The sequence below is a fragment of the Pholis gunnellus genome (assembly GCF_910591455.1).
Source record: "Pholis gunnellus genome assembly, chromosome: 14".
NCBI lineage: Eukaryota > Metazoa > Chordata > Actinopteri > Perciformes > Pholidae > Pholis > Pholis gunnellus.
Genome location: NC_136541.1, coordinates 2,957,846 through 3,102,024, shown reverse-complemented (window position 1 = coordinate 3,102,024; position 144,179 = coordinate 2,957,846). Strand labels below are relative to the sequence as shown.

General features: G+C 42.3%; 9 protein-coding genes and 2 pseudogenes across 15 annotated transcripts in view; 8 read left to right on the top strand and 3 right to left on the bottom strand.

The window, feature by feature from the left end:
* LOC306706782 (partitioning defective 3 homolog) overlaps positions 1-12,591 on the bottom strand; it is a 209,064-nt gene extending 196,473 nt beyond the window's left edge. For all 3 annotated transcript variants that reach the window (XM_079173990.1, XM_079173992.1, XM_079173991.1), the window contains exon 1: positions 12,206-12,591. In XM_079173990.1, the coding sequence (XP_079030116.1) occupies positions 12,206-12,325 (120 nt within the window). In that variant the 5' untranslated portion in view covers positions 12,326-12,591. The remainder of the gene's footprint in view (positions 1-12,205) is intronic.
* A 4,826-nt stretch (positions 12,592-17,417) lies between these two features.
* Positions 17,418-25,485, top strand: LOC306706011 (annotated as a pseudogene). Its single transcript has 3 exons — positions 17,418-19,223; positions 20,158-20,342; positions 22,775-25,485. The product of its transcript is annotated as an uncharacterized misc_RNA (transcript).
* A 4,754-nt stretch (positions 25,486-30,239) lies between these two features.
* On the top strand, positions 30,240-37,947 carry LOC306706010 (annotated as a pseudogene). Its single transcript has 2 exons — positions 30,240-32,005; positions 35,217-37,947. The product of its transcript is annotated as an uncharacterized misc_RNA (transcript).
* A 2,826-nt stretch (positions 37,948-40,773) lies between these two features.
* LOC306706009 (uncharacterized protein) lies at positions 40,774-48,864 on the top strand. Its single transcript, XM_079172923.1, has 3 exons — positions 40,774-42,593; positions 43,528-43,717; positions 46,257-48,864. Exons 1-3 carry the CDS (start codon positions 40,909-40,911, stop codon positions 48,054-48,056), a joined length of 3,675 nt encoding a protein of 1,224 aa, XP_079029049.1. The 5' UTR covers positions 40,774-40,908; the 3' UTR covers positions 48,057-48,864.
* A 4,762-nt stretch (positions 48,865-53,626) lies between these two features.
* LOC306706738 (tripartite motif-containing protein 16-like) lies at positions 53,627-56,188 on the top strand. The gene has a single exon (XM_079173912.1). It carries the CDS (start codon positions 53,713-53,715, stop codon positions 55,390-55,392), a length of 1,680 nt encoding a protein of 559 aa, XP_079030038.1. The 5' UTR covers positions 53,627-53,712; the 3' UTR covers positions 55,393-56,188.
* Positions 56,189-57,536: 1,348 nt separating this feature from the next.
* LOC306706008 (uncharacterized protein) lies at positions 57,537-67,415 on the top strand. The gene is made up of 3 exons (XM_079172922.1): positions 57,537-59,268; positions 64,731-64,749; positions 64,902-67,415. The coding sequence occupies exons 1-3, from the start codon at positions 57,602-57,604 to the stop codon at positions 66,606-66,608; spliced, it is 3,393 nt and encodes a 1,130-aa protein (XP_079029048.1). The 5' UTR covers positions 57,537-57,601; the 3' UTR covers positions 66,609-67,415.
* Positions 67,416-70,054: 2,639 nt separating this feature from the next.
* LOC306706747 (cAMP-responsive element modulator-like) lies at positions 70,055-84,734 on the top strand. The gene is made up of 8 exons (XM_079173928.1): positions 70,055-70,182; positions 71,816-71,933; positions 72,093-72,197; positions 73,947-74,035; positions 74,583-74,773; positions 75,391-75,567; positions 82,330-82,486; positions 83,086-84,734. Exons 2-8 carry the CDS (start codon positions 71,826-71,828, stop codon positions 83,228-83,230), a joined length of 972 nt encoding a protein of 323 aa, XP_079030054.1. The 5' UTR covers positions 70,055-70,182; positions 71,816-71,825; the 3' UTR covers positions 83,231-84,734.
* On the bottom strand, positions 76,173-78,466 carry LOC306706742 (tripartite motif-containing protein 16-like). Its single transcript, XM_079173921.1, has one exon. The coding sequence runs from the start codon at positions 78,439-78,441 to the stop codon at positions 77,146-77,148; it is 1,296 nt and encodes a 431-aa protein (XP_079030047.1). The 5' UTR covers positions 78,442-78,466; the 3' UTR covers positions 76,173-77,145.
* Positions 84,735-88,603: 3,869 nt separating the features above from the next.
* Positions 88,604-106,502, top strand: LOC306706750 (cyclin-Y-like; the record flags this gene model as incomplete). Of its 3 annotated transcripts, XM_079173932.1 has the most annotated exons (11): positions 88,604-88,757; positions 101,263-101,337; positions 102,837-102,854; positions 103,143-103,177; positions 103,479-103,573; positions 103,670-103,705; positions 103,853-103,910; positions 104,133-104,252; positions 104,769-104,935; positions 105,493-105,655; positions 106,386-106,502. In XM_079173932.1, 11 exons carry the CDS (start codon positions 88,604-88,606, stop codon positions 106,500-106,502), a joined length of 1,038 nt encoding a protein of 345 aa, XP_079030058.1. The 3 variants fall into 3 exon arrangements, with proteins under 3 accessions (XP_079030058.1, XP_079030057.1, XP_079030059.1); XM_079173931.1 differs by lacking the exon at positions 102,837-102,854; XM_079173933.1 differs by lacking the exons at positions 101,263-101,337; positions 102,837-102,854.
* A 2,235-nt stretch (positions 106,503-108,737) lies between these two features.
* LOC306706007 (gap junction delta-4 protein-like) lies at positions 108,738-111,514 on the top strand (the record flags this gene model as incomplete). The annotated part of the gene is made up of 3 exons (XM_079172921.1): positions 108,738-108,801; positions 109,451-110,410; positions 111,417-111,514. 3 exons carry the CDS (start codon positions 108,738-108,740, stop codon positions 111,512-111,514), a joined length of 1,122 nt encoding a protein of 373 aa, XP_079029047.1.
* Positions 111,515-118,418: 6,904 nt separating this feature from the next.
* On the bottom strand, positions 118,419-120,251 carry LOC306706737 (frizzled-8-like). Its single transcript, XM_079173911.1, has one exon. It carries the CDS (start codon positions 120,183-120,185, stop codon positions 118,440-118,442), a length of 1,746 nt encoding a protein of 581 aa, XP_079030037.1. The 5' UTR covers positions 120,186-120,251; the 3' UTR covers positions 118,419-118,439.
* Between the last annotated feature and the right edge of the window lie 23,928 nt (positions 120,252-144,179).

The window sequence follows — 144,179 nt, the reverse complement described above, 5'->3', positions numbered from 1 at the left end:
ATGCTCGCTTGAGGTCCACAAATGTCCCGGCGTTGGACTCTTGAGAATGCCTCCGAGGCCTTCCTGTTGTGACTGCTGCCACCGCCGCCATGATGTAGACTAAGAAGTAGGTCATGTGACTTTGAAGCTGCAGTCACTTTAAATGGAAATCAAGGGATACGGGGCTCGTAACGTTTGTGCTTAGAATCACTTTGGACAGCGGAGATCAGCGGCTAAACACAGCGAATCCCCAGCTGCACAATCCCACCACCGAACACATCTCATTCACGAGGACGTGATGGGGGATGAAGGAAAGGAGATGAAGGAAAGGAATCAGGTATGTATGCAGTACCGCACCCCGACAATATCTGATAAATTAGATTTTATCGTAAAAATGTTTTATCACTGCTCCTAACCCTTCAAAGTACATTTAACCTGGACACCAGTGTTCGGGGCAGTTTCATGAACAGCCAGTTGTTACCGTCCTAGAAAGAGAAATCTCAGACTAGCCTCTTTAGCTTACACGTAGCGGATTTTATTTATGCGACATGAGTGCAAAAGAAGAACACGTCCAGGCTTCAGAGGGCTGGGGTGAGATTCTGGGCACAGTTCAATACGTGGATCAGGAGGGTCTAAATGGGGCGCTTGTTTCCAACAAACGGCCTCTTCTTTGAAATGCCAGGCGTGTTGGGTTTGGTGTCCTAATTCATGTGTGCGAGACGGCAAACACAAACACACACACACACACACACACACACAATCTTGTCTGATCATGTCAAAAGAGGCAGTAGTCGGAGGCCAAACCTGACACAGTTCATTCACACACAGTAAGCTTTTTATCCAGCCTCGACTGTCACCACCGTGATGAGCTGCATTAAGAATCCACCACTGTTTATTACAAAAGGCGCTTTTATTCCAGTTTCACTCATTCACACTGAACAAAACGGAGGAGGACGTCTGTGAGAATCTCTAATGTTAATAGAGGACATGCTAAAATGTCCGTTCGTATGCGAAGTCTTCTTGTATCGCGTCGTTCAGTCTACTGGGAAGTAAGAACTAGATTCTTGGTTCAGAAGGAAACATTACATTTCCAAAAAAATCCCCAAATATCTCATTAAGTCTTCCCACAGTTGGTCTGAAATATCTCTGTTCATTGTTTGTATTTTTGTGTTTTTCCCCTGGACCACGTTCTAATTAAACTTCTAAACCTTCACACACTACTTCCTCAGCACCGCTGCTGCTCTTCTCCGTGTTTTTGGTCGACACTATTTCTGGTTTCGCCGAGTTCTTTCATCTCCGTACCCCCCCCCCCCCCGCTGGTGCCGGGTGTCTGAACCAACCAGAGATGAGTAGACAGGTGACAAGTACCCGGGTCTCTCTGATGCCTCAGAACAATGCCTCAATGTTTCTGTGCTTTACAGTTCATTAAAATCAGACGTTTCTGAAACCGTGAGGTATCAAAGTAACGTTGCTCTCAGAAGACCACGTCAGTGATCACCTCCGTTCCCTGTGGGGTTCATGTGCTCTGTTCTGTTAGCTGGCAATAAAGCCAGCTCTCTTCTGCCACAAAGCTCGAATCAGATTGGACGTTGAAAGTTCAGTTTATCAGCCAGGACCAGCTACCTCCTCACCCCTGACTCCCAGCATGCACTACTGACCGGGATGAGGTGTCCTCCTTCAGCAACAACCAAATTCACTTAAATTCAACAACAAAAAACGCAGTTTTAAAACAAACCCTGAATTTAATATCCTAACTCAGAATGAGAAGTGCTGAACGACGAGAATTAAGCCAGAAGAGCAGAGTCTCTGGTTTCAGTTTTGCCGGCCTGGTTAAACGGGAACCAGTTCATGATGCTTTTGACACTCCACTCTCAGAGGCTCTACCTGGTCTCCCACTCTTTTTAAATATAGTTTATTATGACAAATGCAAATAGACAAAGTAGTAACACAAACACGTGTTATGCAAAATAGCCCAACATTTTATTTTATTTTATATTTTACACTAACATCATTTGTTTCTAGGGTCTAGCAGGGGAGAAAAAAACTGCACAGAGCACAGAAGAAGTCACGAAGTGCGCTTAAATAAATTTGTTCCATTTTACACAGTTCCTCCAACACACAAATACAGTTTTGTTGCAGATCCAGCTGCACTGAAGCTGCCAGCTGCAGAAAGGCCGACGCGGTGAGTGACGGACATGTTCGCGTCGGATGCAGTTTAGACTGACGGTTAGAAATGTGGCAACACAGAAACACATGGACGCACCATGCAGCCGTCACTCAACACGGTGTCTGACTGTGTGGTGGCGCTCAGGACAAAGGGGGGAAGTTTACAGACGGAGGATCAGAAGGTAAACACAAACTTTTGTACACAAGTAACCAGCGTTGACAGGAACGAGAAAGCGCGTTGGAGACGGAGAGCGTTGCATCAGCAGCTGGTCAGTCAGAAAGCAGGTTTTCCTCTTGTGTCACATACAGCTGACAGAAACATCTTCGTGGTGCTTCAGTCTACCGCCTGCTTTGTTTCCTGTATTCCGTCTCTATGACGTCAACCATTCTCTCCTGTTTCATAATGCATTTGACACGTTTTTCTACCTCGTCTCTGGTGTACAACGTGTCTGTTATACTCGGTGTTGTACCACAGGGATCACAGCTGTGTGCAGCACTATTGACCGAGCAGAATTCTCCCCTTGGGAACAATAACGTACATCTTGTGTCATCTTTAAAAAGCCCTACGATCAGGGACTCTTGTTCGCCATTTTCACCTTCAAATTAAAATCAGGTGCAGGGAGCAAAACTCACCTCACAGCCTCTCTGACTGAGCGGTGAATCTTACATCGCCGTGCAGGCTGAAACTCTGACAAGTGCAGACCGGCCACGTTAAAAACACACCCAGGAGGGAACGTCGGCCTGGAAGGAAGGGCGGCGATGAATCAAAGCCTCGTTCTTTCATCCATTAGAAACTGAGAGAAATCATCAGTCACATAAAAGCCGACGGGCAGATATCAACGTGTTAAACTAGCGACGCCATTATAGTATTAAAACTAGAGTTAAAACTCAGACCAGCGTCACTCTTCAGATTGAATAGCAGAAGAATTGAAAAGTAGCAATCTGTTACATTTGATAGATGTAATGTTATTGTTATTGATTATTGGACCAATCACTTATTAAGGACTACACTGCAGGACACTTTAAAAGGATAGTTACTCAGTTTTAAGTTCCTCACTACTCAGTCAAAAGGGGATTAAAGTAGATATACTCTGATTACGGTATCGGTACTCTACACCTTTAATGTATCGACCTGAATAACCCAGTAACAAGTCATATTGAAACTTCTCCGATCAAACAATACCTGCAAACGACTGATTGCATACTTTTTACTGAATTTCGGCTGACAGCGCTAATAACGGCAGCCTGTCAATCGTCACAAAGTGTCTGTACTCAGGTGAGCAGCATCAGGTGACAAAACCTCAAAACCTCCTGAAGTGAACTAGACCAGGAGCCACCAAGACACCGCATGAAGAACGAAGTCCATGCCTGGAGGCCAATAATCATGTATCTGTGAGAGGCAGAGCTCTCGCTCAGCCGGTCCTATATTTAGCAGACAAAGCCTCATCAGCCTAAGTACTGAATTCAATTTCAGGGGACACCATTAATCTACGCTCATAAATCATTTGGGCTATGCTAATGTGGGCTCTTCATCCTCTGAGCAGCATGTGCTAAACCTCGCACTTCGTCTCCGAGCATCGACATCTTTCAGAAATGTTGACTATGCCGACTCGGGGGCCTCCATCTCTTTGAAATGCATTCAGGTTTCCGTGGAGAACATGCTCGCTGGCCTGAGCTTTGCACTTTTTTTCTTTTTCATCAATAAACCACCAGGTTTCTCATTTAGCTGCTGGCAATTAACAGCTGGGTGAGAACAACAGGCTCTGCTATGAGGAAGGGGAGGGGGGGTAAAAATGAAATGTTTAGCCTCTGGCAGGAAGAATCCTGCAGGAATTTCAGAGGCGGGACTGGGCGGGAGAAAGTAACAAAGCAGCATCTAAACAATGAGGCAACAAAACAAGAACTTGGCCCCTGCTGCAGAAGAAGAGGAGGAGAGTAACAGCTGTGTGAGAATATGAAGTCCTCAGACTGGACCACAGCTCCAGGCTGCACTGAGGGATACAGTATGTTTGTTCAGCGTCCTGACATTCCTCAGAGACAATCCCCCCCCCCCCCCCTGTGCTCCGTGCTCCACACAGCGAGGCCTTGACATTTCGGTCGTTGTCCGTCCTCCGGGTGGACGAGGGGACACTCGCTGCTGAAAACAAGCGCACATTCACGTTACGATCGCTGGTGCTCTGGACTGAAGGAATTCGCGCTGAATAAACTCAGAGGTTTTGTTTACAACCTGTGTGATCATCTCACTGCTCGCGTTTCATTAATCTGTTGCTGTGTTACGAGATCTCACAATGATCACAACATCAGATGAAAACTGTAATAAACCAAAATCCTTTGAGCACATTATTTCCAGTTTAAGCTACTTTTACTCTGTTATATTTCAAAATGGAAATATTGCACCTTCAGTAAATGGATCATTGTGGTGTCACTATTATTAAGTAAGTACAGCTGAAATCACCAGGAGATTAATAGTTTGCATTGGACCGATATAGATATCAGTATCGGTGCGTCTTTATTTAAAATCTTTGGGTTTTTTCACACACCAAAGCACTAATCAATCAGTAATTTTGCAGCATGGTTTCAGCTGTATAGTTAAATGAAGGATTTGAGTATTCTCAGATGCTCTGTGATCTATGAAGCAGTCAGTGCGTTTCTGCATGGAACAGTGTTTAGACAGATTTTCTCCTAAAACCCAGTAGAACGCTACACTACAAAAGGAACCTTAAAGCTAAAAAGGTTTTCCGTACTTGTGCTGCGGACGTAGAAACGAGCAGAGGAGCCCAAAGAGAGCATTGTTCCTCTGAGCGGGGGCGCTCGGAGACAACGTCTGGGCTTTGTAGCCTCCACGTCTATTATGGGAGAAAGCTGATGACTAGTCTAGTTATGCTTGGCCAGGCTTACTATAACTATCAGTTGAGACTATTTAAATGTTGCTGTGGTTCAAAACCACAAGACTCCTGAGTAAACTCAACCTGAGCGGACCTGAACACAGTTCTGTGGTGGTGGGGGGGGGGGGGGGGGGGGGCACATAGATGAATACAACACAGTGTTCACAACACAAGTAATGACACTGTTCTTGAGAGCAATCGCTCAAATTGCTAACAACTTCAATAACACGGTCGTGCCAGATGTTTTATGGCGCACCGTGTTTTTTTTTACTTCAACAAGACCCACGTTTGTAGAACGAGTCGTACGATCTTCTTGAAGTCAACCCGTCGTAAACTCACACTTGTGGTCGGCTTCCACAATGACTGTATTCTGCACTCGTCCGACCCCCCTTTCTGGGAAAACACGCCGAGAATCTCCTGCATAAATAAACTATTGCTTCCAGCTGAACAGCCTGGTCGACATAGGGGGACAAAAAAAGTACAGATATCGTAGAACTTTTTCCTGTAAGCGTCTTGATTCTTTCTCGCTGCACCAGGAGCTTCTTCTGTCTACAGCTGAACCAGAGGGTGTGTGTGTGTGTGTGTGCGCGTGCATGTGTGCGTGTGCGTGTGCGTGTGTGTGTGTGTGGGGGGGGGGTTGACCTCAAAAACACCACCCTGTGATGCAAGCGTTCATTAAAAGAACATCAACTGCCGGTGATAATTTCAAGGCATCCATCTGATAATTCAATAACTCCAGCGACAACTGTACATGTTTAAGACTTTACTTAAAACTTATGCACGACATCAACAACGATGGCTACGCGTACTTCGTTCCTCTAGAATCAAAAGAGTTCCACACATGCGCACTAGCTACCTCCGTACTTAACACATCAACCCAAAAATAGTCAGTCAGTCAGTTTCTGGCCTACTTTGTTTGTAGTGGGGGCATGCTGGGGGAGGGAGGGGGGCAGCGCCATATGTAGCCGGCTTTGGTGCACACGGTCGGGGTGGCACAGCTCAGCTGACTGGATCCACGCCAGGGTTCAAGTGATCTGTTTTCATAGCACTCTGTAAACCACTTAAGCCCTCTCTGTGTCATTAGGTCTGATGATCTGGACCCTCATTAACTGGTTTTGTTCCCCGATCGTGGTCCAGGGTTCAGTTTGCAACGCGACGCATTACAGACGACCTACAGACGAGGGATCATTTAAAAAAAAAAAAAAGAGGAAAACATCTGTGTGGATAGTTGGGGATCAGCCGGATTGTCCACACAGCAGATGTGTCAGTTATTAGTCTGTTTAGTGTCATTGAACACAACTGATCATCTTTTTGGAAGTCCAAGCTAGGGATGATATTTAACAAGCAAACCAACAATTTTAAACACTTAATGCCAACAGTAAAAACTTTGTCACTAAAATGAGGAGAGTTAGTCCACCTTAAAAAGGTCGGCCCACCTTAAGTGAGCCTGGGCTGAAGTTGTCGCTAACTTTAGTGACAAAGGACCTTAGGTTGGGCCGCTGTAGCATTTATTCACAGACAAATAAACATGTTCGCACACTGCACTGCTGCGTTCACAGTCATCGCGTTAAACTTAGCTTCATACTCATCGTCACACGGCGGGCCGTCAGGCTCAGGCTCGCAGAACACCGATGGAAACCCTGGCGGAGTCCACCAGGTAGACGCACGGCGACAACCTCGCGTCCGGACTAGTTGATGTGGTGGAAACTTACTGGCAAAGTGGCTACGTGTGTTCACGACAACGCGCGCGACATCGTGGCGGCTAAATCTCTCAGACGGGGGACTCGGTTTCCTGTTTTGCTCGTACACAGGAAATTATGGATTGGTTCATCGGTTATCGCTGCATCTTGACAGCCTTTTAGACTGCAGCACACCTGCATGTAAGGCACTGATCCTGTCGGTTTACGGTTAATGACCGGTTAAAAATTCTAAATTAGCTTTCCCACTCCAAACAAGTCTCAAATCAATCAATTATTAAAGCAAGACTTAAGTAAACTTAAATCAGAAGAGGCAAGTCAAGCCCCTTTTTTGATTTACAAGTCAAGTCAACTTCCAGGTTGCTGAATGCTGACAGTTTGTGTGAAGATACAGAAAGTCTCACATGGAAATGAGTCGTCGACGATGCTAAAAAGCCTCTTTATGTGAAGATGACTGACTCCGTCTTAAGTCCTCCTTTTCATGACTTAAGTCTAACTCCAAGTCTAGTCTCAAGTCTACAGCTCTGCTACTTAAAACGTATGAAATCTGTGTTGTTCAACATTCAGTTCAAGGATACTGCAGCTATAGAATTCTCCATGAAACCCTTTGAACATGTATTCAATCTGACAATATTAGGTTGCAGATATATTCTTTAATGTCCTGCAGATGCTTTGGTCTTTGCACTTAACACAGGTTTCTTCCATCAGTGACAATTTAAAAGAATGTCATTATTCCTCTTACAGTCAACAGTCCTGAATAACAGCATGAGCTCAACTTCTACAATGGAAGTTGGCAAATAGCAAAAGTGGCGTTTTTCCTGTTATCACGTCAACATCATGACGTCCAACGCTTGTGAGGACGACGGTGAAGCGGCGCTGATGAGTTGGAACAACAACGAAAATTATCACTCGTCAAAAATGCACAGCGCAGCAAAGAACTGTGGGAAACGCGGTTATGCCAACATCATCATAATGGTAAGAAGAAGAAGAAAACAACACGCGTGTCATGTCCTAAAGAGAAAAGATGGTAAAGCTGCTGCTGACTCATCTTTCCTGGTGCTCACTTTTCAAGATAAAGAGGTTTCAGAGGTGTTTTTAAAGCCTTTATGAAGCCGTTGTGCCCTCACATTTTCCCACAATTCCACACAGGAAGCCTTGCGTGGCCGACTGTCTTCGGTTCGTTCCGGTCCGCCTCTCTTTTAACCGACTCTTTTAGGAAATGAAAAGCTGTGCCAGGTCATGTTTTAGGACATTTTTCACAGTGGTTTGGTCAAGGGCAAAGTCAGCGGCCCGGGGATCATCAGTGGAGCTTTTAATCCCACACTGTGCCCGATTTGGAAGCAGGAACCCCCCCCGGCTGGTACAGCATGGTGACATCAAACAGATGAACTGTAACGTGATTGGAGCTCACGACCCGACACGAGGTAGATCTACTGCACCTCCACCAACAGGGTCACATCCGAACTTCTTTGGTCCGATCACGATGGAAACAACTGAACCTTACATCTTCATTTCACACGGATCATTTGTCCTCACCTAAACTTGGATAGATACTTCTCTGAATTAAAAATGAATTAAATTCCTGAGTTGGAATAAAATAAGCCTGGTATGCATGTGCTCCTGTTGTTTAGATGACATAATAGAACAACTCTGTGAAACCAGGTAAACGCGTCGGAATCCTTCACTGTAGAAACTGGAAGCTTTTTTTTTATTTATTTCTTTTGCGCCAGGTAAAAATTGTTGCATTCAAGTGCAGTATTGCTCAAGGGTTCGAACACCTGTGAATAGTTCTGTCCGTCAAAACAGGTGCCAATTTCGTGTCTTGGCAACTGTGGTAGTCAATCACTGTTTTCTGACTGGAGTCTGGTGGCTTTGAAGAGAGCATACGCATGTTTTTATACGTTATTAAATTACACATTTTCATACATCCGTCAGCGTTAACGCTCGCCACCCTTCGGCCCTGACCCTACATACACTCTTGGTCACGTGACGCTATGATCCTTCCTCATTATCAAGATTGAGCTTAATGTCCCTTTCATGCTGCAATTATGTCGCTCTTTTGAACAAAATGGGGCCAAAATGAAAAGTGGGAGCTTTTCCTTTTGAAGATGTGGCACATTTCTGGTGGTGAACATGTTAATCTGTATGACTGTAACGGCAGCAGTCACACACCCCCCCCCCCCCTCCTTCAAAGGCTGCAGCACACTAATTAATAACAGTCATTTGTGCGATGGATTGAATAATATCCTGAGCACGCTGCAGCACACTGAAATGACATCAGGACTAGATTAAAAACAGGCTGACAGATTGGAGCCAGTCAACGACTGCACTGATTGATGAACTCAAATCATACTAAAGTTGTTTGGTTTTTTTTTGTTTGACACATGAGCACATTTTCTTTTCACGTCTAACGCTGAATGTGACCACATTTCATTATGTAAACATGCGTAACTGGTTTTTTGTTAAATACTTTGTTGATGATTCCAACTGAACCAATCACTTTCCTCTGGTTTCCAGTGTAAAAACACTGATTAACCAAAGTGAAACTATTCAAACGTTCTTGTTGTAGAGAGCATTTGAAGATTAATCTGTTGATTATTTCCCCAATTATTGATTAGTTGATGATCTATAAAAAGTCATAAAACTTTGAAAAATGACAGCGAGCTCAGGATGAGGTCCTCAAATGTTTGTGTCCACACCTCAAATATATTCCGTTTACTGTCAGAGAGGAGGAAGGAAACCAGAAATATTCACATTTAAGAAGCTGGAATCAGAGACTCCAACAAATTAAGCCATGATCTGAATAGTTTATTAGTTTACAAGTCGACAACTACTTGTTGAATCGTTGCAGCTCTATTAGCAGTGATGCCAGACATGATTCATCAAATCTTAAGCACAATGTCGCCTCTGTTTTCACCCCGAAGGGTACGCGTTTCCAAAGAAAACCACTTCCTGAACGAGACCAGCAGCAGACACCTAATCCTATCATGTGCGACGGGTCAAAGTCTCGTTAAATCCGTCCGCCTCGACGGTCAAACGCGTACACTATAGCCCAGACTGCTCCGGAGGAAAACTCCAGCGCTGCGGAGCTGAGAATGGAAACCTGCGGTGATGTGCTGGTGTGGACGCAGCGATCCAGACACCTGATATCCTTCCTGGAGGGTTTCTGAGCGTTAGCAACAGTCAGGAACACAGACAAAACTCTCACGGTTCTTCTGGCCTGCCAACGCTTATGTCACTTGTGGGTTTACAGCGTTAAGCCGCCAGACGGTTTTCCAGTCAAAGGGTGTCATTTTAAAAGGCTTGCCATGCTTAGTGAAATGGGCGAGAATCTACCCTGTGATCTGAGGGAGGAACAGAAAGAGCAGTGGAGTTTTACTTCTCAAGACGTTCAGAGACTTTAAAGTCTTCAGGAGGATTTCTCTTGAACAATCTGAACACTCATCCCAGTGTCATCATCTGCCCGATTCCACAGCTATGAGACGGATCGAGCCCTTTAGAAGTGGACCGTTTCTCTTTCTGCAGGAAGCATTCCTCCCTAATGACAGGGGAAGCTACACGTACAAACACTAAAGCAGGGAAACAAACTCACATTCAGCCTCTTATTGAGGCGGGATGAACGAAAAAAAAAAAAAAAGCTTGTTGGGTGGGACTCGGGGCAATAATCACAGATATGAGGTCACTAAATGACATGGGTGTCGTTTGTTTTTGAGGCAGCGTGTTTTGTTGTGGGTGAGAAGTTCATGAGGAGCTCTGGGTTTTATGTATTTCTGTTTTTAGTATTTTAGATCAAAGCCTGAAGAAGACTGAATGTGTGGCCTCGTTTCCAGCACAGAGGCACGATCCACCCTCAGATACCACCGGAGCATCTAGCATCATGACACACCGACTTCAACCAGTGTGAAGAACTGGGTCCAAAAATAAATATGACTTGACTTTTCTCAGAAAGCGACACTTGTTTTCTAAATCTCTTGAGGACAAACGAACGTTTGCATGAGGTCAAAGAGTCGGCATCTCCTCCAGCAGCTCTTCACCTGCCTCTGCACTACACTGAGATATTCTCCTGCGCTCCTCTGTCGGCTCACGCTGAATTATTGACAAGGAGACGAGGAGACGACTTCTAGGTCACTATCACTACAACAGAAAGAGACTGCTGCAAAGTTAGAGCATGAACAGGAAAAGAGTTCAATTATTTATCCATCTTGACTTCCTGCCTTCACATGTTTGTTCCTTAAACGAAGGCTGAACAACAAACCAAACTCCCAAAAGATGAATTATGTAAAACTTTAAGATTACAGTGGAGTCACATTATTACAAATACTTTATTTTTGAATGAATTGGAGCGAATATTTGCCAGTTACGTTGAATTATGGTGGAATAAACATAATTGTAGAGGTAATTAAGAGATATTAGATTGTTCCTCGTGCTGCTGTGCTGCCAGTCTCATCCAGAGGACCGTACACGTGCAGCACAGAGCTGGGTTCAAGGGTTATCTGCTGCTACAAGACGTCGAGCTACGAGTTGTCTTAGGTCTGACTTTTATCTCCTCAGATTTATGCTCAGGTCTGTGCCTCCTCCGACAGTCAGCTGGAGCTCGGCACTGCCGTTTCCCTCCCTGTCCTGCAGGGCCTGGTGCCTGCTGGGACAGCCATGGCAGCCTGCAGGCAGCTTCTTCTCTGAAACACTCAAAACTATAATGCAACAGAACTTTTTGTTTTCCTGTGCTGTTGCTCTTCCTCCTCTTCTTACATTTGAAGCATCATTGCTGAACCTGAACTCTCATCATGCTGTGTCTGCACACTCCAGCTAACCCTCTCTGCCATCACAGTGAGCTCCATACAAGTCGAACAAAGAGGGCACTTTTTGGTGTTTTTGTCGTTCAGAGACACTATAAAACAAGAGTGTATAGACTGAGCTGATAGGACTTTCCCTGCTCTGCACCGGAGCCTGAACGCCTCAGACCCACTTTTGCAGCCTGCTGGCTAACTTGCTAGTAGGCTAATCTCTGCTGACAACTTCCAGAGGCATGAACTGAGGTCTTCCAACCGGGTTGCCAAGTCTTTAACCGTTCGTTTGTGCACATGTATGCTTCTACGGTGCAACAAACCCGCGGACTACTCCGCTCGGTGCCACGGTTCGAATCCCAGAGGAAGTTTTGCCACAATGGCGGTGCGCCTTTCTTTGAAAAAGAACCCCCCCCCCCCAAAAAAAAGCAGCGACACACGGCGAATAGCTCGCGCACGCACAATGCGTGTGCTCGCGAGCAGAACTAACTGTGCAACGTGAGCCTAGAGACATCAGAAAAACGGGCACCCACTCCGTTCCCCCTGCTTTGCGTTTAATTCCAAGTTAGCGCCATATTGAGTGCGCACTCGCAGGAACCCCCACCGGAGGGGGACGTTGCAACATTGTGTCCAGGAACACAAAAGCCGCAACAAAAAAACAACAAAACAACAAAAAAAAGTAGCCGCCACTCACCTTGGCGATAGCCTTCTTGTATCTCATGGCAGCCTGCTGGATGAGTGTGAGCACTTTAATGTTTCCATCCCCGCACGGCACCACCACCCGGGTCCTGCCGAAACACACCGTGACTTTCATGCTTTCGGTGTCCGAGATCCTGCCCAGATTCGGAGTACAAACCGAGACGAGGAGGAGGAGGAGAAATCCGTGCGAAAATAAAAAAGGAGCATGGGTTTTCCCGTTTGTTCGGCTTCCCGCGGCTGTCCCGGTATTCCTTAATAAAAAGCGAGGACTAAAGGTCTTTCCGCTTCTCCCCGCCGGACGACATTGTTTTCTGTGTGTTTTCAGACCACCTGTTTAGCTTCTCTCCCTCTCTCTCTCTCTCTCTCCCTTCTTCCCTCTCTCTCGATCCCGATCCCGTCTCTCTCCCTCTGTGCTGAGCTCATGCTCGGTCATATGTTGCGTTCAGGTGTATATAGGAACGTTGGTTTTCAACCTCCAACATGAGTGACAAAGAGCAAGAAGAGTCCTAAATTCAAATATGAGCAAACTGTCAGTATGACGAGGAGAAAGCAACAATATATATATATATATATATATATATATATATATATATATATATAATGCATTATATTTGTATAGTAAAACATTATAAACAAAGCAAATAAATGCCATTATAACAGTAAAGAAGGGCATGTTCTGCAGTCATGTAACACAACACTTGCTGCAGCTGTTCTCTCTTTTATTCTAGGGGACGTTTCCTTTAGAATATAGGAAACATCCTTTTCATATATATATATCATATCTATGAATGATGGTACACCAAAATATGCTTTACATTGTGTTATTTCTTTGAAGAAATAACATTTATTTTTACAATCAACTCTTGAAATGATGATGAAGGCACTTGCAAATGACAAGGTAACATAGTATTGTTGTTAATGCCAATAAAATAAACATAAAATATATTCAGTCCCCAAGTCGGGATCAAATTAAAAAGTAGCTTCATGGTCATCAACCACTGTTCTATTTGGTTACCTGAACTTTTGTCATGCAGACTTGGGTCAAAATGAATCACACTTTTCCATTTTCTCCTATAATTGTTGAGTTGAAACTCTCTGAGAAAACGTTATAACCTACAGACGACAGAGTGTGCCTTATTAATGTCTGGGATATAAAAATGCTAAATAGGAATGTTTGCTTGTGCTTTATCAGCAGAGATGTGGCATTTAGGGACCAGCCAGTGTTATGAGCCAACATTTTATTACTGGTAATCTGTAAATGATTAAAGCTTGTATCGAATAACTTTTTGTCTCAGTCTGTGTAGCCTGTATTTAAAGGAGACATCTGCTAGAATAAAAGAGAGAACAGCTGCAGCAAGAGTTGAAGCACATGACTGCATTACTTTTTACTGCTATAATGGCATTTATTGGCTTTGTTTATAATGTTTTACTGTTTCTGTTTTCACCATGTTAAGTGCCTTGTTAAATGTATTGTTATTATTATTCTTACTATTATAAAGCCTGGATATAAATTAGTGAACACATCCATTCGGCTGCGTGACAGCTGTTGCTGCAGCATTAAGTAGCCTCCAGCCTCCAGCTCTGTCCTGTGCCTATTTTTCTTCTTACATGGTTGTGAGCAAGTTCCTATAAATACTTCAAAATCCTGCATTTGGGACTTCTAACATTTGAAGATGGAGTTTACGAGCGGTACGTGAAGGCAGCAGAGGAGCAGGGAGGGCCACAGTTGCAGTGTGGCCCCCCGCTGTGGTCACGACGGGTAATGTTTTGGCGCGCAGGGAGGCAACGGTCAGCAGTGGTTAAAATAAAAAGATATTAAAATACAGTGACTGAAAACAATGCAGATTATAAATACTGCAGATTATAGATGTGTCCTCACTAGAATATAAAGTAAAGTCCTCTAGAGCAGGGGTGGCCAACCAGTCAGAGACCAAGAGCCACATTTTTTACTGTGTTACCGCAAAGAGCCACATCATACACATGGGCACACATGAACATCACCCTATCCCTTCCTCACACACACACATACCTTTGCTCAGCCAGATTTATTGTAAATGTCACACACCAATATGATAATGACAGAAATTGACTCCTAAGACCACAGGCCAGTCATTTTCAACAATGAACATTGTGTACACCAGGGGTGTCAAACTCATTGTCGCTCTGGGGCCACATCAGCATCATGGTTGCCCCCAAAGGGCCGGTTGTCGGCGGCGGGGGGGGGGGGGTGGGGGGGTGCTGCTGCTCTTTCTTCGTCGGCGGGGAGGGTGGCTGCTGCTGCTGCTGTCACATACGCTGGTGGAGGTGTGCGCGGCGCGTGCGGATCGGGGAGGAGCTCCGCCTTGCGCGATACAACGGATATTTGTAAATTGTCCGACTTTTACATTTTTACTTAAAGCGGGGCTTTCAAACAGTCCGTCTCGGCGTTAAATGGGTCGACGAGGAACGTAATCTGTGGCCGCACATGCGCGTTTGACGAAAATACCGTATTTAACTCAAGCGAAGCGAACACGAACATTAAAAAAACACAAATACAAACTTCGATATGAACGTAAGAGCCTCATGAAACCGGGCAAAGAGCCGCATGCGGCTCGCGAGCCGCGGGTTGGCCACCCCTGCTCTAGAGTGTTATTTTTCATATTTTCTTCCACTTTGTTTGGGTTTGAGTTTAGGTTAGAGTTAGGATTAGGATTGTTAATGGGACAAACTTTAAAAGTATATATAGTAAGCCTATATATATATATTGTATTACTGCACTTAATGATACATCATCATTGGTTAAAAAGCCACAGGTCTTCTTGTGCACCTGCCGCTTTCCTATATTTCAGTCCATCGTTCCACCCAGCACCGAACCCCGTCTGGACCTGGACCTGGACCTGGACCTGGACCCGGACCACATGGATGGACTTGTACCCCCGAACACGTCGAAGACTAATCCTCCTGAGCCAGCAGATCATATATATTTGTTCAAACTTTCATTTAAAAAAAAGGGCTTTGACAGAAGTTTGGAGAACACAAAAAGAGAGGATAACCACTGAATTTAGAGTATGTGGAAAGCGTGTGTGCTGGTTAAAAGGGGGCCGCTCCTCCATCTAATGCCAGCGTGCGGCTGTGTGGGACTATTTTAACTCTTGCACACAGCTGGAGCGCTCACAGACCACCGACCACGGCCTCAGCAGCTGTCACAACGCATTAAACAGACTCAGTTTAGGAGGATATGAGCACTCGTTCAAAGTGGAATTGGCTATTTTAAGTGACGGAGGACTGTTGTAGCATCACAATAGACTCTATATTTGAGATATTCAGTGGATGTTCTGGCACATCAGCAGAATGTGCTTCAGTTTTCTTCTTTTACGCTGTAAACAGTGGTCAATGAGGTCAAAGGTCAAGGGAGTGTCCAGGGAGACTTTTATATAACCCAAGGTCCTTAGAGACACAATCTATTACATGTTTTACTCCAAAGAACAATAGAGAAGAAATCTACTTCATCAAATACAAAATAGTTCATTAATGCTATATTTTTTTAAAGTTGCTTGGTCATCAATTTAAAACTAAATTTCAAGAAAAATGATGAAAATTAAAAAATGTCTTTTTTCCAGAGCTTTCAACTGCATCTCAGCTGCATACGTTAAGATAAACGTTGGCTCCATCAACTTTGGAAGATTAGAAAAATGAATAACAAGTTGTGGCTGCTTTAAGAACTTAAATACAACCGTCAGAAGGAGCAGCTGGCACGTTGCAGCTTTGCCAGCTGACTGCAAGTAAATAAAACATATGTATGCAAATGAAAAACACATGCTTACTCTCAGTGAAACTCTTATATATATATATTGTAAAGGCTGGTATCTTCCTGTCAGATTATGTGAGTTTGTGTCTGACATATTTGATTCAGTAGTGACCTCTTGTGGTGCTCAGCAGACAGTTACTGCTTTCACCAGGATTTAAACCTCTTAGTTATTTTCAAACCTCATTTGGTGAAACCTTCTCTTTTAAAGAAAAAACGTATTTAAATTATAACCACTTATGAGTCAATTTAATTATACTTTAGATATTCAGTGTGTATTTGATCTTGTAATATTTATTATCATTATTTTTGTCATCATCATTATTATTAATGTTATTATTATTATTTTCCTCAAATACAACTAATCTATCTAAAACGCTGATAGCTAAACACTATCAGACAGCAACATTTGGCCGGTTGGATGAGAACACATCATGGAGAATTCAAACTAATTATATTTAATTATATTAAAAACTGATCACCAGGGACATTTGAAATGTCCTACAGCCTCTTACGTGGTCTGAGACACTAAAAATATACTGCCGCCATTTTGGTGTCATACTGCAAGACATACAGGAGTCATATAATTATATCCTCACAGCTATGATGTGATTGTTTGAAGCTGACCCGCCTGTAATAACTTGTGCTTTATGGCTTTATGTAAGTGTGTGGGGGGGGGGGGGGGGGGGGGGGGGGGGACAAAAGGTCAAGCAGCTTGACTTCTGGGAGATTTTATTGTGAATTGGAACAAATGAGGTGAGTTAAGCTCACGAACAGACGACCGAATAGCTCCTTGATGGTAATTAACAGCATGTCATTGTGTTACGCGTTCATCCCGGGCTAATTTTGTGCTAAAGAGCTGTCTGGCCCAGGTCACATGGCTCCCTGCTGTCAGGCCTTCGTGCCCCCTCTCTGCCCCCCCGAGGGTCCCCCTTCTGCTGATGGTACTGGACCATCTGGAGCCTCCATCCTCCATCCTCTGACCCGCAGGACAGGCCGGGGCTGGTGTAGGAGGAGGACGAGGAGGAAGGACCAGAGGGTGAGCAGTGGGGCCACAATAACTGATGTAATATATATATTTTGTCAGTCAGCTGTTTTTAAGCAGTGAAAGAAAACTGAACAGAATTAGTCTTTTGATGGCTTCATGTTTGTCTATAACTCTTCCTCTGAGGAGACAAGAAATATTTAACAACTAAAGAAATGAAATGTTTTCAAACGTGGAGCAGGTTTTAACCGAGGCTCTGTTTGTAAATGAGGAGACAAAGTTCACATTCACAGCGCTGCTCCTCTTCCTGGAATGAACCACAGCTTGATAACCCCTCCTTCTTCCTGCTGCTCTCAAACACAGCCGGCTCCACTCTGTCCACATATCTCCTTGTTCCCTCCCCTTCAGATCTACAGTTTTACAGATGGGTGTAACCAACATGGTGGTGAAGCGATAGAGCTGACAGGCTCCATTCACTGAACAAACACATGTTGTTCAGATCAGAAGTCAAAGCAGAGTCGCTTCTAGTGAAGTGAAACTCAGACAGTCGTTGTTACTGAGAGGTGAAATGGCGCAGAAAGGAGTTCAGCTGGATCGGGAAACCTTCTCTTGTTCCATCTGTCTGGATCTACTGAAGGATCCGGTGACTACTCCCTGTGGACACAGCTACTGCATGAACTGTATTAAAAGCTTCTGGGATGAAGAGGATGTGAAGAAACTCCACAGCTGCCCTCAGTGTAGGCAGACCTTCACACCGAGGCCTGTCCTGCTGAAAAACACCATGTTAGCAGTTTTAGTGGAGGAGCTGAAGAAGACTGGACTCCAAGCTGCTCCTGCTGATCACTGCTATGCTGGACCTGAAGATGTGTCCTGTGATGTCTGCACTGGGAGGAAACGGAAAGCCATCAAGTCCTGTCTCGTCTGTCTGGCCTCTTATTGTGAGAAACACCTCCAGCCTCATTTTGACGCGACTCCATTAAAGAAACACAAGCTGGTGGACCCCTCCAAGAAGCTCCAGGAGAACATCTGCTCTCGTCACGATGAGGTGATGAAGATGTTCTGCCGTACTGATCAGCAGTGTATCTGTTATCTCTGCTCTGTGGATGAACACAAAGGCCACGACACAGTCTCAGCTGCAGCAGAAATCACTGAGAGGCAGAGAGAGCTGGAGGTGAGTCGACTAAACATCCAGCAGAGAATCCAGGACAGAGAGAAAGACGTGAAGCTGCTTCAACAGCAGGTGGAGGCCGTCAATCGCTCTGCCGACGAAGCGGTGAAGGACAGCGAGAAGATCTTCACCGAGCTGATCCGTCTCATGGAGAAAAGAAGCTCCGATGTGAAGCAGCAGGTCAGATCCCAGCAGAAAAGTGAAGTGAGTCGAGTCAAAGAGCTTCAGGAGAAGCTGGAGCAGGAGATCTCTGAGCTGAAGAGGAAAGACGCTGAGCTGAAGCTGCTCTCACACACAGAGGATCACAACCAGTTTCTACACAACTACCCCTCACTGTCACCAGTCAGAGAACCTACAGACTCGTCCGGCATCGATATCCGTCCTCTGAGCTACTTTGAGGACGTGACGGCGGCTGTGTCAGAAGTCAGAGATAAACTACAGGACGTTCTGAGAGAGAAGTGGACAAACGTCTCACTGGCAGTGACTGAAGTGGACGTTTTACTGTCACCTTCACAAGCAGAGCCCAAGACCAGAGCTGAGTTCTTAAGATATTCAAGTGAAATCACACTGGATCCAAACACAGCAAACACACGTCTGTTATTATCTGAGGGGAACAGAAAAGCAACATTAGTGAGTCAACAACAGTCTTATTCTAGTCACCCAGACAGATTCAATAGATATTGTTTTCAGGTCCTGAGTAGAGAGAGTCTGACTGGACGTTGTTACTGGGAGGTGGAGAGGAGAGGAAGAGTTAATGTAGCAGTCGCATACAAGAATATCAGCAGAACAGGGAGCTGGAATGAAATTGGATTTGGTTTGAATGACAAATCTTGGGCGTTAGATTGTAACAACAGTTTTGCATTTTGGTACAACAAGATCCAAACTCCCGTCTCTGGTCCTCAGTCCTCCAGAGTAGGAGTGTACCTGGATCACAGAGCAGGTATTCTGTCTTTCTACAGCGTCTCTGAAACCATGACTCTCCTCCACAGAGTCCAGACCACATTCACTCAGCCTCTCTATGCTGGACTTGGGTTTCATAATTATGGAGACACTGCTGAGTTCTGTAAACTAAAATAGTCAGAAGTGATTTAAGGAACAGAAAATTAATTTCTGTGTTTTAATCCTGAAACTCATTTTGTCTCCATCATTGTCGCTTAATTGCTGATTGTTCTTCAGCTGTCAATCAAACATTGTGGGCGGTACTTTGACATCTTCTCATTCTTGTTGTGTAAATGTTTGAGTTTCTTTAGGTGGAGCTCCTTTCTGTGTCTGTTTAGCCATGGAGGCTATCACTGCTCATGATGATCTTTGTTGACCTGAACTGATATTTCTCTTCATGAAAATGTAAACTGCTCTGAGGTTTAAATGTTTGATAAATATTAGTATTGATGTATTTGTTAGTTGTTGTTTCTCTTCCACTGCATGGCTATTAAAGAGAGAAATCACCAGAGCTTCTTTTATCAAAGATATTTAGTTCTCAGCACTCTTTGTAAAGATTTCTTTAAGTGAAATTATGTTTATTTTCTAGAACAGATTAAATGTTGTTCTTGTTGTTTTCTTAATCGTTATACAAAAGAGGTACTATGATGTATTATATCACTAATTATTATAATCATAATCAATAAGTAAATCATTCATTATTCTCTTTCACATCACTGAGATTCTGGTCAAACTAATAGATTATGAGGATGAAGTGAATGTGTTCATGAAATCATTGAACAAGAGTCATTTAACAGACTTTACTGATGGGATGTGAACAAACTGAAGGTTTACATGATGAATAAAGTATTTCTGGATTCAAGAATGAACAAAGTATTTTCTTCTTGTCTTATTTACAGGGTTTCATACAAAGCTGATGGAGAAAATGTGAAACTAATATGAGAGAATAACTGAGTCAGTTTTCCTCCTGAAACACCACAAAGTACAGACTTCATGTTTATCACTTTTTATGACTTATTTCCACATAATCAATTATTCAAGCATGTTATGTGTGAAAACAAAACAAAACAGTCTCACCAGCAAAGGAAGAGAGCGACTCCATGTGAAGGTGAGCTTTGATACAGGAACCACACGGGGCCTTCTGCTCATGAAGCTTGGGACCCGCATCCTGCAAGACAAAGAGCCAGCGAGACAGAAGACACATGGACGTCTAAGGAAAGGAGGAGAGATTCAGCAGCTGCTCATGATGAGCTCAGGTTATGTCTGATTGTCAACATGAGTTCCTTTATAATCAGGACATTATTAAAACATCTACTTTGCTGAAAGTCTTTAGTGAATCAGTGAATCACCCACAGGTCTCATCCACAGGTTTCCTTTGAGTCCTGACTGATGAAACTCTAAGCTTGAAGAGTCATATTCTGTTTGTTTTCAATAAAACATCTAAATCAACATCGTTGGCGAGTTTCAAAGTTTGCTTCACCAAAAGTGTTCAACAACTTTCTCTAAAGCTTCATTTGTCCTGACCTCATCTCCTGCTCTATATTTTGGGGAGCCACTTATCCCGCTCAACTTTATAAGCTTCATGTTGTTACAAAGAAGCACTTTGTATCAAAGTGAAGTGTGAAAAATAAATCAGTTTGACTCATTTAAGAAAACTCATGTCTGACTTTAAGAGAAATACTATTTATTTAAAGAAACAGACGATTACATGACTAAATGAGGAAACCTAGAATACTAACAACTTAACATGTGCAACAGTTCAAATGGTCTTTGCAACTGAAACCAGTGAGCAGCAACATGAACACATCACTCTACTCTGTTGTCAGCAGCTTTAATGTGACGTTCTTCAGAAACACAAATACATACTGTATATATAAAATGAGTTTCCTCTGGTTCTTCACTGTAAAGTACTTTCACAACCAAATACACATATATAGTACATACATATATAGAAATAATTGTGCGTGTCTATATATTGTAATGTCAAGAGGTTAATATGGCAGGCTAGGGGGGGGGGCAAGATAATTCATCAAAACAGGCAAAAAGAAAAACAAGGTTCACAGAAAAAGGTCAAGTTTTATTCTTCAGTTACTGATTACTCAGGTAATTCTCGTCATCAAACTAAAAAAGTCCAAAACAAACCAAAAGCATCCAAGAGGAGATAAAGCTTCGTTTAACTGAAGTATTAAAAAACTCAACTTAGTGTGTCCTCGGTTTCACCGGCTACCGGGTCGTCTTCCGTTCCGTCCTCCTCAGGCCGGCTCGGTCCTCGTGTTGACGCCGTTCTCCAGTCCCGGTTAAGATAAGATAAGATAAGATAAGATGAGATAAGATAAGATAAGATAATCCTTTATTAGTCCTGCAGTGGGGAAATTTACAGGATCACAGCAGCAAAGTGGACAGTGCACACAAGATACATGGTAAAAAACAAGAGCAGCAGTAATATAAATATTAAACAGTAAAGAATATCAACTAAGTAAAACAATAATTCACAATAAACTCAAAAAATAAAATAAAAATAAAGGATATTATATATACAGACAGAGTATTTTGTATTGCACAGTGTAATTATTGCACAGATGATTCGTGTTTTTTGGTGTTGTGTTGTTAGTGTTGTGTGGTCAGCACAGCTGGTTGTGCAGCCTGACAGCAGCAGGAAGGAAGGACCTGCGGTACCTCTCCTTCACACACCGGGAGGGAATCAGCCGGTGGCTGAAGGAGCTGCACAGAGCTGCCAGGGCGTCCCGCATGGGGTGGGAGGTGTTGCTCATCAGGGATGATAGCTTAGCCATCATCCTCCTGTCTCCCACCACCTCCACCGTATCCAGTGGACACCCCAGCACACTGCTGGCCTTCTTAATACGTTTGTTGAGTCTGTTCCTGTCAGCCGTCGAGATGCTGCCGCCCCAGCAGACCACTCCATAAGAAATGGCTGACGCTACCACGGAGTCAAAGAAGGTCCTCAGGAGTGCTCCCTGCACTCCAAGAGACCCGAGTCTCCTCAGCAGATAGAGTCTGCTTTGACCCTTTTTATAAAGTGCATGTGATCAGTCCAGTCCAGCTTATTGTTCAATGAACACCCAGGTACTTGGAGTTCTTGGCTCTCCTTCCAGCCATGTGCTCTCTTCCCTCTCCTCTCCTCCTGCAGCTCTTAAATCCTGTCTCAATCAGGTGGCTTAACCACCCACACCTGGGTGAGTGGTGAGGCCTTCTGGGAGCTGTAGTTGGTGCCTCGGCGGCCATCTTGTGGTGTGGCTGCTGCTCATTAAAGGGGAAGTAGCATCTACCACCTGACCCGTGTTGATGCCACCATATATATATATATATATATATATATATATATACAAACACACACACACACACACACATATATATAGACACACACATAGTTATATGAATATAAATATATATATATATATAATGTCGACTAGCTGTTTTTAAGCAGTGAAAGAAAACTGAACAGAATTAGTCTTTTGATGGCTTCATGTTTGTCTATAACTCTTCCTCTGAGGAGACAAGAAATGTTTAACAACTACAGAAATGAAATGTGTTCAAACGTGGAGCAGGTTTTAACCGAGGCTCTGTTTGTAAATGAGGAAACAAAGTTCACATTCACAGCGCTGCTCCTCTTCCTGGAATGAACCACAGCTTGATAACCCCTCCTTCTTCCTGCTGCTCTCAAACACAGCCGGCTCCACTCTGTCCACATATCTCCTTGTTCCCTCCCCTTCACATCTACAGTTTTAAAGATGGGTGTAACCAACATGGTGGTGAAGCGATAGAGCTGACAGGCTCCATTCACTGAACAAACACATGTTGTTCAGATCAGAAGTCAAAGCAGAGTCGCTTCTAGTGAAGTGAAACTCAGACAGTCGTTGTTACTGAGAGGTGAAATGGCGCAGAAAGGAGTTCAGCTGGATCGGGAAATCATCTCTTGTTCCATCTGTCTGGATCTACTGAAGGATCCGGTGACTACTCCCTGTGGACACAGCTACTGCATGAACTGTATTAAAAGCTTCTGGGATGAAGAGGATGTGAAGAAACTCCACAGCTGCCCTCAGTGTAGGCAGACCTTCACACCGAGGCCTGTCCTGCTGAAAAACACCATGTTAGCAGTTTTAGTGGAGGAGCTGAAGAAGACTGGACTCCAAGCTGCTCCTGCTGATCACTGCTATGCTGGACCTGAAGATGTGTCCTGTGATGTCTGCACTGGGAGGAAACGGAAAGCCATCAAGTCCTGTCTCGTCTGTCTGGTCTCTTATTGTGAGAAACACCTCCAGCGTCATTATGATGTAGCTCAATTAAAGAAACACAAGCTGGTGGACCCCTCCAAGAAGCTCCAGGAGAACATCTGCTCTCGTCATGATGAGGTGATGAAGATGTTCTGCCGTACTGATCAGCAGTGTATCTGTTATCTCTGCTCTGTGGATGAACACAAAGGCCACGACACAGTCTCAGCTGCAGCAGAAAGGACTGAGAGGCAGAGAGAGCTGGAGGTGAGTCGACTAAACATCCAGCAGAGAATCCAGGACAGAGAGAAAGACGTGAAGCTGCTTCAACAGGAGGTGGAGGCCGTCAATCGCTCTGCCGACGAAGCGGTGAAGGACAGCGAGAAGATCTTCACTGAGCTGATCCGTCTCATGGAGAAAAGAAGCTCCGATGTGAAGCAGCAGGTCAGATCCCAGCAGAAAAGTGAAGTGAGTCGAGTCAAAGAGCTTCAGGAGAAGCTGGAGCAGGAGATCTCTGAGCTGAAGAGGAAAGACGCTGAGCTGAAGCTGCTCTCACACACAGAGGATCACAACCAGTTTCTACACAACTACCCCTCACTGTCACCACTCAGAGAACCTACAGACTCGTCCGGCATCGATATCCGTCCTCTGAGCTACTTTGAGGACGTGACGGCGGCTGTGTCAGCAGTCAGAGATAAACTACAGGACGTTCTGAGAGAGAAGTGGACAAACGTCTCACTGGCAGTGACTGAAGTGGACGTTTTACTGTCACCTTCACAAGCAGAGCCCAAGACCAGAGCTGAGTTCTTAAGATATTCAAGTGAAATCACACTGGATCCAAACACAGCACACACATGGCTGTTATTATCTGAGGGGAACACAAAAGTAACAATGATGAGTCAACAACAGTCTTATTCTAGTCACCCAGACAGATTCAATAGATATTGTTTTCAGGTCCTGAGTAGAGAGAGTCTGACTGGACGTTGTTACTGGGAGGTGGAGTGGAGAGAAAGAGTTAATGTAGCAGTCGCATACAAGAATATCAGCAGAACAGGGGGCACTAAAGAATGTGGATTTGGATACAATGACAAATCGTGGGCGTTAGATTGTAACAAAAATAGGTTCTCATTTTGGTACAACTATATCAAAACTCCCGTCTCTGGTCCTCAGTCCTCCAGAGTAGGAGTGTACCTGGATCACAGAGCAGGTATTCTGTCTTTCTACAGCGTCTCTGAAACCATGACTCTCCTCCACAGAGTCCAGACCACATTCACTCAGCCTCTCTATGCTGGACTTGGGTTTTATTGTCAATTTGGGATCTATGGTTATGGAGCCACTGCTGAGTTCTGTAAACTAAAATAGTCAGAAGTGATTTAAGGAACAGAAAATTAATTTCTGTGTTTTAATCCTGAAACTCATCTTGTCTCCATCATTGTCGCTTCATTGCTGATTGTTCTTCAGCTGTCAATCAAACATTGTGGGCGGTACTTTGACATCTTCTCATTCTTGTTGTGTAAATGTTTGAGTTTCTTTAGGTGGAGCTCCTTTCTGTGTCTGTTTAGCCATGGAGGCTATCACTGCTCATGATGATCTTTGTTGACCTGAACTGATATTTCTCTTCATGAAAATGTAAACTGCTCTGAGGTTTAAATGTTTGATAAATATTAGTATTGATGTATTTGTTAGTTGTTGTTTCTCTTCCACTGCATGGCTCTTAAAGAGAGAAATCACCAGAGCTTCTTTTATCAAAGATATTTAGTTCTCAGCACTCTTTGTAAAGATTTCTTTCAGTGAAATTATGTTTATTTTCTAGAACAGATTAAATGTTGTTCTTGTTGTTTTCTTAATCGTTATACAAAAGAGGTTCTATGATGTATTATATCACTAATTATTATAATCATAATCAATAAGTAAATCATTCATTATTCTCTTTCACATAACTGAGATTCTGGTCAAACTAATAGATTATGAGGATGAAGTGAATGTGTTCATGAAATCATTGAACAAGAGTCATTTAACAGACTTTACTGATGGGATGTGAACAAACTGAAGGTTTACATGATGAATAAAGTATTTCTGGATTCAAGAATGAACAAAGTATTTTCTTCTTGTCTTATTTACAGGGTTTCATACAAAGCTGATGGAGAAAATGTGAAACTAATATGAGAGAATAACTGAGTCAGTTTTCCTCCTGAAACACCACAAAGTACAGACTTCATGTTTAGAGCAGAAGAACATTAGTCAGTCAGTCTCTGTCCTTTAAACTGTCCTCACTAAAACATCTTTGTCACAGAGAAATGAGCAGAGTTTTATATCACGTGTTGCTTCTTACAACCAACATTCTGTTTGTGACTTAGTCATGAAACACCACTCGGTCCACATGTCTCCTTGTTCCCTCCCCTTCACATCGACAGTTTTAAAGATGGGTGTAACCAACATGGTGGTGAAGCGATCGAGCTGACAGGCTCCATTCACTGAACAACAGGAAGTACATGCTGATGATTCATTGTAAGCTGAGGCTGATTTGACTCTGTGTCGTATTTGAACATGAGGTCAAAACACACCGTTGAAAAGTCTGACAAACCAAAATTCTGACGTCGAGTGAACGTTTGTTTCATTTCCTCATTCATTGATTCTGTATCAGTGTGTCTGACTCTGTGAGAGAGAGGAGACGGAGAGAAAGTCAGGGTTTGTTCAAGAAAACCTGCCAACGAGCAGCTTAACTGACTCAGAGTTTTCACTAAAGCTGCTTTCTGAAACAGGGCCCTGGATGGTTCGCTGTAAGTCTCTGTGTTCACTTTGTAAATAGAATAATATGAACCATTACCTCTACTCCTGTTAGCAGACATCCCCCCACTGCTTCTTCTGATCAATTCATATAGAGCTACGTATGATTTCAGCAGACTTGGGCCTCAGAGGCTGACGTAGAGCCAGTGTTGTCTTCATGGGAAGAGAGACTTGTTGAGGTAAACACAGGAATGGAGGCTGGAAAGAGGCTGCACATGCACCAACCAAAGCAGATGAAGCAGAAGGGCTGGAGGAAGCATCACATGTCTGTCCTTTTATAACAGCTAGTTGTTCATGTGTTTGTTTTGTTCTCCCCAGTTCTTCACCAGGAAGTCGGAAAACAAGAATACAACACTGAACAATGAAGCATAGTTTTTACTCCATTAGGGTTTCTGAACAGTGTGAATAACATTGAAAGTCTAATTGTTATGAGATGAGCACATGGACTGTGTATAAGAAGGCTGAGTGTCTATACTAGGGAGGAGGGAATACTAATATGTGGAGGTGACTTTAATATTGTCATGAATAGTAGTCTAGACACAACAAACTATAAGAAAAACCCCAATCATGTCACAAAAATGATCAATACTTTATTCAAAGAATTTGGTCTAGTTGATATTTGGAGAGAGCTGCATCCCACTAAAAGAGACTATACACACTACTCGGCACCTAATAAAAGTTATGCTAGAATTGACTATTTCTTTATGAATAAAAAGGACGTGTATAGAGTTAAGGAGTGTGAAATTGGAGCAGCAGACGTGTCGGACCACTGTGCAGTTTATCTTAACGTCAAGCTAAAACCACAGGACAAAAAAACCTTATGGAGGTTAAATGTTGGAATACTAAACTATAAGTCCGTTGTTGAGGAGATCAAAACAGAGATTAAAACGTACCAAAAAGAAAATGACAATGGAGAGGTTAATCCCACTATCTGGTGGGACGCTCTCAAATCAGTTATGAGAGGGAAACTTATTGCTAAGACAGCAGCTATCAAGAGAGCTAAAGAAGAAACATACAAGAAGGAAAAGGAAAAACTGCTTGAAATCGAACAACAGCACAAAGATACCCGCGACTCGACACTGTTACCAAAAATTAAAGAAATTAGAGGCAACATAGATAAGCTACTAACTACAGAGATAGAAAAGAAAACAAGATATCTTAAACAATCTTACTATGAGGTGGGACCCAAAGCAAATAAACTACTGGCAAAAAGACTGCAAAAACAGCAGGCAGATAGGACAATCCATACGATAAGGGATATGGTTACAAATCAAATAGCCTATGAACCCAAGGAGATTGAAACCATTTTTAGGAACTATTACCAACATTTGTATCGCCAACCTCCATCCGCTGACAAGGACCAAATTAGAACTTTTCTAGAGACACTGGACCTTCCAGTAATTGGGAAAGACCAGAATGACCTTTTGACTTCACCCATTACAATAATAGAAATAGAGAAAGCTATGGGTAGACTGAAAACAAATAAATCCAACAAATAAAGTGGAACAAAATGTTTCGTGAACTACTTTTACCAATACTTGAACCGTCATTTAATTATACGCTTGCCCATGGTGAACTCCCACCATCTTGGAAGGAGGCTGTAATAACAGTGATTCCTAAGGGAAAGAACAGTGATACCTGCTCTGGCTACAGACCGATATCAATACTTAATATAGTCTATAAATTATATACCTCGATTATTGCAAAAAGGTGTGAGCACTTTATGAGTGATATTATAGATGAAGACCAGACGGGCTTCATTTAGGGGCAACAAACCCAAGATAACATAAGGAGAACCCTACATATAATTGATCATATTAACCATAAAAATATCAATGCAGCCCTAATAAGTCTTGACGCAGAAAAGGCATTTGACAGTGTAAACTGGACATTTCTGTATCAAGTACTTGAGAAATTTGGACGAAATGAAAAAGCTATTCAATGTGTTAAAACACTTTACCAAAATCCAACAGCAAGGATAAAAATAAATGGCAGTCTGACTGATAGTATAGCATTAGAACGGTCTACCAGGCAGGGATGCTGTCTCTCACCGACTTTATTTGCAATTTTTATAGAACCTCTGGCACAAGCAATGAGGCAGAATAAAGACCTTAAAGGGATAAAGGTCGGAAACGAAGAACACGTCATTGGACTTTTTGCAGATGACGTGATCTGTTATTTAGAGGACCCTGACACATGCCTCCCTATATTATTCAACCAACTTGAGACGTTTGGCTCTTACTCTGGATATAAAATGAACTTGTCAAAAACAGAGATTTTAACAATAAACTACAAACCAACCGAAACTATACAACAAACACTTAACTTAAACTGGAGTTCTAAAAGAATGACATATCTCGGGGTGACTATAACAAAAAGTATTGATGATCTATATAAAGCCAACTATATTAAAGTAGATCAGGATATTAGGGATGATATGGAGAGGTGGGCTGTTCTTCCACTGGATCTCAGTTCACGGATAGACACTATAAAAATGAGCATACTTCCAAGACTTCTTTATTTCTTTCAGGCACTACCAATCGAGATCCCTGAGAAACAATTCAGAACCTGGGATAAAGTTATCTCAAGGTTTATATGGAATGGTCAAAGGCCAAGAGTCAAATACGAAACATTACAGATTGGAAAGCATAAAGGGGGCACGTCATTACCAAATCTTAGGGCATATTTCCATGCAGCTCAAATTAGATCAGTAATTAATTGGTGTAACAATGATTACGAAGCTAAATGGAAAAACCTAGAACGATATGTAGAAGGAAGGGAAATTCAAAGCCTTATCGGAGACAGAAATATAGCCAAAGATTTACTTGAACAGGTGGATGTTGTCACCCGATCTACATTAGATATGTGGTTTAAATTGGTACGAAAATACAGATTAGAAGAAGAGCTCAGGCTTCTACGATGGATAGCCTATGACAGACATTTTATCCCGGGTACTCTCCATCTAAGGTTCAAATGATGGATTTCACATGGAACAACAGCAATATGCACAGTCATTAAAGACGGGAGTGTTGTGAGTTTCCAGGAGCTGAAAGACAAATATTCACTAACTAACCAGGATCACTTCAGATATCTGCAATTAAGGGACTTTTTCGATCGAGAAATAAAGCACAAAATTAATCTGGATAAGAATGGAATAATTAGAACCATAATGGGAGTTTATAACTCAAAGAAGTATAGAATCATATCGACTATATATCAACATCTGATGGAACAATTAGGAAATACAACATTTTATGTAAAACTGAAATGGGAACAAGAACTTGGTGTGAATATTACAGAGGATGAATGGTTGAATATTTGGAGGACACAACAGTCTTCGACATCCTCGCGTATTTGGAGATAACATTGTTGGAAGAATGTAATCAGATTTTTTATTATTCCCCAAATGACAAACAAATGTCTGTCTATTGTTCAACCATGTTGGAGGAAATGTGGGGCAGTAAATGTAAACCACTCCCATGTATTTTGGCTATGTCCGGAAATAGTATAGTTTCGGGGAAATGTCCATATGGTTATAGTCCAAATTCTGGGCTATGACATACCTAAGTCATGTATGTTTCTCTACTTTGGTAACATGACAGCAGACACTGAGTTAAGAGAAGATGGTATCTGCTGAACATTTTGCTAACAGCTTGTAAGAAAGCTATCAGGAAGAGATGGCACAAGGCAGAACCACCATCACAAGATGAATGGCTGAACATTGTGAATGAAATATATGATATGGAACTGTTAACTCACAGAATAAGAACCGAAGTGGAGCGATGTCGTGAGAAGTGGGAGAAATGGACGATGTTTACATGTCAACGATAACACAACCTGAATACCTCACAGGAGTTATCATGTTTTTGAAGAGACAGAGCAATCCAGATCCTCTTTCATTTATTTTTTTGTGTATGTGTTGTCTGTCTGTGGTGAAAATAAAGTGTGAAAAAAAAGAAGGCTGAGTGTCATAACTGTGTGGAATGCAGTAGAGCCTGAAAACTCCTCCCTGTGTCTCCTGCTCTCAAACACAGTGAGCTCCACCTTATCTAGGTATTTGCTTGTTCCCTCCCCTTCACAGGTCTGAAGGTCTAAAGTAGAGTTATAAACACGATGTTGTGAAATGAGGGAGGTGATTCATCATTCACAGTAGCAAGAGAACACACAGATTGTTTCTGTTCAGAGAAAGTTAAACTATTTGACAGTCGTTGTTACCGAGAGGTGAAATGGCGCAGAAAGGAGTTCAGCTGGATCGGGAAATCATCTCTTGTTCCATCTGTCTGGATCTACTGAAGGATCCGGTGACTACTCCCTGTGGACACAGCTACTGCATGAACTGTATTAAAAGCTTCTGGGATGAAGAGGATGTGAAGAAACTCCACAGCTGCCCTCAGTGTAGGCAGACCTTCACACCGAGGCCTGTCCTGCTGAAAAACACCATGTTAGCAGTTTTAGTGGAGGAGCTGAAGAAGACTGGACTCCAAGCTGCTCCTGCTAATCACTGCTATGCTGGACCTGAAGATGTGTCCTGTGATGTCTGCACTGGGAGGAAACGGAAAGCCTTCAAGTCCTGTCTCGTCTGTCTGGCCTCTTATTGTGAGAAACACCTCCAGCCTCATTATGAATCTCCTGTCTTTGAGAAACACAAGCTGGTGGACCCCTCCAAGAAGCTCCAGGAGAACATCTGCTCTCGTCACGATGAGGTGATGAAGATTTTCTGCCGTACTGATCAGCAGTGTATCTGTTATCTCTGCTTAATGGATGAGCACAAAGGCCACGACACAGTCTCAGCTGCAGCAGAAAGGACTGAGAGGCAGAGAGAGCTGGAGGTGAGTCGACTAAACATCCAGCAGAGAATCCAGGACAGAGAGAAAGACGTGAAGCTGCTTCAACAGGAGGTGGAGGCCGTCAATCGCTCTGCCGACGAAGCGGTGAAGGACAGCGAGAAGATCTTCACTGAGCTGATCCGTCTCATGGAGAAAAGAAGCTCCGATGTGAAGCAGCAGGTCAGATCCCAGCAGAAAAGTGAAGTGAGTCGAGTCAAAGAGCTTCAGGAGAAGCTGGAGCAGGAGATCTCTGAGCTGAAGAGGAACGACGCTGAGCTGAAGCTGCTCTCACACACAGAGGATCACAACCAGTTTCTACACAACTACCCCTCACTGTCACCACTCAGAGAACCTACAGACTCGTCCGGCATCGATATCCGTCCTCTGAGCTACTTTGAGGACGTGACGGCGGCTGTGTCAGAAGTCAGAGATAAACTACAGGACGTTCTGAGAGAGAAGTGGACAAACGTCTCACTGGCAGTGACTGAAGTGGACGTTTTACTGTCACCTTCACAAGCAGAGCCCAAGACCAGAGCTGAGTTCTTAAGATATTCAAGTGAAATCACACTGGATCCAAACACAGCATTCACAAAACTGTTATTATCTGAGGGGAACAGAAAAGCCACATTAATGACAAAACAACAGTCTTATTCTAGTCACCCAGACAGATTCACTTCATGTTATCAGGTCCTGAGTAGAGAGAGTATGACTGGACGTTGTTACTGGGAGGTGGAGTGGAGAGGAGAAGGACTTGATGTAGCAGTCTCATACAAGAATATCAGCAGAACAGATATTTTTGGATTCAATGACAAATCTTGGGGGTTATGTTGTGAAGAAAACAGTTTTACATTTCGGTACAACAAGATCCAAACTCCCGTCTCTGGTCCTCAGTCCTCCAGAGTAGGAGTGTACCTGGATCACAGAGCAGGTATTCTGTCTTTCTACAGCGTCTCTGAAACCATGACTCTCCTCCACAGAGTCCAGACCACATTCACTCAGCCTCTCTATGCTGGACTTGGGTTTTATGGATTTTATTTTTTTTCTGTTGGAGCCACTGCTGAGTTCTGTAAACTAAAATAGTCAGAAGTGATTTAAGGAACAGCAAATTAATTTCTGTGTTTTAATCCTGAAACTCATTTTGTCTCCATCATTGTCTCTTAATTGCTGATTGTTCTTCAGCTGTCAATCAAACATTGTGGGCGGTACTTTGACATCTTCTCATTCTTGTTGTGTAAATGTTTGAGTTTCTTTAGGTGGAGCTCCTTTCTGTGTCTGTTTAGCCATGGAGGCTATCACTGCTCATGATGATCTTTGTTGACCTGAACTGATATTTCTCTTCATGAAAATGTAAACTGCTCTGAGGTTTAAATGTTTGATAAATATTAGTATTGATGTATTTGTTAGTTGTTGTTTCTCTTCCACTGCATGGCTCTTAAAGAGAGAAATCACCAGAGCTTCTTTTATCAAAGATATTTAGTTCTCAGCACTCTTTGTAAAGATTTCTTTAAGTGAAATTATGTTTATTTTCTATAACAGATTAAATGTTGTTCTTGTTGTTTTCTTAATCGTTATACAAAAGAGGTACTATGATGTATTATATCACTAATTATTATAATCATAATCAATAAGTAAATCATTCATTATTCTCTTTCACATAACTGAGATTCTGGTCAAACTAATAGATGATGAGGATGAAGTGAATGTGTTCATGAAATCATTGAACAAGAGTCATTTAACAGACTTTACTGATGGGATGTGAACAAACTGAAGGTTTACATGATGAATAAAGTATTTCTGGATTCAAGAATGAACAAAGTATTTTCTTCTTGTCTTATTTACAGGGTTTCATACAAAGCTGATGGAGAACATGTGAAACTAATATGAGAGAATAACTGAGTCAGTTTTCCTCCTGAAACACCACAAAGTACAGACTTCATGTTTATCACTTTTTATGACTTATTTCCACATAATCAATTATTCAAGAATGTTATGTGTGAAAACAAAACAGTCTCACCAGCAAAGGAAGAGAGCGACTCCATGTGAAGGTGAGCTTTGATACAGGAACCACACGGGGTTCAAAAGTTCAAAGTTTGCTTCACCAAAAGTGTTCAACAACTTTCTCTAAAGCTTCATTTGTCCTGACCTCATCTCCTGCTCTATATTTTGGGGAGCCACTTATCCCGCTCAACTTTATAAGCTTCATGTTGTTACAAAGAAGCACTTTGTATCAAAGTGAAGTGTGAAAAATAAATCAGTTTGACTCATTTAAGAAAACTCATGTCTGACTTTAAGAGAAATACTATTTATTTAAAGAAACAGACGACTACATGACTAAATGAGGAAACCTAGAATACTAACAACTTAACATGTGCAACAGTTCAAATGGTCTTTGCAACTGAAACCAGTGAGCAGCAACATGAACACATCACTCTACTCTGTTGTCAGCAGCTTTAATGTGACGTTCTTTAAAAACACAAATACATACTGTATATATATGAAATGAGTTTACTCTGGTTCTTCACTGTAAAGTACTTTCACAACCAAATACACATATATAGTACATACATATATAGAAATAATTGTGCGTGTCTATATATTGTAATGTCATGAGGTTAATATGGCAGGCTAGGGGGGGGGGGGGGCAAGATAATTCATAAAAACAGGCAAAAAAAACAAGGTTCACAGAAAAAGGTCACGTTTTATTCTTCAGTTACTGGTTACTCAGGTAATTCTCATCAAACTCAAAAAGTCCAAAACAAACAAAAAGCATCCAAGAGGAGATAAAGCTTCGTTTAACTGAAGTATTAAAAACTCAACTTAGTGTGTCCTCGGTTTCACCGGCTACCGGGTCGTCTTCCGTTCCGTCCTCCTCAGGCCGGCTCGGTCCTCGTGTTGACGCCGTTCTCCAGTCCCGGTTGAGATAAGATGAGATAAGATAAGATAAGATAAGATAAGATAAGATAAGATAATCCTTTATTAGTCCTGCAGTGGGGAAATTTACAGGATCACAGCAGCAAAGTGGACAGTGCACACAAGGTACATGGTAAAAAACAAGAGCAGCAGTAATATAAATATTAAACAGTAAAGAACGTAAACTAAGTAAAACAATAATTCACAATAAACTCAAAAAATAAAATAAAAATAAAGAATATTATATATACAGACAGTATTTTGTATTGCACAGTGTAATTATTGCACAGATGATTCGTGTTTTTTGGTGTTGTGTTGTTAGTGTTGTGTGGTCAGCACAGCTGGTTGTGCAGCCTGACAGCAGCAGGAAGGAAGGACCTGCGGTACCTCTCCTTCACACACCGGGAGGGAATCAGCCGGTGGCTGAAGGAGCTGCACAGAGCTGCCAGGGCGTCCCGCATGGGGTGGGAGGTGTTGCTCATCAGGGATGATAGCTTAGCCATCATCCTCCTGTCTCCCACCACCTCCACTGTATCCAGTGGACACCCCAGCACACTGCTGGCCTTCTTAATACGTTTGTTGAGTCTGTTCCTGTCAGCCGTCGAGATGCTGCCGCCCCAGCAGACCACTCCATAGAAAATGGCTGACGCCACCACGGAGTCAAAGAAGGTCCTCAGGAGTGCTCCCTGCACTCCAAAAGACCCGAGTCTCCTCAGCAGATAGAGTCTGCTCTGACCCTTTTTATAAAGTGCATGTGATCAGTCCAGTCCAGTTTATTGTTCAAGTGAACACCCAGGTACTTGGAGTTCTTGGCTCTCCTTCCAGCCATGTGCTCTCTTCCCTCTCCTCTCCTCCTGCAGCTCTTAAATCCTGTCAAAAATCAGGTGGTTTAACCACCCACACCTGGGTGAGTGGTGAGGCCTTCTGGGAGCTGTAGTTGGTGCCTCGGCGGCCATCTTGTGGTGTGGCTGCTCCTCATTAAAGGGGAAGTAGCATCTACCACCTGACCCGTGGTGATGCCACCATATATATATATATATATATATATATATATATATATATATATATATACACACATACACAACCACACATATATATATATAGACACACACACAGTTATATGAATATCAATATATATATATATATATATATATTGTCGACTAGCTGTTTTTAAGCAGTAAAAGAAAACTGAACAGAATTAGTCTTTTGATGGCTTCATGTTTGTCTATAACTCTTCCTCTGAGGAGACAAGAAATATTTAACTAAAGAAATGAAATGTTTTTAAACGTGGAGCAGGTTTTAACCGAGGCTCTGTTTGTAAATGAGGAGACAAAGTTCACATTCACAGCGCTGCTCCTCTTCCTGGAATGAACCACAGCTTGATAACCCCTCCTTCTTCCTGCTGCTCTCAAACACAGCCGGCTCCACTCTGTCCACACATCTCCTTGTTCCCTCCCCTTCAGATCTACAGTTTTACAGATGGGTGTAACCAACATGGTGGTGAAGCGATAGAGCTGACAGGCTCCATTCACTGAACAAACACATGTTGTTCAGATCAGAAGTCAAAGCAGAGTCGCTTCTAGTGAAGTGAAACTCAGACAGTCGTTGTTACTGAGAGGTGAAATGGCGCAGAAAGGAGTTCAGCTGGATCGGGAAACCTTCTCTTGTTCCATCTGTCTGGATCTACTGAAGGATCCGGTGACTACTCCCTGTGGACACAGCTACTGCATGAACTGTATTAAAAGCTTCTGGGATGAAGAGGATGTGAAGAAACTCCACAGCTGCCCTCAGTGTAGGCAGACCTTCACACCGAGGCCTCTCCTGCTGAAAAACACCATGTTAGCAGTTTTAGTGGAGGAGCTGAAGAAGACTGGACTCCAAGCTGCTCCTGCTGATCACTGCTATGCTGGACCTGAAGATGTGTCCTGTGATGTCTGCACTGGGAGGAAACGGAAAGCCATCAAGTCCTGTCTCTTCTGTCTGGTCTCTTATTGTGAGAAACACCTCCAGCCTCATTATGAATCCCCTGTCTTTGAGAAACACAAGCTGGTGGACCCCTCCAAGAAGCTCCAGGAGAACATCTGCTCTCGTCACGATGAGGTGATGAAGATTTTCTGCCGTACTGATCAGCAGTGTATCTGTTATCTCTGCTTAATGGATGAGCACAAAGGCCACGACACAGTCACAGCTGCAGCAGAAATCACTGAGAGGCAGAGAGAGCTGGAGGTGAGTCGACTAAACATCCAGCAGAGAATCCAGGACAGAGAGAAAGACGTGAAGCTGCTTCAACAGGAGGTGGAGGCCGTCAATCGCTCTGCCGACGAAGCGGTGAAGGACAGCGAGAAGATCTTCACCGAGCTGATCCGTCTCATGGAGAAAAGAAGCTCCGATGTGAAGCAGCAGGTCAGATCCCAGCAGAAAAGTGAAGTGAGTCGAGTCAAAGAGCTTCAGGAGAAGCTGGAGCAGGAGATCTCTGAGCTGAAGAGGAAAGACGCTGAGCTGAAGCTGCTCTCACACACAGAGGATCACAACCAGTTTCTACACAACTACCCCTCACTGTCACCACTCAGAGAACCTACAGACTCGTCCGGCATCGATATCCGTCCTCTGAGCTACTTTGAGGACGTGACGGCGGCTGTGTCGGAAGTCAGAGATAAACTACAGGACGTTCTGAGAGAGAAGTGGACAAACGTCTCACTGGCAGTGACTGAAGTGGACGTTTTACTGTCACCTTCACAAGCAGAGCCCAAGACCAGAGCTGAGTTCTTAAGATATTCAAGTGAAATCACACTGGATCCAAACACAGCACACACATGGCTGTTATTATCTGAGGGGAACAGAAAAGTAACAATGATGAGTCAACAACAGTCTTATTCTAGTCACCCAGACAGATTCACTTCAACTCGTCAGGTCCTGAGTAGAGAGAGTCTGACTGGACGTTGTTACTGGGAGGTGGAGAGGAGAGGAGGAGTTTATGTAGCAGTTGCATACAAGAATATCAGCAGAACAGAGAGCTCTATTGAATGTGTGTTTGGATACAATGACAAATCTTGGGCGTTAGATTGTGACAAAAACAAATTTACATTTCGGTACAACAAGATCCAAACTCCCGTCTCTGGTCCTCAGTCCTCCAGAGTAGGAGTGTACCTGGATCACAGAGCAGGTATTCTGTCTTTCTACAGCGTCTCTGAAACCATGACTCTCCTCCACAGAGTCCAGACCACATTCACTCAGCCTCTCTACGCTGGACTTACGATTTATGTTGGTGATTATGGAAACACTGCTGAGTTCTGTAAACTAAAATAGTCAGAAGTGATTTAAGGAACAGCAAATTAATGTTTGTGTTTTAATCCTGAAACTCATTTTGTCTCCATCATTGTCTCTTAATTGCTGATTGTTCTTCAGCTGTCAATCAAACATTGTGGGCGGTACTTTGACATCTTCTCATTCTTGTTGTGTAAATGTTTGAGTTTCTTTAGGTGGAGCTCCTTTCTGTGTCTGTTTAGCCATGGAGGCTATCACTGCTCATGATGATCTTTGTTGACCTGAACTGATATTTCTCTTCATGAAAATGTAAACTGCTCTGAGGTTTAAATGTTTGATAAATATTAGTATTGATGTATTTGTTAGTTGTTGTTTCTCTTCCACTGCATGGCTCTTAAAGAGAGAAATCACCAGAGCTTCTTTTATCAAAGATATTTAGTTCTCAGCACTCTTTGTAAAGATTTCTTTAAGTGAAATTATGTTTATTTTCTAGAACAGATTAAATGTTGTTCTTGTTGTTTTCTTAATCGTTATACAAAAGAGGTACTATGATGTATTATATCACTAATTATTATAATCATAATCAATAAGTAAATCATTCATTATTCTCTTTCACATAACTGAGATTCTGGTCAAACTAATAGATTATGAGGATGAAGTGAATGTGTTCATGAAATCATTGAACAAGAGTCATTTAACAGACTTTACTGATGGGATGTGAACAAACTGAAGGTTTACATGATGAATAAAGTATTTCTGGATTCAAGAATGAACAAAGTATTTTCTTCTTGTCTTATTTACAGGGTTTCATACAAAGCTGATGGAGAAAATGTGAAACTAATATGAGAGAATAACTGAGTCAGTTTTCCTCCTGAAACACCACAAAGTACAGACTTCATGTTTATCACTTTTTATGACTTATTTCAACATAATCAATTATTCAAGCATGTTATGTGTGAAGACAAAACAAAACAGTCTCACCAGCAAAGGCAGAGAGCGACTCCATGTGAAGGTGAGCTTTGATACAGGAACCACACGGGGCCTTCTGCTCATGAAGCTTGGGACCCGCATCCTGCAAGACAAAGAGCCAGCGAGACAGAAGACACATGGACGTCTAAGGAAAGGAGGAGAGATTCAGCAGCTGCTCATGATGAGCTCAGGTTATGTCTGATTGTCAACATGAGTTCCTTTATAATCAGGACATTATTAAAACATCTACTTTGCTGAAAGTCTTTAGTGAATCAGTGAATCACCCACAGGTCTCATCCACAGGTTTCCTTTGAGTCCTGACTGATGAAACTCTAAGCTTGAAGAGTCATATTCTGTTTGTTTTCAATAAAACATCTAAATCAACATCGTTGGCGAGTTTCAAAGTTTGCTTCACCAAAAGTGTTCAACAACTTTCTCTAAAGCTTCATTTGTCCTGACCTCATCTCCTGCTCTATATTTTGGGGAGCCACTTATCCCGCTCAACTTTATAAGCTTCATGTTGTTACAAAGAAGCACTTTGTATCAAAGTGAAGTGTGAAAAATAAATCAGTTTGACTCATTTAAGAAAACTCATGTCTGACTTTAAGAGAAATACTATTTATTTAAAGAAACAGACGATTACATGACTAAATGAGGAAACCTAGAATACTAACAACTTAACATGTGCAACAGTTCAAATGGTCTTTGCAACTGAAACCAGTGAGCAGCAACATGAACACATCACTCTACTCTGTTGTCAGCAGCTTTAATGTGACGTTCTTCAGAAACACAAATACATACTGTATATATAAAATGAGTTTCCTCTGGTTCTTCACTGTAAAGTACTTTCACAACCAAATACACATATATAGTACATACATATATAGAAATAATTGTGCGTGTCTATATATTGTAATGTCAAGAGGTTAATATGGCAGGCTAGGGGGGGGGGGGGGGAAGATAATTCATCAAAACAGGCAAAAAGAAAAACAAGGTTCACAGAAAAAGGTCAAGTTTTATTCTTCAGTTACTGGTTACTCAGGTAATTCTCGTCATCAAACTAAAAAAGTCCAAAACAAACCAAAAGCATCCAAGAGGAGATAAAGCTTCGTTTAACTGAAGTATTAAAAAACTCAACTTAGTGTGTCCTCGGTTTCACCGGCTACCGGGTCGTCTTCCGTTCCGTCCTCCTCAGGCCGGCTCGGTCCTCGTGTTGACGCCGTTCTCCAGTCCCGGTTAAGATAAGATAAGATAAGATAAGATAAGATGAGATAAGATAAGATAATCCTTTATTAGTCCTGCAGTGGGGAAACTTACAGGATCACAGCAGCAAAGTGGACAGTGCACACAAGATACATGGTAAAAAACAAGAGCAGCAGTAATATAAATATTAAACAGTAAAGAATATCAACTAAGTAAAACAATAATTCACAATAAACTCAAAAAATAAAATAAAAATAAAGGATATTATATATACAGACAGAGTATTTTGTATTGCACAGTGTAATTATTGCACAGATGATTCGTGTTTTTTGGTGTTGTGTTGTTAGTGTTGTGTGGTCAGCACAGCTGGTTGTGCAGCCTGACAGCAGCAGGAAGGAAGGACCTGCGGTACCTCTCCTTCACACACCGGGAGGGAATCAGCCGGTGGCTGAAGGAGCTGCACAGAGCTGCCAGGGCGTCCCGCATGGGGTGGGAGGTGTTGCTCATCAGGGATGATAGCTTAGCCATCATCCTCCTGTCTCCCACCACCTCCACTGTATCCAGTGGACACCCCAGCACACTGCTGGCCTTCTTAATACGTTTGTTGAGTCTGTTCCTGTCAGCCGTCGAGATGCTGCCGCCCCAGCAGACCACTCCATAAAAAATGGCTGATGCCACCACGGAGTCAAAGAAGGTCCTCAGGAGTGCTCCCTGCACTCCAAAAGACCCGAGTCTCCTCAGCAGATAGAGTCTGCTCTGACCCTTTTTATAAAGTGCATGTGATCAGTCCAGTCCAGCTTATTGTTCAAGTGAACACCCAGGTACTTGGAGTTCTTGGCTCTCCTTCCAGCCATGAGCCCTCTTCCCTCTCCTCTCCTCCTGCAGCTCTTAAATCCTGTCTCAATCAGGTGGCTTAACCACCCACACCTGGGTGAGTGGTGAGGCCTTCTGGGAGCTGTAGTTGGTGCCTCGGCGGCCATCTTGTGGTGTGGCTGCTCCTCATTAAAGGGGAAGTAGCATCTACAACCTGGCCCGTGTTGATGCCACCACACACACACACACACACACACAAACACACACACACACAAACACACACACACACACACACACACACACACACACACACAGTTATATGAATATAAATATATATATATATATATATTGTCGACTAGCTGTTTTTAAGCAGTGAAAGAAAACTGAACAGAATTAGTCTTTTGATGGCTTCATGTTTGTCTATAACTCTTCCTCTGAGGAGACAAAAAATATTTAACAACTAAAGAAATGAAATGTGTTCAAACGTGGAGCAGGTTTTAACCGAGGCTCTGTTTGTAAATGAGGAGACAAAGTTCACATTCACAGCGCTGCTCCTCTTCCTGGAATGAACCACAGCTTGATAACCCCTCCTTCTTCCTGCTGCTCTCAAACACAGCCGGCTCCACTCTGTCCACACATCTCCTTGTTCCCTCCCCTTCAGATCTACAGTTTTAAAGATGGGTGTAACCAACATGGTGGTGAAGCGATAGAGCTGACAGGCTCCATTCACTGAACAAACACATGTTGTTCAGATCAGAAGTCAAAGCAGAGTCGCTTCTAGTGAAGTGAAACTCAGACAGTCGTTGTTACTGAGAGGTGAAATGGCGCAGAAAGGAGTTCAGCTGGATCGGGAAATCATCTCTTGTTCCATCTGTCTGGATCTACTGAAGGATCCGGTGACTACTTCCTGTGGACACAGCTACTGCATGAACTGTATTAAAAGCTTCTGGGATGAAGAGGATGTGAAGAAACTCCACAGCTGCCCTCAGTGTAGGCAGACCTTCACACCGAGGCCTGTCCTGCTGAAAAACACCATGTTAGCAGTTTTAGTGGAGGAGCTGAAGAAGACTGGACTCCAAGCTGCTCCTGCTGATCACTGCTATGCTGGACCTGAAGATGTGTCCTGTGATGTCTGCACTGGGAGGAAACGGAAAGCCATCAAGTCCTGTCTCGTCTGTCTGGTCTCTTATTGTGAGAAACACCTCCAGCGTCATTATGATGTAGCTCAATTAAAGAAACACAAGCTGGTGGACCCCTCCAAGAAGCTCCAGGAGAACATCTGCTCTCGTCATGATGAGGTGATGAAGATGTTCTGCCGTACTGATCAGCAGTGTATCTGTTATCTCTGCTCTGTGGATGAACACAAAGGCCACGACACAGTCTCAGCTGCAGCAGAAAGGACTGAGAGGCAGAGAGAGCTGGAGGTGAGTCGACTAAACATCCAGCAGAGAATCCAGGACAGAGAGAAAGACGTGAAGCTGCTTCAACAGGAGGTGGAGGCCGTCAATCGCTCTGCCGACGAAGCGGTGAAGGACAGCGAGAAGATCTTCACTGAGCTGATCCGTCTCATGGAGAAAAGAAGCTCCGATGTGAAGCAGCAGGTCAGATCCCAGCAGAAAAGTGAAGTGAGTCGAGTCAAAGAGCTTCAGGAGAAGCTGGAGCAGGAGATCTCTGAGCTGAAGAGGAAAGACGCTGAGCTGAAGCTGCTCTCACACACAGAGGATCACAACCAGTTTCTACACAACTACCCCTCACTGTCACCACTCAGAGAACCTACAGACTCGTCCGGCATCGATATCCGTCCTCTGAGCTACTTTGAGGACGTGACGGCGGCTGTGTCAGCAGTCAGAGATAAACTACAGGACGTTCTGAGAGAGAAGTGGACAAACGTCTCACTGGCAGTGACTGAAGTGGACGTTTTACTGCCACCTTCACAAGCAGAGCCCAAGACCAGAGCTGAGTTCTTAAGATATTCAAGTGAAATCACACTGGATCCAAACACAGCACACACATGGCTGTTATTATCTGAGGGGAACACAAAAGTAACAATGATGAGTCAACAACAGTCTTATTCTAGTCACCCAGACAGATTCAATAGATATTGTTTTCAGGTCCTGAGTAGAGAGAGTCTGACTGGACGTTGTTACTGGGAGGTGGAGTGGAGAGAAAGAGTTAATGTAGCAGTCGCATACAAGAATATCAGCAGAACAGGGGGCACTAAAGAATGTGGATTTGGATACAATGACAAATCGTGGGCGTTAGATTGTAACAAAAATAGGTTCTCATTTTGGTACAACTATATCAAAACTCCCGTCTCTGGTCCTCAGTCCTCCAGAGTAGGAGTGTACCTGGATCACAGAGCAGGTATTCTGTCTTTCTACAGCGTCTCTGAAACCATGACTCTCCTCCACAGAGTCCAGACCACATTCACTCAGCCTCTCTACGCTGGACTTACGATTTATGTTGGTGATTATGGAAACACTGCTGAGTTCTGTAAACTAAAATAGTCAGAAGTGATTTAAGGAACAGCAAATTAATGTTTGTGTTTTAATCCTGAAACTCATTTTGTCTCCATCATTGTCTCTTAATTGCTGATTGTTCTTCAGCTGTCAATCAAACATTGTGGGCGGTACTTTGACATCTTCTCATTCTTGTTGTGTAAATGTTTGAGTTTCTTTAGGTGGAGCTCCTTTCTGTGTCTGTTTAGCCATGGAGGCTATCACTGCTCATGATGATCTTTGTTGACCTGAACTGATATTTCTCTTCATGAAAATGTAAACTGCTCTGAGGTTTAAATGTTTGATAAATATTAGTATTGATGTATTTGTTAGTTGTTGTTTCTCTTCCACTGCATGGCTCTTAAAGAGAGAAATCACCAGAGCTTCTTTTATCAAAGATATTTAGTTCTCAGCACTCTTTGTAAAGATTTCTTTAAGTGAAATTATGTTTATTTTCTAGAACAGATTAAATGTTGTTCTTGTTGTTTTCTTAATCGTTATACAAAAGAGGTACTATGATGTATTATATCACTAATTATTATAATCATAATCAATAAGTAAATCATTCATTATTCTCTTTCACATAACTGAGATTCTGGTCAAACTAATAGATTATGAGGATGAAGTGAATGTGTTCATGAAATCATTGAACAAGAGTCATTTAACAGACTTTACTGATGGGATGTGAACAAACTGAAGGTTTACATGATGAATAAAGTATTTCTGGATTCAAGAATGAACAAAGTATTTTCTTCTTGTCTTATTTACAGGGTTTCATACAAAGCTGATGGAGAAAATGTGAAACTAATATGAGAGAATAACTGAGTCAGTTTTCCTCCTGAAACACCACAAAGTACAGACTTCATGTTTATCACTTTTTATGACTTATTTCAACATAATCAATTATTCAAGCATGTTATGTGTGAAGACAAAACAAAACAGTCTCACCAGCAAAGGCAGAGAGCGACTCCATGTGAAGGTGAGCTTTGATACAGGAACCACACGGGGCCTTCTGCTCATGAAGCTTGGGACCCGCATCCTGCAAGACAAAGAGCCAGCGAGACAGAAGACACATGGACGTCTAAGGAAAGGAGGAGAGATTCAGCAGCTGCTCATGATGAGCTCAGGTTATGTCTGATTGTCAACATGAGTTCCTTTATAATCAGGACATTATTAAAACATCTACTTTGCTGAAAGTCTTTAGTGAATCAGTGAATCACCCACAGGTCTCATCCACAGGTTTCCTTTGAGTCCTGACTGATGAAACTCTAAGCTTGAAGAGTCATATTCTGTTTGTTTTCAATAAAACATCTAAATCAACATCGTTGGCGAGTTTCAAAGTTTGCTTCACCAAAAGTGTTCAACAACTTTCTCTAAAGCTTCATTTGTCCTGACCTCATCTCCTGCTCTATATTTTGGGGAGCCACTTATCCCGCTCAACTTTATAAGCTTCATGTTGTTACAAAGAAGCACTTTGTATCAAAGTGAAGTGTGAAAAATAAATCAGTTTGACTCATTTAAGAAAACTCATGTCTGACTTTAAGAGAAATACTATTTATTTAAAGAAACAGACGATTACATGACTAAATGAGGAAACCTAGAATACTAACAACTTAACATGTGCAACAGTTCAAATGGTCTTTGCAACTGAAACCAGTGAGCAGCAACATGAACACATCACTCTACTCTGTTGTCAGCAGCTTTAATGTGACGTTCTTCAGAAACACAAATACATACTGTATATATAAAATGAGTTTCCTCTGGTTCTTCACTGTAAAGTACTTTCACAACCAAATACACATATATAGTACATACATATATAGAAATAATTGTGCGTGTCTATATATTGTAATGTCAAGAGGTTAATATGGCAGGCTAGGGGGGGGGGGGGGGAAGATAATTCATCAAAACAGGCAAAAAGAAAAACAAGGTTCACAGAAAAAGGTCAAGTTTTATTCTTCAGTTACTGGTTACTCAGGTAATTCTCGTCATCAAACTAAAAAAGTCCAAAACAAACCAAAAGCATCCAAGAGGAGATAAAGCTTCGTTTAACTGAAGTATTAAAAAACTCAACTTAGTGTGTCCTCGGTTTCACCGGCTACCGGGTCGTCTTCCGTTCCGTCCTCCTCAGGCCGGCTCGGTCCTCGTGTTGACGCCGTTCTCCAGTCCCGGTTAAGATAAGATAAGATAAGATAAGATAAGATGAGATAAGATAAGATAATCCTTTATTAGTCCTGCAGTGGGGAAACTTACAGGATCACAGCAGCAAAGTGGACAGTGCACACAAGATACATGGTAAAAAACAAGAGCAGCAGTAATATAAATATTAAACAGTAAAGAATATCAACTAAGTAAAACAATAATTCACAATAAACTCAAAAAATAAAATAAAAATAAAGGATATTATATATACAGACAGAGTATTTTGTATTGCACAGTGTAATTATTGCACAGATGATTCGTGTTTTTTGGTGTTGTGTTGTTAGTGTTGTGTGGTCAGCACAGCTGGTTGTGCAGCCTGACAGCAGCAGGAAGGAAGGACCTGCGGTACCTCTCCTTCACACACCGGGAGGGAATCAGCCGGTGGCTGAAGGAGCTGCACAGAGCTGCCAGGGCGTCCCGCATGGGGTGGGAGGTGTTGCTCATCAGGGATGATAGCTTAGCCATCATCCTCCTGTCTCCCACCACCTCCACTGTATCCAGTGGACACCCCAGCACACTGCTGGCCTTCTTAATACGTTTGTTGAGTCTGTTCCTGTCAGCCGTCGAGATGCTGCCGCCCCAGCAGACCACTCCATAAAAAATGGCTGATGCCACCACGGAGTCAAAGAAGGTCCTCAGGAGTGCTCCCTGCACTCCAAAAGACCCGAGTCTCCTCAGCAGATAGAGTCTGCTCTGACCCTTTTTATAAAGTGCATGTGATCAGTCCAGTCCAGCTTATTGTTCAAGTGAACACCCAGGTACTTGGAGTTCTTGGCTCTCCTTCCAGCCATGAGCCCTCTTCCCTCTCCTCTCCTCCTGCAGCTCTTAAATCCTGTCTCAATCAGGTGGCTTAACCACCCACACCTGGGTGAGTGGTGAGGCCTTCTGGGAGCTGTAGTTGGTGCCTCGGCGGCCATCTTGTGGTGTGGCTGCTCCTCATTAAAGGGGAAGTAGCATCTACAACCTGGCCCGTGTTGATGCCACCACACACACACACACACACACACAAACACACACACACACAAACACACACACACACACACACACACACACACACACACACAGTTATATGAATATAAATATATATATATATATATATTGTCGACTAGCTGTTTTTAAGCAGTGAAAGAAAACTGAACAGAATTAGTCTTTTGATGGCTTCATGTTTGTCTATAACTCTTCCTCTGAGGAGACAAAAAATATTTAACAACTAAAGAAATGAAATGTGTTCAAACGTGGAGCAGGTTTTAACCGAGGCTCTGTTTGTAAATGAGGAGACAAAGTTCACATTCACAGCGCTGCTCCTCTTCCTGGAATGAACCACAGCTTGATAACCCCTCCTTCTTCCTGCTGCTCTCAAACACAGCCGGCTCCACTCTGTCCACACATCTCCTTGTTCCCTCCCCTTCAGATCTACAGTTTTAAAGATGGGTGTAACCAACATGGTGGTGAAGCGATAGAGCTGACAGGCTCCATTCACTGAACAAACACATGTTGTTCAGATCAGAAGTCAAAGCAGAGTCGCTTCTAGTGAAGTGAAACTCAGACAGTCGTTGTTACTGAGAGGTGAAATGGCGCAGAAAGGAGTTCAGCTGGATCGGGAAATCATCTCTTGTTCCATCTGTCTGGATCTACTGAAGGATCCGGTGACTACTTCCTGTGGACACAGCTACTGCATGAACTGTATTAAAAGCTTCTGGGATGAAGAGGATGTGAAGAAACTCCACAGCTGCCCTCAGTGTAGGCAGACCTTCACACCGAGGCCTGTCCTGCTGAAAAACACCATGTTAGCAGTTTTAGTGGAGGAGCTGAAGAAGACTGGACTCCAAGCTGCTCCTGCTGATCACTGCTATGCTGGACCTGAAGATGTGTCCTGTGATGTCTGCACTGGGAGGAAACGGAAAGCCATCAAGTCCTGTCTCGTCTGTCTGGTCTCTTATTGTGAGAAACACCTCCAGCGTCATTATGATGTAGCTCAATTAAAGAAACACAAGCTGGTGGACCCCTCCAAGAAGCTCCAGGAGAACATCTGCTCTCGTCATGATGAGGTGATGAAGATGTTCTGCCGTACTGATCAGCAGTGTATCTGTTATCTCTGCTCTGTGGATGAACACAAAGGCCACGACACAGTCTCAGCTGCAGCAGAAAGGACTGAGAGGCAGAGAGAGCTGGAGGTGAGTCGACTAAACATCCAGCAGAGAATCCAGGACAGAGAGAAAGACGTGAAGCTGCTTCAACAGGAGGTGGAGGCCGTCAATCGCTCTGCCGACGAAGCGGTGAAGGACAGCGAGAAGATCTTCACTGAGCTGATCCGTCTCATGGAGAAAAGAAGCTCCGATGTGAAGCAGCAGGTCAGATCCCAGCAGAAAAGTGAAGTGAGTCGAGTCAAAGAGCTTCAGGAGAAGCTGGAGCAGGAGATCTCTGAGCTGAAGAGGAAAGACGCTGAGCTGAAGCTGCTCTCACACACAGAGGATCACAACCAGTTTCTACACAACTACCCCTCACTGTCACCACTCAGAGAACCTACAGACTCGTCCGGCATCGATATCCGTCCTCTGAGCTACTTTGAGGACGTGACGGCGGCTGTGTCAGCAGTCAGAGATAAACTACAGGACGTTCTGAGAGAGAAGTGGACAAACGTCTCACTGGCAGTGACTGAAGTGGACGTTTTACTGCCACCTTCACAAGCAGAGCCCAAGACCAGAGCTGAGTTCTTAAGATATTCAAGTGAAATCACACTGGATCCAAACACAGCACACACATGGCTGTTATTATCTGAGGGGAACACAAAAGTAACAATGATGAGTCAACAACAGTCTTATTCTAGTCACCCAGACAGATTCAATAGATATTGTTTTCAGGTCCTGAGTAGAGAGAGTCTGACTGGACGTTGTTACTGGGAGGTGGAGTGGAGAGAAAGAGTTAATGTAGCAGTCGCATACAAGAATATCAGCAGAACAGGGGGCACTAAAGAATGTGGATTTGGATACAATGACAAATCGTGGGCGTTAGATTGTAACAAAAATAGGTTCTCATTTTGGTACAACTATATCAAAACTCCCGTCTCTGGTCCTCAGTCCTCCAGAGTAGGAGTGTACCTGGATCACAGAGCAGGTATTCTGTCTTTCTACAGCGTCTCTGAAACCATGACTCTCCTCCACAGAGTCCAGACCACATTCACTCAGCCTCTCTATGCTGGACTTGGGTTTTATTGTCAATTTGGGATCTATGGTTATGGAGCCACTGCTGAGTTCTGTAAACTAAAATAGTCAGAAGTGATTTAAGGAACAGCAAATTAATGTTTGTGTTTTAATCCTGAAACTCATTTTGTCTCCATCATTGTCGCTTAATTGCTGATTGTTCTTCAGCTGTCAATCAAACATTGTGGGCGGTACTTTGACATCTTCTCATTCTTGTTGTGTAAATGTTTGAGTTTCTTTAGGTGGAGCTCCTTTCTGTGTCTGTTTAGCCATGGAGGCTATCACTGCTCATGATGATCTTTGTTGACCTGAACTGATATTTCTCTTCATGAAAATGTGAACTGCTCTGAGGTTTAAATGTTTGATAAATATTAGTATTGATGTATTTGTTAGTTGTTGTTTCTCTTCCACTGCATGGCTCTTAAAGAGAGAAATCACCAGAGCTTCTTTTATCAAAGATATTTAGTTCTCAGCACTCTTTGTAAAGATTTCTTTAAGTGAAATGATGTTTATTTTCTATAACAGATTAAATGTTGTTCTTGTTGTTTTCTTAATCGTTATACAAAAGAGGTTCTATGATGTATTATATCACTAATTATTATAATCATAATCAATAAGTAAATCATTCATTATTCTCTTTCACATAACTGAGATTCTGGTCAAACTAATAGATTATGAGGATGAAGTGAATGTGTTCATGAAATCATTGAACAAGAGTCATTTAACAGACTTTACTGATGGGATGTGAACAAACTGAAGGTTTACATGATGAATAAAGTATTTCTGGATTCAAGAATGAACAAAGTATTTTCTTCTTGTCTTATTTACAGGGTTTCATACAAAGCTGATGGAGAAAATGTGAAACTAATATGAGAGAATAACTGAGTCAGTTTTCCTCCTGAAACACCACAAAGTACAGACTTCATGTTTAGAGCAGAAGAACATTAGTCAGTCAGTCTCTGTCCTTTAAACTGTCCTCACTAAAACATCTTTGTCACAGAGAAATGAGCAAAGTTTTATATCACGTGTCGCTTCTTACAACCAACATTCTGTCTGTGCACTTAGTCATGAAACATTCCACTCTGTCCACATATCTCCTTGTTCCCTCCCCTTCACATCTACAGTTTTAAAGATGGGTGTAACCAACATGGTGGTGAAGCGATCGAGCTGACTGGCTCCATTCACTGAACAACAGGAAGTACATGCTGATGATTCATTGTAAGCTGAGGCTGATTTGACTCTGTGTCGTATTTGAACATGAGGTCAAAACACACCGTTGAAAAGACTGACAAACCGAAATTCTGACGTCTAGTGAACGTTTGTTTCATTTCCTCATTCATTGATTCTGTATCAGTGTGTCTGACTCTGTGAGAGAGAGGAGACGGAGAGAAAGTCAGGGTTTGTTCAAGAAAACCTGCCAACGAGCAGCTTAACTGACTCAGAGTTTTCACTAAAGCTGCTTTCTGAAACAGGGCCCTGGATGGTTCGCTGTAAGTCTCTGTGTTCACTTTGTAAATAGAATAATATGAACCATTACCTCTACTCCTGTTAGCAGACATCCCCCCACTGCTTCTTCTGATCAATTCATATAGAGCTACGTATGATTTCAGCAGACTTGGGCCTCAGAGGCTGACGTAGAGCCAGTGTTGTCTTCATGGGAAGAGAGACTTGTTGAGGTAAACACAGGAATGGAGGCTGGAAAGAGGCTGCACATGCACCAACCAAAGCAGATGAAGCAGAAGGGCTGGAGGAAGCATCACATGTCTGTCCTTTTATAACAGCTAGTTGTTCATGTGTTTGTTTTGTTCTCCCCAGTTCTTCACCAGGAAGTCGGAAAACAAGAATACAACACTGAACAATGAAGCAGAGTTTTTACTCCATTAAATTTTCTGAACAGTGTGAATAACATTGAAAGTCTAATTGTTATGAGATGAGCACATGGACTGTGTATAAGAAGGCTGAGTGTCTATACTAGGGAGGAGGGAATACTAATATGTGGAGGTGACTTTAATATTGTCATGAATAGTAGTCTAGACACAACAAACAATAAGAAAAACCCCAATCATGTCACAAAAATGATCAATACTTTATTCAAAGAATTTGGTCTAGTTGATATTTGGAGAGAGCTGCATCCCACTAAAAGAGACTATACACACTACTCGGCACCTAATAAAAGTTATGCTAGAATTGACTATTTCTTTATGAATAAAAAGGACGTGTATAGAGTTAAGGAGTGTGAAATTGGAGCAGCAGACGTGTCGGACCACTGTGCAGTTTATCTTAATGTCAAGCTAAAACCACAGGACAAAAAAACGTTCTGGAGGTTAAATGTTGGAATACTAAACTATAAGTCCGTTGTTGAGGAGATCAAAACAGAGATTAAAACGTACCAAAAAGAAAATGACAATGGAGAGGTTAATCCCACTATCTTGTGGGACGCTCTCAAAGCAGTTATGAGAGGGAAACTTATTGCTAAGACAGCAGCTATCAAGAGAGCTAAAGAAGAAACATACAAGAAGGAAAAGGAAAAACTGCTTGAAATCGAACAACAACACAAAGATACCCGCGACTCGACACTGTTACCAAAAATGAAAGAAATTAGAGGCAACATAGATAAGCTACTAACTACAGAGATAGAAAAGAAAACAAGATTTCTTAAACAATCTTACTATGAGGTGGGACCCAAAGCAAATAAACTACTGGCAAAAAGACTGCAAAACCAACAGGCAGATAGGACAATCCATACGATAAGGGATATGGTTACAAATCAAATAGCCTATGAACCCAAGGAGATTGAAACCATTTTTAGGAACTATTACCAACATTTGTATAGCCAACCTCCATCCGCTGACAAGGACCAAATTAGAACTTTTCTAGAGACACTGGACCTTCCAGTAATTGGGAAAGACCAGAATGACCTTTTGACTTCACCCATTACAATAATAGAAATAGAGAAAGCTATGGGTAGACTGAAAACAAATAAATCCAACAAATAAAGTGGAACAAAATGTTTAGTGAACTACTTTTACCAATACTTGAACCGTCATTTAATTATACGCTTGCCCATGGTGAACTCCCACCATCTTGGAAGGAGGCTGTAATAACAGTGATTCCTAAGGGAAAGAACAGTGATACCTGCTCTGGCTACAGACCGATATCAATACTTAATATAGTCTATAAATTATATACCTCGATTATTGCAAAAAGGTATGAGCACTTTATGAGTGATATTATAGATGAAGACCAGACGGGCTTCATTTAGGGGCAACAAACCCAAGATAACATAAGGAGAACCCTACATATAATTGATCATATTAACCATAAAAATATCAATGCAGCCCTAATAAGTCTTGACGCAGAAAAGGCATTTGACAGTGTAAACTGGACATTTCTGTATCAAGTACTTGAGAAATTTGGACGAAATGAAAAAGCCATTCAATGTGTTAAAACACTTTACCAAAATCCAACAGCAAGGATAAAAATAAATGGCAGTCTGACTGATAGTACAGCATTAGAACGGTCTACCAGGCAGGGATGCTGTCTCTCACCGACTTTATTTGCAATTTTTATAGAACCTCTGGCACAAGCAATTAGGCAGAATAAAGACCTTAAAGGGATAAAGGTCGGAAACGAAGAACACGTCATTGGACTTTTTGCAGATGACGTGATCTGTTATTTAGAGGACCCTGACACATGCCTCCCTATATTATTCAACCAACTTGAGACGTTTGGCTCTTACTCTGGATATAAAATGAACTTGTCAAAAACAGAGATTTTAACAATGAACTACAAACCAACCGAAACTATACAACAAACACTTAACTTAAACTGGAGTTCTAAAAGAATGACATATCTCGGGGTGACTATAACAAAAAGTATTGATGATCTATATAAAGCCAACTATATTAAAGTAGATCAGGATATTAGGGATGATATGGAGAGGTGGGCTGTTCTTCCACTGGATCTCAGTTCACGGATAGACACTATAAAAATGAGCATACTTCCAAGACTTCTTTATTTCTTTCAGGCACAACCACTCGAGATCCCTGAGAAACAGTTCAGAACCTGGGATAAAGTTATCTCAAGGTTTATATGGAATGGTCAAAGGCCAAGAGTCAAATACCAAACATTACAGATTGGAAAGCATAAAGGGGGCACGTCATTACCAAATCTTAGGGGATATTTCCATGCAGCTCAAATTAGATCAGTAATTAATTGGTGTAACAATGATTACGAAGCTAAATGGAAAAACCTAGAACGATATGTAGAAGGAAGGGAAATTCAAAGCCTTATCGGAGACAGAAATATAGCCAAAGATTTACTTGAACAGGTGGATGTTGTCACCCGATTTACATTAGATATGTGGTTTAAATTGGTACGAAAATACAGATTAGAAGAAGAGCTCAGGCTTCTACGATGGATAGCCTATGACAGACATTTTATCCCGGGTACTCTCCATCTGAGGTTCAAACGATGGATTTCACATGGAACAACAGCAATATGCACAGTCATTAAAGACGGGAGTGTTGTGAGTTTCCAGGAGCTGAAAGACAAATATTCACTAACTAACCAGGATCACTTCAGATATCTGCAATTAAGGGACTTTTTCGATAGAGAAATAAAGCACAAAATTAATCTGGATAAGAATGGAATAATTAGAACCATAATGGGAGTTTATAACTCAAAGAAGTATAGAATCATATCGACTATATATATCAACATCTGATGGAACAATTAGGAAATACAACATTTTATGTAAAACTGAAATGGGAACAAGAACTTGGTGTGAATATTACAGAGGATGAATGGTTGAATATTTGGAGGACACAACAGTCTTCAACATCCTCGCGTATTTGGAGATAACATTGTTGGAAGAATGTAATCAGATTTTTTATTACTCCCCAAATGACAAATAAATGTCTGTCTATTGTTCAACCATGTTGGAGGAAATGTGGGGCAGTAAATGTAAACCACTCCCATGTATTTTGGCTATGTCCGGAAATAGTACAGTTTCGGGGAAATGTCCATATGGTTATAGTCCAAATTCTGGGCTATGACATACCTAAGTCATGTATGTTTCTCTACTTTGGTAACATGACAGCAGACACTGAGTTAAGAGAAGATGGTATCTGCTGAACATTTTGCTAACAGCTTGTAAGAAAGCTATCAGGAAGAGATGGCACAAGGCAGAACCACCATCACAAGATGAATGGCTGAATATTGTGAATGAAATATATGATATGGAACTGTTAACTCACAGAATAAGAACCGACGTGGAGCGATGTCGTGAGAAGTGGGAGAAATGGACGATGTTTACGTGTCAACGATAACACAACCTGAATACCTCACAGGAGTTATCATGTTTTTGAAGAGACAGAGCAATCCAGATCCTCTTTCATTTATTTTTTTGTGTATGTGTTGTCTGTCTGTGGTGAAGATAAAGTGTGAAAAAAAAGAAGGCTGAGTGTCATAACTGTGTGGAATGCAGTAGAGCCTGAAAACTCCTCCCTGTGTCTCCTGCTCTCAAACACAGTGAGCTCCACCTTATCAAGGTATTTGCTTGTTCCCTCCCCTTCACAGGTCTGAAGGTCTAAAGTAGAGTTATAAACACAATGTTGTGAAATGAGGGAGGTGATTCATCATTCACAGTAGCAAGAGAACACACAGATTGTTTCTGTTCAGAGAAAGTTAAACTATTTGACAGTCGTTGTTACCGAGAGGTGAAATGGCGCAGAAAGGAGTTCAGCTGGATCGGGAAATCATCTCTTGTTCCATCTGTCTGGATCTACTGAAGGATCCGGTGACTACTCCCTGTGGACACAGCTACTGCATGAACTGTATTAAAAGCTTCTGGGATGAAGAGGATGTGAAGAAACTCCACAGCTGCCCTCAGTGTAGGCAGACCTTCACACCGAGGCCTGTCCTGCTGAAAAACACCATGTTAGCAGTTTTAGTGGAGGAGCTGAAGAAGACTGGACTCCAAGCTGCTCCTGCTGATCACTGCTATGCTGGACCTGAAGATGTGTCCTGTGATGTCTGCACTGGGAGGAAACGGAAAGCCATCAAGTCCTGTCTCGTCTGTCTGGCCTCTTATTGTGAGAAACACCTCCAGCCTCATTATGAATCTCCTGTCTTTGAGAAACACAAGCTGGTGGACCCCTCCAAGAAGCTCCAGGAGAACATCTGCTCTCGTCACGATGAGGTGATGAAGATTTTCTGCCGTACTGATCAGCAGTGTATCTGTTATCTCTGCTTAATGGATGAGCACAAAGGCCACGACACAGTCTCAGCTGCAGCAGAAAGGACTGAGAGGCAGAGAGAGCTGGAGGTGAGTCGACTAAACATCCAGCAGAGAATCCAGGACAGAGAGAAAGACGTGAAGCTGCTTCAACAGGAGGTGGAGGCCGTCAATCGCTCTGCCGACGAAGCGGTGAAGGACAGCGAGAAGATCTTCACTGAGCTGATCCGTCTCATGGAGAAAAGAAGCTCCGATGTGAAGCAGCAGGTCAGATCCCAGCAGAAAAGTGAAGTGAGTCGAGTCAAAGAGCTTCAGGAGAAGCTGGAGCAGGAGATCTCTGAGCTGAAGAGGAAAGACGCTGAGCTGAAGCTGCTCTCACACACAGAGGATCACAACCAGTTTCTACACAACTACCCCTCACTGTCACCACTCAGAGAACCTACAGACTCGTCCGGCATCGATATCCGTCCTCTGAGCTACTTTGAGGACGTGACGGCGGCTGTGTCAGAAGTCAGAGATAAACTACAGGACGTTCTGAGAGAGAAGTGGACAAACGTCTCACTGGCAGTGACTGAAGTGGACGTTTTACTGTCACCTTCACAAGCAGAGCCCAAGACCAGAGCTGAGTTCTTAAGATATTCAAGTGAAATCACACTGGATCCAAACACAGCATTCACATGGCTGTTATTATCTGAGGGGAACAGAAAAGCAACATTAGTGAGTCAACAACAGACTTATTCTAGTCACCCAGACAGATTCACTAAATGTTTTCAGGTCCTGAGTAGAGAGAGTCTGACTGGACGTTGTTACTGGGAGGTGGAGTGGAGAGGAAGAGTTTATGTAGCAGTCGCATACAAGAATATCAGCAGAATAGGGAGCTCTATTCAATGTCTGTTTGGATTCAATGACAAATCTTGGGCGTTAGATTGTAACAACAACAGTTTTACATTTTGGTACAACAATATCAAAACTCCCGTCTCTGGTCCTCAGTCCTCCAGAGTAGGAGTGTACCTGGATCACAGAGCAGGTATTCTGTCTTTCTACAGCGTCTCTGAAACCATGACTCTCCTCCACAGAGTCCAGACCACATTCACTCAGCCTCTCTATGCTGGACTTAGGTTTAATTATGGTCATGGAAACACTGCTGAGTTCTGTAAACTAAAATAGTCAGAAGTGATTTAAGGAACAGCAAATTAATGTTTGTGTTTTAATCCTGAAACTCATTTTGTCTCCATCATTGTCGCTTAATTGCTGATTGTTCTTCAGCTGTCAATCAAACATTGTGGGCGGTACTTTGACATCTTCTCATTCTTGTTGTGTAAATGTTTGAGTTTCTTTAGGTGGAGCTCCTTTCTGTGTCTGTTTAGCCATGGAGGCTATCACTGCTCATGATGATCTTTGTTGACCTGAACTGATATTTCTCTTCATGAAAATGTAAACTGCTCTGAGGTTTAAATGTGTGATAAATATTAGTATTGATGTATTTGTTAGTTGTTGTTTCTCTTCCACTGCATGGCTCTTAAAGAGAGAAATCACCAGAGCTTCTTTTATCAAAGATATTTAGTTCTCAGCACTCTTTGTGAAGATTTCTTTAAGTGAAATTATGTTTATTTTCTATAACAGATTAAATGTTGTTCTTGTTGTTTTCTTAATCGTTATACAAAAGAGGTACTATGATGTATTATATCACTAATTATTATAATCATAATCAATAAGTAAATCATTCATTATTCTCTTTCACATAACTGAGATTCTGGTCAAACTAATAGATTATGAGGATGAAGTGAATGTGTTCATGAAATCATTGAACAAGAGTCATTTAACAGACTTTACTGATGGGATGTGAACAAACTGAAGGTTTACATGATGAATAAAGTATTTCTGGATTCAAGAATGAACAAAGTATTTTCTTCTTGTCTTATTTACAGGGTTTCATACAAAGCTGATGGAGAAAATGTGAAACTAATATGAGAGAATAACTGAGTCAGTTTTCCTCCTGAAACACCACAAAGTACAGACTTCATGTTTAGAGCAGAAGAACATTAGTCAGTCAGTCTCTGTCCTTTAAACTGTCCTCACTAAAACATCTTTGTCACAGAGAAATGAGCAAAGTTTTATATCACGTGTCGCTTCTTACAACCAACATTCTGTCTGTGCACTTAGTCATGAAACATTCCACTCTGTCCACATATCTCCTTGTTCCCTCCCCTTCACATCTACAGTTTTAAAGATGGGTGTAACCAACATGGTGGTGAAGCGATCGAGCTGACTGGCTCCATTCACTGAACAACAGGAAGTACATGCTGATGATTCATTGTAAGCTGAGGCTGATTTGACTCTGTGTCGTATTTGAACATGAGGTCAAAACACACCGTTGAAAAGTCTGACAAACCACAATTCTGACGTCTAGTGAACGTTTGTTTCATTTCCTCATTCATTGATTCTGTATCAGTGTGTCTGACTCTGTGAGAGAGAGGAGACGGAGAGAAAGTCAGGGTTTGTTCAAGAAAACCTGCCAACGAGCAGCTTAACTGACTCAGAGTTTTCACTAAACCTGCTTTCTGAAACAGGGCCCTGGATGGTTCGCTGTAAGTCTCTGTGTTGACTTTGTAAATAGAATAATATGAACCATTACCTCTACTCCTGTTAGCAGACATCCCCCCACTGCTTCTTCTGATCAATTCATATAGAGCTACGTATGATTTCAGCAGACTTGGGCCTCAGAGGCTGACGTAGAGCCAGTGTTGTCTTCATGGGAAGAGAGACTTGTTGAGGTAAACACAGCAATGGAGGCTGGAAAGAGGCTGCACATGCACCAACCAAAGCAGATGAAGCAGAAGGGCTGGAGGAAGCATCACATGTCTGTCCTTTTATAACAGCTAGTTGTTCATGTGTTTGTTTTGTTCTCCCCAGTTCTTCACCAGGAAGTCAGAAAACAAGATTACAACACTGAACAATGAAGCAGAGTTTTTACTTTAACGTTTCTGAACAGTGTGAATAACATTGAAAGTCTAATTGTTATGAGCTGAGCACATGGACTGTGTATAAGAAGGCTGAGTGTCATAACTGTTCTTACTGCACGTTGTATTGACAGATGACACACCCGGCCTCTCACATGAAGCTACACGTGTTGAATACAGTAGAGCCTGAAAACTCCTCCCTGTGTCTCCTGCTCTCAAACACAGTGAGCTCCACCTTATCAAGGTGTTTGCTTGTTCCCTCCCCTCACAGGTCTGAAGGTCTAAAGTAGAGTTATAAACAAGATGTTGTGATATGAGGGAGGTGATTCATCATTCACAGTAGCAAGAGAACACACAGATTGTTTGTGTTCAGAGAAAGTTAAACTATTTGACAGTCGTTGTTACCGAGAGGTGAAATGGCGCAGAAAGGAGTTCAGCTGGATCGGGAAACCTTCTCTTGTTCCATCTGTCTGGATCTACTGAAGGATCCGGTGACTATTCCCTGTGGACACAGCTACTGCATGAACTGTATTAAAAACCACTGGGATGTAGAGGATGTGAAGAAACTCCACAGCTGCCCTCAGTGTAGGCAGACCTTCACACCGAGGCCTGTCCTGCTGAAAAACACCATGTTAGCAGTTTTAGTGGAGGAGCTGAAGAAGACTGGACTCCAAGCTGCTCCTGCTGATCACTGCTATGCTGGACCTGAAGATGTGTCCTGTGATGTCTGCACTGGGAGGAAACGGAAAGCCTTCAAGTCCTGTCTGCAATGTTTGGCCTCTTATTGTGAGAAACACCTCCAGCCTCATTATGAATCCCCTGTCTTTGAGAAACACAAGCTGGTGGACCCCTCCAAGAAGCTCCAGGAGAACATCTGCTCTCGTCACGATGAGGTGATGAAGATGTTCTGCCGTACTGATCAGCAGTGTATCTGTTACCTCTGCTCTGTGGATGAACACAAAGGCCACGACACAGTCTCAGCTGCAGCAGAAAGGACTGAGAGGCAGAGAGAGCTGGAGGTGAGTCGACTAAACATCCAGCAGAGAATCCAGGACAGAGAGAAAGACGTGAAGCTGCTTCAACAGGAGGTGGAGGCCGTCAATCGCTCTGCCGACGAAGCGGTGAAGGACAGCGAGAAGATCTTCACCGAGCTGATCCGTCTCATGGAGAAAAGAAGCTCCGATGTGAAGCAGCAGGTCAGATCCCAGCAGAAAAGTGAAGTGAGTCGAGTCAAAGAGCTTCAGGAGAAGCTGGAGCAGGAGATCTCTGAGCTGAAGAGGAACGACGCTGAGCTGAAGCTGCTCTCACACACAGAGGATCACAACCAGTTTCTACACAACTACCCCTCACTGTCACCACTCAGAGAACCTACAGACTCGTCCGGCATCGATATCCGTCCTCTGAGCTACTTTGAGGACGTGACGGCGGCTGTGTCAGAAGTCAGAGATAAACTACAGGACGTTCTGAGAGAGAAGTGGACAAACGTCTCACTGGCAGTGACTGAAGTGGACGTTTTACTGTCACCTTCACAAGCAGAGCCCAAGACCAGAGCTGAGTTCTTAAGATATTCAAGTGAAATCACACTGGATCCAAACACAGCATTCACAAAACTGTTATTATCTGAGGGGAACAGAAAAGCCACATTAATGACAAAACAACAGTCTTATTCTAGTCACCCAGACAGATTCACTTCATGTTATCAGGTCCTGAGTAGAGAGAGTATGACTGGACGTTGTTACTGGGAGGTGGAGTGGAGAGGAGAAGGACTTGATGTAGCAGTCTCATACAAGAATATCAGCAGAACAGATATTTTTGGATTCAATGACAAATCTTGGGGGTTATGTTGTGAAGAAAACAGTTTTACATTTCGGTACAACAAGATCCAAACTCCCGTCTCTGGTCCTCAGTCCTCCAGAGTAGGAGTGTACCTGGATCACAGAGCAGGTATTCTGTCTTTCTACAGCGTCTCTGAAACCATGACTCTCCTCCACAGAGTCCAGACCACATTCACTCAGCCTCTCTATGCTGGACTTAGGTTTAATTATGGTCATGGAAACACTGCTGAGTTCTGTAAACTAAAATAGTCAGAAGTGATTTAAGGAACAGCAAATTAATGTTTGTGTTTTAATCCTGAAACTCATTTTGTCTCCATCATTGTCGCTTAATTGCTGATTGTTCTTCAGCTGTCAATCAAACATTGTGGGCGGTACTTTGACATCTTCTCATTCTTGTTGTGTAAATGTTTGAGTTTCTTTAGGTGGAGCTCCTTTCTGTGTCTGTTTAGCCATGGAGGCTATCACTGCTCATGATGATCTTTGTTGACCTGAACTGATATTTCTCTTCATGAAAATGTAAACTGCTCTGAGGTTTAAATGTTTGATAAATATTAGTATTGATGTATTTGTTAGTTGTTGTTTCTCTTCCACTGCATGGCTCTTAAAGAGAGAAATCACCAGAGCTTCTTTTATCAAAGATATTTAGTTCTCAGCACTCTTTGTAAAGATTTCTTTAAGTGAAATTATGTTTATTTTCTATAACAGATTAAATGTTGTTCTTGTTGTTTTCTTAATCGTTATACAAAAGAGGTACTATGATGTATTATATCACTAATTATTATAATCATAATCAATAAGTAAATCATTCATTATTCTCTTTCACATAACTGAGATTCTGGTCAAACTAATAGATTATGAGGATGAAGTGAATGTGTTCATGAAATCATTGAACAAGAGTCATTTAACAGACTTTACTGATGGGATGTGAACAAACTGAAGGTTTACATGATGAATAAAGTATTTCTGGATTCAAGAATGAACAAAGTATTTTCTTCTTGTCTTATTTACAGGGTTTCATACAAAGCTGATGGAGAAAATGTGAAACTAATATGAGAGAATAACTGAGTCAGTTTTCCTCCTGAAACACCACAAAGTACAGACTTCATGTTTAGAGCAGAAGAACATTAGTCAGTCAGTCTCTGTCCTTTAAACTGTCCTCACTAAAACATCTTTGTCACAGAGAAATGAGCAAAGTTTTATATCACGTGTCGCTTCTTACAACCAACATTCTGTCTGTGCACTTAGTCATGAAACATTCCACTCTGTCCACATATCTCCTTGTTCCCTCCCCTTCACATCTACAGTTTTAAAGATGGGTGTAACCAACATGGTGGTGAAGCGATCGAGCTGACTGGCTCCATTCACTGAACAACAGGAAGTACATGCTGATGATTCATTGTAAGCTGAGGCTGATTTGACTCTGTGTCGTATTTGAACATGAGGTCAAAACACACCGTTGAAAAGACTGACAAACCGAAATTCTGACGTCTAGTGAACGTTTGTTTCATTTCCTCATTCATTGATTCTGTATCAGTGTGTCTGACTCTGTGAGAGAGAGGAGACGGAGACAAAGTCAGGGTTTGTTCAAGAAAACCTGCCAACGAGCAGCTTAACTGACTCAGAGTTTTCACTAAAGCTGCTTTCTGAAACAGGGCCCTGGATGGTTCGCTGTAAGTCTCTGTGTTCACTTTGTAAATAGAATAATATGAACCATTACCTCTACTCCTGTTAGCAGACATCCCCCCACTGCTTCTTCTGATCAATTCATATAGAGCTACGTATGATTTCAGCAGACTTGGGCCTCAGAGGCTGACGTAGAGCCAGTGTTGTCTTCATGGGAAGAGAGACTTGTTGAGGTAAACACAGGAATGGAGGCTGGAAAGAGGCTGCACATGCACCAACCAAAGCAGATGAAGCAGAAGGGCTGGAGGAAGCATCACATGTCTGTCCTTTTATAACAGCTAGTTGTTCATGTGTTTGTTTTGTTCTCCCCAGTTCTTCACCAGGAAGTCGGAAAACAAGAATACAACACTGAACAATGAAGCAGAGTTTTTACTCCATTAAATTTTCTGAACAGTGTGAATAACATTGAAAGTCTAATTGTTATGAGATGAGCACATGGACTGTGTATAAGAAGGCTGAGTGTCTATACTAGGGAGGAGGGAATACTAATATGTGGAGGTGACTTTAATATTGTCATGATTAGTAATCTAGACACAACAAACAATAAGAAAAACCCCAATCATGTCACAAAAATGATCAATACTTTATTCAAAGAATTTGGTCTAGTTGATATTTGGAGAGAGCTGCATCCCACTAAAAGAGACTATACACACTACTCGGCACCTAATAAAAGTTATGCTAGAATTGACTATTTCTTTATGAATAAAAAGGACGTGTATAGAGTTAAGGAGTGTGAAATTGGAGCAGCAGACGTGTCGGACCACTGTGCAGTTTATCTTAATGTCAAGCTAAAACCACAGGACAAAAAAACCTATGGAGGTTAAATGTTGGAATACTAAACTATAAGTCCGTTGTTGAGGAGATCAAAACAGAGATTAAAACGTACCAAAAAGAAAATGACAATGGAGAGGTTAATCCCACTATCTTGTGGGACGCTCTCAAAGCAGTTATGAGAGGGAAACTTATTGCTAAGACAGCAGCTATCAAGAGAGCTAAAGAAGAAACATACAAGAAGGAAAAGGAAAAACTGCTTGAAATCAAACAACAGCACAAAGATACCCGCGACTCGACACTGTTACCAAAAATGAAAGAAATTAGAGGCAACATAGATAAGCTACTAACTACAGAGATAGAAAAGAAAACAAGATTTCTTAAACAATCTTACTATGAGGTGGGACCCAAAGCAAATAAACTACTGGCAAAAAGACTGCAAAACCAACAGGCAGATAGGACAATCCATAAGATAAGGGATATGGTTACAAATCAAATAGCCTATGAACCCAAGGAGATTGAAACCATTTTTAGGAACTATTACCAACATTTGTATAGCCAACCTCCATCCGCTGACAAGGACCAAATTAGAACTTTTCTAGAGACACTGGACCTTCCAGTAATTGGGAAAGACCAGAATGACCTTTTGACTTCACCCATTACAATAATAGAAATAGAGAAAGCTATGGGTAGACTGAAAACAAATAAATCCAACAAATAAAGTGGAACAAAATGTTTCGTGAACTACTTTTACCAATACTTGAACCGTCATTTAATTATACGCTTGCCCATGGTGAACTCCCACCATCTTGGAAGGAGGCTGTAATAACAGTGATTCCTAAGGGAAAGAACAGTGATACCTGCTCTGGCTACAGACCGATATCAATACTTAATATAGTCTATAAATTATATACCTCGATTATTGCAAAAAGGTATGAGCACTTTATGAGTGATATTATAGATGAAGACCAGACGGGCTTCATTTAGGGGCAACAAACCCAAGATAACATAAGGAGAACCCTACATATAATTGATCATATTAACCATAAAAATATCAATGCAGCCCTAATAAGTCTTGACGCAGAAAAGGCATTTGACAGTGTAAACTGGACATTTCTGTATCAAGTACTTGAGAAATTTGGACGAAATGAAAAAGCCATTCAATGTGTTAAAACACTTTACCAAAATCCAACAGCAAGGATAAAAATAAATGGCAGTCTGACTGATAGTACAGCATTAGAACGGTCTACCAGGCAGGGATGCTGTCTCTCACCGACTTTATTTGCAATTTTTATAGAACCTCTGGCACAAGCAATGAGGCAGAATAAAGACCTTAAAGGGATAAAGGTCGGAAACGAAGAACACGTCATTGGACTTTTTGCAGATGACGTGATCTGTTATTTAGAGGACCCTGACACATGCCTCCCTATATTATTCAACCAACTTGAGACGTTTGGCTCTTACTCTGGATATAAAATGAACTTGTCAAAAACAGAGATTTTAACAATGAACTACAAACCAACCGAAACTATACAACAAACACTTAACTTAAACTGGAGTTCTAAAAGAATGACATATCTCGGGGTGACTATAACAAAAAGTATTGATGATCTATATAAAGCCAACTATATTAAAGTAGATCAGGATATTAGGGATGATATGGAGAGGTGGGCTGTTCTTCCACTGGATCTCAGTTCACGGATAGACACTATAAAAATGAGCATACTTCCAAGACTTCTTTATTTCTTTCAGGCACTACCAATCGAGATCCCTGAGAAACAATTCAGAACCTGGGATAAAGTTATCTCAAGGTTTATATGGAATGGTCAAAGGCCAAGAGTCAAATACCAAACATTACAGATTGGAAAGCATAAAGGGGGCACGTCATTACCAAATCTTAGGGGATATTTCCATGCAGCTCAAATTAGATCAGTAATTAATTGGTGTAACAATGATTACGAAGCTAAATGGAAAAACCTAGAACGATATGTAGAAGGAAGGGAAATTCAAAGCCTTATCGGAGACAGAAATATAGCCAAAGATTTACTTGAACAGGTGGATGTTGTCACCCGATTTACATTAGATATGTGGTTTAAATTGGTACGAAAATACAGATTAGAAGAAGAGCTCAGGCTTCTACGATGGATAGCCTATGACAGACATTTTATCCCGGGTACTCTCCATCTGAGGTTCAAACGATGGATTTCACATGGAACAACAGCAATATGCACAGTCATTAAAGACGGGAGTGTTGTGAGTTTCCAGGAGCTGAAAGACAAATATTCACTAACTAACCAGGATCACTTCAGATATCTGCAATTAAGGGACTTTTTCGATAGAGAAATAAAGCACAAAATTAATCTGGATAAGAATGGAATAATTAGAACCATAATGGGAGTTTATAACTCAAAGAAGTATAGAATCATATCGACTATATATCAACATCTGATGGAACAATTAGGAAATACAACATTTTATGTAAAACTGAAATGGGAACAAGAACTTGGTGTGAATATTACAGAGGATGAATGGTTGAATATTTGGAGGACACAACAGTCTTCAACATCCTCGCGTATTTGGAGAGAACATTGTTGGAAGAATGTAATCAGATTTTTTATTACTCCCCAAATGACAAACAAATGTCTGTCTGTTGTTCAACCATGTTGGAGGAAATGTGGGGCAGTAAATGTAAACCACTCCCATGTATTTTGGCTATGTCCGGAAATAGTACAGTTTCGGGGAAATGTCCATATGGCTATAGTCCAAATTCTGGGCTATGACATACCTAAGTCATGTATGTTTCTCTACTTTGGTAACATGACAGCAGACACTGAGTTAAGAGAAGATGGTATCTGCTGAACATTTTGCTAACAGCTTGTAAGAAAACTATCACGAAGAGATGGCACAAGGCAGAACCACCATCACAAGATGAATGGCTGAAAATTGTGAATGAAATATATGATATGGAACTGTTAACTCACAGAATAAGAACCGACGTGGAGCGATGTCGTGAGAAGTGGGAGAAATGGACGATGTTTACATGTCAACGATAACACAACCTGAATACCTCACAGGAGTTATCATGTTTTTGAAGAGACAGAGCAATCCAGATCCTCTTTCATTTATTTTTTTGTGTATGTGTTGTCTGTCTGTGGTGAAAATAAAGTGTGAAAAAAAAGAAGGCTGAGTGTCATAACTGTGTGGAATGCAGTAGAGCCTGAAAGCTCCTCCCTGTGTCTCCTGCTCTCAAACACAGTGAGCTCCACCTTATCAAGGTATTTGCTTGTTCCCTCCCCTTCACAGGTCTGAAGCTCTAAAGTAGAGTTATAAACACGATGTTGTGAAATGAGGGAGGTGATTCATCATTCACAGTAGCAAGAGAACACACAGATTGTTTCTGTTCAGAGAAAGTTAAACTATTTGACAGTCGTTGTTACCGAGAGGTGAAATGGCGCAGAAAGGAGTTCAGCTGGATCGGGAAACCTTCTCTTGTTCCATCTGTCTGGATCTACTGAAGGATCCGGTGACTATTCCCTGTGGACACAGCTACTGCATGAACTGTATTAAAAACCACTGGGATGTAGAGGATGTGAAGAAACTCCACAGCTGCCCTCAGTGTAGGCAGACCTTCACACCGAGGCCTGTCCTGCTGAAAAACACCATGTTAGCAGTTTTAGTGGAGGAGCTGAAGAAGACTGGACTCCAAGCTGCTCCTGCTGATCACTGCTATGCTGGACCTGAAGATGTGTCCTGTGATGTCTGCACTGGGAGGAAACGGAAAGCCTTCAAGTCCTGTCTGCAATGTTTGGCCTCTTATTGTGAGAAACACCTCCAGCCTCATTATGAATCCCCTGTCTTTGAGAAACACAAGCTGGTGGACCCCTCCAAGAAGCTCCAGGAGAACATCTGCTCTCGTCACGATGAGGTGATGAAGATGTTCTGCCGTACTGATCAGCAGTGTATCTGTTACCTCTGCTCTGTGGATGAACACAAAGGCCACGACACAGTCACAGCTGCAGCAGAAAGGACTGAGAGGCAGAGAGAGCTGGAGGTGAGTCGACTAAACATCCAGCAGAGAATCCAGGACAGAGAGAAAGACGTGAAGCTGCTTCAACAGGAGGTGGAGGCCGTCAATCGCTCTGCCGACGAAGCGGTGAAGGACAGCGAGAAGATCTTCACTGAGCTGATCCGTCTCATGGAGAAAAGAAGCTCCGATGTGAAGCAGCAGGTCAGATCCCAGCAGAAAAGTGAAGTGAGTCGAGTCAAAGAGCTTCAGGAGAAGCTGGAGCAGGAGATCTCTGAGCTGAAGAGGAAAGACGCTGAGCTGAAGCTGCTCTCACACACAGAGGATCACAACCAGTTTCTACACAACTACCCCTCACTGTCACCACTCAGAGAACCTACAGACTCGTCCGGCATCGATATCCGTCCTCTGAGCTACTTTGAGGACGTGACGGCGGCTGTGTCAGAAGTCAGAGATAAACTACAGGACGTTCTGAGAGAGAAGTGGACAAACGTCTCACTGGCAGTGACTGAAGTGGACGTTTTACTGTCACCTTCACAAGCAGAGCCCAAGACCAGAGCTGAGTTCTTAAGATATTCAAGTGAAATCACACTGGATCCAAACACAGCACACACATGGCTGTTATTATCTGAGGGGAACAGAAAAGCAACATTAATGAGTCGACAACAGTCTTATTCTAGTCACCCAGACAGATTCACTGAATATTCTCAGGTCCTGAGTAGAGAGAGTCTGACTGGACGTTGTTACTGGGAGGTGGAGAGGAGAGGAGGAGGAGCAGGAGTTTATGTAGCAGTCGCATACAAGAATATCAGCAGAACAGAGAGCTCTATTGAATGTGTGTTTGGACACAATGACAAATCTTGGGCGTTACGTTGTGACAAAAACTGTTTTACATTTTGGTACAACAATATCCATACTCCCGTCTCTGGTCCTCAGTCCTCCAGAGTAGGAGTGTACCTGGATCACAGAGCAGGTATTCTGTCTTTCTACAGCGTCTCTGAAACCATGACTCTCCTCCACAGAGTCCAGACCACATTCACTCAGCCTCTCTATGCTGGACTTTTGTTTAATTATGTTGGAGACACTGCTGAGTTCTGTAAACTAAAATAGTCAGAAGTGATTTAAGGAACAGCAAATTAATTTCTGTGTTTTAATCCTGAAACTCATTTTGTCTCCATCATTGTCTCTTAATTGCTGATTGTTCTTCAGCTGTCAATCAAACATTGTGGGCGGTACTTTGACATCTTCTCATTCTTGTTGTGTAAATGTTTGAGTTTCTTTAGGTGGAGCTCCTTTCTGTGTCTGTTTAGCCATGGAGGCTATCACTGCTCATGATGATCTTTGTTGACCTGAACTGATATTTCTCTTCATGAAAATGTAAACTGCTCTGAGGTTTAAATGTGTGATAAATATTAGTATTGATGTATTTGTTAGTTGTTGTTTCTCTTCCACTGCATGGCTCTTAAAGAGAGAAATCACCAGAGCTTCTTTTATCAAAGATATTTAGTTCTCAGCACTCTTTGTGAAGATTTCTTTAAGTGAAATTATGTTTATTTTCTATAACAGATTAAATGTTGTTCTTGTTGTTTTCTTAATCGTTATACAAAAGAGGTACTATGATGTATTATATCACTAATTATTATAATCATAATCAATAAGTAAATCATTCATTATTCTCTTTCACATAACTGAGATTCTGGTCAAACTAATAGATTATGAGGATGAAGTGAATGTGTTCATGAAATCATTGAACAAGAGTCATTTAACAGACTTTACTGATGGGATGTGAACAAACTGAAGGTTTACATGATGAATAAAGTATTTCTGGATTCAAGAATGAACAAAGTATTTTCTTCTTGTCTTATTTACAGGGTTTCATACAAAGCTGATGGAGAAAATGTGAAACTAATATGAGAGAATAACTGAGTCAGTTTTCCTCCTGAAACACCACAAAGTACAGACTTCATGTTTATCACTTTTTATGACTTATTTCAACATAATCAATTATTCAAGCATGTTATGTGTGAAGACAAAACAAAACAGTCTCACCAGCAAAGGCAGAGAGCGACTCCATGTGAAGGTGAGCTTTGATACAGGAACCACACGGGGCCTTCTGCTCATGAAGCTTGGGACCCGCATCCTGCAAGACAAAGAGCCAGCGAGACAGAAGACACATGGACGTCTAAGGAAAGGAGGAGAGATTCAGCAGCTGCTCATGATGAGCTCAGGTTATGTCTGATTGTCAACATGAGTTCCTTTATAATCAGGACATTATTAAAACATCTACTTTGCTGAAAGTCTTTAGTGAGTCAGTGAATCACCCACAGGTCTCATCCACAGGTTTCCTTTGAGTCCTGACTGATGAAACTCTAAGCTTGAAGAGTCATATTCTGTTTGTTTTCAATAAAACATCTAAATCAACATCGTTGGCGAGTTTCAAAGTTTGCTTCACCAAAAGTGTTCAACAACTTTCTCTAAAGCTTCATTTGTCCTGACCTCATCTCCTGCTCTATATTTTGGGGAGCCACTTATCCCGCTCAACTTTATAAGCTTCATGTTGTTACAAAGAAGCACTTTGTATCAAAGTGAAGTGTGAAAAATAAATCAGTTTGACTCATTTAAGAAAACTCATGTCTGACTTTAAGAGAAATACTATTTATTTAAAGAAACAGACGATTACATGACTAAATGAGGAAACCTAGATTACTAACAACTTAACATGTGCAACAGTTCAAATGGTCTTTGCAACTGAAACCAGTGAGCAGCAACATGAACACATCACTCTACTCTGTTGTCAGCAGCTTTAATGTGACGTTCTTCAGAAACACAAATACATACTGTATATATATATATATATGTATATATACAGCACCCATATTATATATATATATATAGCTTCAATATTCAGACAAATTAGTTTTATAAAATCACGGATGTCAAATAATGTTCTGTAGGAAAATTTAAACTTTGCAGCCAAATAATGATAAATATGTAATATATATATACTGTATGTATGTGTCATGTATGCAATAAGAAATGAAATACGTTAAGAATTACAATTTAAATTCAAATTGAAAATGATAGATAAGAGGCAGCAGGATAAATGACCTGATAAATGAGAATACATGGAGGAATTTATGGAAAGTTACACATAACTAGTTTTTATCATTACATTGTAAAACATATAGAGAACGAAGGAACATTCGTCTCCAAAACTGGAGTGTTTTATGCATTTACAATGTACAAAAAACACCTCATTCGCAGCTTTTTGCTGACTGAGGCACTCTTTGGTCACGCTGTGGCAGATTAAAGGCGGCACTGTGGTGACGCGGAGCAGTGCTCTGATATCAGCAGGGACGCGCTCTGAACAGGACGACCTCTTCTGGCATGCAGGGGGACAGATGGTGGCTCACATCTAAATAAAGCAAGTCAGCAAGTACAGATCAGATTCCACAGTACACGCACCTTTATATCAGAAGGAAATCATGCTTAGGGAGTAGAGGAGAGATATATATCGCAGATTGTAAAGGCTTTTTCTAATTATCATAGTCCTTATACTATGTGGATAGTGTATGCTTTTGGAAGCTTTAAACTTACTTCAGTTATAATTCAGTCATCCTGATGCAGGATGTTTAAAGCCTCTATGAAACTGATCTCTCACCGACTCCACTTTTCAAACTCTCTGAATACAGAAACTCAAGAATGATGAGTTTGTAGAGATATTTGTTTAAATGAATGTCGTACATTTCCTATCGTGGTCTGGTTTTGGTTATTAGATTTGCTCTCTTTATTATTTACTACTGCTAGAGAGAGTTAGATTTGTTCTACATTAAGGCTAAAAACATACTATTGTTTCTGTGTTTAAAATAAAATGTTATATGAGCCTGAATGTTTGGATGAATTGATCCTGTTGCATGTCTGCTTTTGAAAGTGTTGTTGCTTCTGTCAGCCAGCAGATGGCGACATTACTCTGATCTGTAAACATGTGACTCATCACAGAAACACTGAAAAATATCCCAAATTGATGCGGAAATTAATCGTATAATGACGTCTATCGTCTACGTCATATTATTGCTAACTTGAATTGCTTTTTGTTGTGTGAATTCACATTTGAGTATTTAAATGCCCTACCTTTAACATGATAGACACGTTGTAAGACATTTATTTAACGTAATGTCATTTAAGATTCATATCTATATTTAATCTTCCTACAAACAACTGAAATCCGTACTGATAAGAACACCTTGTGCAGTTTAGGTGAACATTATTTCGGCCTACTGCCCAATGTTTTTTAGTCTAAAACAGAGTAAAAAGAAAGTCTCTAGAATAATACATTTCTATGAATTTATATAATATATAAATATTATATACATATAAATACATATATATAAATATGTAAATGTCAATTTACAGATATATGTTGTCATATACAGCATTTAAAATACTCAAGAGAAAGAAGATTTCGCCAGCTGGTCGTTTTGATGCCGCGCATAGCGAACGCGGAAGTAGGTGGAGGTGAACCGTCTCGCTCCACCTACGCACTCTTCGACGTTAAACTGACCTGTCGGGTCGACATTTTCGACACAGCATCGTCAGCGCTGACGTGAAACTACGTGAGCAAAAGGCGCGAGGCCGTCCAACCCATTGCTGTAATTAGTCACGAGTCTGACTACGTAAAACTTCGGTAAGTCACTGCAAAGCTGTCGCTTTTTCTCGCTCGGCGCCAGTCGGGCAGAGAGTCGCGGGACAAGTGTTGCAAAACAAACCGTTAATCAAAACTCTTTGTTTTGAGAAGCGGGCCGGTGAATTATTAGACGATCAACGTGGTGTTATAAAAAAAAAAAATGTTCTCGCTCAGCTGCGGTCGCAGCAGTTCCTTTTTTTTGTTTAAGTTTACGGAGCTGCGTCAAGTCAGACGGACTCACGCGCGTCGGAAGTTGGTGCGAAAATGTGTCCCTTCAAAATAAAAGATTGCCTATTCGAAAAATATCAATGCTTCATTTATTTCTATTGTAAATTCCCACTAAATGTATGATTTCTTTATTCTTCAAGTTTGCTAATAAGATAATGTACAGTTAAAATTAAAAGTGTTATTGTGAAATAAATTGGGGAAGTTATGGTAGAGCTTTATTTTTACTTTGCTAAACAAACGGAAGTCACATTCGCCTTCAAGACGTGCTTTGAATAGTGAGTCTGTTCCACTTGAACGATTCTAAGCGGGCTTTATGTTATTTGAAAGAGTCAATAAACAAGAAGTGGACATTGTGTTTACAACTTGTGGTTTTACAGAGACATTTAAAAATGAGTGTATACTTTGTCCTCTGCTCTGACACTGCAGGGTTTCTTTTAAAACTTGGGACTTTGGGGATTTCCATTGCCTACATTGCACCATGAGAACACTTCCTAATTTAATGTCTCACTCTTTCAGTAGCATATAACATTACCTTCAGAGATGTGCGTGTGCTTGGAACTAATCTGCATCAAACAGGGGCCCTTTAGCTGGACATGGGGAGGGCTCCTCATGGGGAAATTAAAAAGCAGTATTTGGACTATGACCTGCTGCTGACGTCAGTGATCCTTTAGCCTTCAAATTCAATGACATCTTTTGTTCATCATCTCTGGTTCAAACCAGTCTGTGAAGACATGATATTAAAATATACATAAACACATTTCTTATTCTTTTTTTCCACTTTTCTTTTCTTGTTATTTTACCAGAAAGGATGTAGAATCTATTTAACTGGTATTGGAGTTTGTAACAGACAGTGTGAAAACGTGCCTATTGGAGTTGAGGCTGCCAGCCCCGCCGGGTGGCTGCCGCCGCACACAATGAGCATGAGTAATGCATTGTTATGTAATACATATTTGTCCCAAGCTGGACAAACAATCACTGCCAACGGAGATCTTCAGACGAAAGCAAACGATCTACTGTACTGAATTCATCGTGCTTAGTTATTCTAAAACAAATATTTTCATGGAATGGTTTTCATTTACTCACAGTTTTGTGTTTTAACCACAAAAAAAAGACTTAAAAAGTGACAGTTTTTCAGTTTACGACTTTAAACGTGTGCTCCACGAACACAAACCTTCAATGTGACAATAAAACTCTACATTAAAACAGACATCAATAAATACTTTAAAGTGGAAAACAGCTCAAGAATATAACATATAAAGGAAATGCTGTACCTAACGAGTCTTTGGTGTCACAAGATAATGGTTTGTCGGTGATCTGTGATAATGGTTCTGGAGAGGAGAACAGACCGAAGGCCTTGGTCAGCCTCAGCAGTAGTAATTACTGCTCTGTGTGTCTGCCCGTCTAGGTGACTGACTATGGATACCTCGGTCTCGCCTCAGCTGGACGGCAGTTTGAACGGCACGGCGACGGACGGAGAGGAGAACCACAGCGACGGCAGTCTGTCTCCTGCAGCGCGTCCTCAGGTAAAACACTCGCCTCGTTATGAGAGAGGAAGCGTCCGTTTCACTCCAACACTCGAATGTTCACGGACAGACAGTTGTTCAGCACACAATGTTGAGGCATTATAATATAGGATGTCTGACTGAAGAATTGTTCCGTCTCCCTGCTTTTGCGCCACACAGGTGTCGGCAGAGTCAGGTGTGACTGTTGTCCAGCTGTGTGACGGTCAGACGGTCATCCAGGCCCAGACCTCCGTCATACAGTCTCCACCCGTCCAGACCGTCCAGGTGAGAGCCCGCCACGGCCTCTGCCGTAGTTTGCACTTTTTCTAGAACCGAGAACACGTCGGTCTGTAAGATGGTGAATATTTGCACAACATTTTGACTAAAGGCAGTATGAATTAAATTTAAAATATCAGTATCAGCGAGACCTGTTTTTAAATCCTTTGGTGTCCAAATCATACAAAACAAGTCCAAGTCAAATCTGAACTATATCAGAGCAACTTTCAAGTCATTCAAGATATAACCAAGTCAAATCTGTCAGAACAAGCCTCAAGACGAGTCTCAAGTCATCAAAGACAAGTCCAGGTCATTTCTCAAGTAAGTCAAAGTCAAATATGTCAGAGCAAGCCTCAAGATGAGTCTCGAGTCGTTGAAGACAAGTCCAGGTCAATTCAAGTCAAATATGTCATATGAAAATCTAAGCCCAGTCTCTAGTCTATCACACCAAGTCTCATATTATGCCGGAAGTTATTCAAGACATGTACAAGTCAATATTGTCAGCTCAAGTCTCAAGTCTCAAGTCGCTCAAGAGAACTCCAAGTCAAATCCGTCAGAGTAAGTTTCCGGGTCAAGTAATTAAAATCATGTCAAAGTCAAGTCTCAAGACAACGTCAAGTCTTAAGTCCGTCAGAGAACGAGTGGAATGTCAAGTCCTCATTTTGGTGACTTAAGTCCAACTTAAAAATAAATAAAACTGTAAACAAGGAGGAGTTGTGACGTCCGAGTCAGTGTGGATTTAGGTGCCGTCTCCTGCGGCGCACCTGTTAATGGGATTGATGTGAGCAGTAGGAGCTGAGGTGTAAGCTCATCAGTCTAACCTTCACATTCAGGAGACGCTGTTGTTGCGTCTGGGCGGGAGGACTGACCCAGGAACTGTTGACACATCAGACAGCCTGTAGGGTGACGCTGCCCAAAAAAAAAGTCATACTGGGGTTGTTTCACTGAATAATGTGGTGCAGACGCACGGATGTTTCAGTATTTTCAGCACACAAAACCGTTTGTAGATGGGAAATGAAATCATGCTCCCGTCAAATTTGATCAGATAAACATGTCGCTGCAGATTTTTCTCACATTACATGGAACGTGTCTTTGCGCAGAACTAGGTCAATGGCACAGTGAAACAGCAGATGGCAACCACAAAGTGGTTTTGTTAACTGATTTCAAAGCACTCCCTCATATCAGTAAATATCCCGTGTCTCTGTTCTGATTGAGCCACTTTATTCAAAGTTTTAGATTTGCCCCCCCCCCCCCCCCCCCCGTGTAACCTGGCATAAATCAGACATGTCCTATTTGTCTGGCGCAGATATTGTCATCTAACAGGGCCATCGCAGCCTTTGTGTTGATCGTGCACAACCATGACGCACCAGTGTGAGTCATGATAGCTCACCGACTGATGACACAAAGCCAGGTCAAATTCATGTTTATCATTCCAACAATAACCAGTAGAAATATAAGCCTGTTTATTCGAGAAAGGAGGACGTTAACGTGCTCATTAACAGATAAGCACACAGTCGGTAGAACTCTGCAAAGACTCTCCGTTGAGACGTGTGACGGGCTGAAAAAGGTTTCAAATAGAATGTCTCAAATTCCTTCTTTGACGTCATTCTTCTGTTTCACAGCATCCCAAAGGTCTGTGTACGCAAAGCAACGCCCCCTCAGTGACAACATTTAACACCAAAGATGTTGCCAAAATGTAAAAAAAAATCCTTTTATTGTGGATTACTCACAATATATAATGCGGGTTGTTTTCTACAGATCGCCTCCGTGGCGGAGCTGGAGGATGACGAGTCAGTCACGGACACCCAGAAGAGACGGGTGCTTCTCTCCAGGCGTCCATCTTATCGGTGAGAAGACGTCAACACAAGTTTAGACACGAGATGGATATCTATACGGGATAGTTGGTCAAGAGCTGCTCCACCTTCATTTAACCACTGGGAGTCAAATAATAAATAAAGACCTTTAGAATCAGACATCAAGAACAAGAGCATTTGCAACAGTGGACTAAATGTATACGAGGGTCATAATTAAATAATATTGAATGATGCAGCTTTTAAGAGTTTAAAGATTATTTTTTTTATGCATTTATAAAAATACTATATTTAAACGGTAACTGTATATGTGTATATTTCTTTTTTAGGTATTTATTTCTTTAATTCTTAATCTTTTCCTTCTTTTTTATTCTTTTAATTTTGTTCTACTTTACTATAATTATTACTTTATCACTATAAGATGGAAAAAAACCATTGTAGGACAACGTCATACGCCAGCAAATTGAAGTTAACTGCTGCAATAAAGTATGAAAACCATGAAACTAAAGCATGATAAACAGCATAAAGTGTAAAGTATTATAGTGTTAAACTCTCTGTGTGGAAACTCTCTTCTCTCCCACAGAAAAATACTGAATGAGCTTTCATCGGATTCTCCGGCATTTCCTAAAATCAATGAAGAGAGGACTGAGGAGGAGGACGAGGACGAGGATGAGGAGGACGATGAGGAAGAGGAAGAGGAGGTGGTGCCGGTGTCCAGTGCTGCCTCTGCAACAGTGCCGACCTCCATCTACCAGACCAGCTCAGGACAATATAGTCAGTACACATGTAACCAGGGCCCGCCCTCTACTGTTCTATAACATAGAGTGGTATTTACTTCCAGCCTCAGTTCATTGTGTCCATGTAAATATTCTATTTCCTGTAAAGTGCAGCAAACTGTGGCCTTAATCCCATGTTTTCTATCAGTTAACTGTGGTAAATAGCTGAAAATACAACAGTACCCCCTGTAACAATGATCAGGAACAGAAAACAGGATCAGAGTTGCTGCATTTGCCGTAAATTAGCCGGGAAGGAACATCATTTTAAGCCTCGTGACGATACGACTTATAGACCATTTCACAGTGTTAAACCTTCTACATGTTTCCTGTTGAAGTGTGTGTGAATGACAGAAGCTGACAGGGAATACACATGGACCCAAGCTGCCAAGCCTCGCAATGCAATTCAGTTGAAACAGTCTATACTGTTGACTTGAATACAGTTTCTCATTGTTTTACTAAAGATTGAGGTTGTCATGTCCGTTTAAGACTACCAACAGTCATCTCACATTTTCTCTTGGAAACATGAATGAAACTTTCTAAATACCTGACATAACTTAACTATTCCATTTCATTCCGACTGCAGCCTACTTATCACCGAACTTTGACTCCACACAGTTGCAATCACTCATGGGGGAGCCGTGCAGCTGACCAGCCCAGGAGTTGAAGCCCTTCACGGGGCCCAGACCACGATGGTGGCCAGCTCTCACGTCCCGCAGCCCGGAGCCACGATCCTGCAGTGTGCGGACTCCCCACAGCAGTTCTACATTCAGGGAGGACAGGTGCTCGTCCAAGGTAGGGGGTCAAAGCATTATCAAATTTCACGTGTGCGTGTTTAGACAATTTAAAATCGCGTGTAGCAAAAGAAGGTGGTCATTTCCAGGGTCCTCTTAGCATGTGGAATGACGTTCATCTCAACAGGGACATGGCTTGAATTGAGGCTAAGATAACAATCTTGTGTGAATCAAATGTAACATTATAATCCTCAATAGAAATCATGGGATTACGACCTAGAATGAAATTGAAGGATTTTGTGTACAAGAAAATGTACAAGACACACCCACAACCATGGGTGTATAAGGGCCATAGTGAACGGTTTGTCCTGGGGGCCAGTCCATCACAAGCAGGGCTGAAAAACGATAGAATACTGTAAAGTGTCAGTGTGATTAGGGATGTTAATATGACAAGGTATATGTTTGTACTAGCACCAATCATTGTGTAACGTCTTCATTTGACTCCTGAATGAAAACTTTGATTCCTTAAACCTGTTTTATTACAATATTCAATGAATCGGTGAGATTTGAATTGATACCGTTTGAGTCATTCCACAGACACAAAATGGTGCGAGGGCTTACATACCAGTGACTCACACATGTAATCGTTTGTCACCATCAGCACCATCACACAGTGGAGGCGGAGGACGGTCTAATAGCTGGACTAATTGACTGTGATTACAGGGCACCATCTCAAGGAGGCTAAGGATAGTATAGAGTATTAAAAAGAATATCACATCAGTGGCCACATCTTTTCCATTTTGCCACGGACTATGAGTACGTCCGTGGGAAGAATAGGGTTTCAATCCGTGCCTTTTTGTTTCTTGGTTTCATCGTGACATATAGCTTCTGTCCTTCTGGATACGTTTCACCTGAACCCCTGAAACTATGAACACAATAAACACAAAGACCTTGTCAGAGTGGATATTATTTGGGCTCCCCTGAATACTAAATAGCAGAAAAACAGCAAATAAAATACCAGAATTAAACTAGATTGGAATATAAAAATATATATAGAAATAACATACATTAAAGTTGCAGCCAATTAGAACAAATGTAACAAATTATAAAGAAAAATATATAGAAAAATATCTTTCTACTCACACTGCCATGTTAAGCATTTTTGAACTGGAGGATCTTCTTCATACTTCTAAGAACATATTTCTCAGAACCCTCGTTTTATTGTCATGAGACATTTTTCCTTGTATTTCAGAGTTGGTACTCTCACAGCACAAGAGGAACTATGAGTGGCGTAAGAGTTCGGTGATCGGTCAAACACATGATCCGATGCAGCACGGGCAGTCTCCACTTTTAAAAACCTCTTAGCCGTGTAAACAAATAGACAATACAAAACACAAACAAAATGGAGGACAACACGCACAAATGGACCAACAGTGAAGATCAGAAGTGAACTTGTTCATGAGCGCACACCCAGTGAGCGAGCGAGCTTATAGCGAACATAGCAAACTCGCCGATCTCCCAACTGGAGATGTGTGCGAGCGGTGCTTCAAAAAAAGGCCCTTGAAGATATGTAGATCTCGAGGGAGCTTCCCAGTGGGTTCCACTAGGTTCCAGAACTAGTCTAAACGCCTAGAGTTTCTCAAAAGGTTATCAATAGTTTTGAAGGGTTGTGCCCTCTGCTGTAACCTCTATCTAATTGAGCACAACTCAACGGTGTTGCCTTTCTGTTCCCCTCAGATAACAACACATGAGTGTGTACTGTGTTTGGATCCAGTGTGATTTGACGTGAATACCGTAAGAGTTCAGCTCTTGTCGTGGGGCCTGGTGGTATCAATAAAACATCCACTTCAGTCACTGTCCGTGAGATCTTTGGCCATTCCTCATTGAGGACCCCGTGAAGTTTATCTCTTACCTCTGACACAGCCGCCGTCACATCTTCCAAGTACTGAAGAGGACGGGTATAGGAGCTTGGCAAGTCTGTGGATCCATCGAGACGGGTAAGTGAAGGCTTCCTATGAAGAAAACGTGCATCATCCGCTGTGTGCGGGAGCAGCTCCAGCTCAGCGTCTTTCCTTCTCAGATCAGCGATCTCCTGCTCCAACTTGTCCTGAAGCTCTGTGACCCGACTCACTTCAGTTTTCTGCCGAGATCGGATCTGCATCGTCACCTCGTGACTTTGCTTCTTAATCGTACCAATTAGCCCAGTGAAGATCTCCTCACTGTCATCTACTGCTTTATCAGCAGAGCGATTGAGAGCCTCCACCTCCATTTGAAGAACCTTCACATCCTTCTTTTTCTTCCGGATTCTCTGCTGGATAGTTTGTCGGCTCACCTCGAGCTCTCTCTGCCTCTCGGATCTTTCTGCTAAAGCTGAGACTGTGTCGTGGCCTTTATGTTCATCCGTGGAACAGAGATAACAGGCACATTCGTGGTGGGTATGGCGGTGAACACTCTTCACCTTGTTGTGAGGAGAGCAAACGTTCTCCTGGAGCTTCTCGGTGAGGCTGACAAGCTTGTGTTTTTCAAGTAGAGGGGATTCATAGTGAAGCTGGAGATGTTGCTCACAGTAAGAAGCCTGACAACTCAGACAGGACTTGATGGCTTTCTGTTTCCTCCCAGTGCAGACATCACAGGACACATCTTCAGGTCCAGCATAGCAGTGATCAGCAGGAGCAGCTTGGAGTCCAGTCTTCTTCAGCTCTTCCACTAAACCTGCTAACGTGGTGTTTCTCACCAGGACAGGCCTCGGTGTGAAGGTCTGTGTGCACTGAGGGCAGCTGTGGCTTGTTTTCTGATTCTCTTCATCCCAGACGTTTCTAATACAGCTCATGCAGTAGCTGTGTCCACAAGGAATAGTGACCGGATCCTTCAGTAGATCCAGACAGATTAAGCAGCCAAGCATTTCTGGGTCCAAATTAAATCCTTGCTCTGCCATTTGTATGTATAAGTGAGAGGATGATCGCCTCTTTCTTTTCTCAAATGTATTTGGCGATCAGCTGCGAATGGGCTTGTCTGATCTTGCGATTTGCTCTGTTGTTGTATACGCCCATCCTTTTTACTGCCAGACCTCAAAGGTGGGCGGAAACACAGAAATGTCTGAGCACAATGGAAGTCGGTACCTGAGAAACCAGGAGGACGAGGTGGTTAAGCCTTTCACAGTAAGATCAATTTTAAAAAGGAGCTGTGTGTGTGTGCTCAGCATTTGTTTTTGACTTTTCTAGTTGCTTGGGGATCTTTTAGGGGGAGATTGTGGTTCAACAGTATGTGCCACATTGAAGTGGTATGCATCAATGGGAAGCTGGGAACCTGATGATTAATTTGAGATGCAGTGTGCTTCAAGTTGTTCTAGTCATAAATAATTAATGAATTGTTGTTGAAAGTGTAAAAGGGCTGAGAACATTATGATGGAAGTATATGAGTTCACCATGCTCTATTATGTCTCATAAGTTGTTGCCACTTTTTTGTGTTGTTACCATTTATTACACTGATTTGGTGCGAAATTTACCCTTTGTTGAAGAACACCATAGAAGAATCCATGCTATGATTTGGTATCAAATTGGATGGCGAGCACTTCTGTTATGGAAACTCCTCAGAAACTCCCCTAATTGTTCATATACCTAGGAAAGCCATACGTCCTCTGAATACTCTAGGTCTCTAGTTTTAGTTTCAGGTCATTTTATACAGTGACGTCAAGTTTGAGAAAATGGTTTCACTCATGTGAAATGGCTCCTAAACGCAGAATAACCTCATCCATCACACATGAATATGTTTTGAGCTCATTGGATCCACAATAGTTTCAGCTTTCCAGTCATACCAAAGTTCTGCTATTTCAAGACGGTTTAGGGACCCCCAGTATCCCGAAATATTCAAATAGACCATTTTTAGAATAGGTGTATACAACACATGTATACTGCAGGCAAACGACTGCATGGGATAAGCATAGAGTAGGTGTGTCTGTACCATAGAACCATTGTCATTCACATATCTTTCGGGGTGAGAGGCTTCGGCTTCAAAACTGAGGCAACTACAACCTCTGAACGACGGTGATCGCCGGCAATCCCGGGGTTCTCAGAGTTGGTGGAGCAGCCACATCTTGTTGGCTTGTTCCTCTTAAACCGCTCCTTTTACTATCGGATCCATCAGGCAGACTGTCAGATACATTCTTTTCATGGGCTCTGTTAAATACCTGCTATGCTCTAGAATTCAGCAATATGAGTCATGAACACGTTGTGATTACTATACACAAATAATGCGAGAGCTCAATTATCTTTTATTCTCTCCGTCATCCCACCGCCCGTCGTTTAGAGACACAAACGCACACAAAATAGCTCCCACCAGGGTGCTCAACAGTTTGCACGGCAGCCGCTTGGGACACAATATCCTCTTGTTTGTTGAGCGTCTCTCTAGTTGCGTCACCAGTGCTAAAAATACAACCCCTCCACTACCAGCTCCCTCCCTCCCCTCCCTCCCTCCCTCCCTCCCAGCTCACATTGTGTGACTCTACTTCGCCGTCTTATCCGCGGGGGGGGGGGGGGGGGGGGGGGGGGGGAGGGAGGGTGGGAGGAACTCTAATCCGGGGTGTTTTACTGACTTCAGCGGGCAGGAGTGATGTCATTGTGATGTCAATGCCTGTAATTGTAATCGGGCTGCAAAGTTGACGAGTGACCACTCCGACGCGGAGAGAGCTGAGAGGGAAAAAGGGAGGAGGAGACAAGAGAGGCTGTGGCGAAGCAAGAAGGAGTGAGGGTAGAAGAGTGTTTCTGTGCCGAGGTGTTTGGCTGCCGCGGTGCTGGATTATTGGAAACAAGAGATGGCTGTGACTGGAGATGAGACTGAGTCAGGTACAGTGTCTCTCATACTTTTGTTTTAAACATGTGCTTTTGGTGCAAAAGTCACTTTTCTTTTACTCTGTAGATATTTATGCACGTATTGCATGAAGATAAGGATTTGAAGAGCTTCTCAGGTTACACCCACCTGTAAATAAGCAGTGAATACAAACATGCTTTTGTGGTGTTTGGACATGATTTTTTTTAAACTGTTAGAGGACGTTTCTTTATTTCAACAACTGTGAGAGCAAGACTTTTTCTTACAGTGAAATATTTATGAAATTTGAGTTACTTTTCTGTCACTTTTACTTCATGCCACACATGCCACAGATTGGAAAGCTGTCCTTCCTGTTTCACCACAGGAAAAGCTCACTCAAAAGAGAAAAGCGTTTTGGTTAGTTTGCTCAACTATGTTCCTGTTAGTCCGTCTCCCGCTGGTACACTTGCGCGCACACTCACACATTCTGCTCTCTGCTGTCAGGCAGAAAGGCAGTGGGGGAGTGTGTGTGTGTGTGGGGTGGGGGGTGGGTAAGATAGTTGTCGGTTTGACGTCACTCCAGTTTCCTGGAACAGAGGCCAGGCAGGGAGGAGGGAATGCAAATCGAGCGAGTGAGACGCACACACTGACGTCAGCACAGCGCGAGTCACTCTGTTATCACAATGACAGAGAGAGAGAGAGAGAGTGTGTGTGTGTGTGTGTGTGTGTGTGTGTGTGTGTGTGTGTGTGGACAGGAGAGAGAGAGGGGGGGGTGTGTGTGTAGAAACTTCTCAGGAACAAAGTGAAGAAGAGAAACTGAAGCGGCGAGAGACAGCAGGCAGAGCAGTTAACAGCAGAGTCATTTGTCGATGATTCAACTCGTACGTCTCATGACCCACGTCTAGGAAGCTGCTTGTTTTTCACCTTTTTTAATGACAAATACAATCAGCTACTGGTCAACGGCAGCACACAGTGGTTTACTTTGTGGTAAATAAAACATACCTATTGAAACCTATGGAAAGTCTGTGGGGAAAATTTGAGCACACAAAACATGAATTTGTTCTTTTGAATTAATATTACGTGGACATTAACGGTTTGTTTCATTTTGACCAATGTTTTTTTTAAATTTTTATTCTACCATATTTGTAAGGGATGTCAAAGACAACATGTTTCTTAGAGTATTTCCATGTATCACTGTCCAAATTCTAAAGAAATAAGCATTAAACCCAAGCGGCTAAATAACTGTTTATTCTGCGCTGTGTTCGGCTAATACAGCAGCCAAGGCTGGACAGACGTATTGAAACACTATTTAACAAGGTGACAACCTAACATTATTAATATGATGGAGTGAATTCAAATCCAAAACACTGGCTGCTAGTCTGCCGCTAACACAATCCCAGATCATAAATTACTAATCTGTGTGCACAAATGAAGTACTTCAAGAGCAGAAACTATGAATTAGTGCACACGAGTACTCCGGATACCTACTCTGCTAGCTGAAGATCCTAACATGTGGGGAAAAAACACCTTTTTTAAATGTTTTTATTATTATTATTCATTATTTATATGATTTTCTTTTTAGCCAGCCTCTAGTGGCCATTAGAGGAACTGCATGTAAGTCATGTCTTAAAGAATGTTATAGCAAATTAAAGGAGTCACGGACCCAAAAATAGTGTTGTACACCTGCATGATAATAACCTCCGACAGAGAAACAAATGGAAGCACTTTATCCCCCAAAACAAGTCGTGTCGGTTAAATACAGATACCTGTTCACGAGGACAGTCGAGGTCAGAGGAAATGCATCTTATAAGGCAGGAAGGAGAGCAGATGAGCGCTCTTGGCTGAAGTTGCTGTCTAACATCCTGTGTTTGCTGTACTTTAAATGTGAAAAAGTGAAGAAACACAAAATGTCATTTCATGTATCCCATTTTCTATTATAAAAGAGAAATAAGGGCAGCAAAAAGTTAAAGTTACAGAACTTTGAGTCCTAAAGCTTCTGTGTGTCTCCCCCCCCATACAGCTGCCACAGGAGACATACCCGCCTACCAGCTGCGTTCGCCCAACTCGGGCCTGGCTCACAGCATCGTGATGGCAGCGTCCCCGGGGTCCATGCAGAACCCCCCACCGCGCTCTGAAGACACCACCCGCAAGAGGGAGGTCCGACTGATGAAAAACAGGTAGGAGCCGGTGCCAAGAGACGCTAATGGAGGAGAAATAAGCTCATAGGACAATAACAATTCCAAAATGCAGTCGCTGAGATGAGTATTTAGGGCGCTAACGGCCTTAAATGTTTGAGTCTCCTTTGCTATCCTACAGTGGAGCATATTTCTCCGAATGGTGAATCTCATTTTGGGATGAAAGTTAAAAGATACACAAGTTATAACCAGGTTTTAAATGATTCAAAGAGTCAACCAGGGCTCCATCCAATGGATCAGTCTGGACAGACAGTCTGGAGGATGACGTTCACACTTTGAAGTGCAAAAGGTCGAAGCTGCAGCGTACGGCTTTCACACATGTGCAAATGTTTCCGTGCTTCTTGATTGTTTGATGATTGATGGGGAAATCCTGCAGCCGGTAAACAAATATGGAAATAGTTGTGGAAGCAGTTTAACAATAAAACCTTAAAAAAACAAACATGTGCATTGGATTGTGCATTGCTTGCATTTTCTCTGGAGCCTAAATTACATTTTCAACAAGCGACTCAAACATATCTCCCTCCCTCTCCCTCCCTCTCTCCCTCCCTCTCTCTCTCTCTCTCTCTCTCTTTCCTCTCCAGGGAGGCAGCTCGTGAGTGCCGCAGGAAAAAGAAGGAGTACGTCAAATGCTTGGAAAACCGCGTGGCTGTGTTGGAAAACCAAAACAAGACCCTGATTGAAGAGCTGAAAGCACTGAAGGACATTTACTGCCACAAAGCCGAGTAGCGGCGGCCGTTTGTGGTCACGAGCCGAAGACGGTGCCGTTTTACAAAACGACAAAAAAAAAAGAAAAGACTCTGGAACAAAAACTTTGTTGTCTCCGCTCACTCAGGCCTGGTGTTCCGGGGAATTCGAACAGCTTGAGCTTTGCCAGTTATTGCCCTTGTTCTTATCTTGCGCCCTTCGCATGCGAAGCGTCGCACGCGCTTCGCTCGCTGTAGCTTTTCGTGCATGCCGACGAGAGGCAGCTTGAAGGAGAGGAACCGGAAGAGGAAATACAGGTGCTTCCTGAAAACATAGTGAGGGGTTAAAGAGAGCGAGAAAGGAAAAAAAAGGCCCGGCAGGTCAGCCGGGTCTCGCTGCCGGCAAGTCCCTCTGAGGTCAGACGAGGTGCACACAAAGCTACGCAGATCCACCGTCGGCTGCAACGAGGACGCTCGACCGTGTTTACCCGACAACGCGTCATCTGCGTCGTTTGCGCTTCTGTTGTGGGCCGTGTCATGCATTCCTTCATGCAAAAAAAAACAAAACACTTTGAGCTTTTTGTTTGTAGAGCGATTTGGATCTTTTTGTATAGACGTTCTTTCGTTTGGTCAATAAAAAAAAAAACATTAAAAAAAAGGTTCTTTCAAGACGCACGTGAAGAATTCAAGATGGCGGTTTATGCACAGAGCTGCAAAAATATGTTTCACGCCAAAGTATCGTCCGGGGCATTATCTGAATCTTCATCTGAATCTTTTCTCGTCACTACAGTGAGTTGATTGTAACATTTGAAGTCAAAGCACAGAAAGTACCAAAGTATCAGAAAATGTATTCTATTACATTTATAAGCGGCTAACACGAGACACAATTGAATTGACTATTCTATACGGAATAAAACTTAACTTTTGTAAACACACATCTCACGATAACTCACTGCTTTACTGTCATGCAAGCGTCTTTTTTCACATCCTAGATATCCCTTGTGGTGTAAAACTGTATTTGATTATGGCTGGATATTAAAATGCTCTGTTTTAAAGGGTGATGCCAATGTCTTTCCTTTTTAAAAAAAACAAATGTAAAGACATTTTATCTTAATGATAATATATCATGTTGTGTTGATGTTTCTGGTGATTTTAAAGACTGCTTGCTTTTTTTTTGTCTCTGTACTTGTTGAGTTTGTTCCACTGAATATATTTTATTGAGGAGAGAGAGAGACACAGACACACCACCTCTTATGGCTGCCAAAGCTCTCTAGGTATTTAACTAGCGCTTAGCTCAGTGACACCACGATGACTCATCCTGTGGTAGTCTTGTTGTGACCCGTCATGGTTTGTGTTCACAGAGGAATGGCCGAAAAAAAAATGATAATAAATGTATGTTTAATTTGACATCAACGGAGTTGGATTCATCTGCATGTAGTATTATTTTTTTCCCCGTATCTTTTACCCGGTGTTCTCTTCTCAGTGTACTTCCTTTATTTGAATTGTAAAAACCCAAACTATTTTTGTTTATCTAATAAAACATTCAAACGGAACGGGGATTGTGACTTATTGCTCACCCAACGCTCAACTTCCTCCTCGGTAGCTTTCACAGAACGGAACACGTTTACAAAGTGCTGCCGCTGTCGGTAGTAAGAGGTGCTTCAGTGTTTTCTATCGGAGGACATGAGAATGAAGAGGACACAGTTTGTTTGTTTAAAGGATCCCCATTACATACAATACATGATAACTGTAGTTGCATTAATATACATACAATTACATTCATATATATATATATAATGAAAAATCCATGTATAGTTGATGTTTAAATGAATGAATTCATTCAAGAGCCATTTAAAAAGAATATTTTGAGGTATTTATGTCCGTGCAGATGATAATCTGAATGGAAGGAAGCATCGCTCTGTTAATATTACTGTTGTTCCTTTTATTCAGATCGTCAACTGCACGGACATAAATACCTCTGCATGTACTTTATAAATGACTATTTATAGAGGAGATATCATTGATTTTCTTTGTTTTTTTTAAAACAAAATCAGCAGTTTATGATAGGATAGAATGATTTAGGCTGATTGTTAACTTGCATCTTTAACACCTCACATGTTGTAATCACTATACAACTGAAGGGGAAATTCCTCTCTGACTACATCTTCAGAGAAACAACGTCAAGTCATAACCCTCCTCGAAATAAAGTCACGGCCACAATATACACCCACAGTGTACACGGAACCAATGTCAAGGGCAGAGTATACAATGTTGCTGCGTATATACCGTTAGCTGTCAGCAGTGCAGCGTGCCGTGCAGTACTGTTTGTCCTTCCTGGACACTTGACCGATCTCAATGGGATCTTGTGAAAGCATGTTGAGGAGCGTTTTTTGTAACTCCTTTGTCACATTCCCACATTGGAGCTCACTGCAGCACAGATGCAGCCTATTCTTGCCAATGCCTCAGTACATCGAGTCTGAGTTGATTTCTAGTTATTGATCGATAGAAAAACATCTCACACAGCCACGTGAAGTTCTCATAAGTCAGTGATGGAAGACAACGCTATTAATAAATAATTGCCGATCGTCTATTCAATCCTCTCCTTTGTGAAAGTGTGGCTGCTTTTGTTTTTGTTGGTGTTCATATGAGCCGTCGTAGCTGAGGGTGAAGGGAGGAGTGGTTCACCCGTAACTTGTTTATCAGCAGTGTCGTTTCCTCCGGTCCCTAAAGGTCACAGATGATGTAATGTCCACCTACAAACACACACAAACTCAGAGTTTTATTTCGGTGGTCCTGCCAACAAAAGGTCAGCTCCACCTTTACTAAGTAACAAAATGTCTTCATTCGCCTCATATCTCACTGAATGGGATAAAAGAAACTAAGATTTTGGAGCCAGTGAAAAGAAATTACTTTAAAAAAAGAAGGGGATGTGCATGAAAATGAGTAGTTTCCATAGCAACATCTGGCGATATCACGCTGACCTCGAAGGGGTTGATGGGATGGATCTCTCTGTTTCTTTATTGGAGTGGGGTTGGACTTCTTTTTGCCTCATATTCATGTGGTTCTCCCGCGCATACAAATGAGTTTCTCTCAAAATGACAACACACCGCAGGAACAGGGAATTAGGCCTCTGTGTTTATCTCCTACACACACACACACACACACACACACACACACAGTGGTGAATATGATGCTGAAAGGGAGCGTGCCTCTGATGGAAACCTTGAAATGACGTTTATGAAGAGAAAACCTTGCTGCTCAACGACACTGAATCATCTTATCTCTTTGACATTCTGCCTCTGCTCTTCAAACGTTGTTTCGCGGACCGTTCGACGTGTGTGAGTCGAGTATCCGTCATCATTGAACTTTACATTTCAAGCAAATATGAAAACTCTCCATGCATAATAACGATTTAGTTCTATGTTCAGGTGGAGTCAGTATCAAATTAATTGCTTTTTAAAAGTGCACTGTTTACTATTTACCCACCCCTTAAACCCACTGCATGTATCATCTTTCCCCTGCAGAGCCGAAGCGTTGCAGTGTGGGAGGCTCTTTAATATTTCATTTTGTTACCTCTCAAACATCTTCATGGCCTTTGGTCCAGTTTGACTGGAGTGGAAATTTCCACCGAGAGACTAAACTGCCTACCAGCAGCGAGCAGAGGCCTACTGCCTTGACAACATGAACTGTGCTCCACTGTGGCGGCTTGAGGAGGACCTCTGCTGTCCGACACACACTACTGCAACAACAAGCTCCGATCCTGGAAACCAAACGATAACTGTGAGATGTTTCGTTGGTTTAACTTAAGAAATGGTAGTTCCCTTGCCGCCTTAAAATTAGCAATGAACAGAACTCGTCCTGAATGTTCAATTTCAATTAAAAAACTGATTTACTTTCACCGACTGCATGAAAATATGGCGAAGTTGAGACATTAAGTTAATGCAACTGTACTCTACTGTTGCATTTGTTACCTCAGTAGCAGCAGTTTTTGTTGTTCTTCATTCCACCAGCACCTTCTAGATAAAAGAGGTCTGTCTCACTTCAACATGCACAAAATCATATGTCTGCCGTGGATAAGGCCTCATTTGAGCCCTCATTGTGCTTTAAACAGAGTGCGCCTGAAACCTGCATCCAACAACACACAACCCTGGCCCTTTTTCGTTGCTTATACAGCGCTACCCATGTCACCTGGCAGTCCAGGAGTGATCTCTATTTGCACGATTCATTCAGGGGAAAAAATTCCCCTAAATCCTATTGGACCTTTAATAATAAAACCATACATAATGTAATACCATAGATTGACCAGCAGATGTCAATATTTTGCTGCTTTGGGCCCCAATAGTACAACCATCTAGGTGAGCTCGTTGGCAAGCCAAAGAATCCTGGAAATGACTGCTATCTATATATCTTTTGGGTCCTTTGCCAACTTGATGTCTTCTTTGAGTCCACCCACTGACAATGAGATTTATTTCAACACTATAGAATCTCTTAAGGGCACTTAAAAAAGTATCCACACCTTTTTGACAGCCTTCCCCCAACGCATAATTAATTAACTCTGTGAAACCTTGACCCACATCATAACCTTTCCTTAATGGACTATAGAACCCTTTAATATTAACTTATATCACTCTCTCTGTTTATTATCTCTCTATCCGCGTGAGAGCACGTGATTCTCGACATGAACATAAACAGGTCCACCATCATCTGTCTACTATTACAGGTTGTATCTAAGATTTAAATGCGCTTTACGGAAGTTTGATTTACTCACTTATTTGATAGCAAAACACAAGTTGCCAAACAATAACCCATCTAATGACTAGATGAATAGATAGACGTGGATGAATGAAAACAAAACAATAAATAAATCCATATATATCAGCTTCATCAGCAATACATCATGGAATCATTGGTGTCACCCGTCCTCTTATCTTCTCCGCTCTGTCATGTGTAAACACCCACTTGAACCGGAACCTTTTCTCGGGATTTGCAGCCCTCCCTTGATGGTCTATCGCCCTGACGGCTGGCCAGCCAGCCCCACACACACACCACACACACACACACACACACAAAACACACCACACACAGACACACACACACCCCTGTGGCTGGAGCAGCAGGATGCGTCCTGCTACACGATGCCTGGGATAGCAGCGGCAGGTCGGCCCGTTACAATCATCGGCTACAACCGGTGGAAGTGACATATTCATCCCCCGCGCGTCAGCCTACTCCGTGGACACCGACCGTTGCCGGGATCCGTGGGCGCTGCTGTACGGATGCACCCCGTGCGCTCTGGTGATCTCCGGTGACCGGCTCGCCCCGGTGGAGTTGGCAAACCCTTCGTTTCAAGTTCCCATTTCAGCGGGAAGGAATTGTCCACGCCACATTTGAGGGGTGGTCGATAAGAGGGGGAAGAAAGATGGGGAGCACGACCTCTTGCTGCGTGCCCTCCAGCCCCAAGCTCCGCAGAAATACCCACTCCCGGCTGGAGTCGTACCACCAGGAGTCGGAGCTGAGCAGGGAGGAGACGGGATGCAACCTGCAGCACATCAGCGACCGGGAGAACGTGGACGGTAACGATATAAAGAGTGTTTAGGCTGTCACCATGACATGTGAGAACAATAAGAAACAAACACAGGGATAAAGTTGTATGGTAACGGTGTACTACAGCGCGCACAGACATACGGGAGACTGGGGGGAATAGTGAATATACAGTATATCTATATCTTTTTTTTCATTTTCTTTCATAACTCATAGACTACTTGAAACACATGATTCATTCTTTGATAAGAAAAATATATATATACATATATTATATTCACACTTTGTCAATATCTAGTAGTGTTTGAACACATTTAAAACATTATTTTTATACCCCAAAAAAGACCTTTCTAAAATGCAATTTTACATTTCAATTGAGTGAAATATGTTACGTCAACCCACTCAAACAATGTGTTTACATAGGGCCATGTGGCTCGGGGGCAATTGTGACACAGTGACTGTATTATGGTGATTGCTAGTGAAGTGTATGGACATATGGATACCATATGATTTAACTAATAACTGAATGAAATACAACACAATTGTGGATAATGTCTTCAAGTCACCAAAACATGACACAAGGACACTTTCAGAAGACAAGCAGCAAACAAAATGAAACTTTAAGACAATACTGAATACCAGATCCACTGTTATATGTGAATATTAAACTAAATATAAGCTGTATATTGTAGCCTTGGGACACTACATTATGGGCAGAAAGTAGTATTTCTAATAGAGCCACTACAGCCTTCAAAATAAGAGATCGTTCATTTTTAAAATCTTGGGTGATCACTCTTGACCTCTCCAGTGAGCTCTATTAAATCTTCTCATATCGCTGCTGCCTCTGTTCACACTCATCTCCCTGCGATATCCAGCGACCGGCGGAAACATGTCAGCCATCGGTGCGGCCGGGCACATGGAAGAGTCATGTGTGTGTATTTTCACTCCCATGTGTCCTTGCAGGCTGATGTGCGGGCAGCGTCCCGTTCATGAGGGCAGACTCCTTTGTGCTGCTCTTTGTTTTCAGCCCGAGCCTGAAAGAAAATGCAGCTATGGAGCGCAGCCCCCTCCATTCACACACGCTAATATGCATTACAATTGACCCATTCACACTGGAAAGTGTCTACTAAATGGGTTGCTTATTTTCAGCCGACAGCCGACCATTGCATATGAATGTTTTTTCTCAGAAGCTGTATACGACACCTTTTATCAGAAATTGTGACTCTTTCTATAAGGCCAGCATGATTGGAAATTTTGTGTCGCATAATCCAGCGTCAGCAAGTCTGCCTTTATTGTAAGCCAATAGTTATTGGGCATATCCCGTATTTTTCTAAGTGTATCAACATATCGACTCATTTAAGAATTAGATCTTGAGGTAATAGAGTCCCGGAAGTTACCATCGCACTGGTTCCCTCGACTAAAAACAATATAATCTTCACAAATGAACACTACTTGTATGATTTCTGAAGCGTAAATGTAATCACCAGAAGTAAAAAGCTAACGTTAAAGGTCAAAGGCGGACATGTGTTTGTGTGATGACGTTTATTAGTCTTCATTAGCCTTTTGTTATAACTGCCCCCCCCCCCCCCCCCTCTTTTCTACTATTGAACACAGTGTTATAAAAACCTGCTGCTCTTCTTGGCTGCATCACTGTCTCCCTGATGTCTTTTCAAGAACGTTGTAGAAATGGGACTGAAGGGAACACGTTTGAACTGCCTTTCCTTGAAGGCATTCACGGTGTTGCTCCTGACGAAAACGACTGAGAGAGGAAAAAAAAACAAAAGCTTGAGAGAGAAGTTCAAACCTCCGAACAGCTGTCGAATCGCTACATAAAAGTAGGTGTGACTGCCGGGCTTGTTTTTTGCAGTTAGTTGGGTGTTAAAACTAAATCTGGCCCAGTCTCAGGACGTGATCTCAAAACAGAAAGGCTCATGCGTCTGGATTGTTTTTTGGACCAAAACTCTACAAATGTACTGAAAGTGAACATTGGACACTGTCTTGCTGACCTTCAGCGCTGATTACACATGAATAAACTGTATTATATTATATATGTATATGTCTTCACTGTCTACTACCAAACAGAGTGGATCCCTGTACCTGCACCGTCAGCATGGCGGGGGACCTGTGTTTTATTGATCAGTGATGTCATTTCCTCTTGTAAACTTGAGGAGTGTATGCCACTTACATGTTGTATGCCATTGTGATTGCACTGGAGTGCTTTGCGTTATGGTGGGTGCTTATGTTCTTCATATTATGGCCACAGTGTCTTTGGCAGGGCTGGTGTCATGGCATTGGGAAAGTCTTGGATCATTAACTTTTAATGGGATGCATATGTTGCCAGATGCTCTCCAACCAGAGCGGAAAAAGCGACATGAAGAAGTTTCAAAGACGGGTGATTAACAGTCGACCGGCGCTTCTTGACGTGGGCTGAAGACGACTCGTGCTGAGAGGCCGTCTGTCTCGGCGGCGGCGCGGTGATTGAAACCGCAGCGTGTCTAATGTGTCGGCTCTATTATGTTAGTTCACAGACAGTACGGTAGATGGAGATTAGTGGGCTTTCATTACGGATTGCACCATCAGAAAGAGTCTTCACCCCTCCCAAAGGAAAGCCCAGAGAGGCAGCTGTGAGCCTGTGCCAGAGCAGATAGCAGCAGCCACCGGGGACGCGTGGTTGCCAAGAATTAACGCCTCAATTTAGAGTGTGACGCGCTGCTTTCAAAGACATCATCTGCTGCTAATTGAATGGGTGTGATGTAGTACAATTCAATTTTGACCCCAGTAGAATTTTTCATATAGTGGCAGCCAATTCTGCCCACAGAGAGGTTGACCAGTGTCATGGCCAACGCAATGGCAGGAGTATAGATTTTACGTGAGAGCACGGGGGAATATTTTTCAATGAATCTATTGATATGGAACACCAAAGTACACCTTATCAAGAGTTTGCCTTTTTTATTTCAAAATTGAATTAGAGGATACACCCCTTGAGATGCACCATCTCATTCTCAAGGGGGTCCTCAGGCACAAAACATGGAAGTTAATTAACATTTTTGAGCTTTAACAATAACAATGGTGATAAATTAAACTATTCAGCGACACAAAACAGAGCCCCCCCTCTATCTTATCCCAAACCCCACCAACATAAGATGGAAGTCATGAACACAGTGATCCTTTGGACAATTTAGAAGAATGGAAATTGTCTAATGTCTTATTATTTCTTGGTGTGCCCATATTTTCTCTACCTTTTCTTATTCTTTTGCTACATTGTTGTCAACTGATTGGTTAGTTTTTCTGCTTCTTGTTGTCATTTTGTGTTTTTTCTCATTATGTTGAGGGACACAAATCTTATTTTTCATCATTTGGATTTTATGCAGTCTTAGGTGTGTGCAGTCTTTAAGTTTAGAAAATAGAATTTAAATAGTGAAGCCCATTCAAACATACCAACAACCATGGCCATAAAAATGCCATCAGAGCACAAACAATTGATTGTTGAGCAGCGTATTAATCCTGATGATGCCATTTTCAGTCGACTAGCGAGGAGCAGGTAACTCAATGCTTCTTTGTCGATTAAAGAAATGTGCTTTTATAGAATTGTTACTTTATTAAGATGAAAACAACATGCATAACTTCGGAGGTCTCATCCAAACGTGTCGCAGTTTTTTTTGGACATTTCTTTGGCTTTAGTGCAGGAAGATGGTGTCTTTATTCTTGAAAGCTTTCATTGGCTCTCAATAACAATTTCTCCCCTACAATTTGTTCAGTTTGAGATATATTTGCTCGTAATAATCATCATGCAAAAAGGTTGCCTGAGGACGTCCCTAAGAGTCTTTCCAGCTGCTTAGAGGGGAATTATTATTTATTGTTTGGACAAGCTGTCGCACATAAAAAGGTTAACAGGATTTAAGGAGTCATGGGAAACCTCAGCGAGTAAATAGTGTGATGTGTTATTTTTGGAAGGACAGCTCTAACTGCAGTATCACTTCAGTCAGCTTTAGTAAAACATCAGCATATTGTATCTGTACAGACGCTTCCCCGCCACGCATTCACAGCACACAGTTGTGTCTCTCTAGTTTGAACTATTACGTCACTATTAGAGTCCTAGAACGACCTCCCAGAACCCTCTGTTTTTTAAGAACAGATAATCTCCTCACTGCATAACACCATTACAATAATTTCACTGGCCTGCGGCCTTGAAGTGTTGGCAGAGCTGTAACGCTGCATAGAGTTTCAGCAGAAAGCTTAGTTTGCACGGCTCTCATATTGTCATGAAAGGTGCAGTTATTTTGTCAGCATGTGTTTTCATTCTTTGACCTGAAAGGATAAGCTTTTTTGAATGAGAGTATAACTTAATAGACTATTTCACGAGACTGTAGTTGGATAATTGCACATTTCTATTGGTGAACACATAAAACCCAACATTTTGAATATAAATATAAAAGTTGACATATATATTACGCTGGGGTAGAAGGAAAATTCTGTTTAATGGAGAGACACCAACTGACTGGCCCCCCCCCAGGAGGTAGAAGATGGATGGAGATAAAGAGAGACGTAGCCGTCATATGATCGGCCTCTCTTTGACAAAGCCCACTGTGTTTCTCTCACTGATGACTGTTCCCTCTGTGAGGCGTCGTGCATCAGCTGAGGCTCTTCTCTGTAGGTGCAGTGTGTGGAGGGGTGCTCCCCCAGTGTTTTGGAGCAAAAGTCGGTTGGTTTGGTAAACCTTGTTTTGTGATAGTTTGGATAGCTGGATTCAAAGTTGCTAAATGTCAAACTTAAATGTTATTTATTTGATGTGTAGGTGCATGTGCCGTAACTTCCAAATGGATATCTTATGTTTGAACTTAAGCTCTTGTTTATTCCCCTCTTTATTGGGTTGACTTTACTTGTGAAGTTATAGTGCGACATCTACGATCACACGGCTTATCTTTCATCTTTGCATAATAGATCAAGAGGAACAGGGCTGTGCAGCTCACATTGGAAATGTAAAACTGATTCCTCGTAGTCATCCACCTTTGTTTTTCTCACTTTCTTGGCTTCTCATACTCTTTGAAATGCACCAGTTTGAAATGATTCTGATCAGAAGACACTCTGTCCTCAATAGAAATCTCAGACAATGGCACCTTATCTCACCTGTACCCGTTCACCCCAAATTGAGAGCAGGTGTGTAGATAGGTGGCTAATCAGGTGGTGCGTTAGGACCGAAAAACAAACAGGACAACTGGTGTGTTTGGAATGACTGGAGAGGTTAGTGCTGCATTGCAATTAGTCATATCATGAATATCATGAATATCATGAAGAGGTGATGTGGGGAGCCGTGGAAGCTGAACATATTTAACATATTTAAAGCAACAGAGAGGATGTTGACATTTATGCAGAGAGAAGAGAGGGGGATGAAGCATGTTGCCACGACAGACGGAGCGCATCCTAATGCTTAACATGTACATAAACACACATGGGCAGGTCATTTTCATTCAGTGTCTCGTTCATGCTGCACAGTGCCCCACCCCCGCTTTCTTGTTTTCTTCTTATTTCATTTTTTTTAATCAGCTGCTCCTCATCTGCTCAGAGCCGGCACATCGAACAACGTGTTTGGTCACGCGGTGTTATCCTTTTCATCCAGATCACGGCACCGCATGTCACATGCATGACAGAGGACACAGGTGTGGAAATAAGGGAGAAATGTACAGTATTTTAACAAGCCGTGTGTGTGTGCCATAAAGCACTTTCCAGAGCAACAAAATTGTGGGCCTCGAATTAAGTTAAAAGATCAAAACAAAAAGCTAACCACATTGCTGATTCCAGCTGTGTTTAGTTTGGTCCAGGGGGGAATAAAGTAATGCAACAGCATTTTGCTGAAGTAGCACAATGCATTTAATTATTTCCACTGTAGAAGCCACATCAAGCCCTACTACTGTTTTTACAGCAGCAGCAGCAGCAGCAGCAGCCATGTGTTTCACCAGGGGCAGCAGACTGGCTCCGCTCACCACGTTGGCAGAGAGGAAACCGCTCTATTAAAAGTCTGAGCTGGAAAAAAACAAAATCAATGGTCAGAAAATAGATACTTGTGTTCTTCTTCCTTTGTTGTTGATGGATTATTCCTTTCAGGGTCAGGATATTCACAGCAGCGGTGCCTCGTTTGATTTATTGACTATTAATGAGAATAATTTGCTCCCCAGTCCAAAACCAAGACCACCTCATCTCACTAATTATCACTTCAGAAAGTCACGTTGGCTTTGAGCTGTCGAGGCTGAAAACACTTAAAAGACAATCTGATTTACATAACTAAAGACTATATTACAGGAGAGTGTCAGTTCTGACTGCTTACAAACAAAAGTATGAGTCATCCGACCTGGCCCTGTGACCCTGGTCCAACCCGTTGAAGTTCAGTACACCCAGGTAGTACTCAAATGTTTAATCTCTCTCTCTCTCTCCTAGTTGTACTCAACACTCCCCGCTACAAGTTCAAAAGTAATCAGAAATGTTTTCCTCATCTCATCCCATAGTGTGTTTTTTGTAAAGAAAAACAAAAATCCCCAAACAGCTATCTTTCAGCCAGGAGGCCGCTGTTCGTTCGTAACTTGCGTACTTCAGTAACGGCACATCGGAAGTTATTTTAACCCAAATTACGATCTATTCCTAAACCTATCTAAGTAGTTTTGTTGCCTAAACCTAACTGAGTTGTTTCCTGTGAAGTTCATTTTGAAAAGACTTGACACGTGTTGCTGGCTTTCTCGTAGGAAAACGCCCCAAAAAATGACTTTTGGTAAGATATCATGTGAACCGTTGTATAAGGATACGTTGATACACCACCTAGAGGCGCTAAAGGAAAAATAATAATTAACTATTCCTGATACGGGTCCCGTCATAAATACAGATTGGAAATAAAATTAGATTACCGTCATAAGTAAAAGATCTTGTACTAGCAGAAATGGTCATCTAAAAGAAGAAGTGTATGTGATCAGTGCTCTTCCTTTCTCGCACCAGGCATTTGGGGCCATGTGTGTGCAGGTCAGTTCTATTTGTATAAGCTGGGTCCGTTACCGCTCAAGGCCTGGGATCAGTGTGTGTGTGTGTGTGTGGTTATATGTGTGTGTTGAAACAGTATAAGGGGGCTAGGATAACATCCTCCCGTTGTTTGACGGGTGACATGATAATGAGGATGGAACAAATGTGCAACACTAGCAGTAGGGCCCAACAATTTTAAACTAACGTTATTAATCTCTTTCTGACCTAAATGTATTCTTATTGTAATATTCAATACATAAATTGTCTGAATCCTGCAAAGCTACAACAACCAATGCCATCTAACTAGACCTCTAGCATTTTTACCTTTATCAGGATGACATATCAGAAGTCAATCAACATACTCACCATAGATTTAGCATAACACACATTTGAAAGGAATCCAAACGTCTCTGTAAAATGAAACCAGCATAGATTCATAAGCATGACTGAACAATGAATATGTTCGTCGACTGCATGGGAGCGAATTAGGGTTCGTGCTCATCCACAGACTCCAACAATAACACTGGGATCACGTTCACATTATAGATGAAACTCAAACAGTTTCCAGAGGCAGAGCTGCTCCTGAGGCGGAAATAATCCCAGAAGGCAAAGCCTGATAATTTACAATACAAAAAAAGAACCGTAACTAAAGTTTGAATTAAAAAAAATACAAAGATGTTTTTGATTCATTTGTGACTGTAATTGCTATCTTACCCAGAAAGTTAGGCTAGCTTGACGTCAACTGGGCTAAACTAGCTAAGGTAAAAGTTCAACACAAGATACAGTAGAGGAAACTAATAGCAAGCGTGGTAGAAACTGATTTTATGGCTAAAATGTTTGCTAACACACATCCAATCCGGCCAACATTTGGCTCATAGATGCTAGAAGGTCCATTTTGTTCACCGGCTAGTTTACTTTGCGTCTCTGCCAATGGCGTCCTGAGCAGATATTGAAGTAATTCTCCCTGTGTGTGTTGTAATCCGAGCGTCTCTGTGCAGTCCGGACTTGTGTGCATGTTAGTCCCAGTATGTGTGCCCCACTAGCTAGCTAATCGCCGCCGCTCTGACCTGCGCTCATACGGCGATGCGTCGTTCCGAACCCATGGCGTTGTTGCGGAATCTTAGCGCCCACTCAGGTTAACAATGTTAGCTCTGTCAGCACTGTTTGCACTGTTTTTGCTGTTAGCACCGTTAGCTCCTAGCAGCTGGCTCATCGTGTGGAGGCAATCCCTGAATCATTGATAGGCCTATGCTCAGAATTTTTTGATTTGGTACCATTAAAGTTTGAGATGTAGGTCACATGTGAAATTGTCCATCTGGCCCTTTTAGGCATTGAAGTAAAATATTGAACTTTTTAAAGTTCTGTACATTGTAAATTTCAACTTCACAATCTGAAAATCTAACAAAACCCTGAAAGACGTTTGAATGTCATCGAGCTAAAGTAAATAATTGGGAAAACTGGATAAGGTTAATGCAGCCTCAAAACAAAACAGATTGTGGTAACAGATAGCAGCGCCATGTTGCTGAGGCCGCCACTTTTAAGGACAAAGACACTGACGCAGCAAGATGCTTGAAACAAACAAGACACAGAATACAAACTGCAAAATCTGCCGCTTGTCCTCCAGCAGCCCCGTGTGCTGCCTAATTAAAAAGGTTTCAAGGACATTTTAAAATAAACACAATATTAGAAACGCCATAGTGCAATTATTGATTGAGCCGTTAAGAGCAGGGTGCGCCCGTTGTTAATTCATTATGTAAGAGCAGTGAGGCAGACAGGTAGGCTTGATAGCTTCTCCTGTTTCACTGTGCAGATGCTGACCGTGAGTCTTCGTTAAAGTGTACTGGAGGTGCCGAATATCACATATCAACACTCGACACCAGCTGGTGTGCACTCTGGGAATTCCACTCGGTAGGCCTGGATTTGCATATGGACAAGATATTGGGTCTCTTATGGGAATTCTACATCATGATAATGGTTTAATGGTTAAAACATTTGTTGTTTTTGTGTTGTGTACGTGCTTCATACATTGAACTATTTACATTTTTACAACCTCTACTTACAGCGTCTCCTCTTCTCAACGCACTGTGATCAGTAGCCTGCAGTTTAGTCGAAGTTTCACAGAATTTTCGTCACGTGATTGTTGGTCTCAGCAGAGTCAATCAGGGCTTCCTACTTGCCCTGAGTAGCGCAGAATTTAAAGTTTTTTTTTTGGTTTCGTTTTCTGACTGAAGCGTTCGTTGCACATGATGTATTCAAAGAATGTTGGACAGATGAAAATCTGACGATAATGACTTTTTTTTTTACAGCTTCTGGCTAAGACAAACGGTGTAGTGTTGGCGATTGTTTAAAGAAAACATTCTTTTCAATCCCGCGGGCGGGTTTTAGGGTTCAGAGGGTACCAAAAAACCCTGTTGCTGCTGTTGAAAAAAAGCTGAAAGAAAACATTCAAAAGCTTAACTTTGCTACTCTCATACAGGCTTACAAAAACTCCTAACACACACACAGGCAGCTATTTTCTATTGTAGACTGAAGTGCAAAGCTAAGTCAGCTCTGTGTGACTGGCAGCCTTGACTCTTGTTTGACACGCGTGTGATATATTTGACACATCGGTGTCACCTGACAGAAATGATTCCACAGTGACGGGAACTGGCCTGTGTTCGTGTTTGTGAATCCATTAGAAAGAAAACAGGTTATCTGCACATGCAACTTCCTCGCAAGTGTTTAGATAAATGTGTAACATTAGACCAGAATGCTTCATTGTTCAGTCAATTGGGAATCCTTCATGTTGAACCCCAAATGAACACCAGCTCAGCTCCTGTTTAAGCTCCAATATGAGAACGTGTTGAAATCGGCCGGATGCAGCGATACCCCCCGATTACTGTTGCATAAGGTGCTAAACTGTCACAAGTCTAATCCAAGCTCAGTCCATTCATCCTGGTGGTGTAAGCAGGGTTGACTGTGTTCAGGTGGAATTTGGGTTCAAATGAGTGTATACACAAAAGAGTTTACACACCAAAATCTACCAGAATGCTCTTTTCATTCTGTTTGTCAGGGGAGTGAAATGCACAGATGTTTCAGACAGGCCTTCTGTAACACTTCACCAATCATCACCAGCAGGTTTGTCAAGTGGCTTTAGGTGTCTTCAGGGTTGCCTCACCAAAACTCTCATTCCTACTGTTAAACAAGAGTCCACACACACATTCACATTCTATCTATTGTCAATTTTGTTTCACATACATTACATTTACACATAAAAAAACATATTAGTGGGAGCTATTATTCTAGTTATTCTTAACAAATGTTCAGATTATATACTGGGGTACACACTCACATCCGTGAACACCCATCAGTCCCACAGCCCTCTGTGCTGGTATTCTGTGCTATGAAGCAAAGTAGAGAAACTTGAGAAACTAGCAAGAGTACGCTAGATTTAAAGAAAGTGATCCAACTGAAAAACCCAGCGCGGTGTTGCTAACTCTTTTCCAATAAAAGTAGCTAGCAGCACTAGCTCCAAAAGTCGTTACATTTAGCGAGAAAGTTGGCAACGGCGGCGGCACTGACAGTCCGTCCCTTCAGGCCTCCCTTCAAAGCCACTCCCCCGAAATTATTATTATAAACGTCAACATTTCAAAATGAACGTAAACACTGGACATGGCTTTCGTTGGTACCATAGACTGTATATAAGAAGTGGACGTAGTCATCGTGACGTCACCCTTTTTTGTTTGTGGATTGCCTTTTTGCAACCAAAAGGTGTCGCCCCCTGCTGGTCAGTGGAGAGAATGCAAGTTTTAAGACACTTCCGCATTGCCTTCACTCTTCAGAACCGGAGGTTGCTGCCCGGTTGGTACTCACAGCTGTCAAGCTAACAGCTTGTGGAAGACTCCGGTGACGCACAATGAGCAAGAAGGCGGGTGGATAGCTAGACAGTCAGGTCGGATGGAATGATAACTATTTTTTTTTTAAGATTACCAACCCTAGCTTTAATATTTCCATTCAGAAAACATGTTTCTGCTGTCAGTCACAAGTGTTTAATCTTTTAAAAACAAGACTACTCTGGGAGTTTGAAAAACAAAACAAAATCTTTTTGTTAATTAGATAAAAACCAAGCGGTTTTGGAAATGATATCTTGACTAAAATGAGTGTGGTGAAGGTCATGTTGTTGCTATGCGGAGCCACGGCAAGATTCATCTGAATACAGCCTTCAGGCTGGTCCGGTGGTTGGAAAGAGAAGCCTGTTTGTTAGCACACTTCTGTTACAGCTAACAGCAGTGGTATTTATTTTATTCCCTTACAGACAGTCGTCCCACAGCAGCTGCTGTCGCCGAGACAGATGATCGGCCACGCCGCTCCCCGAACGTCTGCATTGTGATCAAATATCCTGGTTCTTAATCCGGGTCTGTTACAGTCATATCGTATCGGACTCAGAACATTTGGCAGTGCAAATCTGCATGCCGGGCATTTTCTGACGATGAGTGCACCAAAAGCTACCACTTTGCATGTATCTCACTTGAAGGAGAGCGCTGCTGGATTCCAATTCTCCAAATGCAAAGTTCAGGCCGGGAGTGCAAAATACTAAGGCTTAGACAACAGTGGAACGATTGGAGTCCATTGATTTCCTGAACGCCGTCGCTGAACACCCGTTTTTTAAAGGGTGTTGGCTGTGAAAAAGAGTAAAGGATGTAGCGGTTTCAGTTAACCACCGTTGTCTTGCAACTGTTGCCTGCAAGCAAAAGCATTTTTTGGCGTGCATGATGAGGGCTAATATATTTTGAGTGCTCCACTCGTGCTTCATAAGATGTGCACAGACACAGACGTGTATGTGACTCGTGCCCTCAGGCCACGATGGGAACATGAATCATGCCTGGGTGTGTTTGTGAGCGTGGCGGAACACACCCTTGCGCTTTGAGCTAAATGCCAGCATGCTAACATGCTCACAGATGCTAACATGCAACATCTTAGTTTAGCGTGTTAGTATGCTAACATTAGCTAATTAGCATTGCATACAAAGCTGAGGCTGATGGGAATGTTATTAGTTTTGCAGTTATTTGATCACACATATATTTTGTTTTATATGTTATATTTATCCCTATAACGTTATATTTATTTATGTACATATTGTTTGAGCATTGTTAGATCGGGCCTTAGATCCAAGAATTTGATCGCCAAGACTTCTTCTCACTAAAACAATGACAATAAAACACTTGAACTTAAAATCAAAGTAGGTTATTCATGTTCTGGGGACCTTGGTTTTATGTAACACATGTTATGGCTGAAAGTGTATGTTTAGAAATCTTAAAGGTGAAATTGTTGAGTCATTGGTATCGATCCGATCAACCCGCTCCAGACTTAACATGATCATTTGTTGCGATGATGAGGCAGTAAATATGACATTACGTTACATTGCTGCCTTCTCATAGAGAAAACTATTTATGTTTCTGCACTTACATTGAATGGAGATGACTATAGTAGTGTACTGTGTCTCCTGATCATTGTTCCCATTTCACAAAGTGACACGAATGCTTTGTGTTTTGCCAGAGTTGAACATGGAGTACAATCCATCGGACCATCCGCGGGCCAGCACCATATTCCTCAGCAAATCCCAGAACGACGGTGAGTAGCTCCGTTTTATGGGATGTGACCGATTTATCCGTTTTTAAATGTGTCTATTTAATGCAAACTAGATGTGAAGTCAATGTCACCAAGTTTGCCTTAGTTTGACATGCATGTATCACACTAAAAACACAGGATTATGAAATATGATGAAGATGATGAGGCTCTGGGTGAAAATAAAAAGATTTTTAGTGGAGTAATACTGAATAATTTGGACCTCTGATCCCAGAGCATGTTCTTTTGTGGCCAGCTGATGACTGCTAATTTATGCCGCTGCCCGGGGGCATCTGAATGAGAGCTTTCGCATCTTGTGGGGGAGTTCGTTCATCCTGTGACAGAGGAAATATTAACATGTTTTTTAGAGCCATAAACACCACAGCATGAGATCATCGCTTGTCTAAGAGGCCGGGGGAACAAACACAAAGACAAGTCAAGCTTTGTGATGTTGAAGCAGATGAAAACTGCATTATAAATGCTTTTCTTCCTGTTAAATGTAGTCCTTTGTGTCATACAGATATAAGATTCGGCATTGCATCATATTTAATATTAAATAATTACATTTTCTGCGCAGGCTTATGGACTTCTTCATTCAGAGAATTTGTAGGCATATACAGGACTGTCTCAGAAAATTAGAATATTGTGATAATCCCCATACGTGTGATTTAGTTTACTGAACCAAGCTGAGTGTTTTTCAAGGCTCAGGAAACCCTTGCAGGTGTTTCGAGTTAATTAGACGATTCAAGTGATTAGTTGAATACCCTACTAGTATACTTTTTCATGATATTCTAATATTTAGAGATAGGATATTTGAGTTTTCTTAAGCTGTAAGCCATAATCAGCAATATTAAAAGAATAAAAGGCTTGCAATATTTCAGTTGATTTGTAATGAATCCAGAATGCATGACATTTTTGTTTTTTTAATTGCATTACACAAAATAAAGAACTTTATCACAATATTCTAATTTTCTGAGACAGTCCTGTATATGCCATCTGATGAATATTCAGCCAACTACAAAAAAAACAAAGAATGAATGATGTCTGACATGAGAGGGATAAATGAATGAGCATCTTCAGATTATCGTTACTTGTCATTTGCAAAATTTGGTTTTATCTTTGGGGGAAACATGTAAGTGATCCACCCTCTGTTACCCATCATTTCTAACTGTTTATTCATTACTTTTAGCTAACCATTAGCTAACTACCTGAACTGTTTATCCATCACTTTAAGCTAATTATTATTTTGATGTGGTGTCACTTTTGCTGTTGCATCCCACACATCCTCTTCTGTGAAGTGTCTTATTTCACCCATAATGCATTGCTCGACAGACTATCTAAGTCAGTCTTGAATTAGTCACTGGAAGCTTCATGCAATAGGTAAAGTCTGTCTTGATGTTATATTTAGGAAAGACCAGAACTATTTCTATGTAACTGGGCCCTGCTGTCACAGACCCAGTGACTCGGCTGCAAACGGAATAAGGTTTTTGGTTCTCTTTTTTCAGAGGTGCCCTGCAGGAATGGTGAGTAGTCCTGAGTGTGACTTTGTCTCCCTCTAGTGGTGTAACAGCACATTTCTCTTCTGTCTGTTGAAGCTCTAACCTTTCTGCGTTCTAACTTGCTATTTAACCGTGCTCTCTCAACACTTCTATCCCACAATTAACGTTGTGAGGTGTGCTAACCCGTTGCTGTGTTTTGCCTCCTGTGATAGCAGCGTGTCTTACTGGTTGCTGGGTTTCGTATTTGTCTTTTTGCTGCTGCCAAAGCAGAAGAAATTGAATTTACTGACAAACCTTTCTTTCTGTCCGTAGTGCGAGATAAACGAAAAAGCCTCTTCATCAATAATGTAAGTGCACAGCTGTTACAATTCCTCTCCACGAATCTAAACCCATGTTTTGTTAAACCTCAAATTTACCAATCGAAATCAGCTGACCTTTATGATATTTTGAAAGGACTAAATGTTGTATACAAAGGAAGCTAGAAAAAAAGAACAACATGCAACACAAGAATGTGTCCCTTTGGCTGACTCTCATTCCCCCTGTGCACCCTGCTCTATGTGGGTCAGACAAAGACATGTACACTCTAATAACAGTCACTGTGTGTGTGTGTGTGTGGGTGTGTGTGTGTGTGTGTGTGTGTGTGTGTAGCATGGAACGTCGAGGCGGAAATACAGCTCCTGCTCCACCATCTTCTTAGACGAGAACACAGTCAGCCAGCCCAACCTCAAAAACACCATCAAATGGTAAAAAGCATGATCAGAAGATATAAAATGTATTCTCTGCAGTTCTAGTGTATTAAAGACATATTAACACATGTATTACTGTTTTGCTCTTCACAGTGTGGCCCTGGCGATTTACTACCATATAAAGAACAGGTAGGGGTACTACTACAGACACTGATATATTAACATTTTCACACTGCAGTTTAACCAATTTAACAGCGAGAAGCTTCACATTAAGTCTTATGTCAAAATTTGTGTTATTTAAAAATCCACAATTTCACTTTTTTCATCTCATGCCAGGGAAACAGGAGGAGGAATGCTGCTGGATATATTTGATGAGAAGCTTCATCCTCTTTCAGTAAGACCTAATTAGGTTTCATAAAACACATTTTGCGCAAATATCTGCATTATTTAGATTTCCGTTCGATTAGCCACCTTTTAACTTGTTAGTATTGAGTCAGTGAAGTCATTGTGCTTTTTAAATCTCCTCATTTATGTCTTTTTCTTAACCCTTCCTCCCTTCTTTATACCCAACTCTTTCCCTCCTCTCTTCACCTCTTCCCTCCATCTCTTCCCCCAGAAATCCGAGGTGCCGCCGGACTACGACCACCACGACCCAGAGCAGAAGCAAATCTACCGGTTTGTCAGGACGTTGTTCAGCTCCGCTCAGCTCACTGCCGAGTGCGCCATCGTCACACTGGTGAGATTCTTTTTACTCCCTCCATCCTCCTTCATTTCCTGGATCATAACATAAAACACAAATACCCAAATGTACATTCTGGTTGGTGTGTCATGGAAGAAAAAAATGAAACAAGAAAAAGCATTTCCCAAGTTTCTACAGTGAGGTGCGACCTGCCTCAAACCCTCACACTCACACCATCACATAGTTTCTGTTTTAGGCCCGAGGGGACATATCGCCCTGATGTGTTGAGACAAGCCAGGGATGTGTGTAAATTGGCGACGCTGAGACTGTGTATCCAAAAAAATACCATGTCGTCTGCGTGTGTCGGTTGGGTCTCAGAGGCCGGTGATGAATGCAGGATGTCATACATGGAAGAGTGGATGCATGCCTCCCGACACCAACACTTGTTAGGCCTGCAGCTAATGTTTTTCATAGCTTCTTAATTTGTCTTTTTTTTTAAATCACGGCCTATACTTGCTTTACTTTCATGGCCAGCTTTCAGTGACGTCCCCCTTTGTCCGCGTTGTTGCGCAGATCTACGTGGAGAGGCTCATGACCTACGCAGAGATCGACATCGGTCCGGGTAACTGGAAGAGGATCGTTCTGGGTGCCATCCTGCTGGCCTCCAAGGTCTGGGACGACCAGGCCGTCTGGAACGTCGACTACTGCCAGATCCTCAAGGACATCACCGTGGAGGACATGTGAGTTTATTTTAAGAAGCGGGATTGGTTTCTTCATGTGTAGGACTGTGGTTCCAGATTTATATTAGGATTAGGATGGGGGGTGAGCTCAGAGCCGGAACAAAAAGGGGACGACGAAGATGAATCCCTCAAAATTGTTTTCTTGTAGATTTGGTCTTAAATCAGAGATTTCATCACAGCAAGGACAAAAGATTTAAGGACACTGGATTTTGACCAGACTGGGACTGTCCGTGTTCACTCGGTTAAAACAGATATGTGAGCACTTATATATTGAGTGAGAAATCTTTTTGTCTTCATTTCTTTGTTATTGTTTTGGAAGGTAGTAACTTAACTTCTTTGACCCGGCGTTAAAACCTTCCAGTTACCAGGACTGGTCATGATCGCCTGGGAATAAAAAAGTGGGATAAAGAAGCTGGATAAAACGCGAGGACTTGTATTGATGTTCCGTAAATATTTGACATGTTGTATGGAGACATCCAGAAGGCCAGCGGTTCAGTCAGGTGATGTAGAAAAATCTTTTCACGGATGAAACCTCCAAGCTCACTCCTCTCCGACAGGAACGAGTTGGAGCGGCAGTTCCTGGAGCTGCTGCAGTTCAACATCAACGTGCCGTCCAGCGTCTACGCCAAGTATTACTTTGACCTGCGATCGCTGTCGGAGTCCAACAACCTCAGCTTCCCTCTGGAGCCGCTCAGCAGAGACAAGGCGCAAAAACTAGAGGTGAGGTGCTTCCAACCACTCCGTCGCTTCTTGTCACTTTCCTCACTGATACAATTTGGTGGCAATCTCAAGCAGAGATAAAGACGTAGAACATTGAGCAGATCGTTGCTAGTTTTTATTTTCCGTCTCACTTTGCAACATCCATCCTAGCATCACAGCAATGCAGAGTTCTCTGATTTCCATCAGGATTCTCTTGTTTTCCTTCCAACAGAAACATGCAATCAGAATAGTTTTAAAGACGCTATATTTACATTACAGTTCTACAAATAGTGTCTTTACTAAGATCCATCGAAGGCATGCTGTAAACAATAGTATGAAAGGGAAAACATGATCTTGAAATGTGCAAAATTTGAAATTCAGAGCTTATCTATCGGCTCTCAACGTGGCAATGGCTGAGCCGGGCCGCTCTCAGCTAACAGCGCTAACAGTGCTATCAACGGCAGCAGCGCAGACTGAGCTAACAGTGTTAACCTGGGGGGGGGGGGACTGGAAGATGGAAGCCGGCCTGGCTATGAAACCGAACACATACAGAGGCAGAGTGACTTCATTCTCTGCTCAGGCTGACGTTCCACTACATCTTTACATAGCAAATAGCTGTTTGCTGCTATATTAACGCTCTGCATTTTGAATTGTCACTTTAATGTGTTCTTTTAATCATCACCACAGAACGAAACTGTCAATACTGAAAGTAGAAGTCATAAGAAACCCTTTCCATGTCCTCTGTCTTCAGGCTATTTCCAGGTTATGTGATGACCGGTACAAGGACGCACGCAGAGCTGCGAGGAAGCGCTCGGCCAGCACGGACAACCTGTGTGGGATTAGATGGGTTCCTGCAATCCTCTCCTAACCACCGTGAATCTGCCATATACTGAACATTGGCAACGGCTGGATGAGAAAAACCCGAAAAACACACACGAGTGGAAACATACCAACACGGTTCTGTGCCGAGTTCAGACATTTCAGTTTGGATACCCAGATAAGACCGAGACGTGGATCTTGGCGGAACAGTGACCTGAGATCAGCTTGTGGACCTTCACACCGTGGATTCTGGAGGCAAGAAGGTGAAACCGCATCTGTAGTGAACGCCAGAGGGGTTTTCTGACTTCACACGATGCCTTTCACAGTGCCTCAACTGTTCTGATCATGAAGGACGGACGGTGTTTTTATATCATCTGTGCTTTGGACCAACTGAGAAAGTCCTGCGAGACGGTCTCGAGAAAACTTCCTATAGGACGTAGCACCGTGTCCTAATGTATCGACGCTCTGTTGAGTTTTCTCGGGGTTGTATCTATTTTAAAAGATGTAACTTGCCTTTGAGATGGTCCTGCAACTTAACAGCGAAGCGTATTATTTATTTTACTTTTATCATGTGAACAGTTGCAGCTGCCTGATTTCATAAACAGTAGTGCTGCACTGGAATTTCCACCGGTTATTTATTCCCTTTGACATGTCTTAGAATACCTGAAGTGTTAGCAAGTTTTCTCCTTTTGTGAATATTTATATTCAAGGTTTACAGTATTTCCAGCGTACCTCTCGATACTCAGGTAGTCTTCTCACGTTTTAATCTTCTGATTTCTTGCGATGCTCCTTCATAAATACTTTGGATTATTACAAAGAAAGTGACAAAGAACAACAGACAACAGACACATTCCTGTTTTGGGGACGTGAATAATCACACAATTACTTCCACTTATCTTTTTCAAGCTGTAACATGAAATAAAGGCTGAACCACAGCGTGTTGTCCAGAAGTTCTGATTCAGTGTTCATCAGACTTTGGTTTTGTCTAAACAGGACTTTGTCACGGTTGTGTCTTAGCAGTTTATCAAACATCAGTTTTCTATTTTAGAAGCTTTAGTAGAGTAAGCCCCCCCCCCCCCCCCCCCTCTGCTGACATCCAGTGGACATTTGAACATTGAGGATTAAACTGTACTTTCAGGTCGTATTTGTTCTCGGGCTAAACCATTTAAAGACATATCTAATTGTGATTATATTGACTAGTATTGCAGTTGCGATATGGTTTTGCAATATTAAAAAGAATGATCATTTTGTTTTTTTTCCCAGTATAATAGAGCAAAATATCACAACATTACGTCTACAGTGCATTTGGAAAATAAAAATGATCTCCATGCTTGTGCTCAACGGCTGCTTCTCCAGTGTCCTTATTTCCGAGCGGACCTCTTCACGGCCAATCAGTGTGATTGATGTTGATCATTTAACACACACTACACTCATGCGTGCATGTGCTCACGGGGTTAAAGGGGTTTCAGCAACTTTTTAAAACAATCTGTGTTAGAACAGCTGTTTTTAATTCCTGAGATGTTCACAGTTTGAAGTTAAAAGAATAGAAATTAAAAAAAAAAAATGATTATGTTGAACACACAACACATTCTAATTCTAATCTAATTGCTGCTGATAAACGTTCATGTCTTCTTTCTCTCACTTGTCTGAAAACTAGATCACGTAAACATAATTCTTTTGCAATTGAACTTTGTATAATGTATAAAGAGTAGAAATGAATTATTTATGGTTGTGTTGATTTGCGTTTTTTCTGATGAAAGAAAATGCTCTCATGGTTCTGTGATTTGCAGATTTCATAAACTTCTGACGGCGACAAGAGGAGCATTTTGTTTCACAGCATTACAATTAAGCTGCCATCGAGCTCAAAGTATAACCGCTAACTGTCTCATGATGTGATGATTACCTAAATGTGAGTTTGAGATCGACCCAATGCCCGTTTAGCGGTCTCACTCAGATTTATGATTTTCTATTTACAAGCCGGTCTACGTATGATTGTCAGCATCTCGTCAGGTGCCTCGACATCCCAACAATGCTTTGATGGCAGCCCGGTAAGAATAGCTCCTTCCACGGGTCCTGGCCTCCGCAGACAACAGAGAGAAGCAGTAAGAAGACAAAGTGACTGCATTTAGTGGCACGCTGTGAGGGTCGGCGGTGTATTGTTCTGGGACAGTGTTGAAGGGGACAGCGGCTCAGGAGCGGCTCCCTCATGGATTGGTTTTAAAAGGAGCTTTTCTTGAGAGTCCTGGCTGGTTTTTCTTATATGCATCAGGGTCGGCGCTGAACAATGACGATGATGGGAGCAAAAGATCTACTCTTCATCACTATGAGTCACAATGTCTCCTTTATGGGTACGCTGTTCTTCTTTTGTAGTTCACAATATTAGAATTGAGGCAGTGTTAGTGTACCGATGTTTATCTTCTGTTACGATGATTACACGTCTGTTAACCCAAATAAACAGTGAATGTAAAGAGCTAACAACTTAGCTTAACTTTATATATTTACAGTGAATTACTATCTAGTTGCATTAATTTCATCGTAAGTTACTGTAAGATTTAACAGTGAATTATTGTGAAACGACAGCTGTATACTTACCATAGTTATGCCAGTATATTACTGTAATTTAACGGTATGCCGCTGTGGAATTACTGTATTTAAACCTGTGCCATGATAACACCGTAATTTATTGCAAAATAATTACAGTTAAATCTTGTGAAATAATTACGGTGTAGGCGCATTAAAGAATTCATTAAGATCAATGTATTTTTTACTAAATGTTGGGCACTTATTTTTTTAACTATGGTGGTATTTTGTCATGATCTTGATATTTTACAATTATTGCTTTTTATGTTCATGTATTTAGGAATAATCACAATAATAATAAAAAAATATGATTTTCATACATTAGATTATTTTATGCACCCTATAAATCCTATTTTTTTCTTCTTCTATCCTCATTTAATCTATCATTGATTATAACTTATAACATTTCTTTTCCAGGCAAAACGTGGTGGATGTTGATGCTGGTTCTACGTCTGCTGGTCCTCCTGCCGGCCGGCTTCACCCTCTTCAGCGACGAGCAGGACCGGTTCATCTGCAACACCATCCAGCCATGCTGCTCCAACGTGTGCTTTGACGTATTTGCCCCCGTGTCCGTCCTCCGTCTCTGGCTCCTCCACCTCATTCTCCTCTGTCTTCCCCACGTGCTGTTCGCAACCTACGTCGTGCACAACGTGTTGTCGCATCCCTTTGTTGGAGGTTTCTACTGCGACGGGAGTCGAGGAGGGTCGCCGTTCACCCTTGAGAACTCGAGCTCCTCGAGAGAACTGTCCCTGCACAAAGCCCCACTTCACGACCTCCCGCGTGAGCGGGGAGCGCCGCGCTTCTACTGCGCTTACTTCCTGGTTGTGATCCTACGCATCCTTCTGGAAGTGGTTTTTGGCGCGGGCCAGTTTTTCCTCTTCGGTTTGTCCGTTCCCAGGAGCTTCCTCTGCTACGAGGCTCCCTGCACATCCGGCGTCGAGTGCTACATCTCCAGACCAACGGAGAAGACCTTGATGCTCAACTTCATGCTGGCCGTGGCCTCCCTGTCCGTCCTGCTGAGTTTGGTGGACCTGGTGAGCTCCGTGAAGGCGATGGTGACGTGGAGGAGGAGAAGGGAGCCGTTGATGGAGGAGGTGAGTAAAGAGGAGCAAAGCAGTGTGGATACTACGACAACCCAGACGGAGGACAGCAACGTCCTTTCAATCAGAAGAATCGGCCCCAGTGAAAGCTCAAAGAACGGCCTCACACATGTGCCCGATGAACCTCTTCACACGAAGGTGAACGATAGAACCGCTAAGCTGGAGACGTCTCGGCCGCCCACTCCCATCAGCGCTCCAGTGCCATCTCACTTTGTCCTCCAAAGCCACCTGCCCCCCCGTCCCGACAGAGGACCCAGACCCCAGTATGCCAAAGCCAGTGGGTGTCAAAACGCTGGACCAGTGCACTCCAGTTGGGGCGAACTCAGGCCAACGGTCTGATAGCAGTGAATCTCAAGACCAGAAGGCATGGGTGTAGTTGACTTGGTGGCCATTTATTCCTTTCATTGGACAGAAACTGCTGTACAGCATGCTTTTAAAAGGGCCCAAATAGGTTTCATTTACTGTTATTTTAAGCTTGAATTCACAGGAGAAGTTGTTGTGGTATAGAAGAAGATTTACTGGAAATTGCAAAGCTGCATTAATAAAAACATTTTTTTATCTCTGCTCTCATCAGCCCAGCTGTTTTTTGTTTTTTAGAAAAGCAGCTTTCATAAACCCAATGTACACTACAAGGCCAGAGCCAAATGGTGGACAAACAGAAATGAGCTCAGCAACACAGTAAGCTGGCAAACTAAATATCCGGCATTAGCAAGCTAAAGAAAAATATATTTTGATCAGGAGATGGTGAGAGTTAACATTAGACTTACATTTATCTGGCAGCTTGAAAAATGACAAATGAATGAGAAAGTTGCCCCATGTCCGCTTGATATGCAATGATTTGATAGGAACTAAAATGATTATAAGTGACATTATACATTTTCAGCTTGTTCCACTGCCCCCAAGTGGCCATGAAGTCAATTAGTGCTGCTTTGAAGCGATCTCTATCTTTATTTATTTATACTTGCTCACCCTGCATGAAATCGAGATAATGAAAAACTAAGAAATGTGCCATGAGAGGTCAATAATGCACTTCTTCATGTCGAAAAAGACGGTTCTTGCACACGTAAAACAACGGATTCAAAATGAACCTTAATGTTCTTCCAATTAGTTTGGAGTTGGTTGGTTTCTTAAGACAAAACCGATGTGTAGTTTTTTCTTTAATGAATGCTAATCGAAAGCTATTCTGTTTAATTAATAATAATAAAATGAGTTCATTGGTCAGAGATATCGTGCTACTGATTCACACGGAGGTGTTTCTTCTCATTCGCGTGTTTGTTGAACAGAGCTGTCTCTGCGTCAGGAAACGGGTCATTCACAAAAAACACAGGCTGACTCTGAGGAAGCAGGAGTCCCGGTGCTCAGCTGTCGTCTGGATGACTGAGTGCTGTTGCAGCCACAACAGACACACTGACCTGACCTCTGACCTCGACCCAGCCTGACTTAGGAACAACCCTGCTCGGATGAAACAAGACCTTCAACCCTCTCGCTGCCGTCATTCAGCATTAGCTCAGCATGCTAGCAAAGTCCCTGTATGACACATGAAAGAGATGTATGACCACGGTCACATTGAACTTTACTAATGCTGTATTTAGGAGATTGTCTTGTGTCTAAAAACCTTTGCAAAGGTTCAAAAACTCAGATGGTCTCATGATTGAAATGTTTTCTGTCTGCATACTTTTCAGCATCCTTCTGTCAAAACTGTTCTATTACTTCTCCTCTTATGAGCATTGAGCTTTTATTGTTTTCTCTATTTTTCAAAGCGTTCAAAACTAAAAAGAACTCTCGACTGAAATAATCCTAATTACAGGAATAGAAATTGTAACTTGAGTAAGTAACTGACACTCCTCTCCGATCAAAACAATGGCACTGAATGCAACAACGCAATCATTGAGGACACAGTACCCCCCCCCCCGTGTAGCCATGACCCTGATGCATGCTCTGCCGACCGCCTGTCGTTCTTCTTCTGCTGTGGTATTTGAGGCAGCCCAGACCTGCAGAAACGTTAGCAGAGGGTGGCCAGCGGTCGGTCGGGTGCTCGGGGCCTCTATTGTCACTGGTGGGGGTCTCTAGGTCAGACATGCAAACTTGGTGACCCTGAACATGCGTTAACCCACATCCACCACAAGACGCTGTCCCTAAAGAGACAGGACACACAGAAACAATGTTTGTTAGCTATGTGTCCTTGGCAAAATCCCATCCACCAAGTGTGTCTCAACACATGGTGTAGTCGTGATATCAGCCCCGGTGAAGGCAGCGCTTTGTTGAGTGAGCTATAATAAGATCACATGGAATATCAGCACGTCTGACAAACAAAGTGGCTCAAACTGAATGAAGGGACATTACATCGGCAAAGGTATGTGGACACCTGAGCATTACACCCATACGTGACCCAAACCCAGTGGCATTGATCTGCTGCTATAACAGCCTCCAACTGTGGGAAGGCTTTGTTGCATCCGACAATGGAGCTGGACATTTTATTACATTACCGATCAAGTTATTACTTGATTCTTTTTCGACCAGGTTAAGTGCAAATAGTATTACATTTTCTGGTGTTGTTAGATTTTGGATTCATGAACCTGCACTCGTTTGCTCCCATTCAGCCACAAGAGCATCAGTGAGGCGAGCCGCTGGTGTTGGATGAAAAGGCCGGATGTAGTTTGTTATGTCATGTTGAAAGAGGACAGGGCCTTCCACAAACTGTCGCTGCACAAGGCTGGACGCACTTTATTCTAGAGTATCACTCTGTGCTGTAGAATATAAAGTATTTTAATTGGATCTGAAATTAAATCACTTTCTGGTATTCTTTTCTTCATTTTTTCGGTTGTAGAAGATAGTATAGTAAAAAATGAATTAGGCAATATTTTACAAATGATGGTAAATGTTACTCATTGACTTAATTGAAACCCTCTTATGCTGAAGAAAACGTTCGAGTGTTGGTCCTTGAATGACCCTCACAGTTTATCTTTGCCTGAATCCATCATGGAACCTGAGGATAGTGTTGCTTGTACCGCCCTCTAGTGGTCAAAGGCAAATATTGCTCGATACAAAGAACCAATGGAGAGAAATGAAAAGTTACCTTCTCAGCGTGACACGAGCAATAATGTTATTTCCCCAAACCACACCAAATAGTATTAAGTGGGAAAAAAATATAATAATGATACAAAAATGTTATATAGCCTCTTTCTGGAAAGATGTCAAATGATACAACGTTCAGTGCCACCTTTTCCAACCTAAAAAAAAGAATATATATATATATATATATATATATACACACATGCACTGAATAAGTTGACCATAGTAAAACAGCCAAATGAGAATTAAATAAGATAAGAAATAAAATGTGTAAAATCATTAAAACAATAGCATTTAAACACAAAAGAAACTGTATGAAATCAGACTAAATAATAAGCAATAATAATACAAACAAAAACAAAAAGATAAAACCAAGACTGAATAGATGGGTTATTAGTTTCTGTTTGAAAATATCAAAATATATTTATACAGCAGCATGAACAGTCTGGTTAGTTCAGAACTTTACTCAAAGTAATGCAACCTTTAAATCCACTTATGCTGTATATGATAGAATCTAAGACGATGTCCTCATCTCACGTTGTAAATATATCACCGATATATTATATATATATATACCGATATATTGCTCAGCCGTAGAGCAGAACATCAGCAGTTGTGGCCTTCGCGCCCCATCGATCGCTCCCTCAGCTGAATAACACACTCCGATCTCACGGGTGACAAAACTCAACATTGACCACAACAGCACATCAGAAATAATCAAAAACATTGATTACCCAGCATCCTCTTCACCTCTGAGGTGAGGTCCCTGGTGGTACTCTGTCTTCCTTTGATGTGTGTGGGGGGGGGGGGGGGGATCCAAGAGTCAATGCTTTGTGTTAAAGAAGGCTGAATGGCTTCGAGGTCTTGTCTTCTTGTCCACAGATGAGTTCATTAAGGAGGCTCACAAAATACATGCTGCTCTTTAGTGCACTTTTAGCAAACCGTTATAAAAAATGACGTGTGCTGAAAGGCTGCTTGGGTTGAAATCTGCCGTGCGTGCACCTCGGAGGAAGCTGAAGGCCTTGAATGAATTTGTACAACAGCCTTTATGCGATTATCAACCCTCAAAAGAGCACATTGAATCACATACACTCTGTTTTATGCTGTTCCATCAAAAGGGCACTTCAACTTATTATGGCATTTTGATAGAGATGGATAATTTAGGAGAGACAGATTAGAATAAAATGGTCAAAATTGAAGCAGAAGAGGTGGAGAACCTACACTTCCCAAAATCACGAGCATTGTTTTCTTCAACCTGACCTCCCAGGAATGTTTTTTCTCGCTGACTCTGGGTCATTTCCTCAGATTTAAGAACGATCCTTCGAGAGCCACAGGACACACAACACCCTCTGTAGCACTCCTTGTGACATGTAACCTGGTCGTCATGTGTAAAATGTACATCTCTAAGTAAACTATAGAGAATGGCTCGTGGTGATGAACCTCCTCTCAGCTCCACAGAGCTTTATGGCGTTTTATTTGATGACGGTAAGTCTTTAAACTGTTTGTTTAGTTTAATAGCCCAGTATTAAAATGTAAACCGCTTACGTTCCCCTCTCATCTGTGCTGTTCTCAGTCGTGAGCTGAGCACGGCCGGTCATGACGACACGTTTCCACAGCGTTGAACGTATCAGAAAGATTAACACCCGAACATAAATCAGCATGATGAAAACCACCCGCAGTGACAGAAACCATCTTTGGGAAGAATGTATCTCTTAGTTTGGCCCATGACCCATCCGCCATGAGGGAGGGGGCTCCAGGGGACGATCAAGATGTTTCGGCTTCACTCTTGGGGGAGCTGTCACGTCGTCCATCTTAACGTACTAAGCAGAGCCAAAACAGAGTCATGACTGGACCTCCATTCAACCAGGCGTCTGATGAATGCTCATGAGCTCTGCGTCTACTGGATATTTAAATGGGCCGCCTGTTTGCTAAAAAGTTATATAAACTGTGTGTGTAATAGTTATTGTTATCGTCTCTTACTGTGATTAACAAATCTTTTTAGAGTCACGTAATGGTTGGTCTCAGCTTTAGGCCAGAAAGCAGTGAGGTCATCGGCCCGCCACGAGGCCCGCCGAGTGTTAGAAGAAGAAATGTTTGTTTTAGACTGCATTGTAAATCAGCCGTGACGTGACAATAGCTGTTATTGAAAGCAAAACGCTTCCCACCCAGATTTGTATACACTCTGTAAATGACAGTGCTGCAGCATGTGACCTTTAAGCATCCCACGTAGAGCCGGTCAGACATCTTAACATGATTTATTCCAAACCAATCAGAGTCGGACAGATAATTAGATCATTAGACAAAGATGGCATTCAGAAACATCCCAGCCAACGGAGAAGAAGACGGCGTCTCTGAATTCCACCAATAGGATCTCTCGCTCTTCCTGAAGGTCGACGCCTTGTTTATGTTAGCGGGAGATGGAGCAGGCATGACCTCTCAACCCATTTCCTCTGTGCATCTTTTTTTTTCCGCTTTTGTGCTTGAGGGAACATGCCCAACCCCCTGCCCCCCCCCTCACACACACACACACACACACACACACACACACACACACACACACACACACACTGGAGGAGGAAGCTAACTTGTCTCATGGTTAACAAGCAGAAGCAGAGCAATTTATTTTTATTGGACAGAGGAACAGGAGCTGCTGTCTCTTAATTTGAGTAATGTAATTATTTGGGGGGGGGGGGGGGGACACAACATTAGACAACTAGAGCTCTGTAGGATGTAACTGGTTGGTTAAATGCAGTATATTCTTGGGTATACAGCAAACATTTGATCAGGTCATTTAGTGTCAAAGCCAGATTTCCACTTGTTTCATTGTAGGAATGATGAAGTCAGGAAGTTAAACTAGATAACTTCACTGGTAACAATGTCACAAACGCATGTTACACAGCACTGTCCTAACTGTCGTGGTGATCCTTTTCCCTGAATATAAAATCTTATATAAACAATATATAAGATATCTAAAATATTCAAGTTATTTGATACATTAGTGCAGCCATAAAAAAACTAAAATGAAGTCACAGATTTAAAGACAAAACACGAAGCTCCGACTAATAGTGTTGGAATGAGCAGAAAGAAAGAGTGTTGAAAGAAAAATAAATTCGGATGAATTGGTTTAATCTAAAATGGAGAACGTGAGTTAGTTATGAGTGTTATGAGCAAAATATCAGAGACGAGGGACATTTGTCCCTCCTGTTGGTTGAAACTGAGTGTTTCTTTTGAGATTCAATGCTACTTTAAACTAACTCTTTGGATGCGTGTTCACTTGTTGGATTCATGATGTATGAGCCTTGCTTGTTGGCTGTCCTTTGACCACAAGGTGGCGGCAAAATACAACTTAATCCATCTCTCTTCACCTTACTGAGGGTTCAGAATCTTCTCCAGAGTTTGGAACACATCTAGTTATGTTGTGTGCATTGATCGTGACATAGTCTTGACACATTGGAAGACATGCGGCATTTTCTCTAATAGACTTTTTTCTTTTTTTTCCTGAACCAAAATGTAGTGATGACACTGACAGTTAAAAAAGTCCCAAACTGTCACACGATAATTGGACCACACACTGCACGGCCGTAATTACCTTTACGCACGACATTGAGGGTCTCAGCCCGCAGTTACAATGTCTGTCCCTCCTCACTGACGCCTTCATTGTAAGCCTGAGGCATCTCTACATTGTAAAGAATCCTTAGTTAGAGTAACCTGAACGGTCCACTTCAACGTTCGCAATAAGCATGCATTGCCATGTTTGAAGCAGACATTTGCTTTTAACTTTTAAATGTTGCAATTTCAAAAGGTTCAATTATTTGCTTGAGCGAACTGTAACTCTGTCTGCTTAAGTCTCTTTAAATGATTGCAACAAACTGATCAACACGGGTTGTGTTCTTCAGCTATCACTGATCCACCTGTTCAAAAAAGGAAGACTTACAGACTTGAATTCTTAACTTAAAATGTGATGAGGATAAACGTGACACATTAAGCCTGGATCAGGGTTTAACAGACAGACGCCAGGAGATAATAAAGACTAAAGCGCAGGGGGCATAAACTGAGAGGACCACCTGTAGTGCCCCTATTGCCATGCCGATGTTGTTCCCTGCGTCTCACAGCACGTGTATCTGCAACACCGAGGAGGTTTGATAAAGCTGTCATATCCCACGTTGCCCCAAAGGCAACGTTTATTTAAACGTAAAATAATCTATGAATGCCATACTCCGCCTTTACGCACAAATATGTTACGATTGAATCAGTTTGTGCATCAGACCACACTTTAAAAAAAAATCATGCACAACAACAGACTTTAAATATCTTATTGTCCAAACTCACAACAAATATTGGCGAGAATGACCAGGACGCACGAGGACAAATTTCAATAAAAGTTTGTTTTATTCTCAAAATAAAATTTTCTATCAAAGTGGAAATTATACATATTTACAATCTCGTAAATTTTCATATACAAATGTACAATATATGTACACCAATAATTATATAAATACACTTTACGCGCTAATGCAACCCGTATGAGACAGTATTAAGGCATTGATTAATAATGTTCGTGTAAATCCATCTTGCAGACAAAAAAAAAGAAAGCATCCCAGCGATGGCCTCATTTCACGCAGAGCAGTCTCATTGTGACTCTTATATGTTTAAGACACTGCGGTTCTTTACAGTAAAGGAGAAGAGGAGCCTCATATACCATGTAACCTATCGACGAGGGGGATCTTGTCAGCTGCGCGCATTCAATTAAGCCCAGATAAGCCTCTGCATTCTTCGTGCAAAGGTACATTGTTCCGCTGCTGACAGTCTCATTATTTAAAGAGAAGCCATTAGGCGCTCATTAATGTGCTAATTACAACACGCTGATGGACAATCCCGACACAATTAGTCCCCCCCCCCTCACACACCCCACACCTCCCTCTATTCAAACCCATGGACGTCATTTGGATAAGGCAAGGAAGGAGCGCTTTCCAAACTGATCTTATAACTTTTAGAAGCAGAATGAAGCATAAATGACCACAATTGTTTTTTAAAAAAAGTTCACATTAGGGGAGTGCTCGTGACCAAAGTTGCATCTCAGCTGGCAGTTTAGCTGGTTTTGAATAATTTACCAAATAAAACGTCATTTTTACGCCACTTTGTCCCCCAAAAGAGCTGATATGCGCTGTTTTTTAAGTCTTTAGTGTCAAATGACATAAGATGCATTTGAGCGGATGACCCCTCCCGCCCCCAGTTCAAACCCGGGACAGTGGCATCTGTTTGGGGCAGGAGACAGAGCTGGCTGTCCCGGACCTCCAGGTCAGCCCCGTGCTCACGTCACTGTACATGGAGCCCGCGGAGGCTTTACTGCCCCAGCAGCAGCGCGTGCAAAAAGTCCTCCAGGAGTCCAGGGTTTTCCCGGACCAGATCCAGGCCCCCGACGTGATGCCTACAAGGAGGCACATGAAGTATTTCAGCATGAACACGGCGTAGTCCGGCCTTTGCCTGCTCGGGTCCGTCATGCACGTGCAGTTGTGCGTAATTTCCCACGACTGTCTGTTATGCTGCTCGTAAAAGTAACATGCCACTATGACAGTGGCAGGGACGGTGTACAGAACCGTGAAAACCCCTATCCGGATCATCAGCCTCTCCAGTTTGTCAGTCTTGGTGCCCCCTTGCTTGATTACACTCCTGATCCTGAACAGGGAGACGAACCCGGCCAGCAGAAACATGGTGCCGATGAACAGGTAGATAACCAGCGGTGCCAACACAAAACCTCGCAGGTTATCCAAATTCTGGTTGCCCACGTAGCAGATCCCAGCCACGGAGTCCCCGTCCACGGAGCTCAAAGCCAGAACTGCTATGGACTTCATGCTGGGGATGAGCCAGGCGGCCAAATGGAAGTACTGTGCGTAACTGGCGATGGCCTCGTTCCCCCACTTCATGCCCGCGGCGAGAAACCAAGTGAGGGACAGTATCACCCACCAGATCGAGCTGGCCATGCCAAAGAAGTAAATGAGCAGGAAAACGATGGTGCAGAGCGCAGGACCCGTGGTCTCGTAGTGGATGTGCTCTGCGCCGTTTTCCCGGTTGCACGCCACTTCCTCGTGCCCGGCGATCAGCCTGACAATGTATCCAATGGACACGAACATGTAGCAGGCGGAGAGGAAGATGATGGGCCGCTCTGGGTACTTGAACCTCTCCATGTCGATTAAAAAAGTCGCCACGGTTGCGAAGGTGGAGATGAAACACAGGACAGACCACAGGCCGATCCAGAAGGCGGTGAAAGTCCTCTCCTCCTGGGTGAAGTAGGGGTTGTGGCACGGCATAGCGCAGTTCACGATCTGTCCCGTCTTGACGCGGTTGTGCAGCGGGTGACCGTCACCGGTCACCGGCACCATGGGCGCGCGGCAGAAGCATCCAGGCTCACACGGGGACGCCGCCGGTTTGTGCTTCCCGGGGATGCCACGACCGTAGCCGCTCTTCTTCCTGGGGTTGTACGGCTTCAGGGGTCGGTTGGTCGGCTTCGCCAACACGGGAGAAGCCGTGGTGGTCTGGCTCCGGTTGTAGTCCATGCACAGCGTGTCCTGGTTGCCTTGCTCGGGCAGCAGGTCGCACCTCATCCGGTCCGGCCACGGGAACCCGTACTGCCTCATGAGCGGAGCGCAGCCAGCTTTGGCCCGCTCACACACGCTCCTACACGGTGGCAGCGGCTTCTTGTAGTCTTCCAGGCAGATCGGCGTGTACATGCTGCAGAGGAAGAAGCGCAAGTCCGGGGAGCACTTGATCTCCACCAGCGGCCAAAACTGGTGCACCTCCAGGCCGGCTTCGTCCTGCGTGTCGTGGTTGAACTGGTTGGGCATGTAGGTGTAGTTGTAGCCGATCCCCTTGCACAGAGGCACGGAGATCTCCTGGCACTGGAGTTCCTTGGCCGCCATGCAGCCCGTGCCGTGCAGGACGAGGGCCACCAGCGCGCACCATCCCGGGATGCTCCTCTCCATCGTTGTTTCCCGTACGCGTTTTCCGTCCTCGACTAAAGTGCCAGCAAACTTGCTTTTTAGCAAGTTGGCTGCGAGTGCGATTAATCCAGGGATGCTGCAGAAGTCATGCTAGAGACAGCAGCGGATAGTTTGTGATGGTCTGCAGCGTCTGGAATATCCAAAAACAAGCGCTTTACTTTCACACAGTCTGGGACACCGCCAGTCTCCTCTGTCTTTCTTTGTGTCGGTGTTGCACCGTGGCTGTCTTTACATGCTCTGCCGCTGGTGGGTGCGTTGGTTTTTATACGGGAGGAGCGAGGACACTCCCCCAGCATGGGCAGGGAGGGGGGAGGGGGGGGGGGGGAACAAGTCAATCAAGCGCTCCTTCTATTAGGTGTTTGTTTAAAATGTTCACCCTGGAGGAAGGGTTATAATCACTTTGTCTTTGTTAAAACACACACGCACACACACACACACACACACACACACACACACACACACACACACACACACACACACATGCACGCCTTTAAAAACAACAAGGAGAGGGGTAGTTATCATACAATAGATACATTAGGGAGAATTGTAATTATCATACAGACAGTGGCGAGTAAACTAACATTAAGTCTACCTCACTACGTATAGTCTGGCAGAGGATGTGCCTGAATGTATCGTAGCATCATGATGCAAATTAAAATAATAAATGCACTCCTGCCTGCTGTTTTTTCTTCATCGAAATGGTTTGGTAACAACTGGAGGTCATACTTTACCACCACATACTTTATATTAAATATTTCTCTGTCCTTATAGAATAGGTTTTGAGGCGTTAACAATTATTATTTGCTTGCAACATGAACTCGAAAGTGAGATGAACGTTTTTAAAGCAGGACGTATAAAGTAACATTTGAGCATTTATAGGTTAGATATGAGTCTATCCAACACATCTGTATTCAACTATTCAACATGAATATCCATTTAACATGTTGCACACGTTGCTGTTTGCCAAGATTCCATTCTTTATCAAGCCGCATGCATTGATGGGCACACTGGTCTGTCCCTCTCTGTGTTCTGAATTCAAGAGTATGACAAGAGCAGGTTTAAATCATGCAACTGCAATATGCTAAATATTGAATCTCTGCACTGCAGTCTGTCTGGATATAAGCATTGATTACATTTCTTAACTTTGAACTCAAAATACTGCAGCTTGTGTCTGAAGTTTACATGAAATCTGTAAAAAAAAAGAAAAACCTCTTACTCGTGCTTTACTCTGTTTAAGAGAGGCATTGTTTGAAGTTCCTCATGTCCTTTGTTTTTCTTCTTTGAGTTGATCTGGAGGTTTATTCTCTTAAAATCATCTTTAAGGAACGTTGATGCAGGTCGTTCAAAATTTCACCCCACAAAGAAAGCAAGATGCAATAAAAATACTTTCACTTCATTGTTACGGTGTACGGTCCAGATTCTTATTTGGTTATTATACGTCGTAGTGAAGAACACATTTTGTTCAGCCACTCAGTCCTTGAACACAGGGGTGGCCAAACTCTTTTGATTGTGAGTGAATGTTTAGTTTTCAGCCAGTAGCACTGCAAGAACACCAGTGTTTCTACACCAGACATAGAACATTCATTTTCTATCAAAGCATTTGACACTAGAGTAGTTTATCGGTGTGCCCACGTATTACAAAAAGTATTTCTCTATCAAAATTGAATTCAATTTATTCAATACTTTTAAACTCTAATACAATACATGGCCTATGTGCCCACACACATATTATCATGTTATGTGTAAAACTGCAAATAAATCCCTGTGGGCCATTTTAAGAAAAGTATTTTGGCTGATGGTTAAATTTGCTGCAACGTTTATGAAAAGCCAGCGCATCAATAAATGGTCCTGATAGCCATGAGGGAGCACTGGTCTGGTACTGCCCGTCATCCACGGTCCAGTGCAGCAAATTACTTTCTGTCTCCTCCGAATCCGCCTCAGAGCTGGATGTGGAAGAATGAGAGAGACAAAAATCATCAGTCGCTACATGCTTATGTGTGACAGTATGAGAATATGTCTGCGTGTCTGTTTGCATGCAGGGGGAATAGAGGGAGGATGTGTGTGTGTGTGGTAAGGGAGGTTAATGTGGTCTTGTTAGCTCACAGCGGGGGGTCGTCTTGGTCTAAAGGGAGGGAGGGGCTGTTTGTCTAAACGCTGGTGCCAATGTTTCACTCAGAGCATGCTGGGCCGGCGATTACTGCGATGCACCACTGGGCCCCACAAACAGGACAGTGTGTGTGTGTGTGTGTGTGTGTGTGTGTGTGTGTGTGTGTCAACACTTTCAGAGCTCAGCCTAAAGAAAATAAGCCAGATACAGCATTGTGATAGCACTAATTAAAGTCATTCGCACGTCTTATTGGATTCATCGGCTTCAAATGGAGCTGAGACTGTTTGTCAGACGGGTGGCGTGTTTCTGATGCACAGGTTTTTAAATCAGAACTAATTAGCCCCAAACTCCAATATTTGCTAAAGGATGCTTGTTTTAGCTCAGTTTGGGGTCTCCTGGTGGGTGGGGGTGTTTTGTGAAAAGATCATTTTGAGGGTGCTTGTTAAGCTGGTAATCACAATAAAACGTTTTGAGATAAATTGAGTTTCAGATACTTTCTTGTAACTTCTTTGCACTCATTGTCTTCTCCTGTTTGGCAGACAATTCTCCTCAGGCTAAAACGACTCCATTGACAGAAATGTAATTTTAACCTCACTGATCATCTTAAACACACTTCATACAAACAGCAACACAATAATACTCATCTTTGTTTGTCTGTCCATTGTCATCAGCTCTGGTTTGAGAGTTTGAAAAAGAAGAAGTAACATTTTCACTGTTTTCTAACAGTGCTTGTGACCCACCAGGAAGAAATCCCCCAGAAAGGTCAGTGCAACGACACGGCATACTGGCAATGAAAGGAGCTAAACCTATTTCTTTTACAGGTTTTCACGTGTTTAAAAAACCTGCATACACTCTAATTTTGTGTATGAAGCCATGAGTCACACATTTATCTCAGAGGGCTGTATACGGTCTATGTGCAATAAACAACCCACAGTTCAGATAAGGAAAACATGGAACTGACTGCACCAGTGTGGACTGTAATTTCTACTCTATAATCTCACCAATGCCAACATCTGTCCATGCAACATCCAAATGGCACAGATGGCGGTATTGCAAGTTTGGAGTTATACGATATCTCCCGTAACAGTTACTCCTCATTTTTGGCGCGTTTTCCTACAAAAGTCCAGCAACACGTGTCAATTTCCGCTCATTACATGCGCAGGTAGCCTATTGCTGCGAATGCTGCTTGAGACCCGCCTTCACCAGAATATAATTTAGGCAAAGAGCTTTAAAGCTTATAACTTCCCCCATTTCCAGCATTTAGTTGTACTTTCATTACCAGCCAGCATTTTGTCAGAACAGGTGGAAGTTTGTATTTTTTTTCTCGCGGTGGAACTAGACTCCTCAGACATTCCCATGCTCGTGCGGGGACTTTTTTTCGGGGGCTGATCCAGATGCCTCCCGTCGGGCCAGCCATCTCCAGCCGAGCTGTGAACCGCAGGTGAAAGTCGAAGGAAACAGGTGCCTCCTCCTCCCACCGGGGCGAACAGAATAGCAGGCCGAGCATCGGTTACACCGATCGCTGTCTGTCAGAGTGGAACCCGTATTGATTAACAAGGCTGATAGACTTGGCGGCCCCAGCCACCAACTGTCGACTACGCCTCCCGCCTTCTGTGTGCAACGGCGATAGCGGGTCTAGGGTTACGCGCTGGCCCCCTGCATACCAAATTTAAAGGGGTGGAAATGGAATTACTGCATCTGTTTAGAAGTCAATTTCTGCATTCTCCGGGCTGCCCACCCCGCCGCTCCTTTATCTAACCTCCCTTCTTGCCTCTCTCTTCTCCCCACCGACTCTCCCAGGGCTCGCAAAGTTCACGACGGCAAAGGAAAAGGCGAGGGAGGAGGAGGAGAGGAGGGGGGGGGGTTCTCAGAGAGTTACTGAGGCGTGCTGTGAAACTCTGAAATGTTTGTCTTTGTAACCGCCTCATGGGAAGTTTGTACTCTCAAACTCTCACCGTCCGTCCTAAAATATAATGTGCTAACTTTGAGTAGATTAACGTTGCGTTGATGAACGTGAGCTTGTGGCATTGTGGGCTACACACAACCCCAAATACATCCAGCCTCTATCTACGGCTGCCAGCCAACGAGAGCAGTTAGTAAGAAGGTATACGTGAAGCACATGCGTGGTTTTCATTCCTTTTAAACGGGGCGCTGCAGGGACACTCAGTAGACGCTGGTTAGCCAGTGACCGATGTTTCTTGATGCGTGTCATTGCTGTTGATGCATGTAACTCAAAAGGATAATGACACTCAGGGGCCGACTGGCCATCGGGAAGTTTGGGGGCCGAACCGGCGGGGGGTCATAAGAGTTTTCTGCAATGATTTATTTTTTATTGGCGAAAAATACAGACAGAGCCCAAATGGTCTGTATTCAACATATTTTAGTAATACTGATTACAGTAAAATACACACAACAGTAAAACATGTACAATGCTTCCTCTTTAAAACAACACACAGCACAAACAAACAAAATAACAACATGCCCCCCCCTCCTCCAAACTATAACGTTTAAGCTTGGAAGTATGTTGATATGTAAAATGAAATGACATTAGGTCCAGATGATAGTAAAACAGTAACTGAGTATTTGAGTCAAGGTCCTCTCTGAAGGCATTGTGGGTATTTTCGACATTGTAGAGGATCTTCTCTGGAGTACAGAATGATGTTAATTTTCCCAGCTGTGCTAACAAGTAAACGTGGCAACACAGGCCGGCCTGGCCAACTGGGCCGCGGCCTCACAGGCTGGGACACTATCATACATTTAATATTGAGGGGGGGGGGGGGTACGAGCGGACCTTCCCAATTTTGAACGGTTTGTTTGAGCCAGGAGGCCTCTCCATCTCAAAGTCACGGGCTGAATTTCAGCCCCAGTGTTTTCCTGATGACCCTAAAGCAGCACATTTGAATGACTTCCTGTGGTGTGTCCGGTGGAGACGTATGGCATTAAACGAAGTGATGCTGCAGGTGTGTGTGTGTGTGTGTGTGGCGCTTAAGTGTTGTTTGCTGGCTGTTAGAAATGCAGCCATCCTCTCATCTTCCCCATAATGACTCACCTGCTGGAAGTTAATGGAAGGAAGCCGATACTGTCGGAGATCCTGCTCCATTCAGCTTGTTGCCCAATTTTGTACCACTTTACAAAAATGAACCCCTCAAGAGATATTTTAGCAACTATATATTCCAAACGTGCTGCATGTATTCCTGCACAGACATACAGAACAGAACGTTGTCTTTATTTTCCCAGCGTCTCATTCTATTTGCTGATAATCAACCTGACCCAGTTTCATTGAACCCCACAACTCCTCCTGAACATCTCTTTGACGCTGGCAATGGAATACACACTTAAATAAAGAGTCGCCTCGCTCCCCTGGGTGATATATTTGATTTGAAACTTCATGCATGTATCGGAGGAGAGGCCTGAGTGTAATTAGATCTGATGTATGACTCCGAGATAAGATGCCGAGGCGCCCCCCCCCCCCAACCTGACTTCTGAAGATGTTTACGTTCTTTAAGTTTGGACGCAGTCTTTTAGACACCACCCTTGATCTCCGAGGGAACGCTGCTGTCACGGAGTTCTCACCGGCCGGATAAATAATCAGTTTATAAATAACGATAGAAGGGTTTCAGAAAAAGCTTCCATTTTGGGAAAAGAAATATGATTCCTCAGCATAACGATGACCCAGACATTGGAAAATGTAATTTGGTCTAATGATAACTCACATAACACAGCTGAGTTAATACTATTTTTCTGCTGATATTTCCAAGAAACTCAGGCTTTTTTATCAATTTATTTATTTAAACTTTTGAGTGTGTTATTATTGAGTGGAAGTCTTAAATTTCTGGCTGCGATCAGAGGAAATTGAAGTTCCCGGTCATGTGTGTCCATTTCGCCGCTCCTGGTCAATGATGGATGAAGGATTCCTCCCTTCCTTCCTTCCACAGGTTAGATTCCTCCGCAGTTAGCCGCCTGTTTACTCAAAGACCCGACTACTAATCAGCCTGAGGTGGGATGTTAGGCTTAAAGCAGTCACCCTTGACAGCATGCACACACACACAGACACACACACGCACACACGCACACACACACCCCTGACAGTGTCCCTCTGTTGACAGAGTGTGTGTATTGTATTGGCTCACCTTCCTTCCGCTCATTAACCAGAGCAAACAGTGACACAAAACCCTCCCATCCAATCAGTCTATACTGCTGGGCAGGATCATGACAGCAGGTCTGTTAACCAACCTCCTGAGACCAAACCACACACACACACACACACACACACACACACACACACACACACACACACACACACACACACACACACACACACACACACACACACACACACACACACACACACACACACTAAGCCGCTAGATAAGAGCTAAGATATAAAATGGGCTTATATGTTCTGAAGAGACCCCAGAACTAACACTAACAGCCAGTTTCACAAATATTTGTTGAAGGGAGCGATACTCTCTCTGGTCCATTTGAACATTCGACCAGAGGAAGAAACCACTGTGTTGGCTGAAGTCCAGTGAAACAGGCCGGAGATAAGACAAGAGGAAGGTAATATGAGGCCCGACACTTTTGTTACTAAATGGAAAATGTAGCCTGGAGATCAAAGGGCCCCAAGGAACATTTTCAAGGCTATTAGATCATTTAAGGAATACAAATATATATTTCTGTAACACAAAAAAGCTATTTTCCTGACTTTGCTAAAAGTGTGCAGATGAAAGTATGAAAGAAGTTTGATAGCCATCCAGTGAGGTTCATTTCTGCCCTCAGCTCTTCCTCATAGATCAGGTTATGAACTAAAAATGCTGCTCCAGGACAATACAACTGCAAATATTATCATGAAGATGTTTCTGGTTCCTTTCACCCCCATCGTGTGGAGGTGGAGGCAGAATGTCCGTACTGAAGATCTTTAAAAAAAATCAGATCAAAACTATCTGCATGCTGGATATCGCTGGGTGTTTCAAGGTGCCTGAAAGGGGGCCGCAGTGGTTGTTTGGCAGCGTGGACACCATCAAAGGGATGATTAGCAATGATGAAGGGTCGATGCAATGAAACTGGAGTAATTATGAGTCACAAAAACAACAAAGAAAAAGAGTCATTACACCAAATTCTGCTACATTCAACAACAAAAAAAAACTTAAAGTGATCAAAGCCCAACACTTCACCACAAACCGCCGCCCCACTCTGCATCAACAGAGCAGTGCCTCACCTGAAGCGGAACCTACCACCTCCTCAGGTGTGAACGGCCTTCAAAAGAATACACAATCACACATAAAACAGTAATTCAAGATACGTAGTTATAAGTGATGCCTTGTGCGAGAGTCGGTGCCGGTCACACAAACACACATGTGCACCACATGTAATAGAATGTCATCTGCTGCGGAACAGTTTGACCCTTGCTTGCGTGACTTGACGGTGCCCAGTCACTCACTGCTAATCATGCACACCTGTTTTCCATATCACTGAATGAGCGGGTAGTTTGCATCGATCCTGATCCTTTTAACAGATCATACTACTCAATGTGAAGGGGAATTACAGTTTCATATCATTTGTGTCATACTGTTGTAGTTTAGGCCGTCATTTCTGTCACCACGTAGACAACCATTCCAACAAACACCTGGTCAGTCAAACCTATTTTGGATTTCACGTTTGATTTTCCCCCAAAATCAAACGGTTGCAAAAAGTTAGTGAAACCAAGTCAAATACAAATACGACCTCAGTTGTAAGTTTAAAGGAGACGATGTAACGATCGGAAACTGTACGTGTCCTGTGAACACAAACGTTTATTTTGGAAAGACGATATGCATGAAACGAGCAGAAACGGACACAACGTCTCTGCCACTTTAAAAACTGACACCAGAGGGGTACCTAGAGCGTCATGGTTTGAAGCGTGGGGCCAATGACTAGGGCAATGGTATATGATATTATATACAGGACTGTCTCAGAAAATTAGAATATTGTGATAATCCCCATACGTGTGATTTAGTTTACTGAACCAAGCTGAGTGTTTTTCAAGGCTCAGGAAACAATGGCAGGTGTTTCGAGTTAATTAGACGATTCAAGTGATTAGTTGAATACCCTACTAGTATACTTTTTCATGATATTCTAATATTTAGAGATAGGATATTTGAGTTTTCTTAAGCTGTAAGCCATAATCAGCAATATTAAAAGAATAAAAGGCTTGCAATATTTCAGTTGATTTGTAATGAATCCAGAATGCATGACATTTTTGTTTTTTTAATTGCATTACACAAAATAAAGAACTTTATCACAATATTCTAATTTTCTGAGACAGTCCTGTATATGGTATCATGATATGGAGGAGTTGGTCTTTCTTGACTTTCAACTATAGATGTGTCTCTGTGTTCCCACGTCCCATGATTTAACTTGACTGATAAATGACGTGGTCGTGAGTCCTAGGGAGAATTATTGATTTAACATAAAACAAGGCTGATAATGTTGGGAACGGGGCCTCATAGAAAGGGAAGCCGTGTGGCAAGTTATCGTATTAAAGTGTTTTCTTTTCTCAAGGGGTGAAACCAGCTGCCAAAGTCTGACCATTTGTCTCCACAACCCCTCCGTACTGTAGTTTAAATTAGGAGGGTGACAGCCCTGCATTGAGGGTGTTGCCCCTCTAAATTGCCACTTGTTCTGCTGGCGTCATTAATTAAGACCCTGGAGCGACAGGAGGCCTGTTCTTCAATTGCTGCCCCTGGAAAACTGCAGTGGCATGTTTATAATTACACTCTTTCTTCAGGAATCAATGACGTCTTCTCCGCGGTAGACACGCTCATTCGGGCCGCCCCAGTTCTGCACAGACCCGAGGATTCATTGAGAGCTGTGACGACAGCCTCGGAGACTCGGTTTACTCTCAAAGTCGTTGGCCGTGTTTTTACGAGGCGCTCTCACCTCAGAGGGAGCTCGTCACCGAGGCCGCTCGGAGGGTAGAAACAGTGAGGAGGTGGGAAATGTAGCCATGTTGAAAGCCATTAGTGTTCCATTAGTGTTTGGCCTTCAGGAGTGAGCTGTGGCAGACAGAGGTGACACACTGCACCGCTCTACATCTCACTGCTGTGCCATGTGTGTCACAGGTCATTTAAAACAAATACACTCTGTTTATGATTGAGCAGCATGTAATTACACAAAATGAAAGTTGCTTTGCAGTCTTTTTGATTTAACAATATGTCCTTTACAACATAGAAATCACCTTCATAACACCATCAGCATTACGCTTTCATGATCTATTGTTCAGCTGTATACATTTTCATTGAGCTACTTTTTGACATATGTCTGTTAAATGAATAGGAACTCAAGTTCCACTTGCTACTTCCGGAGCTCATAGAGCTTTTCCTCAGATATTTTGTTCAAACTACTATTTCTGAGGTCAACGGGGAACTTTTAGGCTGAATGTGGCTTTTCGTTTTGTGTTTTTACCAAATTAGTTTTTGTCGATTTTTTTCAAAACCCGACAATAATCGTTTGCTCACGTTGTGAAGACGACGTTGACATGTCATCACCTTTTAAGTTCAAAGGACCAACTTGTTGACAGTTTATTTACACATCCAGCTAATACAGAAGGACACGATTATTCATCTGAACTCATATTCGTGGACGACATTCTCTCTCTTCTTGCTCTGTTTCTGGTCTCCACCATCTCCTGAGGCAAACATCTGGTTTAAAGTTCACCAGCTAGTAGCTAACTGTGTCTCTCTGCTGAAGAACAACAAATAAGAAACTGTTAAGTTTGTGTTTTAGAATAATATTTTTACAATTTACACTAACTATCTATATAATAGATATCGCCTTCTTGACTTTTATAACTTATCATTTGAACTAAGACCGATACATTTGCAAATGTTTCTTTTCTTTTGGGTAAAAAAAATCACATCGTTGAAACATCTTTCATCTTTTTTTTGTTATGTTGTGCTTCATCTACAAACAGCTTGGTCTCCTAAAAATGACATTCCCACAAGGAAACTGCATTTCAATTACGTTCCGATGGAAAGTGTTCTTCTGGATTATGCTCGTATTTAACGTATCACAAATATGTTTTAATCAAAGTCCGCGCAATTCTGTATCGGATGAAATCATTGGGCCAAACACTCGGCTTTCACCCACTAGACCACTGTTTGTGTCCCGCGTGGAACCAAAAACAGATTATTTATTTGAACTCAAAGCATGATCTTTTACTAAACCTAACCAACTTTTTGTTGCTTGAAAAATTGCCGTGAGTGGTTAAAACATTATAACATCGATAAGCACGCATGTAGAAATAAACAGAAACATATCTTTGGTTCAGATACTCGCGTATGTTGATATGAAGCTGGTTTTTTTGGTCCATAAATCGAGATTGAACGTATCAAGAATGATGTATGCATAGTTTTCAGATATGTACAATGCCAACATTTTATTCTGGTGACTAAGTTGCGACAAATGATTTGGTTGTTAGCTCGTAGAGCTGTATTCTCCACAGATAGTTTGCAGGCAGCTAATAAAATAAAGAGCCAGAAGAGCTGAAATCACATGCAAAAGATAAAAAAAACATGTTCCTGACACAAACGGTTTGACTGAAAATAAAAAGGTAATTCTCCTTTTACGCAGCTCTGAATTAGAGATGTGCCTTAAAGCCGTGAAGGTTTGTACACCTCTTTGTTAAATTTACACCGGATGCCTTGAAAACATCCGCCTTCCACCACTTCATCAAATGGAGTCTTGAACATTTGGGAAGATCAACTTCCCTGAAGTACTGAAGCCGTGAGTGTAAATGTTTGAAGAAGAGATAAGTAGCCGAGCATCTCTGTAGTGCCTGGGCCGTGTCCTCTCCTTCTCAGGGAATTGGGGATTTGGCAGGTTTCCCTCGTCTTAGTGGAGCTGGCCTTGTCTTTTCTCTTTTTTTCCTCTTTTCTTTATACCGCTGGTAAACCTGTTGGCCCCTTTTTACCGCTGTCCTTCTGCCTCAGAATACTCAGAGCAGTGAAGCTGGAAAAGCCATTTAGGATGGATATCAGATGATGTGTAATTTGGGCTTAAAATAACATGTACGCAGCGAGTGAGTCTGAAGGCTTGACTTATTTCCTGGAGGGTTTAAGTGGCCTCGTTTCACTCATTTGGTAAAAATCAGACTAACATACACATTTGTACAGGCAGGTTAATAAACACTCAGCCACACACACACACACACACACACACACACACACACACACACACACACACACACACACACACACACACACACACACACACACACACACTCAGGAAGACGCACACTCAAAAAGACATCCCACACACAAATACACACATCTGCACAGAGGGTAAACAGTCATGCTCTCGCTCTCTCTCTCTCTGCTAATATTTACCCATGTTAGCCCCTTAAGTAACAGCTTCTCCCACATTTACTCAGACTGTGATGTGTGTGTGTGTGCAGATGCACAAATGCATGCAAATTTATGATAATTGACAATTTAAGACCTTTGCGCGTGATTGTTTATATATGGTCTTGTAGATTATATGCAGGTGTTTCTGTAAAAAGAGTGAAAATATGCAGAGTATTGAAAAATATAGTTTATATATCTATTAATTAACTTTACTGAATATGTAACTCACAAGGTAATCAAGTGTACACCTTAGCAACGCATCCTCATCCTCATGTGTCCTTATCTTTGGTGCGCTGTCTTACAAATGTCCAGCAACACGTATCAATTTACGCTTGTTCCATGAATTTGTCTTTTCAAAATAAACTTTCGTCTTTACAGGAAACTACTTGGTTCGGCTTAGGCAACAAAAATACTTTGTACGGTTTTAGGAAAAAGACGGCGGTTTGGGTTTTAGTAAGTACAGAAGTTACGTAACAAATAAGTACACTGAAGCGGTGTTACTCAAGTTAACACGGGAATATCAATGTCTGGGTTAAAATAACTTCAGAAGTGGCGTTAGTTAAGTACAGAAGCTAGGTGACAACTCAGTCAACGTTTGGATTTAAACAACTTTCGGTGGTGGTGTCACTTAAGTAAGTAAGGAAATAAGTCAACGGTTGCGTTAAAATAACAGAAGTGGTGTAACTTGAGTCCGATTGTTACGTGACGAATAACTCAACATTGACTTCTAGCTTCTCAAGGAACACGAACAGCAATCTTCTGGGTGAAGGTCCTGTGTTTTTGGACCGACCCACCCTGACCCCCTCCCTACGCTGTTACACGTTACAAAATATACACATTGATTTTGTGGGATAAATGCAAATCACAGTGCATTACTTTTCCATAGGTATATCTACGAGTAGTGCATGAGAGCAGCCTGACCCTTAACATTTATTTGTGGATGTTTCTGCATCAGTGTGACATAATATTAGAATTTGTGAATTTCTCCCATTCCACCTTCAAAATATGCGAAGGGTGTTGGCTGCTTTCTGAAGGCAGTGTAGATACACGTGTTTGTACCTGGAGGATCGACACATTCCACACAAAGGTGATGAGGCAACCTTGACCCAGACGAAGCCCGGGCAACAGCCTCCACCCACCCAGTCGACCCACCCACGCCCATTGTCAGCCCACATCCTTCAGTCCATACACGCACACATCGACAGGCTCGCAGTAAACCGAGAGCGCTCCCGGCTTCCCTCAAACAGACAGACGTGAATTATTGGGGTGAATGTGGGTCGATGTGGGAGTGAGGGAGGAGGACCAGGAGGTTGGGCAGCCTAAAGATAAAAAAGGTGGGTGTGAGAAGGGAGAAGAAGAACAGAGACGGAGGGGTGAAAGAAGTGACAGACCGACAATCAGTCAGACATAAACAAGAACATAATCAGTTTGATTTTCTAAGCTACTTAAATTACACATTATTCAGTTTATGTTGTTGTAAAAAATAGTTCCTTTATTAGAGGACTGACTAACTCTCCACTTCTGCTGCTACTTCTGTAAGTCTTTACCGCTAAACAACTATAACATGACTATATGCCAGTTATCCCCTTCCTAACCACAAGCTGTAATCCTATACTATTATATATTTTCTTAACTTTTGTTGCATCTTCTTAACAGGCAACAGAATAACAAATAGTTACCTCTACACATCAATAATAGGTAGCACCACAGCGCCTGTACTTCTACGACATCTAATCTGTATTTCAACCGGATGCTACTGTCTCACAGTAAATGATTATATCACAAGTGAAGAAGAAGCATGCTTTTTAATAACAATTCAGTTATCTCTGAAATAGCTCTCCACCTACTGAATGGCATTCCTGAAGCGCTGGAAGTGCAGCCCCCTGTGCAAACTCCAGGTATGTCACTCAGCGATGATAAAGCACGCACCAGAGCGTCATTAACCTTATCTCACCTCAAATAAGTCTGACAACAGGTGCGTTTAGTGCGCTGGTCGACATGGATTGCAGCTGCAAGAGCCCTCATTTGCCAGATAGCGCTGTCAAAGGCTAACCAATCATAGGAGAGATGGCTGTGAATGTTCAGACACACATAAAAATGTCAATCTGTACGGCCGACTAATGGCATTTAGTCTGCAAATGAGGGCGGGAGTTTGATCTGTTTACAGTCCAACTCTGCCATTCTCAGGTCCTGCTTTAAACTAACTCCTACGTGCCTTGTAAAGACAAGACAAATAGATTGTTTAAACTCATTGAATGGTATGATTTGGCCAGAAATGGTGCATTTTTCCAATCCAGTCCCCAGAATAAGATTTTGGCCACTGGACGTTTCTGCAAAATACCGATACGCTGAACCAAACACACGTTATCAACATTTCTACATATGTGTATAACGTGACACTGTTTGTTTAGTAAACAAAACTTCTTGGTGAGGTTTAGTATCTTTTGGGTTAAAATAAGTCATCTATCCTGCTTTTGGTTTCACTCGGGACACGAACATCGGCGTTCTGGGTGAAATTTGACATCACACATTTGTGTGTGATGTCAAATACAAATGTAATCTGGGAGAAAGTAGGCCTATGTTCCCTTAAAACACAGTTGAAGTAGTAGTTTTGTTGTCTGGGAATGGAATGTTCAGGAGACAAGGCAGATTTTTTTTACCCCTGTAGAAAATGAATGGAATGAATTAACCGTCGAGAATGTCGTGTCTTTCTATCAGTTGCCAAGATTGACGATTCCGCGAGTAACGACGCCGTCAGCGGGGATTCATTCCTCGTTGTCAATCACCTGCAGCACACGGCCAACGGCTCTGCTCCAAGTGGACAGGGGGAAGTTTGATGTATTGGTCTCAACTGTTTTTCTCCAAAACGTCCTGCTCCTTGTTGGCGGACTTCTTTTTGTTGTTGCAGTTGTGAAGAACAGAATTCGGCCCCTGAACTCCACTCCGACAGGTCACAGACGTTGACACGGCGAAGACACTCCTTCCCTTTCTGTCAGAGAGCCTCGAGCGCTTATGGCACAGACGCTCCACATTTAGAGACACAACCCTAAATACATAAAGCTTTTCAAACCGCACGGCGCGCAAAACATCTCGTCCTGCCCGGACAACAACCCACTAATCTCGGCAAAGCTGAAGGTAACTGTTTAGTTACCGCGGTAACGCTGTGTGTCGGGAGCGGCTGTAAAGACCATAAGGGTTTAAATGGCTGTTTACATTGCAGGAAATGGATAAATACTATTTGACACGGGCCGTTAAAATGATGTAGGCTCAGAGCTTTCTGGGCCCTTCATGGACGACAGGCGCTGCAGAAGCCGTCTGGAAGGTGAACTGACCATCGCTCGGCGTGTTGTTCGTCTGGTGAGCCGTACAGGAAGAGAGGAATCTGTCCTACTCACTGAGCGCCAGCGTCTGTCGCTGAACGCACACTTGGAGGCACCACCATGTCTTCTGTCTTCTGTGCCTTTGCCAGAAATGCAGTGGGGCCTTCGTTTTCAAGTGTGTCTTTAAAAATAAAGTCATAGATTTCACTTCTGCGGACAAGTGCTTACATTTTTTCCTCTGACTCTGAACTTTTTTTACCTTTTTCTTTCAAGCAACAGCTTGATGAGAATAGTCTGTTTTATAATGCCTTATCAAAAGCAGTGTTTCTAAAACATGAGCCATTCTGCTCAAATCTTCACTGAAACTGACCAACTGGGGACCGGCAGTTGTAGACAAGACAACAACACTCATCAACTGCATCAACAAATATCTGGTTCTTTAATTTAAAGACTCAAAGTCAAAAACAAAGAGGTTAAAAGTAAAGAGGAAAGACAATTATGACTCCCCAAATTGATTTTGGTACATTTCCAATCAAAGAGTTTTTTAACCCTTACTCTTATTATTTGGATTATTTCCATTTTGTAACAGCAGCAGAGGCTCATCGGTGTCCAAAGATTTGAAACCATCTGCTATACCGAACAGAAAGGACGTGAAACAATGTTACAATGTAACAAACCGACGGCCATAACATGAACCTATGGAATTGTTGAATTGTCCAGTAGAGACTAAGGGAATAACGCTTATATGCTTTCTTGCTGAAAGTTAGAAGAAGAGACTGGTTTGTGGTAAAGACTCAAGTTTGTCATTTTGTCCGTCACCATCTTGGTTTTTTGGAACCTGAAGTGACACAGGAGGGTGTAGCTAAGAACAACCGAACGCTGAACTCCCAGACCAGACCAGGCTATGGTAGAGACCTGTCAATCACTGTGTAGCCCCGCCCTAAAGCATACTCTGCTTTACGATCTATTTGACTCTAAATGGGACCATAATTTACTAAATGGACATCATGCTGTTTTGAAAAACACTTTTCAGAACCAGAGGTTGCCGCCTGACCTGCACTGTAAATGTGAAGCCTCAGCCCAAAGCTGGTTAGCTTAGCTTAGCACAAAGACTGGAAATAGGCTCCGCCCACATGCAACAAAATCTCAGAACGAACACCTCTAAAGAACTTTAACTACCACATTTGATCTAAGTTATTTAATCTAAAACCTGAGTGTAAAAACAACGGGTTGTATTTTTTCAGAGGGTTATCAGCTGGAATATTTCTTGGCCAGGTGCAGTGACTTGCTGACATGATGTTGTTGTTGTCAGGTTGACAGGCAAGCAAGTTTTCCTTTAAGAGAACATAATCAAAAGACAACTTTTATGTTTAAAAAAAATACTTTATGGAGTAGACATTTAATCTTTGAGACACTTGTGGTCTCTCCACATTATCGGCGGTCTTGTAGGTAAATGTAGGATTGTAGGGTGGACTTTTCAGTGGCTTTGTAGTAATCCCACTGGCTAGCTGCCGTGGCTCTGGCGTGGAGCTTGGAGCGCGGCGTTGGGTTTCGCCGGCGGGTCTTTTTGACCGGGCTCACTGGGGATGAGTGGAGATCCTGAGCGCTGCAGAGGCACTTATGAAGGACGCACATTGTTGCCAGCCCTGGGGAGAAAACTGAGCAGTCTGGCAACACAGGCGGAATTTCCTACTGCGATGTTATCTCACACAAGACATTTAGCTTCAGCCAAAGGAAGGAGGGGGACAGGGAGAGGGAGGGAGGGAGGGAGGGGGAGAGGAGGGAGAGGGACAGGGAAAGATGTAGGAGGGAGAAAGGTGAACAACTGAGGGAGATGCAGAAGAGGGGATGAGGATGATGGGGAAAAGGAAATGGGTGTGAATGAGTGAAATTGTATAGAGCCATGCAAGGTATCGGAGGTAAACTCTTTCATTTGTGATAAATTCAAACCCTTGAATCATTAATCTAGTTCCCTTATTACTAGGAACCGTTGTGTTACCCTGTACAATACTTGAAGGAATTACAAACACAGCACTGCGCTGTGGGCCTCATTCCTAAATTATATATGAGATCTCCAAAAAGTACTCAAATGAACGATAAAAACAAAGAACCGTTCCCTTTTTTTTTATCTTGCCTTGCACAACAGTGCGGTAGCTAGCAGCCAAATCGGAGTTCTGAAAACATGTCCACTGTGGCATCAACACTATAGTGTCAAAGCGTGGAATGGGAGGACCTTTGAACCAGTATTAGAGGGTTAACAACGCTTTATTCTTATGACCTTTGTACTGTTAGATTTCATCCGGCGAGTCCATTGGCTCAAAGTGGTTTGAATCTCATGTACTTCAGAAATCATTTCAGTGACCTCTTGAATGCGTATGTGTGAGAAAATCCAGCATGTTTTCACGGCGGAGCACCGTACTGCATGAGAGGTTCTTCTTCCAGTAAATGACAGCAGACTATCCAGCAGATCTCAAATTAAAATAACACATCGGACACGTTTCCTCTTTGTAGCCAGTATTAGCTGCTGAGACTAAAGTGTGTCAGCAGCCAAAGGTGGAGTTAACATAACATTCACTGATTTAAGATTAACTCCGTTTTGCAATGTGGTTTGAATTGTAAGCGACGTGTTAAACATCTGACTGAACCTGCTCTGAGGCAGAACCATGTGTCTGAAGGTGTAAACTACGATAAACCCACATTTACGAGGAAATATTTGTTTCCCGACAGTCAATCATAGAGTGTGAATATGTCTTGTCTGCCAAGAACTCAGGTTTATTATAACAAACAATATTGTTATTATTATGAATTAGTTTTTTACTTTTAGAATTAACTTCTATATAGACATGTATGCAAAGTAGTCCATGTTTGTACTGACGGCTTATCTGAGCTCAACCCTGAACAATGTTGCATTGAGGATATAAAAATGATAATAAAAAAACACCTCATAAAAGCACGAGGAACACAGCGTAATAAAAACTCCACAATTCAAATATTATCCGTCTTATCTTTCTGAATGAGCTGCGAAAGAAAAGTGTCAAAGCCACATAATAAAGTGTCTGTCCTGCTTGCATTGCAGGAGACACTGGGGAAGACGGGTAAATGTTTGACTCTTGTTGAACATGCGACACTCGGTGAAGCTAATAGCTGATCTGCTCGCTGGGATTTAAAGATTTAAAATGCTGGATAATGATTACCAAAGGGCAATCTGTCCTGAACTATTTCAGACTGTGACTGTGGCTTTAAGGCAGGAGATTGTTGCCTTTGTGTTAGTATTTCTATCGCGTATGGAATCCAATCTCAAGTGTTGCAATTTTCTTTTTTCGGAAAACGCTCGACTGTCCGTTGCAAAAATTTGATTTGTTCTTCAATGTTTTGTTTTGTAAGATAAAGTGTCAGTCACGCTTTTCAGCTGGTGAACGCTACATTTTGGAAGTGTTTACTGTGCTCCTGTTGCGAAGAGGCTGCTGGAGCCAAAGTGACAGTGAGTGATGTGTGACAGTCACATGTTGTGATGTAGAGGCCTATACTGCATCTGTCTGTTTAAAGGACATCACTCTCAGGCAAAGGGAAGATTGATCCTCAGACTTCTCCAGGCCCCTTTTTTTCGCTGCTGTCAGATCAAAACTTCTGTATCCCCATGAAGCTGAGCAAGGAGAAGTCATGAAACGCACTCTTATTTTATTAAATTGACTGTCTGATTGTTGAAAGTGCATCACAGGGTTTGCACGTAGGTTCGTGGTTCAGCTGCACAGGATCGATCAGTTTGCACGACGTAAAAAACATACAAACTCATCACTAGAATAACATAATTCATCCTACAGCCTACATGGATGGATTACTGAAACGGCCTACCGGGCACAGGCCTAGGGGCCCGTAGTGGCCCATAGTGTTTGCATTATTGTATTGATATGTTGTTTTAATTGTTTCGTTCTATTGTACTGTTTAATCTGTCTTAAAACGTTGCCTTAGTTTTGACTTTTGTTTGGTCTTGCTGTTCGGCCTTCTGTTGGTATATTGCCTTGTATCCTGCTTTGCTTTGTCTGTCAAAGCACTTTGTAAACCTGCTTTCAAGGTGCTGTATAAATAGGTCATTATTATCATTAATATTAGTATTAATACAAAGAAACACACAGGGTCGTAACGACTATGAAAACGGGACAAAACTACGACGCAAATCAACTTCAAAAAGACTCAAATTGCTAAAAAGAGACACAAAACCACCACAAAGAGACACACAATGTCATGCAGACTTGTTAATGCCAGATACCCAAGTACTTATAGGAATCCATAAATTGGAGTTCTGATCCATCCAGGGAGGAGGACAGGCAGTTTGTCGTGTCTGTTGAAAACCATACATTTTGTTTTGGTCGTGTTTAAGAGAAGGGGACGGTTGGAGAGTATTGAAGCTGTGCCGCAGGGAAGTCAGGGCAGTGTTCATGGAGGAGCTAGATGTGTACAAGATAGTGTCGTTGGCATACAAATGGATGTGAGAGCCCCCTGCAGCATGAGAGGGTTAATGTAGATTTTGAATGAGGTTGGACCTAGAATGGACCCCTGAGGAACACACCCTTGGTTGGAGAAGGACAGTGGGTCAGACAGGTCACGCTCAGCTCTCACAGATTGTGCACGACCCAGAAAAATAGCTGTTGAACCAAGCCAGACCACCTTCTGAAAGACCTGTGTCCATGAGCCTGTCAAGCAGAATGATGTGGTCCACAGAGTCACAGAGTCAACAAACATAGCCACACAGTATGCTTTCCTATTAATGGCACATGTGATGTCATTTAACACTTCAATGTTGCCGAGATACACCCATGACCGGTTCTAAAGCCAGACTGCATTGGAGGTGAGAATGCTGGTGGACTGTTTGTTGACCAGTTTCTCCAAACATTTTGGACAGGAAAGACGAGATGGAAACAGGTCTGTAACAGTTGATAACAGGTCTAATATATCGCCCCCCCCCCTAAGAGAGGTGTGACAGCAGCCGATTTCCAGTCTTGGGGAAATATACAGGTCTACAAGGAGAGGTTGAACAGATAAGTGATGGAGCTGCGATAATATGAGCTGCTAACTTCAGGAGAAAAGGGTCGAGAGTATCCAATCCAGCTGAAGTATGAGGATCCAGTTGAGAGCAGCTCCCTGAGCACCTCAAACTCCCGTACTGACTGGAAGGAGAAGTGGAGGTCACTTGGAGGGGAGGGGTTTAACGCTGAGTCAGCAGGGTTGAAGGTATAGGAGAAGGCGTAGCAGCTACAAAGCCACGACCAGCCTCAACAAAGCGTTTGTTGAGATAGTTTACCATTCTGGCTTCATCTGAAATAACGACGTTGTCTGCTTTGATTGCAGTCGGCAGTAGGTTTGAGGTGCAACTTCACAAATATAAAACTTTAATTGAGCTTCTATTTTCAAACATGTTACTGTCCGAGCATGTGTTGGACTCTTTTATTCCAGCTGCAGATGTGAACTCAAGCCTGAGGGTTTAACATTGAAGCTGGTGTTAGAAGCTCACTATAGTTTGAATCAGAATATGTGAGTGGAGCAGCTCCAGCATTCTCACTCCACTCCTCTCGACACATTTTTTAGCCGGGAGTCTGATAACTTTGTTATCAGTTATTATCATCATCTTTCTGACAATATTGTTTGTTTGAATTACGTGTTTTTTTTTCCAGGAAAAGGTTTAATTTAGAAAATACATCACAAACAGCATCATAAAACAGAACCAAGTCACATAATAACGCTGGTTTAATGCGTAACATGTAGAACCTACCACACAATTAATAAGTGCAAAAATACAATCAAATCAAACACTTAACTGTTAGTTAATCTATGATGTAGATAAATATGAATTTGTTTGTTTCCATTCTTGCTTTTGACACCTTTGTAGCCGCTCTGCGCTGCTCCTGGGTATGAATATGTAGAGCTGAATGAGGGAAATCAGGGCAATGAAAAGAAGCACAAGGGAATCTTTTTTTCCTGGATTAATAAGAGAAGGTTGAAAAGCAACTCCGAGGAAATATGCGGCTTTGTGAAACATCCACGTTTGACACATGACCTGTCAATCTAAGTCACAGTTGGACCTGATTAAGCTGATGAAACCAACAGAGAGACACTTGAAACTGACAGAGACGCATTCCACTTTGTACGTGTCAGACGGTGTTGTTCCAGCAGCAACAGGCTGACAGTGATATGAAGGCAGACTCCAAAAATAAACTCATCTCAACAGGTCTTTGATACTCACTCTTTATAAAAAAAAGTCAGATGAGTTCACTTGTTTCCAGTGCAAATGAACTTAAATGGAGAACGGTGTTGCATCTCGTGGCGTCATCTTGACACCTGAGCACCTGATCTGAATATTTCTGACATTCGTAGCATACGGGAAACTATTTAAACTAATATGATTCATTTGGTTGTGTGTTGATTTGGTTAAACTGATTAGTTTTACCATGTGCGACATTCTCAACTACTGTGATTAAAAAAAACGGTATTAATGACATTTATTACAATGAACTAAATCACGACAAAAACATGCACACCATTAGGAATACATCCATTCTTTCACATTTATAAATGTAATGACAAATCCTCAACTTCTCCAACTCCTTTTGTCTAAATTGGGTAAAACTGAAGTTCAGGTAAAACATGTCAAATTAAGTTCAAATCAACATTATGAACATTTTCAGTAAAGGGAATACAACCATTGCGTAACCTTTTGTTGAAGCCTACAACTTGCTCGTTGTGTCTTTTTTTTAATTGTTTCTGAATTAATGCTAATTCACGGAATGGCATGAACAATTCTTCAGGTCAGGATAGGGCATTTATTTTGTACTGGCTGCGTACATTGCAGTCCGTGCAGACTACATGGTGTTGTTATTGTATGCTAAATGACTTCATATCGCATTTGGTGAGAGCGTGCTGGTTTAAATCCAAAATCTCAAGTATTGCACTAGTTTGCCTCCAGGCCTGGTGTTCAGATCATGATGACTACGGTTGTTATAGTCGTAAAGCTCAGGGTATCTAGCAACAGACACCAAATCAGTTGCAGGTCAGATTTTTTTTGCAACACGACCTCAGTTTTTAGGTCGGAATTTTACGTCATCATTAAAATTCTGGTTGCAGGTACACTTACCTAGAATTATAGCTATTTGTTACAGTTACTGGAAGAACATCTAGTATAGAAGCTGTGATAAAGCTTTACCATACATTTGTGTTTCGATTAGTTTTCTAATTATTATGTCGACATTACTGAGGAAAACTCAATGTAACAGTACAGAGAAGGACTTGTTAAAAGATACAGGACTGTCTCAGAAAATTAGAATATTGTGATAATCCCCATACGTGTGATTTAGTTTACTGAACCAAGCTGAGTGTTTTTCAAGGCTCAGGAAACCCTTGCAGGTGTTTCGAGTTAATTAGACGATTCAAGTGATTAGTTGAATACCCTACTAGTATACTTTTTCATGATATTCTAATATTTAGAGATAGGATATTTGAGTTTTCTTAAGCTGTAAGCCATAATCAGCAATATTAAAAGAATAAAAGGCTTGCAATATTTCAGTTGATTTGTAATGAATCCAGAATGCATGACATTTTTGTTTTTTTAATTGCATTACACAAAATAAAGAACTTTATCACAATATTCTAATTTTCTGAGACAGTCCTGTATGCAAAACTAGCAAACACATGATTTTTATTCCATCTTTCACAGAGTCGATGCTGCCTTCACCTCCGGACGCGTCTCTGGTAGCTCATAATTTCGGTGATCTAGTCATTCCAGCTTAAACTCTGCTGCAGCACTCAGTGTAACGTGAATGGATACTTGTTGCCGTGTGTGTGAGTGAAGAGGCCCGATCCTGGTGGACTTAGCCGTGTGACACGCGATAGGGTCCAAATCCAAAGTGGAATGGCTGCAGGCTTCAACCTGCGCTTAAGAGGGTCACTGCCGAACAAAGGGGGTTCAGTCAGTAGCTGAGAGGCTGCACACACTGAAAGGAACGTGGGGCCAAGGCAGTGTGTGTGTGTGTGTGTGTGTGTATGTGAGCATGTTGGAGTTTTAATTCAACAAACGTTTCAAGGAGAGAAATGTGTCTCTCATTTGTCTTAAATGACTCACTTCCTCTACTTCTTTTCCTCACGTCTCAGATCCTCCATCCTAAGACATTAGGAAGCGATGTGAGGAAAGAGGAATCCATGAAATACATTTACATTTTTATTTAGTGAAATGAGCCGTCAGAGGCGACGTGACTTTCTGAGGACGGCTGCACCGCCGAGTTCAGCTGCTCCGTGGCGTCTTTGGCTGTGACGTACGGCAAAAAGTAATAACGAGGGAAACTATTTACAAGAAGGGCATGCGACAATCAAACAATCAAAAGACAGACCAATCTATTTACTGTACAATAATATATCAGGATTTGTTCTTCTTCAACAGAGAAGAGATACAAATAGAAGAAGAAGAGTTGGTTCTGTGACAGGACTTGCTTTGTAATCGTCTGTCTCACAGTGCTCTCGTGACCGGCTTTTGAAGGTCTCGTTTCAGAATCGGACTCGTTTTTACTCGGTCTGGTCTCCGTCTCCGTTTTATTTCAAGACCACAACTGCGTGTATTATCACTAAATTGCCTGTGCATGGTCAGATTTATTTTGTCAACATAATTACTGTGATTGGACACAATTTAGGTGGTTTTGACGATAAAACTGGTTCCTAGTTTATCAAAATGATTTTGTGCACAGGAGACGTCCTTTACTTTAATCTGACTGCATTTAATTCAGACTCGTGTCGATAGTGATGTGGAAGTGTGACTGGTCCGACCTTGTAAGACTGCTGTTGTATCTTCTGTCTGAAAGTGACCATGTGTGATTATTTCTTCAGGCCCCGACTCGTTAAATTGCCATCGGATGAACGTAAAGGGGGGGCATGTCTGAAAGGAGTAGGTTTGAGCAGCGGAATGTGCTGCTCTCTGCAGGGAGTGACAGTGTGTGGGCTTACATTTCAATCACAGGCGCAGGTGTTTTGAAGCACATCATACGCTGGCTGCTAAAGAAAGACAATCAAGAAAATATGACATAAAATCAGATGCATCCATTGCGCTCTTATATTTTGCTTATCAGTTTTTTTGTCCTTAATTTTTTACAAAGAAATTCACTTGTTTTTTTTAATACATTTCTACTCC

What these genes read in the sequence shown, in the direction of transcription:
- LOC306706009 (XM_079172923.1), top strand. Translation starts at nt 40,909, where the DNA reads ATGGCGCAGAAAGGAGTTCAGCTGGATCGGGAAATCATCTCTTGTTCC. An exon ending in GAGTTCTGTAAACTAAAATA is followed by an intron (nt 42,594 to 43,527) that starts GTCAGAAGTGAT and finishes AAAACAAAACAG; the next exon opens with TCTCACCAGCAAAGGCAGAG. An exon ending in TCATGATGAGCTCAGGTTAT is followed by an intron (nt 43,718 to 46,256) that starts GTCTGATTGTCA and finishes TAGAGCTGACAG; the next exon opens with GCTCCATTCACTGAACAAAC.
- LOC306706738 (XM_079173912.1), top strand. Translation starts at nt 53,713, where the DNA reads ATGGCGCAGAAAGGAGTTCAGCTGGATCGGGAAATCATCTCTTGTTCC.
- LOC306706008 (XM_079172922.1), top strand. Translation starts at nt 57,602, where the DNA reads ATGGCGCAGAAAGGAGTTCAGCTGGATCGGGAAACCTTCTCTTGTTCC.
- LOC306706747 (XM_079173928.1), top strand. Translation starts at nt 71,826, where the DNA reads ATGGATACCTCGGTCTCGCCTCAGCTGGACGGCAGTTTGAACGGCACG. An exon ending in CTCCTGCAGCGCGTCCTCAG is followed by an intron (nt 71,934 to 72,092) that starts GTAAAACACTCG and finishes TGCGCCACACAG; the next exon opens with GTGTCGGCAGAGTCAGGTGT. An exon ending in GACCAGCTCAGGACAATATA is followed by an intron (nt 74,774 to 75,390) that starts GTCAGTACACAT and finishes GACTCCACACAG; the next exon opens with TTGCAATCACTCATGGGGGA.
- LOC306706742 (XM_079173921.1), bottom strand. Translation starts at nt 78,441, where the DNA reads ATGGCAGAGCAAGGATTTAATTTGGACCCAGAAATGCTTGGCTGCTTA.
- LOC306706737 (XM_079173911.1), bottom strand. Translation starts at nt 120,185, where the DNA reads ATGGAGAGGAGCATCCCGGGATGGTGCGCGCTGGTGGCCCTCGTCCTG.